The 119,628-nt window shown below is 49.9% G+C and overlaps 8 protein-coding genes and 1 pseudogene across 8 annotated transcripts; 6 read left to right on the forward strand and 3 right to left on the reverse strand.

Annotated features, from left to right (window-relative positions):
- The first annotated feature begins 10,190 nt into the window (after nt 1-10,190).
- LOC129502882 (aldehyde dehydrogenase family 3 member B2-like) lies at nt 10,191-12,215 on the forward strand. The gene is given in 5 exon segments (XM_055314745.1): nt 10,191-10,577; nt 10,942-11,108; nt 11,641-11,740; nt 12,032-12,049; nt 12,052-12,215. Coding segments are annotated over 5 exon segments (810 nt in total). The 5' UTR covers nt 10,191-10,216.
- Nucleotides 12,216-12,934: 719 nt separating this feature from the next.
- ACY3 (aminoacylase 3) lies at nt 12,935-23,523 on the forward strand. Its single transcript, XM_055315150.1, is given in 12 exon segments — nt 12,935-12,966; nt 15,486-15,574; nt 15,577-15,637; nt 16,498-16,719; nt 16,961-17,057; nt 17,165-17,214; nt 17,216-17,268; nt 17,439-17,512; nt 17,515-17,568; nt 19,665-19,845; nt 22,726-22,930; nt 23,469-23,523. Coding segments are annotated over 12 exon segments (1,173 nt in total).
- A 1,522-nt stretch (nt 23,524-25,045) lies between these two features.
- Nucleotides 25,046-29,482, forward strand: TBX10 (T-box transcription factor 10). Its single transcript, XM_055315151.1, has 8 exons — nt 25,046-25,049; nt 25,546-25,834; nt 25,919-26,020; nt 26,352-26,523; nt 27,680-27,835; nt 28,139-28,206; nt 28,407-28,501; nt 28,931-29,482. Exons 1-8 carry the CDS (start codon nt 25,046-25,048, stop codon nt 29,215-29,217), a joined length of 1,173 nt encoding a protein of 390 aa, XP_055171126.1. The 3' UTR covers nt 29,218-29,482.
- A 1,098-nt stretch (nt 29,483-30,580) lies between these two features.
- NUDT8 (nudix hydrolase 8) lies at nt 30,581-32,628 on the forward strand. The gene is made up of 4 exons (XM_055315016.1): nt 30,581-30,865; nt 31,493-31,625; nt 32,151-32,228; nt 32,319-32,628. The coding sequence occupies exons 1-4, from the start codon at nt 30,672-30,674 to the stop codon at nt 32,544-32,546; spliced, it is 633 nt and encodes a 210-aa protein (XP_055170991.1). The 5' UTR covers nt 30,581-30,671; the 3' UTR covers nt 32,547-32,628.
- A 1,874-nt stretch (nt 32,629-34,502) lies between these two features.
- Nucleotides 34,503-38,345, forward strand: LOC129503084 (double C2-like domain-containing protein gamma). The gene is made up of 11 exons (XM_055315014.1): nt 34,503-34,523; nt 34,630-35,015; nt 35,187-35,266; nt 35,343-35,414; nt 35,629-35,738; nt 35,831-35,966; nt 36,088-36,141; nt 37,394-37,545; nt 37,643-37,724; nt 37,888-37,984; nt 38,060-38,345. Exons 2-11 carry the CDS (start codon nt 34,766-34,768, stop codon nt 38,188-38,190), a joined length of 1,164 nt encoding a protein of 387 aa, XP_055170989.1. The 5' UTR covers nt 34,503-34,523; nt 34,630-34,765; the 3' UTR covers nt 38,191-38,345.
- Nucleotides 38,346-38,760: 415 nt separating this feature from the next.
- On the reverse strand, nt 38,761-44,739 carry NDUFV1 (NADH:ubiquinone oxidoreductase core subunit V1). The gene is made up of 10 exons (XM_055315013.1): nt 44,574-44,739; nt 43,421-43,503; nt 43,172-43,342; nt 41,666-41,849; nt 40,675-40,864; nt 40,061-40,273; nt 39,720-39,886; nt 39,399-39,480; nt 39,026-39,171; nt 38,761-38,917 (listed from the first exon to the last, which is right to left on the reverse strand). Exons 1-10 carry the CDS (start codon nt 44,643-44,645, stop codon nt 38,831-38,833), a joined length of 1,395 nt encoding a protein of 464 aa, XP_055170988.1. The 5' UTR covers nt 44,646-44,739; the 3' UTR covers nt 38,761-38,830.
- Nucleotides 44,740-53,730: 8,991 nt separating this feature from the next.
- Nucleotides 53,731-54,847, forward strand: LOC129502505 (heterogeneous nuclear ribonucleoprotein A1-like; annotated as a pseudogene).
- Nucleotides 54,848-64,304: 9,457 nt separating this feature from the next.
- On the reverse strand, nt 64,305-67,295 carry LOC129503208 (glutathione S-transferase P). Its single transcript, XM_055315195.1, has 7 exons — nt 67,212-67,295; nt 66,826-66,861; nt 66,418-66,524; nt 66,224-66,311; nt 65,755-65,858; nt 64,766-64,873; nt 64,305-64,571 (listed from the first exon to the last, which is right to left on the reverse strand). Coding segments are annotated over exons 1-7 (633 nt in total). The 5' UTR covers nt 67,213-67,295; the 3' UTR covers nt 64,305-64,382.
- A 42,976-nt stretch (nt 67,296-110,271) lies between these two features.
- Nucleotides 110,272-113,248, reverse strand: LOC129503209 (glutathione S-transferase P-like). Its single transcript, XM_055315196.1, has 7 exons — nt 113,168-113,248; nt 112,970-113,005; nt 112,422-112,528; nt 112,226-112,313; nt 110,887-110,990; nt 110,685-110,792; nt 110,272-110,524 (listed from the first exon to the last, which is right to left on the reverse strand). Coding segments are annotated over exons 1-7 (633 nt in total). The 5' UTR covers nt 113,169-113,248; the 3' UTR covers nt 110,272-110,335.
- Between the last annotated feature and the right edge of the window lie 6,380 nt (nt 113,249-119,628).

Raw genomic sequence — 119,628 nt, forward strand, 5'->3', positions numbered from 1 at the left:
TAGGGGACATTCTGTTTAGATTTTTTTTCTGCAGGAAATTCCCAAATGGGTCCGAATATAGCCGCAAAGTGAGAAAAGCTACACAAAAGAAGCACTCTGACCTTGTGGGTGCTGGTAGGCCACCTGCTGCAGAAACACAAGGCTCCAAACACTGCCACATCATGCTCACATACTGTAACACGCCCTGAGGATCAACCACCCTTTCCAGGGAAGTCTTGGGAAAGGTGGGGGTCAGTGCCTGGCTGAGACATGAGAGCATTTGCGTCCTTCTCTCAGAATAGTCTGGCACTGCTAGTGTCCAGTCCGGGGTCAGGGTCCTCAGCCTGTGTTTCTTTTCATGATTGCTCAACCCTGTCCAGGGTCTGCTCTTGAACCCTTTCCTCCATCATTATGTCTGGCTTCAGCCAGCTAGACGTAGGGCAGAGCTTGGTAAAATCCAGTGGAACTAACAGAAATGGTACAGACTGGAGCACAAACATGCCAGCAGTCTACTGATCCTGCCCAAGCCCACCTCCTGTCAGCTAACCCAGTCAGTAAGTGGAGAGAAGATCCATCACCCATGGCCATCGTCCAGCCCCCCTGTTCACAGCAACAAGTGTTTCAGTTGGGTGCCTGGCACGCCCTGCTGCATGCTGGACACCCCCTGCCCAGTGACTTAGGGATCTTGGGATAAATGACACATAGGCACCAACAGACATCAAATAGTATTTATTACATAATAAATAGCAAAATTCCCCAGGGAGAAGGCTCAGGTTGGAATCTAAAGCAAAATAAGAGCAGATGACTTCAGGTTGTCATTGTACTTCGTAGTACACCTGGGGTGGGGGGAGAATGCCAGTATATGCAGGCTCGAGTTTCCATGCTTTGAATTTGATTTGAAATTTATTTTTTAAAAAATATTTATTTTGGAGAGAGAGAGAGAGAGAGCGCATGCATAAATAGGGAGAGGGACAGAGGAAGAGGGAGAAGCAGTCTCCTGGCTGAGCAGAGAGCCTGACTTGGGGCTTGATCCCAGGACCCCAACCAAGATCATGGCCCAAGCAGAAGGCAGCCACCATACCGACTCAGTCACCTGGGCACCCCTACTTCTTCCTTCTTACTTTCTGATTTGAATGCCTTTTATTTATTTTTTTTTCTTGCCTAAATACTCCAGATAGACTTTCAGGAAAATATTGAAGTGCAGTGGTGAAAGCAGTCATCCTTGTCTTGTTCCTGATTTTAAGGGGAAAGTTCCCAATCTTTCACCACAGAGTATGAAGTTAGGTGTGAGTTTTTCATAAATGCTTCTTATCACATTAAGAAAGTTCCTCTCAGGGGATCCCTGGGTGGCTCAGCGGTTTGGCGCCAGCCTTTGGCCCAGGGCGCGATCCTGGAGTCCCGGGATCGAGTCCTGCGTCGGGCTCCTGGCATGGAGCCTGATTCTCCCTCTGCCTGTGTCTCTGCCTCTCTCTCTCTCTCTCTATCATAAATGAATAAATAAAAAAATCTTTAAAAAAAGAAAAAGAAAGTTCCTCTCAGGGGCACCTGGGTGGCTCAGTTGGTTAAGCGTCTGACTTCGGCTCAGGTCATGATCCTGGGGTCCTGGGATCGAGTCCCACATTGGGCTCCCTGCTCAACGGGAGCCTGTTTCTTCCTCTCTCCCTCTGGTCCTCCCATGCTTGTGTACATTCTCTCTCTCAAATGAATAAATAAAATCTTTAAAAAAGATTCCTTTCAATTCCTAGTTTGCTAAGTGGTTTTGATTATGAAAATGTGTTGAATTTGTCAATTTTTAATGTCTATGAATATGATCAAGCTTTTTTCCCTTTATTTTATTAACGTGACATATTATATTTATTGGTTCCTCATGTTGAATCACCCTTGCCTTCCTGGGATAAATCCTATTATAAGTCATGGTGCACAATCCTTTCAGTGTTCTGTGGCTCATAATCCTTTATAATCCAGTCTTTAAAATGACATCTCATTACCTTTGCTCTATTGTATTCTTTAGAAACAAGTTAATAGATCCATTTCATACTCAAGGGGAGAGGATTATAAATACCTGGAGGTTGGGGGCCCCTGGGTGGCTCAGCGGTTGGGCACCTGCCTTCAGCCCAGGGTGTGATCCTGGAGTCCCAGGATCGAGTCCCACGTCGGGCTCCCTGCATGGAGCCTGCTTCTCCCTCTACCTGTGTCTCTGCCTCTCTCTCTCTCTCTCGTCTCTCTCATGAATAATAAAAAAAAAATACCTGGAGGCAGGGCTCATAGGAGCTATCCTAGAAGCTATCACAATTATCTTCGGATTTATTATATAATCTCTCAGATCTTTTACATGTACATGTGACACCACCAACAACAATGAAACCTTTAAGCCAGTTGAGTTTATAGTTAGAGTTTTACCAACTATTCAGGGAATAGGTAATCCCAAACTTATATGCATTGTCCAGAGAACAAAAAAGAGGGGATGCTCTTTTTTTTTTTAAAGGTTTTTTTTTTTTTTTTTATGATAGTAACAGAGAGAGAGAGAGGCAGAGACACAGGCAGAGGGAGAAGCAGGCTCCATGCACCGGGAGCCCGATGTGGGATTCGATCCCGGGTCTCCAGGATCGCGCCCCGGGCCAAAGGCAGGCGCTAAACCGCTGCACCACCCAGGGATCCCAAGAGGGGATGCTCTTCAACTTACTTGATAAAGCTAGTCCATTCTTGACACTAAAAACAAAAAGAAAGCAAGATCAATTACATGTATGAATAGAGATGCAAATATACTTAGTATTTTATTAGCAAACCTAATTCTGCAATACACAAAAAACAAATTTCTTTTCTTTCTTCCTCCTTTTTTTTTAAAAAAAAAAGATTTTATTTATTTATCCATGAGATACACACACACACAGAGACAAAGAAGAAACAGGATCCATGCAGGGAGCCCTATGTGGGATTTGATCACTGGTCTCCAGGATCAGGTCCTGGCTGAAGTTGGTTCTAAACCGCTGAGCCACTAGGGCTGCCCTCTTCCTCCCTTTTTTAAGAGAGAATCCAGTACATGCATATATGCGAGCCAGGGCAGGGTGGGGAGGCAGGGTAGGAGGATGATGGGGAGGGTCAGAGGGGGAGGGAGAGAGAGAATCCTAAGCAGGCTCTACACTCAGCTTGGAGCCCAATGAAGGGTTCAATCCCATGACCCTGACATCATGACCTGAGCCAAAATCAAGAGTTGGATGCTTAACAGAATGAGCCACCCAGGCACCTCCAAAAGCAGATTCCTTCTAGTATAATTCATCATATTCATTGAATAAAGGAGAAAAGGCATATGATCATTTCAATAGACAAAGAGAAAATGTTTGATGAAATTCAATATCCATTCATGATTTAAAATAAACAAGATTTCTCATCAAGCTAAGTATAGAAAATATTCCAAAGAAAGGTAAAGAAGTCTTCCAAAAATGTGCAGCAAACATTATACCTAAAGATGAATTACTCACAGTCTTAAGGACAAGAAGTTGATGATAATTCCCACTGTCATTTGCTTCTATTCAACATTGCACAGGAGATCCTAGTGTAGATAATAAAACAAGAAAAACTAATGCAATGTAAGAATTAAAAAGAAAGAATCAAATATGTCAATTTCTACAGATTTTATCTTCATTTACATGAAAACTTCATTATTGTTAGAACCAGTAATGAAAATAAGATTAAGACAAAGATGTAAATTGCATTCCCATACTCTTACACACTTTTAGAAAGTATAGTTTTTAGAGCAGCAATCAAAACAAGCTACCTAGGTATTCATCTAGCTGAAGATCTAGTGGCAAAAATTTACAATATTGTATTGAAAGACAGTAATAAAGAGGTAAATCAGTGGAAAGATATACCATGTTAATGGATGGGAAGATTCATAAAGATGTCACATTCACCAAAAATGATCTATAAATTTAAACACTTCCAATCAAGATCCCAACAGAAGTTTTTATGGAATTTGGTGTGCTGATTCTAACATGTTTATGGAAAACAAATGGGCCAAGAACAAGTCAAAATAATTTGAAAGATAAGCAAGGTAGGGGGATTTGCCCTACTAGATTTCAAGACTTTTTATTAAACTATAGTATTTAAGTGCCTGGGTGGCTCAGCAGTTAACCGGCTGCCTTTGGCTTGGGGGCATGATCCTGTTGTCCCGGAATTGAATCCTACATTGGGCTTCCTGCATGGAGCCTGCTTCTCCCTCTGTCTATGTCTCTGCCTCTCTCTCTATCTGTGTCTATCATGAATGAATAAATAAAATCTTTAAAAAATAAAATAAACTATAGTATTTAAGACACTATAGTATTAGTATAGGGATGGAGAAATAGACAAATCAATGAAAGAGAGTACAGTACCCAGAAACAGACTTACTACAAATGATTTATTATCCAGCCAGTTGCTAGAACACTGAGTTTTATTTGTGGGGGAAAAGTTAAATTAGATCTCTGCCTCACACAATTCACAAAAGTAAATAAATTCTAGCAGAACTTAATGTGAAAAGCTAACTTTGAGAAGAAAATACACATATACACAAACCCAACTTTTTAAAAAGATTTTATTTATTTATTTAACGAAGAGAGAGAGCACAAGCAGGGGAAGCAGCAGGCAGAGGAAGAGGGAGAAGCAGACTTCCTGCTGGGCAGGGAGTCCAACAAGGGGCTCAATCCCAGGATCCTGGGATCATGACCTGAGCCGAAGGCAGATGCTTCAAGGACTGAGCCACCCAGATGCCCCTAAACCTAACTTTTTAAACGAACTTAAGGTAGAGAAAATTTTTTTTAAATTTTTTATTTATTCATGATAGACATAGAGAGAGAGGCAGAGACACAGGCAGAGGGAGAAGCAGGCTCCATGCCGGGAGCCCAATGTGGGACTCAATTCCGGGACTCCAGGACCGCACTCTGGGCCAAAGGCAGGCGCTAAACCGCTGAGCCACCCAGGGATCCCCAAAAATTTCTTAAACAAAGTATAAAATGCATAAATCTTAAAGTAAAAACAAATTGGACTCTATTGTCAATGTCCTCTAGCCAAAGATCAGTGAGAACACATTTATCTTTGAACAGGTGGGATTTATTACTTTTGAGACCACGGAGAACTGCAAGATGTCTCAATAAGGGGGGCGGGGGCTAGAAAAGACTTCTAGGATTTGTGTTTGTGTCAAGTAACTTGAGGGATGGGACGCCTGGGTGGCTCAGCAGTTGAGCGCCTGCCTTTGGCCCCGGCCATGATTCCGGAGTCCCGGGATCGAGTCCCACATCAAGCTCCCTTCATGGAGCCTGCTTCTCTCTCTGCCTGTGTCTCTGCCTCTGTGTGTGTGTGTGTGTGTGTGTGTATGTGTGTGTGTCTCATGAATGAATAAATAAATTAAATCTTTTTAAAAAGTAACAAGGGAAATTTGAAGAAGTTGGGCTTTGCCCCGGGTTGGATGCTATTAGAGCAAGGATCTTTCTATGACTGGGTATCTGAACAAATTTTAACTATACAGAGTGCAGATGAGCATGAAGGTAAAGCTGCAGCAGTCATGCATATTACCAGGATACAGGAATGTGTGGTCGTTATTGTGGTTTGGACAGTGTCCATGCCTGTTAGCATTCAGTCATGTTTATGGAATGGTCTTGTTTTTGTCCTAATGCATCAAGGCTGCAGAATGTCTTTGATTCTGTTATTCTATGGACATGTTCATGTTCAACAGGAGAACAAGTCCTGGCTGGTAGTACCACCCCACCTCCCAGATGTCAGGGCTTGGTCTTCTCTTCTTCAACATTACATTAAAACCTAATTCACAAATGGTACCTTAAACAAAATGGGAACACCAGGTGCCAGCTCAGAGAAGATATTCTCAAGAATATCTCCCTCATAACCACAAGTACAAAACCGAACAAACCGAGACATCAACAACTCTTCTTGGAATCCATCAGAGAAGTGAAGTTGCAGGGCATACTGCTGCCCTCAGAATTGGAGGGACAGACAAGTGGATACAGAGTAATACAATGTAAGAGAGCAGAAACACACCTATGAAGAGAAACTTTCCCGTGCCAGCACAGGAAAATCTGAACTGTAATCAAGGAACAACTGGAGGCTCAGTGTGGATGACTCTGAGAGTGAAAAATTCCAGGCTCCCTCCAACAACTTTCATAAGTTTCACCTTCAGGAGTTCCACCTGGCTGATCCTTGAATATTGGAGTGAATATCAGAGAAAAAAATCCTTTAATGCTTCCAGCAGGGGGAGGTAAAAGGAAGCATTTTGAAATACATCAGTTTTCTGTTATTATTATTTTTTTAGATTTTATTTATTTATTCATGAGAGACACACAGAGAGACAGAGACATAGGTAGAGGGAGAAGCAGGCTTCTCATGGGAAGCCTGATGCAAGACTCTCACAACTTTTTTTTTTTTTAAGACTCTCACAACTTGAGCCGAAGGCAGATGCTCAGCCACCGAGCCACCAAGTTTTCTGTTCTTTTTTTTTTTTTTTACAAATTTATTTATTTTTTTAATTTTTATTTATTTATGATAGTCACACACAGATTGAGAGAGAGAGAGAGAGAGAGGCAGAGACATAGGCAGAGGGAGAAGCAGACTCCATGCACCGGGAGCCTGATGTGGGATTCGATCCTGGGTCTCCAGGATCGCGCCCTGGGCCAAAGGCAGGCACCAAACCGCTACGCCACCCAGGGATCCCAAGTTTTCTGTTCTTAACAAGGCCTGCCCTCAGCAGAAATGATTTTACCAGAGCCTGACCTCTAGGGTCAGGAGGTCAGAAACTACCCTACCCAGGGATCCCTGGGTGGCGCAGCGGTTTAGCGCCTGCCTTTGGCCCAGGGCGCGATCCTGGAGACCCGGGATCGAATCCCACATCGGGCTCCCGGTGCATGGAGCCTGCTTCTCCCTCAGCCTGTGTCTCCGCCCCTCTCTCTCTTTGTGTGTGTGTGACTATCATAAATAAATAAAAATTAAAAAAAAAAAAGAAACTACCCTACCTGGAGGAAGAGAAATACACACAACTCCAGGCCACCCTAATCATCCTGTCCCATTTAAGAAGAGGAAAAGTGGAGAAGCACTCCAATTCAGTCAAGGGCCATAGGCTTACCAACACACAGACCTAACCACAGGACTGCAGCACGCCTTCCTCTCCCCTGAATTTCACCACATTTCTAAAGGTCTATTTACCATAGTTCTTCAACCCAGTACATCATGGCCCCTGTTAAAAAAAAAATTACAAAGCATACTAAAAGGCAAACCAAAACCCCAAAAACAAGACAAAACAAAACAAAACAGTCTGAAGAGACCAAATAAGCATCAGAACCAGAGTCAGACATGACAAGGACATCGGAATGATCAGACCAGAGATTTTAGAAAGCTATGACTAACATGCTGAGAGCTTTAATGGAAAAGGCAGATGACATGCAATAACATATGGATAATGTAAGCAGAGAGATGGAAATTTGAAGAAAGAATCCAAATGAAATGCTAGAGATCAAAAATATTGTTAACAAACAAAGGATGCCTTTGATGGGCTTGTTAACAGCCTGGACATGGCTGAGGAAAGAATCTCTGAGCTTGAAAATATGACACAAGGAACTCAAAGTAGAAAAGCAAAGAGGAAAAAAAAGATTGGGGGAAAAATAGTACAGAACATCCAAGAAGTGTGGGACAATAGCAAAAGGTGTAACTTACATGTCATAGGGAAGCTGGAAGGAAGACAGAAAAGGAACAGAAGTGATATTTGAAGGAGTGATGATTGAGAATTCCCCCAAATTAACATCAGACACCAAACCACAGATTCAGGAATCTCAAAGCACACCAAGCAGGACAAATGCAAAGAAAGCTACATCTAGGCATATAACATTCAAACTTTAGGAAATCAAAGATAGAGAAAAAAATCAGAGATGGGGGGACACCTTATCTATACCTGAGGAAGACAAATAAGAATTATATTGGAATTCTCAGAAACCATGTAAGCAAGAAATATTTGGCATTTGCCCAAAGGAGTTGAAAACTTATGTCTATACAAAAATCTGCACATGGAAGTGTGTAGTTGCTTTATTCATATTTTCCAAAACTTGGTGACATCAAAGATGTCCTTCAGTAGGCTAGATGGTTAAATAAATTATGGTCCGCCCAGACAATGGAATATTATTCAGGGCCAAACAGAAATGAGTTATCAAGCCATGAAAAGAAACAAGGGAAGCTTAAATGCATATGATTAAGTGAAAGATGCCGATCTGAAATTACTACATACTGTGTGATTCCAACTATGTGGAATTCCAGAAAAGAAAAAGCTATGGAAACAGTAAAACAAAAAAAGTAGTGGCTGTCAGGTGTTGGGGTGAAAGAGTGATGAACAGGTGGAGCACAGAGGATTTTGGGGCAGTGAAATTATTCTCTATATTACAATGGTGGGTATATGTTATTATGCATTTGTCAAAACACACAGAATGTATAACACCAAGTGGGGACCCTAATGTAACTGTGGACTGTGGGTGATGATGATGTGTCAGTGTGGACTCACTGATTTTAACACATGTGCCTCTCTGGTGAGGGATGTTGAATATGTGTGTGGGGAACAAAGGGATATATGGGAACTATGTGTATTTTTCACTCAATTTGGCTGTGAATCTAAAGCTGTTCTAGAAAATAAAGTTTATTAATTAGATACACAGAAAAGGGTTACTATTATAAAAATACAGAATTCCTACAAACTGATAAGACAAAAGAAAAATAACACAGTAGAAAACTAAGCAACAACAAAAACAAAGACCTGATAAGAAACCTGAGGAGCCCATAAGCAAATGAGACTATGCTCATCCTCAGCAGTATTGGTTAAAATATAAATTAAAACAATTATAAGATACTGTTACGTGCTCATTGTGTCAGTTTCCTAGGACTGTTGTAACAAAGGACACAAACACAAACTGCATGGCTTAGAAACCAGATACTTCTTCTCCCACAGTTCTAGAGGTCAGAAATCTGCAATCCAAGTATGACAGGGCCACACTCTCTCCACTGCCTCTAAGGGAGGGTCCTTCCTTACCTCTTCCAACTTCTAGGGGTTCCAAGGGCTCCTTGGCTTGTGGCAGTCTCTGCCTCATCTCCACATGGCCTCCTCCTCTTCTATCTCAAATCTCTTTCTTATACAAGGACATTTATCATAGGATTTAGGGCTCCCCTGGCCAATCTGGGATCTCTTATCTTGAGATCTTTAATTACATCTGCAAAGACTCTTTTGCCCACATAAGGTCACAGTCACAGACTCCTAGGGTTAGGGCATAGACATATCTTTTTAGAGGGGGAGGGCACCGTTCAACCCACTACACTCATTGGCAAAAAGCAAAAAGTCTGACAACATCAAGTGTTGGAAAGGATATGAGACAAGGGGAACTTTCATACAATGTTTTGGGAAATTTCAATTAGTCAATCTCTCTGGAGGCAACATGCAGGCCATGTGTAGCAATACCTGGGAAGGTTGAAGATGCACTTACCACCTACACATCTTACACCCAGATACACACCCAAGAGAAACACCAAGAGACACAAAAACACCTGTGTTTAGACCTCAAGGTCTGTGAGGACTGGCCAGGTCTGCTAGGGTCACTTACATGGCCCAGGCCCAACCAAAGCCTGGCCTGGTAAACAGCCAGGGACTTCTTGTCTGCAAACCCTGGGTCCTTACCCCCTGCAGTGGGCAGGCAAGGATGCAGCTTGGATGAGAAGCAGCTGGCCAGCTCCAACCTCTCTGGGCACACCCCCACTCAGCTCTGCTTCCTCATTTGTTGGGCAACAGTGGGACTGGGCCTGGGGATCTGGTCATGGACAAGCAGAGTCTGAGGTTGTCCTCGGGCACTCCAGGTGTGCACAGTGAGGACACACCTGTCCTGCCTTGCAGAGCTGCTTTGCCGTGGTGCTGGGAGGGCCCCAGGAGACCCGGCAGCTGCTAGAACACAAGTTTGACTACATCTTCTTCCCTGGTGAGGGTGGTGGCCTCAACCAGTGTCCTGGGGGGGAAGGCTCTGGAGGGAGAGGTGATGGCCAGCAGCGGGGGGCATTCCAGATGCTCAGCCCCTGGGCCTTGAGAGAGGAATGCTGGGGCAGCAGGGCCTAGGGCAGGTCCCAGCAGACAAGTTACAATGGGACAGAGGAGGTGGCTGCCTGGACCATCTGGTTGAGCATGTGGGGGTCAACTCCCACATTCCCAGGGAGCCCCCGAGTGGGCAGGATCGTCATGGCCGCCGCCGCCAAGCACCTGACGCCCGTCACGCTGGAGCTGGGGGGCAAGAACCCCTGCTACGTGGACGACGACTGCGACCCCCAGACCGTGGCCAACCGCGTGGCCTGGTTCCGCTACTTCAACTGCGGCCAGACGTGCGTGGCCCCCGACTACGTCCTGTGCAGCCCCCACATGCAGGAGCGGCTGCTGCCCGCCCTGCAGAGCGCCATCACCCGCTTCTACGGCGAGGACCCGCGGGGCTCCCCGAGCCTGGGCCGCGTCGTCAGCGACAAGCACTTCCGGCGGCTGCGGGGCCTGCTGGGCTGCGGCCGCGTGGCCATCGGCGGCCAGAGCGATGAGGGCGAGCGCTACATCGGTGAGCGGGCCGCCCTGCCCCGCCCTGCCCCCCCCTGCCCCGCCCGGGCCGCGCCCTGCCCCCGCCCTGGCCGCGCCCTGCCCCCCCCCCCCCGCTCTGCCCCCGCCCTGCCACGCCCGGGCCACGCCCTGCCCCCCCTCTGCCCCGCCCGCGCCGCACCCTGCCCCCGCCCTGTCCCCCCTCTGCCCCCCCCCCGCCCCGCCCCGCCCGGCCCCGCCCTGCCCCCGCCCGCGCCGCGCCCCTCGGACCCACTCCCCGGGGCTGGCGCCACCCCCCGCGCCCCAGGACCCGAGAGCCCCGCGCCGCCTCCCCAGGAGGCCCCGAGCCCCGGCCCGGCCCGAACCCTGTTCCCCTGTGCCCGCAGCCCCCACGGTGCTGGTGGACGTGCAGGAGACGGAGCCGGTGATGCAGGAGGAGATCTTCGGCCCCATCCTGCCCATCGTGAACGTGAGGAGCCTGGACGAGGCCATCGACTTCATCAACCGCCGGGAGAAGCCCCTGGCCCTGTACGCCTTCTCCAGGAGCAGCCAGGTGGGGCGCGGGCAGGGCTGGACGAGAAAGGGGCTGAACACGGGGCAGACTGTTGGCCTTGCCCGTCACAGCCCACTGGGAAGGTTAGGGCAGCGTCACCTGGACACGGTTCCCTGAGTAAGCGCTCCTGGTGGATGGGGGGCCGGCCAGCCATCTGCCCTGGCCGGGGCAGCTTCCACCAAGAGGTGAGGTGCCTTTTGCTGCCCAGAGAGCCCCGTCTTCCTAAACCACGCAAAAGCTCTGTGTGGGCAAGCAGAGGCCCTGGAGGGAGGTGGGGGCAGAGCAGAGCTGGGACCTGACAGGCAGAGCCAGGCTGGCCACAGTGGGGCCTGTGCGCCATCGCAGGCACTGGCTGCCCTCAGTGCCACTTCTGGCAGTCACGGTCTCCCCTCCATGTGCAGTGTTCACGGGGACACAGCTCAGTAGAGGATGGGAACAGGGAGGTCCCTCTGCCCCCTGTGCAATGGTCGGAGGCCCAAGCCCTCTTCCTTTGATGAAGAGCCTGCCACCTGGCCTCTTCTACCTCCCCCAGGTAGTGACCCAGATGCTCAATCAGACCAGCAGCGGCATTTTCGGAGGCAACCAGGGCTTCATTCACCTGACTCTGTCGACCTTGCCGCTGGGGGTCGTTGGTGAGACCTGCCCTCCTCTAGAGCCCCCGCCCCCACCCCCACCCCCAACCCCAAGCCTGGGGTTGGTACTCCCATTCTGGGAGGGCCCAGTTTTCCCTTGACTCTTTGTTCTACCTTGATCCAGGCCCTGGACTTCTCAAAGCCTCGGTTTTCTTATCTGCAAAATGACTCTTTGAGTGGCTTGGCTTTCCCAGAGCTCCCTGCCAGCTGTGGGCTCCTGCTGAGGCAGTGGGCTGCTGCTACGGCTGGGTGGGCTGCTGGCCTTCGGCCCTCACCTCCGTGCCTGCACAGGTAACAGTGGCATAGGAAGATACATGGCAAGTTCTCCTTCGACACCTTCTCCCACCACCGTGCCAACCTGCTCTCCTCATCGGGCCTGGAGAAGTTCAACAAACTCCACTACCCGCCCTACACTGCCCACAGCCAGAAGCTGATAACCTGGGTCTTGGGCTCCCACAGGTGCTCCCTTCTGTGAGCTCCCTGGGCACCTCCAACGCCCTACCCCACCACCCCTCTCTCTTGATACTTCACAAGTGTTCAGTGGTCCCTGAAAGGTAGGTGTCCTGTCCAGGAGTGCAAAGATCCTATTCTTGAGGCTTTGTCTCAACAGTTCCCTGGCTAGTCAGGACCTCTGGGCCTCTGATCCAGCAGTTTTCAGAGCCAAAGTCCTCTCTGCAGCCTCCCGACAGATTCACTGACCCTCTGCTTGGATGTGTCTGGTGATGGAGCTCTTACGGTTAGAAAGGACTCACTTGTATCAGATCTACAATTAGGCTCCCAGGATACAGGGCCATTTCTTTTCCTTTTTTAATAGCAAGAGAGGGGATGGGAAGCCAGGGTGGGGAAGCAGTCCATGGGTGGGAGCTGCTGGAGAGGGGACCCAAGATCGAGCTATGGCCAAAACCTCAGTGCGGCCGCCACTGCCACCTCCAATTCCCTGGCCTGGGTTGCTTCCAAGAGGATCCCCAAAATGCAAAGTGGCTTCTAACACCTCTGTTCACACCTGGTTTGGGGAGCTGGTGTGAATGACCTTTGACCTAAAGTGATCTGATTTTAAGCCTGGATCTGGCTAATTGCTAATGTCGCCCTGACATGTATCACTGGCAAGGAACCTGATCCCTTGGGAGGGTGGAATCAATAGGAAGGAGTGCAAGGGTTGGTTAGACATGTCTGCCATGGGCACATGAGGGGGTCATGCACATTCTGGACATGTTTGTCATCTTCCCGTAGACTCCCAGAAGGAGGTCACGGTGGACAGAGTCTAAGTCTAGCCACTTCATCTGACATATGGAGATACTGAGGTCTAGAGACAGGGCAGGGCTGAACTGAGTGTATACAGGAAAGCAGGGCAGAGCTGAATGATGTGGGGGGGAGTGTTCTGAGAAATATGGAGCTGGGGGATCAGTAATCAGAACATATTAGACCACTACTCTCCCTAGTCCTCATCCTGAGAGCTCACTTCTAACCCTACTCTTAATTCTTGGGACTGAGTCCTGCATCGGGCTCCTGCGGGGAACCTGCTTCTCCCTCTGCCTGTCTCTCTCTCTCTTTCTCTCTCTCTCTATGTGTGTGTCTCTCATGAGTAAATAAATAAGATCTTAAAAAAAAAAAAAACAGTTTTTGTTACATGAGGTTTACAAAGCATGGAGCAGTTCGTCTGTTTCCTTGACAACCGGCATAACATTCTCCCTTCATCTTCCTCCCTTTCTCAGAGACCCACCTCTTAGCGTCTCAGGCAGGCGCTGTCACACATAGTGACCCCGATCTTCCTTGGGGGCAGCTTGCAGCCTTCCAGCCTTGCAGGTGGCACCCTGAGCTCTCCCTCCCAGCCCATCCACTGGCCTGAAGCCGGCCAAACAGTGGACACCTCACAACCTCAGCAATTCCAACGACCTCACTGGAGCCGCAGCCTCTGGCCGGGCACTGAACTTACATATGCGGCTTGTCGCAGGCAGCAGCAAGATGAGTGGATCCCCTCGCTGCCTGCCAAATCTTCCAAGTTTATATAGAAAAAGGGCATAACTGAGCAGTCGGGTAGAGTGTGCAGGTCTGAGCCTTCAGGAGCAGGAAAGGCAGGTCAAATCCACATTCCAAGGACGGAGGAGGGGGTGAGGAGCCTCCAAGTGCCTGGGGCCAGTGCATGGTTCAACTGGCAGTGCTGTTTTTCCATGACCTTCCTCAAGAATGAGTAGATGAGACAATGGGTGGATGGAAGGGCAAGTGAGTGGCAGGGTGAATGGATGGATGAGATGATGGTCAGTTGAGTGAACTGATGGGTGGGTAGGTGACCCAGGTAGAAGCTGAGTATCCAATGGGCCTGGGTCTAAGAGATGCCTTCCCTCCCCAGCCCTGCCCAGGAAAGTCATCTGAGACCTGGACAGAGAAGGAAGTCAGCGAGATGGAGAAGCATCACAGGGTCTCCGAGCCACGAGTCATGGGGGCCGGTGAGCAGAGAACAGAAGAGATCGCTCACTGAAGACTCGGGGGATTTTGCTGCCCTCACCAACCAGTCTTATTCCCTTATTCGCCCTCTCGGCCATTTGGTTGCTGTGGTTCAGATAGGGCACAAAGTCTCCAAGGGAAATGTGGCTCCGGGGGACCCCCGTGGGGAGAGCAGTCCCAGAATGCAACTCTGGTGGCCTCTAACTGGTGGAGCCGCGTCTCATGGTTGCATCCTATCTGCAAGAGCCTGCTGGGAGCTTTCCACTTCTAGCTTGGGAAGGCCCTCAGGAGAGGCCATAAGATGCGACAAGCATTCCCTGTTGCCTCCACCCTGCCTGGTTCCAGCCTGTTCCCCCCTCTCGGGCATGGCTGAGCAGGCCCAGTCCCGGACACGGGGTCATCCAAAGACGGAACAAAACTTTGTCCTTCTTTTTATGATCCAGTAACGCAGAACTGTTCAGAGAAGCTTGAACTCCTTCAGTCCTTGGCTCAGCTGCTCGCTCTGCCCCCACACCCTCCCTCTACCCCTGCCCTGTCCCCACCTCCCCTTAGGCGTTGCCTCTCCCACCCTCTTGCAGCAGCTCCCCCTTCTAGAGAGCTGGGTTCATAAGTCTCCACTTCACCTCAGTACCAGGTGCTCCGGGCCTGTCCCTCCCCTTCTCTGGGCCTCCGTTCCCTTCTCTTCTACAATGGGGTTCCCACTCCCCTCTTAGAAGTGGTGTGAGGGTTTAATGGGACCACGTGTGTCTGAGGTCCAGGGGCCCCCATTCTGGGACACAGTGGAACCCAGACTCCCTCGGAAGTTGTACCAGCACTGGGGACCAAGGTCCCCTGGGCACACAAGTCCCAGAGCTTCCCAGGGCTCTGTCACAACCTTGGGGGTGTGATGGAAGCCTCTCCTTGTTAGCTGCCCAGAGTCCTGTCGCCCCAAGGCTTACATGTGGACCCCTACCTCAGGACACCAGGCCAGCGGGAGGGAAGGGGGCAGCGTGGTCCTGGGGTGATGGAGGAACTCTGGGCCTCAGTTTCCCCAGCTGTAGTGAAGCAGTGGGACTCATTACCCCTCACAATGCCTCTGCCCTTGGCCATGCCTAGATCTGCTGTGCTTAAGTGTCTTCCCAGCCCGTGTGACTGTGCCTTTTTCTCCTTCACTCCTCATATCTGCCCAGGCTGGGAGAGAGCCTCATTCCCATTCCACAGGCAGGAGCCAAAGCCCTGGAAGAGAAGGCACTGGATCAGCTTGTCAGGGATGGGTGTCAGAGCTTCCCAGGGCTGGGGATCCCCCCTGCTTCCTGGGACTCAGAGGTGTGACCCAGCACAGGCTGCTAGCCCTGGGGGAGCTCAAGAGACTTGGCTTCTCCACCGGGCCTGTGCTGGCGAACCCGGTGGCCACACTGCCTGCCTCTGATACATGGGCCGTGACCTCAGCTGTACCTTCACCAGCACCTTCCTCACGTGGACGGTCCTCACCACTGGGGAGCCCTGCCTACCGGGCTGGCCCAGCTCCTCAGCCTGGCACTGAAGTCCCCATCTCAGATGGTCCCCTTCAGCCCCCAGGTTCCACCCTCTACCTGAGATGCTCATTCTTCCCTTTCCAGTTCAGAGAGATCCACACTAATGTTACCTCTTCGAGGAAGCCCATTCTGACCTCCTGAGTTCCGCACACCCAAGGTTTGCCTCAGATCAACCCACAGGCTGTATTTGCCTGTCTTGTGCCCCAACTACTGTTCACACCATCCTCCAGTAGATATTTGCTGAACCCCATCTCTGAGCCAGACTTTGTCCAGCTCAGGTGAAGAAATGGGGGTTATAAGCCCAAGGAGTTATCCCCAGCCTACTGGGGGAGACAGAGGAAGAACCCAGGAACCACAACCTAGGAAACTAAATGTAGGGGTGGAGGCAACATGAAGCATCTAATGTGACCAAAGGGTAGGCAGGGAAGGCTTCCTGGAGGAGATGGTATCTCAGCCAAGCTCCAAAGGGTGAGTAGAAGTTAACTAGATGAAGAGAGAAGAGATTCCAGGGAAGGGCCCAGCATGTGCAAAGGCCTGGAAGTGTGGCTGGAGTGAGAGCTGATGAGGTGGGTGAGCAGGCAGGTAGGGCTGGGCTGAGGGTTTGGACTTGACAGGGCCAGAGGGGAGCCAGCGAGGGGCCTAAGCAGGCACAAAAGAAGAGCCCTTGAGGGAGCTGCTCTGTCTCTCCTGCAGGGTCTCGGAGGCTTCACTCCTGCGGGCAGCGTGAGGCTCTCCTCCCATTAAACCCCTGATCACTAACTGAGACTGAGAGACAGTGATACCCCATTCCTGCTGCTGCAGTGCCAGGGCCAACCCAGATGACCCATACAAGGTGACAAGGGCCTGAGAGCCGAGCCAGCTACTGGGGCCCAAGGCCTCAGGCAGGGCGATCAACTTTGCCCTTGATCCACACACCACTGCGGCCAGCATGGGCACCTGTCTCATCACAGAAGCTGTCCACAAGGTCTCTGCCATGCACCTGTGCCACTACCTTCTGGTGGCCCTGCCCCCTCAGAGGACAAAGTGAGGGATGGGGGTAGGGGGCATCCAGTGCCTCCTCAGCTTGGTTTCCCTTCCCTGGGCTCCCTTCGCTGGGGGCCTGCCACCTGTAGATGCTTCAAGCCCTCTGGTCCCTTCCTTCCCCGCTTTTGCCAGAGGGTGGAGAAAGCTGGGCTGTGGTGGGTGGTGCCCCGGTGCTCCCTCCATGCCCTCCCCAAGCCTCCCAAGGTGGCCTGGGGATCTGCACACCTCTGTTGCCCCTCAGTGGCAGGACCCCTGCCCAGTCTTTCTGTACCAGCTGCCAGGGGAGAAGAGTTACACCCAAGGAAGTAATGGGTGGGCTGGGACCTCAGGATAACTGGGTGAGGGGGCAGGGCCTAGAAGGGCGAGGCCAGATGATGGGCAAGGTCAGGGCCTGGGGGTCAGAGCCCTCCTCTCTGGGACACCCTCCTGAGCCCTCCCCTCCCAGTCCCCAGCCCTGGAGCTGGGACCCCAGCCTCAGGGCCTGCTGCAGGCAGACCATGAAGACCCTGGTCGCCTAAGTCCTGGAATTTATTGAGCTCTTCAATCAGGGTGAGACTGTTGGGATTTGGGGAGAAACTGAAGCCTAGAGAGGCGAAGGCCAGGCCCAGGGGCTAGGGAGCCAGGTTCACGTTTGGGCTGAGACCACCCACCAGCCCTGGGTGGCCCCCACAGCCCTTTCTGTCCTGGGCCTGGAGGGAGGGACAGACACACACACCCAGTCTTGGGCACAAGCATGGCCTTTCCTGCTTTTGAGATGGAAGCAAACAGAACCGTGGGCAGCGTGGACTTCGCATGCGCACCGAGTCTGGAGACCTGGCAGGCACTGCGCATCCTCAGCTGCCGGGGTCTGTGCTGTGGTGGGGAGACTCCTGGGTCACAGCTTGGGTATCAGAGGAAACTGAGCCCCAGGAGGGACCCCAGGTGCCTCCCACAGGGTCATTGGGATCAGAACACGCCCTGCCCCTACTGCCTCCCAGGAAGCCCACAACCAGCCTGGCCCTCGGGCCACAGGGATCTGCACAGTGCCTGCAGCGGCCGGGGTGGGGGGGTCCCCCAAAGCCTGGATGAGCCTCCCGGAGGCCGCAGAAGGCGGAGGGCGAGGCTGTGGGGCGGCCACCGCCCAGTTCACCTGCTTGGAGGCACAAATACAGAACCCTCTCTGTTTCCCAATTAATTCCTCGAGCGTCCTTCTGCAGGTTAGGGAATCTAGCAAGTCCTTCTGCAGACCTCCCGTCCCGAATGTTGCGGGGATCTGACAATCCTGCCGCGACCCCCGCAGGGAGGAGGAGATGGGGCAGAGCGCGCCGCCCACCGGCTCTGCCTGCCACCCGTGAGGTCGCTGTAGGGCAAGGTGCAAGCTCCCCGCCCCTGGGGCCCTTGTGTCCTGCAGTGTCCAGGCGGCAGGGCTGCCACGCTGGGGGCCCAGCCCTAGCTTCTTTAGTAACTGTTTCCCCAACTGGCCTTGGGGGGCGGGAGAGGCCTGGGGGCGGGCACATACTCTGTTGGCACCAGTCCTCCCCAGGCCGCCACAGAGACCTGCCCCTGAGCCCCGTGGGGAGCCACGAGCCCTCCTTCAAAGGAGTCCTTGTGGGCCAGCGGGGTCCTCTCCAGCCAGTGGGAACCCCCTCAGTATCACAGATGACCAAATGTAATACCTCTGCAAGGGTGGGTCTCTGTCCCAGGGGCCTCCACCTCCTTCTTCCACTGCCCCGTCCATCCCTGCAGGGGACAGCCGCCCACCCGCTCCTCAGGCCAGCCGAGCCCCCAGCCGTGGGAATGGCCTGGCCTGGGGGTGACCCAGCAAGCTGACCCGGCATGTGCTGAGGGCACAGCAGAGCTAGGCACAAAAGAGAAAGAAATATTGCAAAGAATTTGACATTTCAAAAATTGTTCAAAGAACCAAGTTAACAATTGTAGGAAAAATCAGAACTTGGATTTTTTTTGCTCTTATTACAGCTTTGTGTTTTATTTTGAGGTGTTCTCTTACTTGTAACAGCGTTGTGATGGGCTGGGCACCATCTTTTCAGTGCTTAGGGCTGGGGCTATCTTCCTGGAAGATGCTAAGCCGTGGCAATTATTGTGAGTGATTTCTTCCACAATAATTTATTTTTATTATTTATTTTTAAAGATTTTTAAAATTTATTTATTCATGTGAGACACAGAGAGAGAGGCAGAGACATAGGAAGAGGGAGAAGCAGGCTCCAGGCAGGGAGCTGGATGTGGGACTCGATCCCAGGACTCTGGGATCACACCCTGAGCCTAAGGCAGATGCTTAACCACTGAGCCACTCAGGCGCCCCAATTTTTATTTTTTATTTATTTGAGAGTGAGAGAGAGCACAAGTGGGTGGGGCAGAGGGAGAGAAACTCAAGCCCGTTCCATGTTGAGGGCGGAGCCTGATGTGGGGCTCCATCTCAAGGCCCTGAGATCATGAGCCCAAACCAGGAGCTGGCCACTTAACCAACTGCACCACCCAAGTGCCTCTGATTTCTCCCACAATTTAAAACGATGATAAACTTTTATATTATATTTACTATGTGTCAGACACTTAGTTGTTTAATTGAAACCTCAGGGTGATAGGAGAAGATATTATAGTTCCAATTTTACAGACAAGGAAGCTGAGGAACGGAGAGGTTAAGTGACTTGCCCAAGGTCACATAGCTAGCAAGGATTTGAACCCAGGCTTTACTATCTATGCCCTTAACGCTAGGCTACACTTCCGCAATGGCAACTGTCATTCTAAGGCAACTTGCGTCTCCATTTCTAAACACAGAGCCAGTTGGCATCTCAGCAGACAGCGTGTGGCATCAACTGAGGAAGTAGAGCAGTGACTGGGCAAGGCCATAAGTGAGAGGCTCCTTGGGCAGTGCCTGCTGGGGTCACACACCCCCAGTGGTCAGGGCAGAGGTGGGCCCCAGCAACCTTGGTCTGCGGCTCTCTTCCCAGGCCCAAGACTCCCAGCCGCTGCTGCCCGGGATGCCCATCTTCCAGATGTTCAGTGATGAAGATGTGCTCTCTGAGGGGGAGTCCACTGTGTACCCCGTGTTCATCAATGAGGCCGCCTACTATGAGAACGGCATGGCTGTCATCCAGATTGAGAAGCTCCCACTCTGTGCCTGCCCTGCCGGTGCTGGCCCTCACCCCCACCTCAGGGCCCTAACCCCCACCCAGATCCACCCAGCCTCAGCTCTCCCATCCGAACAATGTGTCCTGAGTCACAGTCCTGAGTCCAGGGGCCCCCTTTGCCACCCACTATAATACCATGTTTCTTGCTATGCCCCATACCTCCGTGCCTCAGTTTCTCTATAAAATGGAAGATATGTGGGGTTAATGATTCATATCCTCTGTCCTGCATGGTCCTTCTGTGACCTCAGCATCTGGGGCAGGTCTACCCCAGGGTGGTTCCAGGGGGAGGATCCCACTTGTAGAAAAACTGTGCTGGAGACAATAGAGCCCACCGCCCCCCCCACCAACCCCCCAGGGCCAGAGAGTCAGTCTGAGAGGGCAGAAGCATGTGCCCATGTGTATGCACACATGTGTGGGTGACCATGCGTGTGCCTGCCTGGGTGTTGTGTGTGTGTGACCTTTAGCAAGTCACACACATGCGTTCCAAGAGCTTCAGTACCTTGGGGGTCCTTCTGGGGGGATCTCTATGTGGCTGGGCACACAGCCCAGACGTGCATTTCCAATGTGCAATGTGCCCATGAGGGCTCAGGGGGAGTCAGGGCTGGGGAAGGGGTGGGATAGCCCATCCAGGGGTAGGGGAAGTCCGACCAGGGAGGCTGGAACTACTCAGCACCCCAGGAGGAAGCAGGCACAAGGTCTGCTGCTGGGGTCTCCTCAGTCCTGATCCAGGCACTCTTCAGGGCGTCCACGCAGGCCAAACGGCACAACTTGACAGCTTCCACAGCAACCTGAGCCTCACAGGGTGTCTGGGGGGCCCAGAGCTCCGTGCATGGGTGGTATCACTCCCCAACCCCTCTGCACCCCTGCCTGGCCCATCCATCTCCCTGCGGCCACAGCTGCCATGTGGCCTCCTGCTATTGAGCAGCGAGATGAGAAGGTGTGAAGGATACGGGGACACCAGGGACAGGCTGGCAGGCAAGATGGATGAGGGGGCAGGGGGGCCAGCAGGCGCCTCCGGCAGGAAGGACAGGCCAGCCAGAGAGGAGGTTGTGCAGAGGGGCGCGCCTGTGTGCATGGTGTATGTGCAAGAGAGAGCATGTATATCCATGCACACAGGAGCTTGTGCATGCGTGCACACGAGAGATTATGGGCATCAGGTCTAGAGCTCATCTGTGTGCATGTGGGTCGGCATGTCAGCGTGCTCAAATACTGTGAGGGGGTGTTTCCCATCACACAAATCAGAGCTGCATGCAAGCACGTACACACACACACATACAACACACAACACACACACACACAACACACACACACACACACACACACACAATCAGTAGCCTCCAGAACCCCGGGCCAGCCCACTCCTGGGAGCCTTGGCTGAGGGGGTGCCCCCCCAGGATTGGTGTGAATCTCCCAAGCCCCTCCACCATCTCTCCCCTCTCCCACTGGCCCCACCGTGGATCCTGGGACAGTGCGGCATGGCTGGCCACACCCCACTGGGTGGCCCCTGAATGCTGTTGGGACCCTCACAAGCACAGAGAACTGCACCCCCCACCCCGATCTTGCCCCAGAGCAAACTCCAAAACTGGGCATGGCTCTGCACCAGGGGTCCACCCACCTCTCCCAGCTCAGCAGGCAGGGATCTGGGGTGTAGGAGACCAAGGCAGGGGCATCCCTAAGCTGAAGGGAGGAGAGGTCTACCCCCTGGCATGAGGCTCCAGAGGGAGCTGGGGTGTCATCGTGGAAAAAGCAGCCCCTCTGACCATTGGTCCCTCCACGCCCACTCCCAAGTATGGGCCTCTGCCTGCCCCACGTCCCCAGTGGAGATGTGCTGGGGGGCTGTTTCGCCTGCCTTGGGGACCCAAGTCAAGTATGCAGAGCACAGCTGAGGTGCTGTCGCCTAGTGCTGCCCTGGGGGCTGGAATACCCACTCCCAGAGAGGGCTAGCTTGGGGTCTAGCCTGATAACCCTCCCTGGGCCATATGGCAGGGATGAAATGGCCAAACAGCATTATCAATTGATAGCAACCAGTTTGGGGGTAGCCCCGCCCCTCTTGCCTTCCTGACCTGTGTGTCAGTGTGTCCCCTAATGGCCAGCCCAGACAAGCAGGGGCAGCCTGGAGAAGGTGCCTGGTCAGGCTGGATAGAGCACACAGACCTTGGGCAGAGCAGACACCTGCCCCGGTGACCCCTGACCTGGGCCGGGCTCCCACCCTGTGGGGACTACGCAGGCACTGTCAGGATAGAAACAGCTCACCACTGTCCATCCCAGATAGGAGAGAGTATGCACTTACTACAGTTGGGGAAACCGAGGCACAAAGACTGTCAGGAATCCAGCAGCATTGCACAGCTCATGAGTCAGAGCATGGGCAAGCCCCAGCTTCCTGCCTCCCAGTCCAGGGGCTCCACTGCTGGTGCTGCCCCCTTGTGTTTGCTGCCCCAGTTTCCTGGCCACGCCATACCAGCAGCCCCAGGTCAGGGATGGGGTCCCAGTGAGAGGGCACCACCTCTGCCATCCAGCCCTCAAGCTCCTGTGGCTCCCGAGGCCTCCCCAGCTGCCCCCAGGCCCTTTAGGCACCGAGCCCCTCCTGTCACAAGGCCTGGGCCCCAGCAGGTCCTCAAGATGGGCCCCCACCCTGCGTCTGGGTCCATTGATTGGGAGGGCTGGGGGTCTCCGAGCTGGGGAACAGAGGGAGCTGGGAGAGAGGGCCGGGAGGGGGAGAGGAGGCTTTGCAACGTCAGAGCCTTCTTCCCACCTGCCCTCCTCCCACACAGCACACGCCTGGAGCTGGACAAGCCCAGCCAGCAGCCTCGTGCAGTCCATTCTGAGTGGGGCTTGGACAAGGGGCCCTGCATACCCCCAGAACCGGGGGCCCCCTCCGCAGAGACCCGGTGCCTGGCTCCGGTGGAGAAGTGGGACCTGAGTGATCGCTCGGAGGGAAGGACAGTCCTGCAGAACGGAGCTGTGCCGCTGATTGGGCCGGGACACCAGGAGGGGCTGACCATCCTCCCAGCGGGCAGGGCCCCCTTGGGTGGCAGCGGCAGCCGGCCCTCCTCCGGGAACCAACGTCCAGGCTGTCCCCATGGCAGGTATGGTGCAGGCAGCCAAGGTGATCCGGTGGCTGGGCTCAGGCTCCAGGGTGAATGGGGCAGGGCAGGGACCGGGTGTGGGGACCAAAGAAACCCCGCTAGGCCCGGGTTCTAGGCAGGAGGATGGGGCAGGGGCTCCCCACATTGAGTCTCAGATCCCACCAGGGCAGGGTTGATGGGCTCACCCGGGTACAAATATGGGGGGTACTGACAGGTGGGGTAATGAGTCATTTCTGGAAAGGGACAGCCTTCTTAGGCATGGATGACCCTGAGCCTGTCCCCTCCCCTCTCTGGGCCTTACCCATTGAGTATCGAGGTGGGGGGCCAGACAAGAAACCTCTAACTTCCCCTTCAAACCTGACTCCATGCTTGTGGGAAATTGTCAAATCCTGACCCCAAGGGAAGGGACAGGCCCTTCCTGGGTTCCCGAGTGCACTCAGGGGTAGCATGTTGACCTAGAGGGGCAGGGGATGGGTGACCAGCCTGCAAAGGCCCCAGGCCCAGGGAAGCCATGAGCCTCTCCCTTGGGGACCCACAGGATCCTGGAGCTGGCGCTAGCTACGTGGATGGTGGATCTGCAACAGGGCAGCTGAACAATGGGCCTGTCTGATGGCCTGGTCCGGGTGGTGGGGGCCATCAACCCATCCTCCTTTCATGCCCTTCTGGGGGACGCACACCTAGTGTGGCCCATCCCCTCTCAGAGAGACCCACCCACTCCCAGACTGCCGAACTCCTGGGGGCTTTAGTGAGGTGTCACCTTTCATTTGTGGTCCTCAGGGCTGCTAAATATGGGGCCACGAGCCCTGAGCCCCACACTCAGATGAGGCACCTACGGTGTGCCAGCCCTGGCCAGGCGCTGTCCAACTGTTAGCTCATGACACGTATACCACCCCAGGAATCTCTTTCCACCCATCTGTCTGTCCATCCATCCAACACCAAAATCCACATCTGCCCAGGGGATCTCAGTTTTACCAGGCTCTAGGCCCTTTGGGGGCTGCTACAGACTAATAGTCTGTTTTTCAGGATTTTTTTTTCTGGTTTTAATTTTTATATTGTGTTAAAAGGTACAGAACATAAAAATTTCCATTTTAGCCATTTTTTAAGTGGACATTCTGATGGCATTAAGTACATTCACACTGCTGTGCACTCATCACCTCCATCTACCTCTAGAACTTTTGCATCTTGCAAAACTGCAACTCTGTCCGCATTCAACGCTCACTCTCCCTCCCGTGGTCTCCGCCCCTGGCAACCACCATGCTACTCCTGGTGGATGGATCTGAGGATTCTAGGGACCTCTTATAAATGGAATCACACAGGATTTGTCCTTTTGTGTCTATCTGGCTTATTTCACTTGGCATAACGTCCTCAAGGTCCATGCATGCTGTAGCATACTGCAGAATGTCCTTCCTTTTTAAGGAGGAATAATATTCCATTGTCTGGATAGACCATACTATGCTCATCCATTCTTTCATCAGCGGACACTTGAGGTGCCTCCACCTTCTGGCTATTGGGATTAATGCTGCTGTGAACACTCATGTACACATATCCGTTAGGGTCCTTGATCCCAGAAATGGAATTGCTGGATCATACAGTCATTTTATGTTCCAGCAGCCGCACCTTTTTACATGTGGCCAGCAATGCACAGGGCTCCAACTTCTCCACGTCCACACCAACACTTGTTTTTGTTTTGTTGTTCCTTTTTGTTTTGTTTTTGGTAATAACCATCCTTACAGACGTAAAGTAGTATCTCATTGTAGTTAAGTTGTTTTTTTTTTAAGAGTAGAAGGTGGCAAAACTTTTGGCTAAGGCTTGTGCCAGGATTGTACATTAAGAAAATGGCATTTTGGGGACAATTGGGTGGTTCAGTGGTTGAGCATCTGCCTTTGGCTCAGGTCGTGATCCTGGGGGCCTAGGATAGAGTCCTGCATCCGGTTCTCTGCAGGGAGCCTGCTTCTCCCTCTGTGCATGTCTCTGCCTCTCTCTATGTGTCTCTCATGAGTAAATAAAATCATTTTTTTTAAATGGCATTTTTAGGAAAAAGTGAGGAGGCCAGAGCAGAAAGACATTAGGATGGGCTGCCAGAGTTAGAGTCTCGGCAGGTTTTTGAAGTTAGACATGGGTGAGGGTCTCCAGTGGTGATTCCAGGATCTCCTCTTGGCTCAGATCTCCTGGAGCAGCACCGGGCAGCTGGGTTCCCACGGAGCTAAGACGCTCATCCCCAACTCCCACAACCTCACATATCCTATCATGCATAACAGGGGTCCTTTTTAAAGGGTCTGCTGTGTGCCAGGCACTGCATGCGTCCTCACAAATCCTCACGTTGACCCTGTGAGGCAGGTATTAAGAACCCCTTGTGACAGATATGGAAACTGAGGGCCTGGGAAGTGAAACAACTTAAGGCCGTGAGGTCACTTGATGACTCAAAGACTCCCTGGGGAAACAGGCCCTGTCTCTGGCCTCCAGGAGCTTTAAGTCAGCAATTACCTCATGAAGTGATGCGCAGTCAGGGGCACTATGGGAACACAGGCCTGGCAGTCAGGAAGGGCTTCCTGGAGGAAGAGGCACCTAAGTGCAGCCTGAAGGAGCTGGCTTGGTGGCATAAGGGTGAGGCCAAGAGGGGCCCACACTTCACCCTCTCTCCCCAGCCTTCCTGTCTGCTGGCCTCGGGGTACTTGCGTCCTCAGAGCCCTACACCCTGCCCATGACCAGCTCCAGCTGGGAGCCCCGGCTGGACTCCCCATTCTCGTCAGACCCTTCGACCGGGGCCCAAGCCACAGTCGAGCCCAGCAAGCAGGGCCCCAAGAACCCACGTGTGTCCAGCGTGACAGTTCAGCTGGAGATGAAGGCTCTTTGGGAGGAATTCAACCAGCTGGGCACAGAGATGATTGTCACCAAGGCAGGCAGGTGTGAAGAGTGGGGGCCTGCGTGGTGGGGACAGGGGGCCATGCTGGAGCCGCATTTGGGCTGCTGAGCACCTGTCCCCTGCAGGAGGATGTTTCCCACCTTCCAGGTGAAGATCCTTGGCATGGACACGCTGGCGGACTACGCCCTACTCATGGACTTCGTGCCTCTGGATGACAAAAGATACAGGTCTGGGGGCTAGCCGGGGAAGCAGCTCAGATAGCAGGGGCTGAGCCAGGGGCCAGTTGGAGCAGTGGCAGGGAGGTCAGTCCTGGGGCACCAGTGGAAGCCCGATGGCAGGGGGGAGCCCAGCTCTGGGCTAGCCTGGGCAGGCAGAGGGAACTCAAGGCCAGACAGCGTTCGGGGCTCTCCCATCCTCATGTGCGAGACGGGGACAGTGCATGGGCAGTTATGCTGAGGGACGGCCCCTCTGTCCCGCCAGTCCTGGCTCCAGGTAGGGGCAGCAGATGAGTGCTGTGGGGTGCAGATGGAGCACCCCTGCCATTGCTCTGCTCCCCAGGTACGCCTTTCACAGTTCAGCCTGGCTGGTGGCAGGCAAAGCAGACCCGGTCACGCCAGGTCGTGTGCACTTCCACCCGGACTCGCCGGCCAAGGGCGCGCAGTGGATGCGCCAGATTGTGTCCTTTGACAAGCTCAAGCTGACCAACAACCTGCTGGACGACAATGGCCACGTGAGGCCCCAGCCACAGTAGGGAGGGGTTAGGCCAGGGCCGGGGACACTGGGGCCTGGTCATAACAAAGCCTGAGACCAGGGCTAGCTGTGCCTCTGATGCGCAGAAGCCTTGAAGCACCCCCACCTCCTACTGATGACCAATGCTGGGGGCGAAGTTCACCTGGCTGTGGGCTGGACAGCAGAGGGGACTGTCCAAGCAGGTGGGTAAGTGGGCTGGAGGTGTGGGAATGTTCCAGCAAACACTGTCCTCTTTGTAGAGGGGGCCAGGCCCATGGTAGGTGCAGGAATACAGCATGGTTGTCACTTTGTCAAACAAAGATCCCTGCCTCCATGGGGCAGGGATGCAGATGGTGAGCAAAGAATCCAGACTGCCCTGTGTGCAATGTCTCAGATGGTGACAAATGCCAGGAGAAAAAGGAATCGGGGGGGGGGGGGGCTGAGACAGAGGTGAAAGTTCCGTTCAGGGGGTTCTAGAAGCCACTGAGGCAATATTTGAAGAGAGATCTAAAGGAAATGGGGAAGGGAGCCTGTGTACCAGAAGTGGGAGCTGTTGCAGGGGAAGGGACAGTAAGTGCAAAGGCGCTGAGGTTGCAGAATGTTTGGCCAGTGAAGGGGAAGTGCAAGGAGGCTCCTCATGTAGCTGAAGTGGGGTGAGTAAGGGAGAAGGAAGGAAAGAGACCCTGAAGCTGCCAGGGCTGATCTGCACGGCCAGCTGGCTGTGGAGAGGGTTCTGGCTTTTACTCTACGCAGTGGGCACAGGAGACCTTTGAGTCGGGGGTGACATGCTGCAGCTCACTGGGGTTGCTGTGCGCAGAATGGACAGGGAAGCTGAGAGGACGCAGGGAGACCAGTCAGGAGGCAGGAAATCCAGGGGGACATGATGGCAGCCAGGCCAGGTGGAGACGGTTGGGTGGCAGAGGTGGTCAGATTCTGGATATTTCCGAAAGTAAAGCTGACAGCGAGGCGTGGATGTGGGAGAACGCAAAGTGGCAGAGACGCTCAGACACAAGGGGCCTTTGCTGCAGAACCGCAGGCTCCCCCGCCAGACTCTGCGCGCCCGCCCCCACCCCCGCCTCTTCCTGCCCCAGAGAGGACTTAGCCTCGGGAGGGTTGCTGCTGCTCCCCTGCACACCGCCTTCCGCAACCCCCCACAGATCATTCTCAACTCCATGCACCGCTACCAGCCCCGCTTCCACGTGGTCTTCGTGGACCCTCGCAAGGACAGCGAGCGCTACGCGCAGGAGAACTTCAAGTCTTTCATCTTCACGGAGACCCAGTTCACGGCCGTCACAGCCTATCAGAACCACCGGGTGGGTGGGGCCACAGCTCGCAGGCAGCTGCCGGCCCATTTCACAGGGACGGAGACTGAGGCCCCAGGCTCTGGGCTCCCACAAGCTCACAGAGCCCTGCCCTCTCTCCTCCCCTAGGACGCAGCAGACCCCTGCCCTCGGTCATTCCCCTGCCCTTGTGCCCACTGGCTCTATGGGTCCCGGGCTGAGGGGCCCAGGTCCCAGAGCCTCCTGTTTAGGGCATCCAGGGGTGGCTGAGCCTGGGGCCCCACAGCCTTTCCCTGGCTTGGGGGCTGGCCCATAACCACACTTTCTCCTCTGCAGATCACCCAGCTGAAGATCGCCAGCAACCCTTTTGCCAAGGGCTTCAGGGAGACCGACTCAGACTCCTGGTACTGTCTGGGCCTGGCATCTCCACCTGGCTGCCCTTAAACCAGCCCCTCACCCCCGTCCCCAGGCCTCTTCTAAATCCTCCTGCCCTGCTGGGAGGGTTATATCCACTGACTCGTCCTGGGGTCCTGTTTGATCACGACCCTTGGCCTGGGCGCCCCGCTTGACCTCCTGCCTCCATTCTTGTTTGTCCCATCCTCAGGACTGTATCTTCCCGAAACCTGCTCAGCATTCCGGCCCGGAGTCCCAGCAGCCTCAGCTCCTGCCTGCTGACAGGCCCCGCAGAGCAGGAGAAAGGTTAGCCCCCAGGCTTACAGACCCAGTAGGATCAGAGCCCATGTGATGGGCAGGAAGTCAGCTGATAGGGCCACAGGGCCTTCAGCCTGGGGCTTCAGCATGTTCAGCAAGCCCACTGGGCACCTCTGTGGCCAAAGTGGAGGAAACAGATTTCTGAGACAATTTAGGACCAAGGGCAGAGAGAACAGGACAGGGACAAGGTGCTAAGAACAGGGGTGGGACGTGTCAGGTGGGTTTCCTGAAGGAGCTGGGCCTTGAACTAGGAAGGGTTTGGACAGTGAGAGAAGGTGGGAAAGAAGGGAGGGAGAGCGAAGAGCAAGGGCAAAGGCTGAAAAGGGGAGGAATGGGATGGGAGCAGGGAAGGAACAGGGAAGGGAGATTGAGGATGTGGGGAGGTCTGGGGTCCACTTAGACCATGTCCTCCTTCAGACCCCAACAAAGCTCCGGCCTCTAACTCCAGGACATCTGCCCGGCTGCACCATCAGCTGCTGCCCCCCCCTGAGGCTCTGCTGCCTCCAGCCACCTACCAGCCCCTCAACTACCACGGCCTGTACCCTGGAGCCCCAAGTCCCCTCAGAATCCCTAAGGCGCGACCAGCACCATACCCCCTGCCCAATATCCAGGCCGGCAGAGATCAGGACGGCCTGCCACTCCCAGCTAGGCTGGGGCTCCTGTCCCCCACTGCCATGCACTTGGGGCCTGTCCAGGACCCTTAGTGATGGTGAGGGCCCTGTGGACAGACTCCTCTTGCCCTGAACATTACTCCCTCCAGCCTTGCCTCTGCAGAGGCCCTGTCCCCTCCCAAGGAGAGCAGGGCAGGTGGAAGCCCATAGAGGAAGGCTACCTGCCCAGAGCACAGCAAAGCTGAGAAAGTTCCAGGATTGGAACCAGCTCCCCGCCCCTCCCCAGAAGCTGTCCTCTTCTACCTTGAGGGGTGACTCCTCCAAGCCCTACTTTACATTAAACCATTTGGCATGAGTAGTCAGAGCACTTCTTTCCTTGGGGGTTGGGGTGGAGGGATTTAGGAACACTCAGACCCCAGATAATGGGCTGCAGAGGTCCCAAAGGTCTGCGCAGTGCCAGTGGGATTCCTTGGAGCACAGTGATGGCAAAGGTGCTGGCTCCAGCCATGGGGCGGGGCTCTGAGTGAGGCTGCGGTTCCTGCTCCCAGCCTTCTGTGTCCAGATGAGGACTGAAACTGCACCTCAAAGAGGCAGCTGCTCTAAATCAAAGGAAAGCATGGTGACATCTGCCATCCCACATATAGGTGCTGTGCCCAAGACTGGGGTGCTCTGGTCCTCCAGAAGCCAGGGTCTGGAGGGATGCAGAAACAGGAGAGGCAGTGACCACACGGGCCAGGCCAAGATGGGGGCAGGGGGAGGGACTTGAGAATCCAATCAAGACTCAAGCGACGCAGGAGTGCTTCTCAGAACGGTAACATTCAAACCAACACCGAAAGGAGTAAGACTTGCTAGGGACAGGGGCGGGGAGGAGGGGAGACAAGCTCCCCGCGGTGGGAAACGCAGGGCAGACGCCTAGGGCTGGAGGGGTCCCTCGAAACCCCACGGTGCTGCGCGCGCCGCCCAAAAGAGCCCGGAGAGGAGCCGGGAGGGGAAGCCGCTGGGCACCCCTCCCGCAGCCCTGACGTCCTCGGCTCCGGAGGAGCGCCCCGTGGGTCCCCGAAACACCCACTCCGAACATCCTAGGGCACCTCGCCTTAGGGCCTTAGAAAAGGGACGGACACAGGCGAGCGTGGAGGGACGCGGGGCGGGGCTGGCAAAGCCTCGAAGCCCGACACCGTCAGAAGGGCCGGGTCGGGAAGCCGGGGCGAGCGCGACGCCGGGAGCTCCGAGGGCTCTCTCTAGGCCACCAACGCCAGCTCCGCCCCGCCCCCAGGCCCGCCCCCGGCAGGAAGCCAAGCCGTCGGGACCCGCCCCTTCCGGCCCCGCCCCACCAACTGGAGGCGAGCCCTCCCTCAGGCCCCGCCCCGTTCCGCCGAGGCTCCGCCCCCAAGGGCACAGCCCCACCCCCGCGGAGCTCTCGGGGCGGGGGCGGGGCGACTCCTCCCGCGGCCCCGCCCAGCTTCCCGGGAGACTCGGAGTGCGCTCGCGGTGCGCCCCTCCCCTCCCGAGGCCCCGCGCCCTCCGCGTCCCCGCTGCACCGGGCGGGAATGCTGCCCGACTACCTGTCCGCGGAGGGCGAGCGGCGCTGCCGGCGGCTGCTGGCGGGGGCCACGGCCCGGCTCCGCGCGCGCCCCGCGGCGGCCGCAGTGCTGGTGCCGCTGTGCTCGGTGCGCGGGGTCCCGGCGCTGCTCTACACGCTGCGGTCCAGCCGCCTGGTTGGGAGACACAAGGGTGACGTCAGGTACAGCGGCTGGGAACTCCGGTCCTTTCTGGGAGGAGGCCGCCGACCCCCGGACACCGCGGGGACCTGAGCCAGGCGCTCTGCCTCTCCGAACCTGGGTTTCCGCCTCTGGGGAACGGGTCTGGGGAGAGCCGCGCCCCGCGTCCCTCCGCCCCGAGCCTGGCGCCGGGGGCGCTCCCGCCTGGAGCCATGCCGGACGCCTCCAAGCGCGTCCCGCACCGCCTCGGGCCGGAACACGTCTCTGAGAAGGCAGGACCCGGCCTCCTGTCGGCGACTCCGGGAGATTCGGGCCCGGGAGCAGACGGAGCTCGCCGGGCGGGGCTGCCTGGCTTCCCGCCCTGCTCCCGCCCCCGTCCCAGTGGAAACTGGGGACACAGTAGGGTCGTAGCGCCACTGCGGCCACCATAGGTAAAACTTGCGTGTGTGAGCTCCAAGACCTCTCCCTCAGCCCCGGCGTTCAGGGAGGTCAACTGAGCCAGGACAGGTCACGTGGCTTGCCCGCGGCCTCACTACAAACTAGAGGTAGAGACAAAAGATGCTAGGTGGGTAGCTAGCCCTCTGCCACAGCTTCACCCCACCCACCATGGCCCCAGCAGACCAAGGACCAGGCTCCCTGTGCTTGTTCAGTTTCCCAGGTGGCAAATGTGACCCCACTGACCAGGATGTGGTGCATACAGCTCTGAGGGAGACCCGCGAGGAGCTGGGCCTTACTGTGCCTGAAGAGCATGTGTGGGGCGTCCTGCAGCCTGTGCACGACAGGGTAAGGCTGCCAGGCCCTGCGGCCATCAGGGACAAGCCGAGTGATCAGGGCCTCTGGCCAGCAAACAGCATGGTGGAGCACTAGGCACCAGCCTGGCAGTCACATTCCATCCTCACACAACCCATCAAGGACGGGCCAAGGGTATCTTAGCTCCTTTTCCCAGGGGATACTGAGGCTCAGGTCCTGGGCTGGAGGTGGCTCCAGGGTAAGCCAGCTCTGCCCAGCTTGGTGGAGAAGGGTTGTGGAAGTCTTCATAGGGTAGGTGGGGATTGGATGACAAGTGGGAGATTTTAGGGTAGTAAAAGCGGAGTGAGGGGAACAGTCTGCAAAGGCCCAGAGGGCCGAGCTCTAGCAAGTTCAAGGGCTCTGAGTTAGTGTGGCTGGAATGAGCTCAGGAGCAGGGGCTTCCAATGCTGAAAGCCTCTGGGTGGCCAGGTGGGGGTCTTCCTCTCAGGCTCCCCTCCCCAGCCCCAAAGCTCCACCGAGGCATGCCTCCCTTGACTACCTGTCATCCTCCTGCCCCAGCAAAAGGCCACTGTGGTACCAGTGCTTGCTGGCGTGGGCCCACTGGATCCCCAGAGTCTCAGGCCCAACCCCAAAGAGGTGAGTAGGGGGATGGTGGGGGCCAACCAATTGTGGGGAGCCTGCAGCGGCAAGTCCTCTGTCCTCCCTCTTACGGCCTCCCGCCCACAGGTGGACCAGGTATTTGCCCTACCCCTGGCCCACCTGCTACAGGAGCAGAACCAAGGGTACACCCACTTCTGCCACCGTGGCCACTTCAGCTACACACTGCCTGTTTTCCTGCATGGGCCACACCGTGTCTGGGGGCTCACAGCCATCATCACTGAGTTCACCCTGCAGCTGCTGGCACCTGGCGCCTACCAGCCCTGTCTGGCCACCTCCAAGCGGCTCACAGGCTAAAGGCCTGGCCATAACCAGCCCCATCCCTCACATTGCCAGGCCAGCTTCAATCTAGGACTGAATAAAGAGCCTTTACCAAGTCTGTGGCAACTGTCTCTTCTGCATTGGGACCTTGACCTAGGGCAGACCCCAGGGATGGCCTCCTGACTGGGGTGCCTCTGTCCAATCACACTGCTACCTATTGAACAGTGGGCACTTACAGTGGGTGCTTACTGTGTACAGGTACTTGGCCCTCACCACAGCCCTGAGGTGAGGCCAATGCTGACCCTGGCTGGTGAGAGCAGGGCTCAGAGAGAGGGGACACCTTGCCCAAGGTCACTCCATGCTAGGACTTGAGCCAAGCCCTCTCTGACTCCAGAGTGAAAACTCAGCCACAACACTGTAGTTCCTGCTCCCTCCTCTGTGCCTAGCTGACCCCTTGTCGGGCTGTAGGATTCCAAAGAGGAGCCCTGCATGTTACTGCAAAGTTCCAACATGCTAGGCTCCTCCCACACACCAGTACTGTGCCAGTGCCATATCTTCGGACCAGCCAGATGCTGCCCTGACCTCTGGGGGTAACTCAGTCTGGAAAAGACCTCAGAGTATGTCACACAGGTAATCATGTGACTGTACGTTCATTAATCACAGATAATAGTGGAGTTATACATTATGTAGACCAGAGAGAGGTGGTAAGCAGTCCAACCTTGTCATTGTGGACTGGGCAATATTAGCCAGGACAGGTGATAGGAAACTACCCACTAGCTGACTTTGCCAAAAGAGGAATGGTGATAAACTTGAGATAAACTAGCTCCAGGCATGGCTGGATCCAAGGGCTCAGGGGCTCCCTTTCTCTAATTGTGCCTTCCACTGTGTCAGCCTCACTCTTGGAGAATCTCTACTCTGCGGGGATGAGAAATGAGAGGGCAACAGCTCTAGGATGGCACAGCACCAGTATCCCACCAACAGGAACCAGAGCTTCATTTCTCTAGAAGCTCTAACCCAGAGTTGTTCATTCGTCATTGGCCCTCCCTGAACCTGTCACATGGCGTCTGCTGTAGTTGGAATTCATTGGTTGGCAGGATCTGCCTGCTGAGGCCTAGAGAGGAGGACAAGCCTCCTAGATGAGACTAGGGGAGGGGCAATCTCCAGAGACCACTGGGAAGAGACAAAAGTTTGAATGGGTAAAAATCAGCCAATTCCCCTGCAGAGTGACCTTGACACCAAAAGTGGGCAAGAGCAGGCCAGGGCAAAGGGCAAAGGAGGGAAGTTGGGGCAGAAAGAGTAGCACATGTGCAAAGGTTGGGGTGTTCAAGGACACAAGATTAGCAGTGTGGGGGTGGGGAGGGGCCCCCTCACTCAGGGGCCACCCTGGGGTGTCAAGGGAACCTGCTTCGGTGGTAGGTTAGGATTTTGTTCCAGGCTGGGAAAGCAGCACAGGGTGTTGAAGTGATGTGATTCCTGTTTGAAAAAGCTTGAGCTGCAAGAGGCCCAGGCTACAGACACCCTCCCCTTGGAGTCCTCTCCCTGGGCGCCCTTCCCCGCTCCACAGGAGCCCTGTCACCTCACCTCCCACACACCCCCTCTACACCTCCTGAAGTGTCCCCCACACCACGTGCTCCCTGCCCCCTGCACCCCTCCTGCCTCACCTACACCTTCCTTCATGGGCCCCTCCCATCACCCTCACACTTCACACCCCGTGTCACCACTGGCCCTCCAGACTCCTCACCTGGGAGCAGGGCGCATGATGATGGTAAAAATAACCGTGACTGTGTGAAACAGGGTGAGGGAGGTGGGAGGCTGAGCCCCTGCACTAAAGGGACCCTGGGGGTTGAGGGCAGAGAGGTGCCAGCCTCCAGAGCCCTGGAGATGAGCTCTGAGCCCCGCCCCTCCCCCCCCCCCAGCTCTGGGAGGCCCTTTGCTCACCCTCTTGCTCTAAACGGGCACCTCAGTCTGGCTTATACTCCGCGAACCAAAGCAGGTGGAGGAGCTCACAGAGTGGTGAGTAGCCGCCGGCCTAACTGCCTGCAGACTGGGGTCCCCCTTTGGGCCATAGCCCCCACTTCTCCCCCTCCCCACCTACTCTGATCCTGCACTTTGTCCTCAGGTCCTGGCTACCATTCCAGACCCCACTCCGAACCCTCGGGGATGCCTCTCCACTCAGGTTCCTTGGCCCGCTGCATTCCCCCTGTCTCCAGTCCGCAGGGGCTCCTCTGAGTCCCTTCCCCCATGCCCAAGCCCCCATGGCAGGCATGGTGGCAGTGAGCCGGGGGCGGCCACCGCGGGTCAGCATGCAGGAGCACATGGCCATTGATGTGAGCCCCGGCCCTATCCGGCCCATCCACCTCATTTCCGACTATTTCCCACATTTCTACCCCTTTACTAAGCACAGCCTGCCCACCCTAGACCCACACCCTGCAGTGACCCCTGCCATACACTCTGCACCCCAGCTGCAGCCTGATCCAGAGCCGGAAGGAGATTCAGACGACAGCAGTGAGTGGGGGCAGGGAACAAGGGGAGCACTCCTGGCCCAGCTCCCCAGGGGTAGGGTTTGAGGCATCCCAGGCATCTGACCCAGGAGGAGCTGGGCAGGAGGCATGGTGCCATTTGGGGGGTAGGGTGGGGTTGAGGTAGGAACTGACCCTGCCTGCTACCTGCCATTAGCTGCCCTGGGCACCCTTGAGTTCACGCTTCTTTTTGATGCGGACAACAGCGCCCTGCACTGCACGGCTCACTGTGCCAAGGTGAGGATGGGGGCAGGGGTCTATGGGCCAAGAGCCTGGGCCACAGGCCTGTCCCACATTCATTGTCCTTTCTCAGGGGCTCAAGCCACCGGCCTCAGGCTCTGTGGACACCTATGTCAAAGCCAATCTGCTGCCAGGGACCAGCAAGGTAAGGGTGAGACCCAGGCCCCTACTGGTGCCCCCTGGCCACACCCCAGCCTAGAATGCCCATCTGGCCCTGCTGTGTCCCTCCCGACAAAGCCTAGATATCAGGCATGGGGCTCCCCATCACTGGCTTGTGCAACTGGAGGCCTACCAGGGAGGTGGGCTGGGGTGGGGCCCCAGGCCCAAGGAGGCCCTGACCCATTCTACCTGGCCCCCAGGCCAGCCAGCTTCGGACCCGCACAGTTCGGGGCACAAGGGGCCCTGTCTGGGAGGAGACACTCACCTATCATGGCTTTACCTGCCAGGATGCTGGGCGGAAGACTCTGCGGTGAGGAATGGGCCTGGGCCACAAGGGGGCAAGGACGAGGTAGAGGGTGGGGGGAAGCTGACCTGGCTAGGTCTGACCTGAGTGGCTACCAGGCTGTGTGTGTGTGAGGACCCACGGCTGCGGCGACGGCGGCGGGCGCCTCCCCTGGGGGAGCTGCGGGTACCCCTGAGGAAGCTGGTGCCCAACCGAGCCAGGAGCTTTGATGTGTGTCTGGAGAAGCGGAAGCTGGTGAGTGGGGCTGGTACAGGTTGGGGTATGGGGACTAGGATCCTGTGGTGGGGAAGCTGGAAAAGGAACGGGGGGGGGGGGCAATATCTGGCCAAGTTGACCAGGCTCTTTGCTCTTTCAGACCAAGAGGCCCAAGAGCCTGGACACAGCCCGTGGCATGTCCCTGTATGAGGAGGTGGGTAGGGCAGTGGGACCAAGCAGGGATTGGGGGGCGTCAACCTGGGAGCCCAGGCAGATGTGCATCAGGCAGGGCCTCAGGTGGGCTGAGGGGGTAGATCCAGGCCCAGGTGGGCCTGGGGACACTGAGAAGCCATCTCCTTCACAGGCCCCCAGGTCTGGAACAGCCAGACCCCAGTGCCTGGACAGGGAGGGAGACTCCCTGGCTAGGGCAACTGAGAGCAGCCACTGGGCACTGGGACAAGCAGAGCCCTCAGGAGGCAGAGACATAGGCCAGATAGAAGCAGAGGCTGCAACTGGTGGGTTCTGTCCGTGGCCCAAGTTGGGAGGGCAGGTGAAGGTCCAGGAGAGAATGGACAGCAGATGGGGCTCTCTGGCTTCTAGGTTGACCCCTAAGCATTGTAGGTACCACTCCTGGGGCTTGTATCCCTACACAGGGGCTACAAGAGGCAGAGATGACTGCAAGAGGCTCCATGCCAAAGACCAAAGGCATGGCCAGAACCCCCACCCCCACCCCCAGCTCAGCAGAGTGAGGGCCCTGCAAGGCTCAGGGCAGGCCCTCCCCAGCTCCTCTAGGTGGTTAGGGCCAGGTGCTGCTGCCCTGCCCCCTGGTGGGGCTGCAAGTTACAGCACATGCCAATTAGCCAGGGCCAGGCTGGCAAGTCCCACCCAGGTGGGGCAGGCACTCTGAGACACACACTTCCTGTCCGAGACCCCACACACTGAAGCATCACTGTGCATGGCAGGTGCTTATGGAATACTCCCTTACTGAGAAAATGTAAGCAAGGTGGTTGGGCTTTATCTGAACTGAATCCTACCTTAAGTATGGGAGAAACACATTTTTCCCGGGCATCCTCCCCAAGTCCTCACCAGGGGCTGAGGGTGGCAAAGGACATTCAGAATCTGGTCCCCTGGGTGGTGGGGGGTGAAGAGGGTGGTAAGAGGTCATCTAGGAAGCTCTTAGCATGTTTGTGCCACTCAGACTCCAGCGCCCTTCCCCTCAGCGACAAAGATGGCCTGACCTCACCAGTAATATGGCCTGAGCAAGCCCCTCCCCTTCACAGGCCCTGGAGGGTACAGGGCCGATCTGGAAGCTCCCTTCCAGGGCACCAGGCCAGTGACTATTTTTGGAAACTGAATCATGACATTAAATTGTTGGCCCCTGATTTCTTGAGTTGTTACATTCAGGCTGACACTGGTGGGTGTGCAGGCTTGTGGTTGCACCTGGCTGACCACAGCCTACCCTGCAGGATGAGGTGGAGGCGGCTGGGGAGGAGCGGGGGCGCATCCTGCTATCACTGTGCTACAGCTCTCAGCAGGGCGGCTTGCTGGTAGGTGTGCTGCGTTGCGCCCACCTTGCCCCCATGGATGCCAATGGCTATTCGGACCCCTTTGTTCGCCTGTGAGTATAAGTGGGTGGAAGGGCAGGTGGACAGTGGGGGTTCCCTAGAGCCCCTCTCCGGGGCCACACCTAACCTGATCCCATCCTTCCCAACCAGTTTCCTGCATCCAAATGTGGGGAAGAGATCTAAATACAAGACCAGTGTTCGGAAGAAGACCCTGAACCCTGAGTTCAATGAGGTAGGCCAGGGCCAGGTGGAGGCAGTCTTCCAGGGTTAGGGAGGTCAATGTTCTCTCAGCCAGAAAGCATAGGCCCCCTCTAACCTGAGCAACTCACCTGTTTCTGAGTCTGTAAAGGACTCAAGGCCCCTTCCTTCCTGCCTTTCTGCCCCCTTCCCTGCAGGAATTCTTCTATGCAGGCCCAAGGGAGGAGCTGGCCCAGAAGACACTGCTGGTGTCTGTATGGGACTATGATCTGGGTACAGCTGACGACTTCATTGGTGAGAATGTGGGGAAGCGGGGGTAGGGGTCCAATGGGCTCCCACATGGCTCCTGACTCCTGTCCTCCAATCCAGGTGGGGTCCAGCTGAGTAGCCAGGCCGGTGGGGAATGTCAGCAGCACTGGTGTGAATGCCTGGGCCGCAGTGACTGCCGACTGGAGCTGTGGCACCCGCTGGACGGTACGCCCCTCCAGCTCAGCGACTAGAAGTGGTACCCAGCCTGTTCCTGCCTACCACCCTCCCTCAAACTGACCCATAGAGCTGGGAGGACCTGGAGCTGCCCCACCCACCGTGCCCAGCCCCACATCAAATTGTTTGCTTTCTTATCCCCCTTTCAGATTCACTCCCCTGCCAACCATAAAGCAAGAATAAACCTTCAAATCAGACCAAACAGTGTTCTTTTCCCTGCCCATCACCTCACAGGGCAGACTGGGCCCCGTTCTTGCTCCCATCCTCCAGAGGCCCCCACTGGGCCTGGGCCAGGGCCAGGTCTGAACCCCAGGCCACTGCCTTCCCCTCGCCATACTGGGAAAGGCCCTTGTACCTGCCCCTGCTAGCTGCACTCAGGGATGGGTGCTCAAGATGGTTTGGGACAGACTGACTCACAGGAAGCCAAGGTGTGGATTCATGATATGACCCTGAGCTGACCTATCCTTCCACCAAGTGGGGTCCAAGTAGGGTATGGGAAGCCTCTAATCCTGTCTGGGAAACAGACCTCCATGAGTCATGGGCTACAGTGCCAAAGTGAACAGCAAGGCCACAGAACAGATGCATCATGAGAGTGGGCAGCACTTGCTTTATTGTCCAGCCATCTGGACGGATGGACTTCGGTGCAGGGCATCGAGCTCAAGAGGTAGCTTGCCTGGCCTGGTGCTGCTGGGCAAACCTCTGCATTCGTTCCTCAAGCTCTGGCCGAAAATGGCGGATCAGGCCCTAGAGGCAGGTAGGAGACACCATGAAGCAGAGCTGAAAATCTCAGCACCCTAAGGCCTCAGCACCCCCCCACCCCACCCCAGTGCCCACAAGCAGGGCAATGAGTACCTGCACAGGCCAGGCGGCTCCATCGCCCAGGGCACAAATGGTATGGCCCTCTATCTGTTTGCTGATCTCCCAAAGGGAGTCGATCTCAGCTGGCCGGGCATCCCCCCTCACAAAGCGGGCCATCACCTTGTTCATCCAGTCCACACCTGCAGTCATGGCAGTAAGAGAGAGCCCAATGATCTCCAGCCAGGGTGTAGGGAATAGCACTCCAAGGCTGTAGGCCATGGGAAGGGCAAGGCCAAGAGAAATTACAGCTGGCTGGGAAGCAGCAGCTATACACTCAGTGTCCAGAGCCCACCCAACCTTTGCCCTGTGCCTGACCCAGGCCTAGGCGAGCCAAAGAAGAAGTCCCCACCCTGCCCAGGGAGCTTACCCTCGCGGCATGGAGTACACTGGCCACAGCTCTCGTGCTTGTAGAACTCAATAAGGCGGGCAATGGCTTTCACAATATCTGTCTGGGGTGACAAGAGAATGAGCAGGCTCCTAGGCTGGAGCCTCAGACCTTTAGTAGCACACCCTGATTCCAGCAATGTTCTGGCCACCTCCTCCACTCCCCCTATCCACTGGCCCTGCCCAGACCCCAACAGGCATTCCCTCTAGTCACAGGACCTGGGATCCAAGAGCTGGCAAGAGTTCTCAGGAAGCCCAGGGAGGGGTACTGTACCACTGGGTGGGGAGCATAGGCAGCCCTTACCGAGCGATCCATGACAATCACAGCAGCTGTGCCCAGGCCTGTCTGTGCTTGTACCAGCGCATCAAAGTCCATCAGCACTGTCTCACACACCGACTTGGGGATCAGTGGTGTGGATGAGCCACCGGGGATCACAGCAAGGAGATTGTCCCAGCCACCTGTGACACCCCCTGGGACCACAGTTCCCAAAAGGATGGATGATCAGGGCTGGGACCAGCATAGCTGCCTAGTCCTGAGCCCAGGACCTCTGTCTGCCCCTGCCCAGCACTGCCTCATGAGGCCCTCCCTGGCTTTCTCCACGAACATCCTGCCCCACTTCTGCCCCGGTTGGCCCCAGGCCTCACCAGCATGTTTTTCAATCAGTTCCTTCAGGGGTACAGACATCTCCTCCTCCACGGTGCAAGGGTGGTTGACATGGCCAGAGATATTGAACAGTTTGGTGCCGGAGTTACGTTCACGACCAAAGCTGGCAAACCAAGCACCCCCACGGCGGCAGATGGTGGGGGACACAGCCACTGTCTCCACGTTGGCCACGGTTGTGGGACAGCCAAACACTCCTGTGGAGGAATGGGATGAGGGACTGGTGGCCACCAGAGGGTGGTCAGGTTTCCTAGCAGTGGGGTCTGTCTCAGGGTCCTGCTCTGTGATCCAGTCCCCCTTCACTCTTTTGTCATTCCCATCCCCGACTGGATCCCAAACTCCCAACATACGAACTCCCAACATACACTGCAATGCCTTTTCATCTCTCTCCCCCTAGTCCCTAGAGGACTGGAGAGGACCCAAGTGTCTGACATGGGGGCTGAGGCAGGATGAGGGACTGCTGTCACCACCTTACTCAGCATCTGGCCCCAAATCCAGAAAGTGCTCAGATATTCCCTAAGAAAGACCACTGGGCACCTGATACCCGATGAGATTCCACAGGACACAGAACAAGGCTCAGGTTCAGGCCGAGTCTTACCCACGTCGGCAGGGAATGGCGGCTTCAGGCGGGGCTTGCCCTGCTTGCCCTCAATGGACTCGATGAGTGCTGTCTCCTCCCCACAGATGTAGGCCCCGGCCCCACGCACAACAAACACATCAAAATCATAGCCAGAGCCACAGGCATTCTTGCCGATCAGACCAGCCTCGTAGGCCTCTCGAATGGCCACCTGTGGGACAAGAGTGTGAGGGTGCCACTCCCACCAGTCCAAGAACAGTGTGTGGTGGGGAGGGGAACAGACCGAGGGAGCCCATGTTCATAAAAGTCTGGGAGAAACATGAGCAGAGGATGCTCTGGAAGGTGGGGATTTTACAATGTGTAATCGTAATAACATTTAACAAATTCTCCAACTACATGTATTTTTAAAAGAAAGGCTGAGGAAATAATGAAGATTTTAATAAGCACCTTCCTACAGATAGTGGATCTGTGGGAGGTTTTCTTGTGTGTATGTATGTGTGTGCTTTCCTATCTTTATAAAGAGCAAGTATTACTTCTGCAGTAGAGGTTGATTTTTAAATATGTAACAATAACACTTATACATAATGCTACTTTGTGCCAGGCGCTGTCCCAGGTGCTGTTTCCGCATCCCTCATCACTGTTGTGTAAGAGCCTAATAGAATGGAGTGAGACTCTGGCCCTGGACCAGTCACTACAGGTGCCACTGAGCTCAGAATTACTGAAATGACCCTTTGACCCTTCTGCAGGAAAAATACCTGCGAGCCAACCCTGCCCCAGGAGTCATGGAGGCCTGAAAGCCTCTCAAGTTGAGGCTCTGGAACATACAGAAAGAGCCCAGAGGAGGCTTTGGGGGCCATGTCCTATTTACGATGCATGCAGCAGTGGCAACCACTCTTCAGTTCAACCCCAAACAGACCAGGTGCTAAAATCTAAGAACAACTATGGCAGTAAGCAAGCACGTGAGTGCATACCCAGCACCCTCCCTTCTGTGGATGCCACTCCCCTTTCCCACCTGCAGATTGGAAGCCTCATTGTAGAATTCCCCTCGGATGTAGATGTAGGCAGCACGGGCGCCCATGGCCCGGCCCCCAACTAGGCAGCCTTCCACTAGCTTGTGGGGATCGTGGCGCATGATCTCCCGGTCCTTGCAGGTGCCCGGCTCACCCTCGTCTGCATTCACGACTAGATACTTGGGCCTGTGGGTGCCAGCACATTGGTGAGGCTACAGGGCCACCAGGGCCTTCAACTACACGCCACCCCACTCCACCCAAGGAAGCCTCAGAGATGTCTCCTCTGATAGTCGATCTCTCGCAGTCCTCCCAACAGTTCTAGGAGCTCTGCTTGCTCACCATCAATGACAGCAAGCTCACTGCCTGTTACATCCTTGGGAGACTATGACCACGGGAAAGGTCTTTGTTCTGCTCAGTCCACATGTTCCCTTGTGCTTTCCTAAGAGCCCAAATTCTGCTCTTGGTCACTAAGAACCTTCCTGAACCTCTGCCACACCTCTGGGGTCAAAAGGAGGTAAAGTAGCTGACATTTATCATTTGCTTTCTATGTGCCAACCAATTTAAGGGCCAAGAGCTATATGAACACTATATCTTAATCCCTGCAAAATAGAAAATCCACTTATAAAAATAAAACTGAGTTCAAAAAGACCAGGAGATAGCACAAAGCCTTATAATTAGAAGGCAGGGGATCCCTAGGTGGCTCAGCCTGGTGGTTTAGTGCCTGCCTTTGGCCCAGGGTGTGATCCTGGAGTCCCGGGATCGAGTCCCACATCAGGCTCCCTGCATGTTTTTTTTTTTTAATTTTTTATTATTATTATTTTTTTATTCATGATAGTCACACACAGAGAGAGAGAGAGAGGCAGAGACACAGGCAGAGGGAGAAGCAGGCTCCACGCACTGGGAGCCCGACATGGGATTCGATCCCGGGTCTCCAGGATCGCGCCCTGGGCCAAAGGCAGGCGCCAAACCGCTGCGCCACCCAGGGATCCCGGCTCCCTGCATGTTGCCTGCTTCTCCCTCTGCCCATGTCTCTGCCCCCCCCCCATGAATAAATAAAATCTTTAAAAAAATAATAAAAAATAAAAAATAATTAGAAAGCAGGATTGACCAATACGTCCGCATGAGTCAAAATCTTTTTTTTTTTTTTTAATTTATGACAGTCACAGAGAGAGAGAGAGAGAGGCATTGACACAGTCAGAGGGAGAAGCAGGCTCCATGCACCGGGAGCCCGACATGGGACTCGACCCCGGGTCTCCAGGTTCGCGCCCCGGGCCAAAGACAGGCGCCAAACCACTGCGCCACCCAGGGATCCCATGAGTCAAAATCTTGTGTTGATTCTGCTATACCTGAGGAAGACCAGAGAGAACTGACTTTCACCTACTTAAGCTCTGGTGAGGTTCTCTCATTCATTCACTTTTAGTTTCAGAGGAAACAGTCCCAGGGCCCAGGTAAGCCACAGCCACCCCCACGTTTCTCCTGCAACCCCATCTCTGCCTCCCTACACACACCTGCCATCTGAAGGCTTATTCATGAAGCTCCACTTCAGGCCAGTGGGAAAGCCAGCACCACCACGGCCCCGCAAGCCAGATGTCTTGACCTCACCCAGGATCCAGTCAGGGCCCTTCAGCAAGATCTCCTTTGTCTTGTACCAGTCACCCCGACTCTGGGCACCTTTCAGCCTGGACAGTGAGGAAGGCATTGAAGGGGAGGCCTTGCTCCGGGACCACAGAGCTAAGGGCACCATCTCATCATCTCACCTCCAGTCATGGCGGCCATACAGGTTGGTGAAGATCCGGTCTTCATCCTTCAGGGAGCCAAATGAGGTTTTCTTGGGTGCTGTCTGAGGACACAAAGAGTCAGGAGGCTCAGCACAGTTCTGGGGTCATGAAGGGCCAAGCCAAAGGTTACAGATTCTTCAGTTCCCCTGATTAGATGGGGCTGGGCTGAAGAGATGGTAAGGGCCTATGCCTCAGAACCCTTCATAGCATCAAAGCTACCACCAATTAGTAGGCACTTCCTGCTTAGTAGGCATTAGGCTAAGCATTTGACATCCAAAACCCCATTTCATCCTCATAACCCTGAGACACGAATGACTTCCTCTGTTTTACAGAGGAGGAAACTGAGGCTAAGAACAAATAGAACTTATGGAAGGGCACACAACCAAAAGCACTAGCTGGAATTTGAACTCCGGTCTGTCATGGTCAAAGCCCACACCTAAACCACAGCACCTTACTACCTCCCTGAGCCCAATGTCAAGTATCCATTCACTTGCCTGGCCGTCCTGCTGGACCAAAGCTTGGTCAGACCGGGGTCTTATATTAATAACTCTGCTGGAAACAGAATGTGCTTACTGATGCAAAAGAAACACTTCACTGGGGCTGGGATACAAAGGTGATGGAGGGCGACCCACTTGGGATAAGACTGATGAGAAGTGGGGTCTGGAATCCACATGGCCAAGTGGCGAGCACCCCAGGTGAGGGCACCCCCAGACTCCCACCCCCTTTAAAGTCACTACAGGGAGCAGAGCGCTGGATGGGGCTTCAAGAGTCGTACATCCTCCCCAAAGCTTGTTTTCTGCAGCTGTAAAATGAGGACAATGACACCTTTACACTGTATAAGGCCATGCGAAGGAAGGAAGGAGACAAGGACGCTTCTCCACCTGCAAAATTTTTCTACTATGTCGCCCGGCTGTTAAATGGGGAAGCCAAGGAGCCGGAGGAATGGGGAGTCAGCCTTCCATAGGGACCCATTGCCTCTACATCCAGGCCGGAGCGGCAACCTTCCTGCCGGGCTGGGGAAATGAGGAGGTTCTCCGGGAGGGACTACAAAGCCAAGGGATGGCGCGCGCAGAGGCACTGCAGCGAGACCCGACCCGGGGACACCCCTGGCCGGAGCCAGGCCGGGCCTCACCGTGTCGCCGCTGAAACGCACAGACACCCGAGCGGGGAGCGACTTGCTGAGCAGCCGCCGTGCCCCCAGCATCACGGTAGACAGTTCAGTCACCTCCCGCTGTCACCTTCACGGCCCCGAGGCTGAGGAACCGGCGCTCCCGAGACGCTAGGCGGCGCACAGGAAAAACGTCACGCGCCCTGGCTCCGGTTGCGCGCGCGAGCTGCCCTGCGCCTCTATCGCCTCGCCCCCGTCTCCGCTTCCTCGTAGGAGGGCGGAGAGGCCAAAGTGGCCTCTCTGGCGCGGCGGCTGCTGGGAAATGTAGTCCCGTTGGCTTCCGGGCCCGCTTTTCGCTCTCTAAGGGGTGGCGCTTAGTTTCTAGTTTCCTTGCTCACTTCCGGGCCCCAGACTTTCAAACCCCAAGTAGACAAACGTTGCACGATGCCTTCTAATGGGTTCTGGTGTTTCCCACTTTCTCCAGGTTCTGCATTTAATGCGCACCTGTTTATGCACAAGTGTATGCTGGGAGAAGAAATCAGGCTGGTGACGGCCCTACGATCCCCAGGACCCTGTTGTCACTATTCTGTCCTCAGCTCCCCGACCCCAGTCTGGGCACTGCTGGGCTCAGGGACGTATTGCTTATCAGGGGCAGAGAGCAGGGACAGTTCCAGAGGCCAGCAGGGGATAGTTGGAGGTGTTAGGTTGGGGTGAGGCAGCGAGTGTGGAGACGGTGGAGATGGTGGAGATAGTGGCACAGCCTCTTGCCCACGCTGCTAAACCCTGCCAGCCAATTCCTCTCCCCAGGCCCTGCAGGGCACTCCTGCTCAAAATCTTGGAGTGGCCGCCCTGCCTTCACAGCCAGGCCCTGGCCTGGCATTTAAGGACTCTGCCCCTCTCCCCAGGCAGGATCCTCATCTCAGACACATCACCCTTGAAGCCCCTGCCCAGGACCCCTTCTTCTTGGGACTTTACTGTCCTCCCCTTACTGGGTGCTCCCCTGGCCTGAGGAGGTCCTGTGTCCTTTGCCTTCTTGGGAAGCCTCAGGAGTCTGATTAGCTCTGGTCTTTTGTCAGTTCTCTGGCACCTGTTCGCTGGGACACTTTGCCCTGGTCCAGGGACAAGGATGCCCTTTTTGGTCTTTTCTTTAGGGATCCTCTATTCTCTTGTCCCATTACCATCCTTTCTTGTCTCTCCTGCTAGTTACAAACTCATTTGCTCTTATTTTCTCAAATACTCCCCATGGCAGCCTAGAATAGAGTTAACTTTATATGTGAGGAAAAAGTTGAGGCCTATGGGGTTTCATCTCTTGTCCATGGGCATGACGCTGCAGAGTGGTAGAGCTAGAATCAAATCAAGGCCTGCCTTCCTTTCCGGAGTGCCACCCCCCTCCCGGCCCCCCACCCCAGCAAACACACAGAACAACTGGAGCACGTGTGACACTCGCTGCAGATGTCATTGGTAGTCCCAATAAAGGCACCAAAACATCGACGCCTTGTCTGAGGTCTCACAGTACCAGGCCCAGGGCCCAGCAGTTCTGGCTCCTAGCCAGCAGGCCCCTACTCCTAGGTAGGGAAAGAGAATGCCCAGACAGAGCTGGGGGATTACGCAGCTAATCCGGGATTCTGACCTGAGTCCATAGATCCTTCCCCTGGGGCAGGAGAAGGGGGGCAGGATGGAGCCAGAGGGTGGATTTCTTCCTCATCCCATCTAACTGGGTCAAGGGAACATAAGGCCATGGGGAGATGGCAGCCTGGGGATGCTGTGGATGGGAGATGGCTGGGCACCGCGTGATGGGAAACTGAGAGTAAGGGGTAGGATCTCCTGTTCATCCAGCACCAGGCTCTGTGCCAACCACTTGCCATGTGTTATCTCCTTAATCCTCCCACAACTCAGGGCAGAGGAATGATGAGCCCCTGTTTACAAAAGAAGACAGAATGTGATAGGGACACTGAGTGGCTTGCCCAAGACAGCACAGCTGCCAGAACTCTGTCTGGGGTTTCCTGACCTTAGATCCCTCACTGAGTCCCCACCCATCTGGGGTACCCACTCACCAGGCTCCACTCAATGTCACCTCCCAGAAAGCCCTCCTCTGAGGCATCCTAGGCCCCCGCTATCACCTCTCCTTCTGCACCTGTCCCATTCTATACCACCATCCACATTTGCCTCCTTCACTAGCCTCCAGACCAGAAGCCGCTGTGTTCAGCTAATTCTGCCTTCCAAATGTTCCTTGTTCCTGTGTCCTCCTGCCTGTCTCATGGCCATGACTGATGAGCTTTCACCCGGAAATTTCCAAAGCATCCTTGAGGTCTTCCAGCCTCACCTCTCATCTCATCCCTTCCGATTCCTTATCTGCACCATGGAATGAGTGGGATTAAACCTCAGATCCATTCTCCCTCTCCTTTGGTGGTTCCCCAGTGTCCTCAAGCCCAATCCCAAGCCCCTGCCCTGGTGTTCAAGATCAGGCACTGACCTCTCCAGTTCCAGCTCAGATGGCTCTATCCACAGGCTGGATTTGCACCCGAGGATCCATCTTCCTCCCATTCCTCATTCCTCCTCCCTTTGAATGTCACCTTCCCAGGAAGTTTTCTTCTACCACTCCATACAACCATCTTGAGCAACAATTGCCACAGATCAGGTGTGACAATGGCACAATCGGATCTTCTCTCTTCTCCAGCCCCCAGCATAGAGCTTCTCAAGGGAGGTGCTTACACAATATTGTAATACAAAAAAATATACAAAAATAAATAAATACATACATACATATAAATACCCCCCCAAAATTATTGTAATACAATTTTATATATGGAAAATGAAAAAAATCACTGCTTTTCCTTTTTTGGGAATTTAAGATATACAGAAAAGCAAAAAGAAAGTAGTAACAGATTTTCACTGCCCTGACTCAATCCCCATTATTGTTTTTGCTTATTTGTTTCCACTCTTTTCTAGGTGACTTAAAAATACTTCACAGTAGCATATGTATATACTGATCCTTAAAAATTAAGACCCTAACAACAACAACAACCAAAAAACCAAGAATCCTCCCACCCCAGAGCCAAATGCTATTGGATCCAATATTATCTTCCAATCCTCTAAAGAAAAAAAAATGCCTCTACTTGCACATGCACTTACCTGCAGAAAAAATATGAGTGTTTGGTGCTTTTTACTTGTAGTAATAATATCTTGCTATGCCACAAATTTTCACCTTGCCTTTTCATTCAACACTATATTTTTTATTTTTTTAAGATTTTACTTATTTATTCATAGAGACACAGCTAGAGAGAGAGAGGCAGAGACACAGGCAGAGGGAGAAGCAGGCACCATGCAGGGAGCCTGATGTGGGACTCAATCCCGGGTCTCCAGGATCACGCCCTGGGCTGCAGGCGGCGCTAAACCGCTGCACCACCGGGGCTGCCCAACACTATATTTTTTAGAAGAGTTCGGGTTGATCCAAATAGATTTAGAAACATGATTGTCTATAGGTAACACCAGAGCTTCAAAGTTAAGGATCTGGATTCAAAAGCCTACATTTGGGATGCCTGGGTGGCTCAGCGGTTGAGCGTTTGCCTTTGCCCCAGGGTGTGATCCTGGAGTCCCAGGATTGAGTCCCACACTGGGCTCCTTGCATGGAGCCTGCTTCTCTCTCTGCCTCTCTCTCTGAGTCTCTCATGAATAAATGAATAAGGTTTTTTTTTTTTTTAAAACCTGCGTTCACCACTTACAACCTGTGTGATTTTATGACTGATGCCTCAGTCCCTTCTAGTGGGAAATTAGGATAACATATGCCCTAAAGGAGCAACTGTTAGGGTGAAGAAGAGTAAATGAGTAGTGCTGGGCACACAGCAAATGCACAAAGAACGTTTACCTAAATGCCCTGGATTACAGATTCATTTGAAGAAGATCCAGGTCTTTACAATATGGAGTCTCTCCACCTAGGAAATGTGATGTCACTCCTCAGTTTTGTAGATCTTTTTGGTTCTTCGCTAAACATTTAGAACTTTTTCTTTAAAAATTGTGCACATTTTTTAACATAGGAATTTTATGTGATGTCTTGTGTTTTTTATATTTTGTGATCTCATTTCCTAACTAGCTATTGTTTGTGAATAGAGCGGTATTGATTTGCCTTTAATAGTTTTGATCTGGATCCCTTAATGGACTCCCCTATTACATAAAAATTTGTCGAAGCTTTTCTGTTTTCTATGCTGATGGTAATCTTATTGAGAAATAATGAGAGTCTAGTATCTTGTTTTCTAATATTAGGTGTCTAGTTTCTCTTCTCTCCCTTTTTTATTATTGAATTATAATTGACATATGCTAGTTTCTTTCTCTTATTTCACCAACTAAGAGCTCATAGGTTTAAATAATAAGGTATAAAAGCAGTGGGCTTCCTTATGTGGGCATGACTTGAATGCAAGTGTATAAAAACTTAATATTCAAGTCCCCAGTTCCATTTGTTAGAATTGCTGTTTCTGGGGCACCTGGGTGACTCCGTCGGTTAAGCATCTGCCTTCAGCTCGGGTCATGATCCCGGGGTCCTGGGGTCCTGGGATTGAGCCCCATATCAGGCTCAGGCTCCCTGCTCGGTGGAGATTCTGCTTCTGCTGCTCCCCTGCTTGTGCTCTCTTTCTGTGTCAAATAAATAAATAAAATCCTTTAAAAAAATAATTGTTGTTTCTCCTTTTTGTTTCCTATGCTTTAGATTTCCATAGGGAGCCATTTTTCACTGGCTGCTCAGACACGGAATTCTGGTGGTGGGTGTCCGACTGTGTTCCCCCTAGTGAGTGGCAACTGCTTCTGAACAGAAAGGCAAGGGGCTGCAGAAATGTGATGCAGATCTGGTGATGCAGATGCCAAAGGAAATGGAAGTATAAACAATAATACCTTTAAACTATCTCAGATAAAGCTGAAGCCTTGAAACCTTCACAAGAGTATCTGTCCAGGTTTTTCTCCGACACTGTTGCCTTTCTCTACCATAGAATGCCTTCTTCCCTAATTAGTCAGAGGATCTTTCATGACACCTGCTGCATCCAGAGGAATTCACCTCCAAATAGCTCGCTAACAAACTCTGTTTATGGAGGATCCAGACAATAAAATTCAAACTGCCCTCCCAGATCTGGGTGTGACTTGGTTGGTTGCCCAGAGGCGCCTTGGAAATGGACTTCCTCTTCCGTCACAACCAGAGGACTCTGGCCCATTTCTTATCTTAAGATGGCACTTAAGTGTGACAACTGTCTTGGCACCCTGTAAGTATGAGGCTTGCTGAGGCTTATGGTAGAGAGCTTGATCATACTAAGGAAACTCCCAAGGCAGTTTTATTATGAATGGGGTGCTCAGTTTCATTGAATGCTTCTTCTACATCACAGATAGTCATATTGTTTTTCTTCTTTCTTCTTAATTACATCAATCTTTTTTCTAATCTATTAAACTATGGTTGACCTAAAGGGGTGGCAGAGTGAGGCAGCTAAGAGAACAGATTGAGGCCAGTTGGGACTAAATCTTGGGCTCTACTGCCTACCAGCTGTGTGGCATTAGGCAAGTTCCTTGACTTCTCTGTACCTCATAGTATCATTGTGATGATTAATTTTTTTAATCTCTGTAAAGCCTTACAGCAAGGCCTGGTACATAGTAAGTACTATGTAAGTGTTTGCTGTACTCCTTTTTTATTATTCCAAGGGCAAATCTTTTGGTCATGCTGTACTATTCTTTCATTGTAATGCTGGATTGCTTTTTACCTCAGTGCTCATAAGGGAGAGTAGCCTAGAGTTACCTTTTCTCCAGGGTATCTTGTCCAGTTCTATTAAAGTGACATGATCAGGGACACCTGGGTGGTTCAGTCAGTTAAGCATCTGCCTTTGGCTCAGGTCATGATCCTGGGGTCCTGTGATCAAGTCCCACATTGGGCTTCCTGCTCAGCAGAGAGTCTGCTCTCCTTCTCTCTCTGCCTCTCTCCCTCTGCTCATGCTCTGTCTCTCACTTTCTCTCTATCTCAAACAATTAAATAAAATCTCTTTTCCAAAAATGACATGATCACTTTCTACCTTTTCCTAGTCATTGCAGGAGTTTGCTGAGGGTTAAAATGCTCCTGTCCGGGGATCCCTGGGTGGCGCAGCGGTTTGGCGCCTGCCTTTGGCCCAGGGCGCGATCCTGGAGACCCGGGATCGAGTCCCACGTCGGGCTCCCGGTGCATGGAGCCTGCTTCTCCCTCTGCCTGTGTCTCTGCCTCTCTCTCTCTCACTGTGTGCCTATCATAAATAAATAAAAATTAAAAAAATATTTAAAAAAAATAAAATGCTCCTGTCCTGAAGCAGAGCTAGAATTCATGATAAGGCCATCTGGACCTGGGGCCTCTATTTAGGGGTGATCTGATCACAGTTTACATTTCTTTTATGACTGTTTCTTTCCTTGAGCCAATTTCAAACTGTGGGTTTTTTTTTTTTCAGCCGTATTTTAAAGGATATTTTCTTGATGAATTGGCCCTTTTTATAATATGAAATATTTCTGTGTCTACTGTAACAATTTTGCTTTGAGCCCTAGGTTCTCTGATACTACAATTGCTATACAGGCTTTCTTTTGATTAGCATTTGGTATTTTCCCCCATCTTTTCTATTTACATTCTTTCTCTTGTTTTAGAAATGTTTCCTAAAAACAACATATAATTAAATTTCATCGTGTTTTGTTTTAGTTCAATTGGTGTCAGTCTTTTTTTTTAAGATTTTATTTATTTATTCATGAGAAACACAGAGAAAGAGGGAGGGAGGCAGAGACACAGGCAGAGGAAGAAGCAGGCTCCATGCAGGGAGCCTGACATGGGACTCGATCCCGGGTCTCCAGGATCACGCCCAGGGCTGGAGGTATGCTGAGCCACCTGGGCTGCCTGGTGTGTCTGTCTTTTTAAAAAAGTTTGACTCCTTTACATTTATTGGTATTGCCACTGAGACTTAAACTTTCCATATTATAGTATGTGTTCTATTTAACATTCTTTCTTTCTTGCTCTCCCTTTTTTCCTGTCTTGGTGAATTTTTTAAAAAATGTTTTATTTATTTATTTATTTATTTATTTATTTATTTATTTATTTATTTATTTATGAGTGGTACACACAGAGAGGCACAGACATAGGCAGAGGAAGAAGCAGGCTTCCTGTGGGGAGTCCAATGTGGGACTCGATCCCGGACTCCGGGATCATGACCTGAGCCAAAGTCTGATGCTCAACCACTGAGCCACTCAGGTGCCCTGTCTTCTGGTGAATTAACTGAGTTTTCTTTCTGCTGTTGCCTTGTCCACGATTATTTTGGAAGTTATATATTTTGTTTCTATTGTTAGTAGTTTCCCTTACATTTTCAAAAGTCATGGATAAATTTCCTTTTCCAGCAAACATCTAGTTAATACATCTATCTTCCTGCTGAATATGAAACAAAAATATAAACAGAATATATAGAGCTTTTCTCTGTTCCCTCCCAAACTCTGTACTCCTGTTTTCTGGGTTGGCCTCATCTGTGACCTGGCAGGGAAGGCATTTCTGGCCTCCTGCTTTGTGCTGCTGGGGGAGACCTGGCCCCAGCTATGGGGAGCTCTCAAGCTTTGCTCTCCAGAGCTGAGTACAGACTGAGGACCTGGCCCCAAGCCCTGTGCATTCAGTCTGGCTGTGTGCCTGCTTCCTGGCTAAGATTTAAGCCTTCAGCTCCCATCCAAACCCAGGCTGTGGGTTTCTTCCTGGTTTGTTTGTTGTTGTTTTCCTCTTCAGAGATTGGTTTAATTCAAACCTATACAGAATTCCCTTTTCATATTTGTGTCGCATTTAATATTAACATTTTTTCTTCTCTGATTTTAATGCTTTCGAGAAGAACAGGGTGGATTTCTGGTTGTACTCTGCTGTCTTGACCTGGAAATCTCCCTATTCTTTCCCCATTAATTTAAACGTGATAAAATAAAGTCAATCAGTCATGGCTGGTGGGCTACACACAGGACAAGGTGAGTGCATTTGAGGCAAGCAACTCAATTAACTGTGTATTTAGCACAGGCCTCCCTCCCTGCACCACAGCATGGGGAGCCTCACTCATTCTGCAGACTCTAGTCTTAACATGAGAACCACGCCCTGTCAGCCTGCCACTGTGTCAGGGTCCCTCTTTGGGCTGTTACTGATTCTGAAGCACTGGACACGGTCTGCAGTCTGCAGTCTCCACTAGGGAGGACTTATGAGAGCTCAGCTGGGCACAGGTCCCAAGCACCAGTACAATCCCTTCGGCCCACTCATCCTGGCACCTCCCTGGCAGCAGACTGACGTTCAGGTACCCAGCAGATCAGGTCTAGGACCTGGAACATCTCCGTGTTGGTCCTTTGCCCATCTCCACGTCATCCCTTGGAGTTCTGCCTACAGCCCCTTTGTCCCTTCACACAAAAGCTCTTGTCTCTGCCTCGCCCAGTGTAGCCCTTGATGGTTATTTGGGATGACAGACAGCAGGAAGAGTTTACCCACCCCTCAACTAATCCAAGCTGTTAGAAACGTGAGACTCATCTTCCCCATCCCTCAAAGGTTCGTTTTTTCAGAAATTCCAGGCCCCATCTTGTTCATAGGTGAACAGAGAAAAAGAAAAACCTGTTGAGTGTATTATTGGAAACAGGTTGAGCTGTCTGTCTTCTGTTACATGTTTTTCCTCCCATGACCACTTTGCACCTCACAAAGACAATTTCCTCTCAATATACAAAACTCAGAACCACAAAGGACATATGGAGGGGGCTCTGTTGCTGCAACAGGTCATGACACCATAGCCAGTATTTATGGTTTCCTTCCTTCTCCATGAATCCCACACTCCCTTTACCTCCAACCAGCGCTTCGGCTGTTCAGGGGCTTTACCAAATGGAATGACTTAATATCATAAAGATGTCAAGTCTCACCAAATTAATCTATAAATACACTCAAATCCCAATCAAAATTTCATCAAAGTTTTTCATGGAACTGGGAAAATTAATACTAAAAAATCTATATAGAATGACAAAGAGTCAAGAACGGCCAGGCCAGCTTTGAAGAATGAGCTGTGGGGGAGCTTCCATATACAGCTTCTAATAATTGCTGTAATGTGCAAGACTAATTAAAAGCTAGTGTCATTGAGATAAGCAGACAGGCCTTTCTGCCCCTGGACGCCGCCGAGTAAGCATCGTTAAAGTCTCCCCTCCCACCGCCCTCATGTCTAAGTCAGAGTCTCCCAAAGAGCCCGAGCAGCTGCACCAGCTCTTCATCGGAGGTTTGAGCTTCGAAACGACCGATGAGAGTCTGAGGAGCCATTCTGAGCAATGGGGGACGCTCACGGACTGTGTGGTAATGAGAGACCCCAACGCCAAGCGCTCCAGAGGCTTTGGGTTCGTCACGTAGGCCACCGTGGAGGAGGTGGACGGGCCTCGAACGCCCGGCCGCACGAGGTGGACGGAAGAGTCGTGGAACCAAAGAGGGCTGTCTGCTGAGAAGATTCTCAAAGACCCGGTGCCCACTTAACTGTGAAAAAGATTTTTGTCGGTGGCATTAAAGAAGACACTGAAGAACATCATCTAAGAGATTATTTTGAACAGTATGGGAAAATTGAAGTGATTGAGATCATGACTGACCGAGGCAGTGGCAAAAAGAGAGGTTTTGCTTTTGTGACCTTTGACGACCACGACTCTGTAGACAAGATTGTCATTCAAAAATACCATCCTGTGAATGGCCACAACTGTGAAGTAAGGAAAGCCCTATCGAAGCAAGAGATGGCTAGTGCTTCGTCCAGCCAAAGAGGCCGAAGTGGTTCTGGAAACTTTGGTGGTGGTCGTGGAGGTGGTTTTGGTGGGAATGACAACTTTGGTCGTGGAGGGAACTTCAGTGGTCGAGGTGGCTTCGGTGGCAGTCGAGGTGGTGGTGGATACGGTGGCAGTGGGGATGACTATAACGGATTTGGTAATGACGGAAGCAACTTTGGAGGTGGTGGAAGCTATAACGATTTTGGCAATTACAACAATCAATCCTCAAATTTTGGACCCATGAAAGGAGGAAATTTTGGAGGCAGAAGCTCTGGCCCCTATGGTGGTGGAGGCCAATACTTTGCCAAACCACGAAACCAAGGTGGCTATGGCGGTTCCAGCAGCAGCAGCAGCTATGGCAGTGGCAGAAGGTTTTAATCACTGCCAGGAAACAAAGCTTAGCAGGAGAGGAGAGCCAGAGAAGTGACAGGGAAGCTACAGGTTACAACAGATTTGTGAACTCAGCCAAGCACAGTGGTGGCAGGGCCTAGCTGCTACAAAGAAGACATGTTTTAGACAATACTCATGTGTATGGGCAAAAAACTCGAGGACTGTATTTGTGACTAATTGTATAACAGGTTATTTTAGTTTCTGTTCTGTGGAAAGTGTAAAGCATTCCAACAAAGGGTTTTAATGTAGATTTTTTTTTGCACCCATGCTGTTGATTGCTAAATGTAATAGTATGATCATGACGCTGAATAAATGTGTCTTTTTTTTTAAAAAAAAAAAGAGAGATAAGCAGACCAATGCTTCTGGAATATGGTGTTTCTTTATCATAATTTGCTAGAAGTTTTGAAATTTTGGTTTTGGTTTCTTCTTTGACATGTGATTAAGTGTATTTATAAATATAAATATACTTACATCTCTAAATATTGTAAATTACTATTGTTAACTATAAGCGTTAAGGGCTTTTTGTCTCCTGGCTTTGTTATTTTTCATTGTATTGCATTACAATGAGAGACTGATGTCTGTCCTATTTCTCTCTTTTCCTCTGGAATGTTCTAAAACATCCTCTACGCCATGAAACGTGGCTATGACAGTAAATGTCCCAAGAGCAATTGAAAGGGCAGCACCTTCCCTATCTTCCTGTTGCATAATTTCAAATCTGTTGTTTCCAGCTCCCAAAATCCTTGTCTTCCCACCAGCTTTCACTTTATGAATGTCAGGGTCTGTTATTTGGTGCATAGAAGCTCTTAACAGGACTCCCTTCAGATGTCTCCAACTTTCATGACAGATGGTGTGTGTGTGTTGGTTTTTCATGGTCTTTGTGGTTTTGGGGGATTCTGGAAAATTAGTGGGAACTCCAAATTCAACATTATAAACCACAGTCCTCTCCCACCCCATAAGATGTTGCAAATATTTCCTTTGAGTATATCATCTGATAATCTGATAAACAATAACCATCACTGAACAGGTGAAACCCTAAGTTTTGATGTAGTAAATTTCATTCATCTGGGGACCTTGTTTGAGAAATTCATCCCCAGGGTGCCTGGGTGACTCAGTGGTTGAGCATCTGCCTTTGGTTCAGGTCATGATCTTGGGGTCCTGGAATCAAACTCCGCATCAGGCTCGTCACAGGGAGCCTGCTTCTCCCTCTGCCCATGTCTCTGCCTCTCTGTGTGTGTCTCTCATGAATAAATAAACAAAATCCTTAATTAAAAAAACTCATCCCTGCCCAAAGTCATGAAGAAATATTTTATTTTTTTCTGTTAACATATTTTTAATTTATTTATTAAGATTTTATTTATTTATTCATGAGAGACAGAGAGAGAGAGGCAGAGACACAGGCAGAGAGAGAAGCAGGCTCCATGCAGGGAGCCCAATGTGGGACTCGATCCCAGGACTCCAGGATCACACCCTGGGCCAAAGGTAGGCACTAAACCACTGAGCCACCCAGGGATCCTCCATTTATTTATTTAAAGTAATCTCTATACCCAATGTGGGGCTCAAACTCACAACTCCAGGATCAAGAGTCACATGCTCTTTTGACTAAGCCAGCCAGGCCCCTTTTTCTGTTAATATTTTGTTTTTCTCATCACATGTAAGGGAATCGTACTGCAGGGTTTCTCAATCTTGACACTAGATATCTGGGGGTGGATAATTCTTTGTTGTAGGCAGCTGTCCTATCTGTACATCATAGGATGTTTGGCAGCTTCCCTAAGTGTCAGAGGCATCCCACAAGTTGTGACAATAAAAATATCTCCAGACATTGCCAAATATATCCTGGGGTATAAGATCACCCCCAGTTGAGAACTACCGATCTATTTGGATGTTATTGTTTTATGTGTGAGATAAGGATCCAGTACTTTTTCTCAATATGATGTATCAAATTTACTAATACTAAATCATTCTTCTTCTCAAACTTATTCACCATGCCACCCACTGCTATTACATACCAACCTCCTATATAGGCGTACTGTGATTGTATATGGTAGACACTGACTACGAACCACAAACTCCTTTCTTCCTCCTGGGCACAGAGTCCCCTGCACCTAATGGAGAAAGAAGTGAAGGGTGTCACTTCCAGGTCTGGACAGCAGACAGCAGGTGTGTTTTCGTCAAGTTCTCCTCTCTCTCCCTTCCTCTTCCATAGGACATCTTGTCTGAGTATGAATCTGCGGGTTGAATGGGCTCACCCAGTTCTTTCTCAGGGTTTCATGTGATCACATCACATGACAGTTGTGGTTGGTGCCACTTAGAGGTCTTCTTCCCTCACTTGGCAGGACAGGGCTAGGAAAGGAGCTGGAGTCTGGAACAACTGTGCCTCACTGGCTGGCTGGCTCTCTCCCTCACCACCCCCCTCCTACCCTCTCTGGTCTCTCATGTGGGGTCTCCATGTGGCAGCCTCAGGGTAGCTGGAACTTTTGCACAATGACCAAAGTGAGTTGTCTCAAGAGAAACTGTGACCTTTCCTAATTCAGCCTGGGAAACTCCACAGTGGCCCTTCCCCTCACTATGTTCTCTTCATCCAAGCAGCCACACGGAGAGCAACTGGATGTCCAACTATTTGTGGACAAATTTCAAAATCACAAGATATCTGATGCAGCCCCAGATTCCTTATCCCTTATGTGTGGTGTATGTTTCTCCCTCTGGAAGCTTGCAGGGTCTTTATATTCTCTCCAGGAGCTCTGGAATTTTATGATCTGTTTTGTGGTTCCTTTTTCAGTCAATGTGTCTGGCACTCACTGTGCCTTTCAACTCAAAGCCAGTCTTCTTAAGTCCTGGGAAAATTTGATAATCTCCCTACTTTTTAAAAAGATACTTTATTTATTTATTTGACAGAGAGAGCACACAAGCAGAAGGAGTGGCAGGCAGAGGCAGAGGGAGAAGCAGGCTCTCTGCTGAGCAGGGAGCCCAACATGGGGCTCGATCCTAGGACCCTGGGATCATGACCTGAGCCAAAGGCAGATGCTCCACCTGCTGAGCTATCCAGGTGCCCACTTTTTTCTACCTTCTAGTCTCTTCCTCTCTCTGGACCTCCTAGAATAATACCATTTTTCTTATCTTTCCATGCTTTTATCCTTTTGTTCTATTTTCAAATGTATTTTTCAACTTTATCTCGAGATTTTTCATTTCTATCACATTTTTAATTTCCAAGAGTTCCTTCTATTTCTCTGAATGCTCAATTTTTAAAAAATGTTTTATTTATTTATTCATGAGAGACATAGAGAGGCAAGACATAGGCAGAGGGAGAAGCAGGCTCCCTGTGGGGAGCCCGATGTGGGACTTGATCCCAGGACCCTGGGATCACACCATGAGCCAAAGGCAGACGCTCAACCACTGAGCCACCCAGGTGCCCTGAATGGCCTTTATAACAGCCTCCTTTTCTCATCTCCTGGATGTACTATCTTTTGTTATCTCCCTGAAGATAATGATTAAAGCTTATTTGAAGGCTTCTTATGTGGCATGTGTAGTCTCTATCTTTTTTGAGTTCCTTTTCTTTCCCCCAGTTTATTACTGTCTTTTAATGTAGAGATTACTTTCAAGTAGCTGGCAATTATTTGTTGCCCTTTGTTTGATATTTGTCACGTCAGGAGTGAGCAGGAAAATTGACCAAAGTTCTGGGTAGCAGAGGGGCTTGTAAACCTCACAGTAGGTGGAGGCCCCCTAATGTCGGTTTCCACTTCTGCCAGAGCACTCCCCCAGTCTCCCACCTGGGCTATGGGCTCTCTGCACACACTCCAGAAGCTGGGCTGGAGGCTGGGCACAGGGTCCCAAGGCTGAGTGTGGGGACCCTCCCCTGGCCTGCAGGCTACCCAGTCTCACCCACTGAATATGACCAAGTGAGGAGCCACCAAGTTTGCTATGTGACACAGGTGCCTGAAAACCCAACCAGTAGGCACTGGGTCTGCTGGAGAAGGGTGACACAGTGCTAGCCTGCTGGAGACCATCAGCCCCGACTGGATTTTTCTGCAGCTTGAGTCCTCTGTGCAAGCATTCCCACAGGCTACCCTCAAGGCCCGCTCTTAAACCTCTTTATCAACGACCTCAATGCCAATTCCCCAGTCTTGTCTCTTCCAAGTTCCTGGGATCTCTTGGGGTCCCAAGACTGCTCAGCAGATCCTGTGGTAACCATGTGCCCCAGGGGTGGTGCTGTGTGGCACAGCATCTCTGTCTTGGTTTTCCGATGGGTGACTCAGACTGTTCCTCTGGTGCCCCATGATCAAGTGTCCAGTCCCGCCCCCCCGTCCAGGGCTTAAAATGCATCAGGAGCTGCTCCTTGAAAGGAGAATGAGTGGCATCCTGTTTTCTCCCTGCAGGATGTTTCTCCACTAAAGTTTCCAATGCCTAAGGAAGAGGCTTCTGGTTGGCGTGGCAGGGGTCACATGTCTCCAGAAAGATGCAGCATTGTGTACACAACAGACAATGGCAAACCACATATGAAAGCAGAACTCTTACCAACAAGGTACAACAATCTTCTCAGAAAATTCACCTCTTCTCTTCAACAGCCAGCCAGGAGGTCAGCAGCTGTACATAGATCTCTTCTGTGGGAAGTTAGACTATCTCTAGGAACAATGCAGGAAGCCAGACAGTAAGCCTTGCTTGTACCAGTTGCCCAGAACATCTAGGGTTTGATTAATAAGTGATAGCTTCCCTGGTGTTTATACCCCTTTCCTACTTAGGACCAACCAGAAAAAGACAAATCTGCCCCCGGAGCAGTGACACAGGACACCCCACTTCTTTTTTTTTTTTTTTTGCATATTTTTTTACTGGAGTTCAATTTGCCAACATATAGCATAACACCCAGTGCTCATCCCATCAAGTGCCCCCCTCAGTGCCGTCACCCAGTCACCCCAACCCCCCGCCCACCTCCCTTTCCACTACCCCTTGTTCATTTCCCAGAGTTAGGAGCCTCTCATGTTATGTCACCCTCTCTGATATTCCCACTCGTTTTCTCTCCTTTCCCCTATAATCCCTTTCACTATTTTTTATATTCCCCAAATGAATGAGACCATATAATGTTTGTCCTTCTCCAATTGACTTACTTCACTCAGCATGATACCCTCCGGTTCCATCCACGTCGAAGCAAATGGTGGGGATTTGTCGTTTCTAATGACTGAGTAATATCCACTGTATACATAAACCACATCTTCTTTTTTTTATTTTTTTATTTTTTTATGATAGTTACAGAGAGAGAGAGAGAGAGAGAGGCAGAGACATTGGCAGAGGGAGAAGCAGGCTCCATGCACTGGGAGCCCGATGTGGGATTCGATCCCGAGTCTCCAGGATCACGCCCTGGGCCAAAGGCAGGCGCCAACCCGCTGCGCCACCCAGGGATCCCTAAACCACATCTTCTTTATCCATTCATCTGTCGATGGACACCGAGGCTCCTTCCACAGTTTGGCTATTGTGGACATCGCTGCTATAAACATCGGGGTGCAGGTGTCCTGCCGTTTCACTGCATCTGTATCTTTGGGGTAAATCCCCAGCAGTGCAATTGTGGGTCGTAGGGCAGGTCTATTTTTAACTCTTTGAGGAACCTCCACACAGTTTTCCAGAGTGGCTGCACCAGTTCACATTCCCACCAACAGTGCAAGAGTGTTCCCCTTTCTCCACATCCTCTCCAGCATTTGTTGTTCCTGTCTTGTTCATTTTCGCCATTCTCACTGGTGTGAGGTGGGATCTTATTGTGGTTCTGATTTGTATTTCCCTGATGGCCAGTGATGCGGAGCATTTTCTCATGTGTTTGTTGGCCATGTGTATGTCTTCTTTGGTGAAATTTCTCATCATGTCTTTTGCTTGTTTGTTTCTTTGCTGTTGAGTTTAATAAGTTCTTTATAGATCTTGGATACTAGCCCTTTATTTGATCTCCCATTCTGTAGGTTGTCTTTTAGTTTTGTTGACTGTTTCTTTTGCTTGTGCAGAAGCTTTTTACCTTGTTTAAGTCCCAAGAGTTCATTTTTGCTTTGGTTTGACTTCATAGATGTATCGTACAAGAAGTTGCTGTGGCCAAGTTCAAAAAGGGTGTTGTCTGTGTTCTCCTCTAGATTTTGATGGATTCTTGTTTCACATTTAGATCTTTCATCCATTTTGAGTTTATCTTTGTGTATGATGTAAGAGAATGTTCTAGTTTCATTCTTCTGCACATGGCTGTCCAATTTTCCGAGCACCATTAATTAAAGAGACTGTTCTTTTTCCAGTGGATAGTCTTTCCTGCTTTGTCAAATATTAGTTGACCATACAGTTGAGGGCCCATTTCTGGATTCTCTATTCTGTTCCATTGATCTATGTGTCTGTTTTTGTGCCAGTACCACACTGTCTTGATGATCACAACTTTGTGGTACAACTTGAAATCTGGCATTGTGATGCCCCTGGCTCTGATTTTCTTTTTCAATATTTCCCTGGCTATTCAGGGTCTTTTCTGATTCCACACAAATCTTAAGATTGTTTGTTCCAACTCTCTGAAGAAAATCCATGATATTGTGACAGGGATGGCATTAAATGTGTAAATTGCCTGGGTAGCATTGGCATTTTCACAATATTCATTCTTCCAATCCATGAGCATGGAATATGTTTCCATCTCTTTGTGTCTCCTTCAACTTCTTTCAGAAGTGTTCTGTAGTTTTTAGGATATAGATCCTTTACCTCCTTGGTTAGGTTTATTCCTAGGTATCTTACACTTTTGGGTGCAATTGTAAATGGGATTGACTCCTTAATTTCTCTTTCTTCAGTCTCATTGTTAGTGTAGAGAAATGCCACTGATTTCTGGGTATTGATTTTGTATCCTGCCACGCTGCCAAATTGCTGTATGAGTTCCAGCAATCTTGGGGTGGAGTCTTTTGGTTTTCTATGTAGAGTATCATGTCATCTGCAAAGAAGGAGTGTTTGACTTTGTCTTTGCCAATTTGAATGCCTTTTCTTTCTTTCTGTTGTCTGATTGCTGAGGCTAGGACTTCTAATACTATGTTGAATAGCAGTGGTGAGAGTGGACACCCCACTTCTACTAAGCCTACCCCTTCACCAGGCTGCAGCCCCTATCTAGGGCACGCTGAAGTCTCCTTTGTCCCCCCAAATCCTCTGCTTGCCTGTCTCTGCCAAACACAAGGGGTGGCAGCCAGCACTCTTGCTAGTGAGTCTGGGTAAACAGCACTGCTTACTTCCATTTGCTGTTCTTTATATCCAGAGGACTGATAGAACCAGCTCTGCGGGAAGTGGCTCCCAGGCGAAAGATGCGGGAGGTGCTGGTGTGGAGGAAGATGGAAGACAGGGGCACCTGGGTGGTTCAGTGGTTGAATGTCTGCCTTTGGCTCAGGTTATGATCCCGGAGTCTTGGGATTGAGTCCCACATCAGGCTCCTCGAAGGGAGCCTGCTTCTCTCTCTGCCTATGTCTCTGCCTCTCTCTCATGAATAAATAAAATCTTTAAGAAAAAAAAAAGATGGAGGACAGACGAGTCTCCACCAGTCCGCAGGGACGGGGCCTTTGGGATGCAATGGGCAAGATGTTCAAGAACAATTTAGCACCCCAGGAAGGGCAGAAGGAGCAGGCAGGGCCTGGCTCTGAAATCCTCCTGCACTGTCCTCCGACCAGGGGCCACATCACCTGGCCAGCGTCTTCAGGCCAAGCGCTGCCCCCAGGAGTAGCAACCGGGGTGCCTACAGCCCCTGGAGAAGGCTCATCCATCAGCTCCACTTTCTCCTGGCCTGTAGCCAGAGGTCCAGTCACCTCCCCCAGCCGGGGTCTTCCTGCTCCCAGAGGGAACTCTAGCTGCCCCTCGCTGGCTGCTCTCGGGGTCTAGTCTGGGGCAGTCAGAGAGGCCTGGCTTTGGCATGGGGAGTACTCCCACAGCCCTCTCCCTCAAGCCCTCCTCAACTCCTCCGCGATCACCTTCAGAGGCAGGAAAAAGCTGGGTGGGGACCAGATACTCTTAGCCTGAGAACGAAGCACGGACCAGACAGGATGGGTCAGATTATGCTGTAGTAACAGCAGATCTAAAATATGGGAACTTGGGATCCCTGGGTGGCTCAGCGGTTTGGCGCCTGCCTTTGGCCCAGGGCATGATCCTGGAGAACTGGGATCAAGTCCCACATGAGGCTCCCTGTGTGGAGCCTGCTTCTCCCTCTGCCTTTGTCTCTGCCTCTGTGTCTCTCATGAATAAATAAATAAAACCTTTAAAAAAAACTTTTTTTTTTTTAATACTGGAACTTAAGGTAAAACCACAAGGTCATTGCTCAGCCAAACCATGTACCCCCCACATTAGTGGGGGCTCTGCTCCCTGTGGTCCCTGTGCCGGGCGGAGGCTGCCATCACCAGTCACAGCGGCAGGGGACAGTGCTGGGCTCTTGCACTGCCAAGTGATTCCCTCACCCTGCTCCCAGCCTGCAGGCCAGAGTGTGTCACAAGGACCCTCCCAACTGCAAGGGGGACAGGGAAGGGTCATTTCCAGACTGACAGGTGAACAGCAGAAAAAGATCTCTTGCAAAGAGGGCTGTGCTCAGTGGCTCCAGCCCGCTATGAGCCAGAGAAGCCCGGTCCAGGCCTCCTCCAGGCTTTTGTACAGCGGCATAATCCATGGGGTATGTGCCTCTGATGCAGCCAGTCTCCTGTTGATGGACCGTTCTTTCACAACAGGATCTTTCAACCTGTTGTGATCATAACCAATACGATGAATAACCTTGGCAGTGTCTCGGCTCACACATCAGCGAGTCACTTAAACTCTGTGATGGTCTTCTCACCCACCAACAGACCTCTCACCACCGTGGACAGGCCACTGCCAGCTCTCCCAGGCTGTGTTGTTTCTCTTGGCCCAGCTGACATGGATTGGTAAAAAACAGCCTGGGAGAGCCACCTGGATGGCCCAAGATACAGGAGAAAGCCAGGAGGGCCCCTCCCTGAGCAGACGCAACTCACCCTCCTGCCAACCCAACCAAGGGCTACCCGGAGCTCCTGTGCTCCTACCCACACCCCTCCTCACCCCAGATCCCTTGGCTCCGGGGCTCTGCTGTCATGGACAGAGGGCATGTGGCAGGCGGCCTGCCCAAACTAGAAAGCATAAGTTTATTTTTTTTTAAAGATTTTATTTATTTATTCATGAGAGACACACACACACACACACACAGAGAGAGAGAGAGAGAGAGAGAGAGAGAGAGAGGCAGAGACACAGGCAGAAAGAAGCAGGCTCCATGCAGGGAGCCTGATGTGGGACTCGATCCTGGAACTCCAGGATCAGGCCCTAGGCTGAAGGCAGGCGCTAAACCGCTGAGCCACCCAGGGATCCCCATAAGTTTATATAAGGGAGGCTTCTCTCCCTCTAGACTGTGGGCACCTCCAGGGTAGAAACCATAGTTAGTTTTCGTACTGGTATTTTTTTTCTCTCTTTATTCCTGTTCCTGGAGTTCAGTAAACACTAGGTTGAGAACCCTAAGAAGAAACTCTGATGTGTTTTAGGATTCCAGCATCCGAATTGGCTGCCCCCTCCCTCCCCTGAACCTGACTGTTGAGGATCTGAGAGCCCTCCCCACAAGAAACTCGATGCTCACAACACTGCTTCTCACTTGAAAATTTTATTGGTCAGGGAGAAAAGAAGTCAGGCAGCCCCCCAGCTTCCCGCCCAGGGTTCCACAAGCTCTCACTGCTTCCCGTTGCCATTGATGGGGCGGTTCACGTGCTCGGGGGACGACAGGAATGCCTTGAGCTTGGGTCTGGCGCTGAGGCGCGCCACATAGGCCGATAGCAGGGGGAAGGAGTCCAGGCAGCTGGGGGCCAGGACCTGGTGAATCAGCAGCAAGTCCAGCAGGTTGTAGTCCGCGAAGGAGATCTGCAGGGCAGAGGGCAGGGGGCCAGGGACTCAGCAGATGGGGGCATGGCAGTCAGCGGGGACAGGGAGTCTGAGTTCTTCCCTAAGTCTGCCTAGTTTTGCTGAGTAACGCATTTATACGTTCCCTCTGCATCTATGTACCATCTTTAAGAAGAGAACGGTGCAGAGGGGGTAGGACAGGGTCAGATGCTCACCTGGTTGCCCACGATGAAGGCCTGGCCCCCCTCATTCTGGGACAACAGCGTTTCAAAAGGCTTCAGGTAACCTGGTAATGCCTTCACATACTCCTCCTTTCCTGCCTCCTGCCAGAAAGATACCGCTGCATGTTACCCTCCTGATCCTCACTGCTGCCTGCCCCAGCCCCTGCCCCAGCCCTCAGGTGCCCCTTCTGTTTGCCCCCCATTTCAGTGAATCACCACCCACCCAGGTCAGAGCCCTTGATGCTCCTCTGCTCACTCAACCACAAGCCACTGCCACATCCTGTCCAGCTCAGCTGCTGATTCTTCTCTACCCCATTCCCACTTTTCCACCTCTGCCATGATCCCTACTCCAAAAGCCTCAGAAGATCCTTCTAGACCTCACATTGGACACGGCTCTGCTTTGACTCCTCAGTGGCTCCCCCCACTGCCATCAGGGGTTATCCAACAAGCAGGATCAAGGCTCTTGGGGCCTGGACCGGTTGCTCATCCAGCTCCAGCTCCAACTCCTGACTTTCCCTCTCCCTCTCCTATAGGTACACACATGACTTGCCTCAGCTCTTCTGGTCCCAGATCCCCAAATGCACTCCATGTCTTCATACTTTATGCCGCTGGAAGTGCCAGCACTCCCTTCCAGGGGCTGGCTGCAGCTCCTCCTCCTCCAAACCCTGCCCTCTGCAGCCCAGGCTATCAGGAACCAGGTATGGCTCCTGCCCTTGCAGGTTGTGCCATTGCCCTCTACTTGACTGGGTCCACCCCCAGCAGTGAGGGTGAGGGCTAGGTCTCATTCCTAACAGCTCTTGGTCCTTGGCACTGAGCCCAACCCAGCCCAGGGACCTTGACTCAGGAGGAAGGCTGGGCCAGAGCCACATGAGGGCTGAGGAACAGGGTGAGAATACAGGACGCCATTGTTCGCACCATCCCCACTCCCAATCCCCCCCACATTGTGCCCACCTCCCGTGTCCACACCCTGTGCCCGGGCTCACATAGTTAGTGTAGATGAGGAGGGCGTATTTGCAGCGGAGATCCTCCACACCATCGTTCACTACATCCAGCAAGGCCGCCTCCTGCTGGTCCTTCCCATAGAGCCCTGGGTGGCAGGAGAGCAAAATGCAGAACTGGCCACCTGACACACTCCTGCCAGGCCAGGCCATTGCCTGTGGGCACAGCCAGGGGATGAGAAGGAAGATGTGGCCAGAAGGGACAGTCCTGATGCATAGTAAGTGCTCAGAACTTAGCAAAAGCCAGTGTGGCAGTGCAAGGTAGGCAGACCTGGGGTTGACAGTAGGCAATTTATATAACCTCCTCATGCCTCTGTTGCCTCCATTCCATGGTGTTACCAGGCAGCTTGACTTAAGTGAAAGAGGTTCAGAGGGCAGGCACCAAGATGTGAGGGAACACTGGGCTGATGCTTCTCCACCCCTGCCCTGGGCCACCTGCAGCTTCAAGACTCACCAAGGGAGCGGCCCAGGTGTCGCAGGATGGCATTGGACTGGTACAGGGTGAGGTCTCCGTCCTGGAACTTGGGGAGCTGCCCGTACAGCTGGAGGGTGGCACAGCTCTGTCAGCAGTGCTGAGCTTGGCTGCCCCACAGTGGCGCTGCCCCACAGTGGCCCAGCCCCTGACCCCCTCTGGGCACAGTCACTCACACAGGAGGCCTTGAGTGAGCCCTTCATCCAGGTCTCCATGGTCACCACCTCCTCCTTCCAGCTCTGGCCCTGGTCAGCCAGCAGCATGCGCATGGCCTCACAGCGCCCTGGGGGAAGGGGAATTGGCTGGTTGGATGTGTGCAGAGACCCCAGGCTCATAGCACCCTCGGGAGGGCCCATGGGGGCAGGGACTGCTCCAATGACCTCACTGGACTAGGGAGGGGATTGGCCACGGTGAGGAGGCTGGATACTCCAGCCTATAGGGAGCTCAGGGGCACAGGGATGGAGGCCCCCAGCTAGTACCCACGTGGTGCGGTGGAGGTCTTGGGCTCTCCCTCAGGGGGTAAAGGGGCGTGGGCTGCAGCCCCAACCTCTGTCTCCCTCAGCTCCCAGTCATGGGGCCCCTACCTCGAACAGGGAAGTAGATGATGGTGTAGGGTGGCACTGCAGCAGAGGGAGAGAAGTTTGTTAGAGGCCGGCGGAAGGATGTTACAGAGGGAGAGCGAGCACCAATCTGTCATCCCTGGAGTCTCATTTCCTGCTGTGCTCACCCCGGGACCCTAGGAGCCCGTCTCTGCACTGGAGGCGCCCAGCCCTCCCCGCCCTCCCCCAAAGCCCCACCTGCACGCTGCTGGCCCCGTGGGCCCCCTGGATCCCCATCCCGGCGCTGCGGTGAGGGGCGGAAGGGGTGCACTCTGACCCGGAGCCAGCGGTCCGGCCTCCAGCCGGGAGCATTCCGAGGCCCCCGGGAGCATCAGCCCCTCCCCAAGCAGGCCCAGGCGGCAGGAACTCACTGGTTGCAGCGCGGGTGGCGGTGGCGGTGGCGGCGGCGGCAGCAGTGGCGGCGGCGGCGGCGGCGGCAGCAGAGCTCAGGCCCCGGCCAGGCCTCCAGCCTTATTAAGGGTCGTCCCTCCCACCCCGTCCCGTTCCGCCCCGTCCCGCCCCAGTGCTGACTCATCGCGCTCCGGAAGTCCCGCTCCCCACTCCCCTGCGGGACCCGAACCCTGCTGGCGCCCCCCGCCCCGGCCGAGGGCCCCCGCCCCCCTGCGCCCGCCGCCCTCCGGCAGGACGTGCGGATCCTCGGCCTGGCGCTGGGGGCTCGCTGGCGAGGGCGAGGGCGAGGGCGAGGGCACCAGCTGCCGAAGCTTCCAGGGGCCTTGGGGTTTGCCGATTGCAGCCTCTAGCCCTGCTTGGTTGTCAGACCTCAGAGGCGCAAACCCTTTGTCCACCTTCACAACAGAACAGGCAATTATTTTACCAGCAAAATGGGTTTATTCAGGAATAGCAAAGCAGCATTATTGGAGAAGCAAGGTGTGGTGAAACCCTGGGCGACGCCAGCGGGTTAGACAGAAACACCACCGGAGAAAAAGGAGGGAGTAGGGGCGGCTGCTTTGAAAGGTCTACTGGAAGGAGGGAGGTGGTGAGTTGGCTGAGTTGTGACAGTTTCTCATTGGCTGGGCTTATTGGCAAAGGGGGAGAAAATCTCTATTTTCCTCCTGCTGGGGTAGTAGAATGGGAGTCTTCCCACTGTTGTCCACAGCTGACCCCGGGAGCGGTCCTAAGTGAGACACCCCCCCAGCCCCCACCGCATTTTAAACGAGGTTTTCTTTATTCAGGTTTACATTTATCCCTTTTGATCAAGATCTTCCCCCCCACCTGGCCCCAAGCATCCCTGATCAAGAGTCCGGTTTTCCAAAATTCAGCGACTTTTGTCCTTTGGTGCCAGGAAGGGCCTTTCTTGGGTGTCACGTCCCACATTGGAGGGAAAGTACACATATCCAAAACCCCTGAGGCTGCATTCAAGTAACAAGGAATGGTAAGACGGAGCACTCGGGACTTCCCATCTAAAGTCTTAATCTTTTCAAGGTCCTGCACATTGTGAATCATCTCAAAGTGTTGAACAGCACCACCTTATTGGGTACATGTTTCTACAATGATTTGACAAGCCATAGCTACAGAACTTAAAAGTAATTATACAGAGCATAGTTAAATTATACAAAGTATAATTAAGTGATACAAAATATAATTAAAGGCAAACATGACAATTCTAGATTGTAATGATGGTTCTGAGCCACTATCCTAAGCCTGAAGGTAGCTAATGAACACATGAAAGGACCACAGAGAATCAAGTGAAATTTACTTTAGCCAATGTGCTTGTTCTGTAATTTTGTGCAATCGGGTTTCACTTCATCTGAGTTTATCCGCATGTAGCTAGACGTGCTGTATGCTATCACACAGACACAACTAAATAATCCAGGATTGTGCAATTGTCTCCAATTACTTTAGGCAAACAAATTGAGTTGGGGCTGTGGCTCTTTGGGCTGTGGAATTGGCCTGCCCTCTTGATGTTAGGGAGAGATTTCTAATCATGTTTTCATTGGCACTTATTTTGACCCTGGGGAGAAAAGTTCTTCCTGTGGAGGCAGTTCTAGAATCACGTCCATCTCCTGGGAACTCCCATTCCAGGCAGCTGTGGAGAACCAATGGGGGTAGACCAGTGAGAGGCTTCTGATTTGTTGTGGAAAGAAAATAGAATGGTAAACACAGTAAGAGCACATAGCCCTTTTACCCTCCAGCTGGGACAATAAGTTGCCCTAGCATAGACATCATTGTCAAAACCTCCACATTTAGAGTAGCCAGGGGACATGCAGAGTGCTCCCTCATATGTACTAGCATGCGTCAACCCATTGGCCAGTATAGAAGTGTTAGCACCCTTCACCCAAGACTTAGATACAAAGATTACCTAGATGTATGGGTATGTCAGTAAACTTATAAACAGCTCTATTTATACTGGTCACCCTGTAGTGTATATATACATATATATGACATATATATACATACATATATACAAATATGCAAATATATATTTATATATACATACACACATATCAAGGTTTCTGGGGACAAATCTAACAATTTCACCTTTTTACAATGACTGGGAAATGTGGATGAGAGCCTTATCTGTCTGAGGAAAAGAGGGAGAAAATAGAGTAAGAAACAATAGTGAGGGACACCTGGGTGGCTCAGCAGTTTGGCACCTGCCTTAGGCCCAGGGTGTGATACTGGAGACTCCGGATGGAGTCCTGCATTGGGTTCCCTGCATGGAGCTTGCTTCTCTCTCTCTCTCTGTCTCTCTCTCTCTGCCTCTCTCTCTCTGTGTGTCTCTCATGAATAAATAAATAAAATCTTTAAAAAAAAAAAAAGAAATAATAGTGAGACAAGGACACACAGGCCTGGCCCACTCACCTTGGGAAAGCTGTATCCACCAGGTCTGCTTCAAATACTGGAAGTCTTTGCTTTCAGCTCACCAATCCATGTGCAGGCCCAACTGAGCTTTGGTACTTTCTTTAGATGTTATATATGAATCCAAGAGTTGATTCCCTGAAGTTAGTGACATCAAGGCTAGCTAATGGTACATGGTAGGGTCTTTCCCCACCCCAATCCCTCCCCCAGAGAGTTTGAAGAGAATCTTGGAGGTGTCTTTTCCAATGGAGGAAAAAAAAACTGTCTGTTGCAAGGTGTGAGGCTTAATATCTTTGTCTCCTGGGAACATGCTGTAAATAAGTTCTACCAAAGTGTGTTTTTTTTTTTTTTCAATAGAAGCAATTAGACCTTTATTGAAGTATATCTCCTTTTAAGAGCTGTGGATCAAAGGAGGCAGGGGTCAAGTGCATTAAACATCCTTGGTACTATTTCAAAGGGTGAAAGTCCATGAGTTTCAAGAAGGACAGATTTGAGACTTTGAAGGACCAAAGGCAATGCTTTGGGCTGAGGTATTGGAAAGGCTTTTACAAATTTTGCCAGTTGAGTCTTAACTATGTCTCAGTGTGTTGACTAGCCCTGAGATCTGAGGATGATAAGCACGGTGAAAGTGCTATAGGACTGGTCGAACAGTACAAAGCTATCAGAACACCTGCCCAGTGAAGTAAGTTCCCCCGACCACTATGAAGCATCGGAGGAGCTCCCCCAGGTAGGAATAACCTTTCTAAAATAGGATTTTAGCCACAAAAGAGGCCATGGCTTGCCTACAATGAAAGCTTCAGTCCAGTGAGAAAACATGCAACCCACAATTGAAACATATTTATATCCATGAGATGGGGCAAGCCGAATAAAATCCATTTGCCAAACCTCAAATAGTCCATTGGGCAATTTTAAATGCGCAGGGGCAGTATGGATGGGCTTCTCATTGTATTTTGGATAGGTGGGACAAGCAAGATGGGCATTTTTTGGTGTGTGATGTTACTTTTTTAAAAGATGTTATTTATTTATTTATTTATTTATTTATTTATTTATTTATAAAAGAAAGAGAGAGAGCAAGAGAGGGAGGGTCAGAGGGAGAAGCAGTCTCCACTGAGCAGGAAGCCCAGGGCAAGGCTCCCGGGATCATGACCTGAGTCAAAGGCAGATGCTTAACTGACTGAACGCCCCAGGCACCCCAGCATGTGGCATTATTAATATTTCCCTACCAGTGTTGATTTTTACAGGGTGTCATATTATCAGTAGACCAATTATCTAATGCATGTACAATGGTTAGCGATGGGAATTTTAGTCTCTGGCAGGACTGGATTACATTTGGCTGAAACCAAAGTCCTCTCTTTTTATCATACCAACAATTATTACATTTCCAATATTGTTTTCCCCTCTCTGGGGCCAATTGTTGGGCATCTAGTATCAAATTTTTTCTATACTGTCATTTGGAAGAGCATCCCTTTGGACCATGACAGAGGTTGAGCTCTTGGTTTCCTTGAGCATTTCTGGTAGAAACATCAGCAATGTGGTTTCCTCTGGCCTCTGGGAGGTTGGGTGTGGAGTGCCCAGGAACCTTAATAACAGAGCAGCTGCAGGTGTGTGGCATCTAATACATTTTGGACATAGGAGCCATTTAACATTTTATCCCCACTGGAGGTAAGGATACCTCATTGTTTCCATAACATTCCAAAGTCATGAGCAACGCCAAAACATACCAGCTGTTTGTGTAGATGCTTGCGGTTTTACCCGTGACCAACATACAAGCCAGAGGAAGGGTGTATAACCCAGCCTGTAGGACTGAAGTGGCCAAAGACAAAAGTGCTGCCCCGATGACTTCAGAAAGAGTTATAATAGCCCAGTGTTTTCTCTTTTCATCCTTTAAATAAGAACCATCCATAAACCATGAACAACTCTGCACTGGTTTGAGGAGGTTCTTGTCAATTGTCATGGGGAGTCAAAGGGGGATCTGACAGCATCAAGCAGTGGTGAGGGGGTCTCCTCAGTGAAAAGGGGAAGAGTAGCAGGGTTAAGGTTATTGCAGCAAGAAAAACCTATGTGAGGAACAGTTAGCAGAATGGTTTCATAGCAGGTGAGGTGACTGCTAGGTGTTGAGTGTGAGGAGAATCAGAGGGCTTAGGCTGCAGGGAGCATAGGACAGTTAGGGGGACCCTGTGACTATTTCTGCAGTGACTTTAACAAAAAGGACAGTGGCAGGAATGGCTCTGAGGTAAGGGCATATCCTCAAGCCCCAGAATCCATCATTGGCTACCATACCCTATGAGCCAATGGGTCAATGGTTGTCCCATATTTTTGGATGAGCACTCTGAGAGCATTCCCTTCCTTCTCACATACAAAGGGGAAGGCAGGAAGCTGATAATCAGAATGGCCAAGGGCAGGGGGTTTATTAAATTTTACTTTAGGAGCACCTGGCTGGCTCAGTCGGAAGAGCATGTGACTCTTGATCTCAGCATTTTGAGTTTGAGCTCCATGATGGGTGTAGAGATTACTAAAAAAAAAATTAGTTAATTAAAAAAATTATCTTTAAAGTTTCAAAAGCTGTGTCATCCTGATCTTTCCAAACAATAGAATTGGGTTTTCCTTTTTTTTTTTTTTTGTAAAACACATAGGGGCTGGGCAATAAGAAGTTTGGAATGTGATTTCAACAATAGCCAGCGAGTCTGAAAAAATCTTGTAACTGGTGCTTAGTTTTAAATTTGGGGGAATTCAGGATGCCATGAAGCCTATCTGGATCTAAATGTAGTCCCGGCTCCAAGATCAGGTGCCATAATATTGAACCTGGGTTGGAGCAAACTGCAATTTATTTTTGGAGAATGTATGTCTATTTTGGCTTAAAGTCTTAACTGGTAGATGCTGTCTTCCTTTGAATAGGTTTGTGGAGAGCAGAGAAGCAAGTCATGTACCTGTTATAACCAAGTAGAGAGTCCAGAAAACTTTCTATCATCCAAATCAGCCTTTAAGTTCTGTGAAAAGTAAGGACGTTCTGTGATACCCTGGGGCATTACTGTCCAGGTGTATTATTCTCCTCCCCGAGTGAAGGCAAAAAGATATTGGCTGGCCTTATCCACAGGGATGCTAAGTGCTACATCAATTGATCACAGTGAAAAATTTGCTTTCAGTGGGCACAGGAGCCACTAAAGTGCGGGGATTAGGAACAACAGGGTGGTGAGGAATCCATTTATGGCTTAGAGTCTTGGACAAACTTCCATCCTTGGCCACTGGGTTTTTTTCTCAGGTACAGCAAGAGTACAGGAGTATTATAGGGACGAGAGCAGGGGATTTTTGAAGCCCTGAGCCTTATAATATTTTATTTATGGGCCTGGCTCCTTGAAGGGATTTTTTTTTAATGTATAGGATTGATTCATTCTGGGGAGAGGTTTTGAGGGATCTATCAGAATTTTAATGGAGATGCACTGTGGATTTTGCCAGTATCAGTTGAAGGCTTGGCCCACGAGGAGATGGTAACTGACTAATGTCCCGGAACTTAGCCCCAGTGCCGTCAGAGATGGAGCAAATAAGAGATGTTGAAGGGTCATTTGACTCACCAATTGGCTACTTTGATTGCTACTGTCAAACTCTAGAATTGTTTCCCCCTTTGGGAGAAGGATAATCTAGCATTATTATTTTCTAAGAAATCTTGTCCTAATAAGTGAATTGGGGTGGAGGAACTAAGGCCAGAGGGGTGGGTGTCTCTTAGAGGATCTAAACAGAAGAGAATCAGTTTAGAAACAGAAATGTGCTAAGATTATTTATTTGTTTATTTATTTATTTATTTATTTATTTATTTATTTATTTATTTATTTATTTATGAGAGACACACACAGAGAGAAGCAGAGGCATAGGCAGAGGCATGCTCCTGGTAGGGAGCCCGATGCAGGACTCAATACCAGGACCGGGATCACACCCTGAGCCAAAGGCAAACGCTCAACTGCTGAGCCTCCCAGGCGTCCCACGTGCTAAGGTTTAGCACAGACTCCCATTATTTGAGTAATTTTAATACTCCAAGGCAGGGGCCGCTTTACAGCAGCAAGATTGAACACCGAGAGTATAGCTCTAATGTCAATAAGAATAGAAAGAGCCATTTCCCAATCTGAAAAGATGTTTCCCTGAGCTGATTAAGAGGAAGGATGGGGAGTACCTTAGATCCTGTGATCAAGGATTAGGACACTGGAAAGGCTGGCTGAAGCATCTGGAGTACTTCAGCTTATAGCTGTCCTTTCTCCAAGTGTCCTGACTCTCGGCAATAGTGGCAGACACCACTACTTTGGTTTTGTTTAGGGGCCTCCATTTGTTGAAGCTGAAAATTAAGGATTTCTTGGTCTTCCTTTTGGGTCAAATCATCCATAGTGCAGTCAAGCTGCTCTGCTAAATTAATTAGAGCTGGAGTGGACATAGTTTCCCTTTCCATCCTGGTCCTTTTAAAGAGAAGAGAATAATCCCAGTTCAGCCCATTAATAAATAGAATAAAAAGCTACCCAAGTGAACTCAACAGCCAAAGAAGACCAGAATTTTCCCTGAAAACAATCTGCAGCCAATTGCCATAGTTATGAACAGGTTCATCAGGTTTTTGTGTTCAAGTCTGAATTTTGTTCCAATCAACAGGCTTAGGAAAAGCTACTGTAATGGCTTGGAAATTTCCAGTGAGTATTCTAGCATCTTGCCAGAAGTTAGGGGTCTGTTTCTCTAAATCCCTTTTGGGATTTTCCACTGGGCAGGTTTCATCCAATGTTGGGTCTGATCTTCACCAACAAGCTTGTGGACTAATGATACAAATCTAAGAAGCTAGGCTGGGGAGTTTGAATAACTATGTTAAGTTCCTCAGCGAACCTATGGGTTTGCTGAGTCCTTAGTTACTTTGGGGAAGTTTTGTTTTTTTTTTTTTTTTAATAAACCCTGTGCCCAATGGGGCTTAAACTCATGACCCCGAGATCATATTCTACTGACTGTGGGCCACTGAGGTTCCCCGGGGGAAATATTTTTATTTATTTATTTATTTATTTATTTATTTATTTATTTATTTGCACACATTGTTATATTAGTTTCAGATGTACAATATAATGATTCAATAATTCTATGCATTACTCAGTGCTCATCAAGAGAAGTGGACTCTCAATCCCCTTCACTTATTTCATCCATCCCCCCACCCACCTCTTTCTGGCAAACGCAGTTTTTTCTCTATATTTAAGAGTCTGTTTTTTTTTTTTTTGTCTCTTTTTTCTTTGTTCACTTGTTTCGTTTCTTAAATTCCACGTATGAGTGAAATCACATGGTATTTGTCTTTCTCTGACTGACTTACTTTACTTAGCACTGTAGTTTCTATATCCATCCATGTTGTTGCAAATGGCAAGATTTCATTCTTTTTATGGCCAAGTAATATTCCATTGTATGTGTATACCATGTTTTCTTACCCGTTCATCTATGGACAGACACTTGGGTCGCTTCCATATCTTGGCTATTGTAAATAATGTTGCAATAAACACAGAGGTGCATATATCTTCTCAAAGTAGTGTTTTCATTTTCTTTGGGTAAATACACAGGTATGGCATCACTGGATCATATGACAATTCTATTTTTAATTTTTTGAGAAATCTCCATAGTGTTTTTCACAGTGGCTGCACCAACTTTCATTCCCACCAACAATACACAAGGATTTCTTCTTCTCCATATGCTCACCAACATTTGTTTTTCTTGTGTTTTTTAATTTAGCCATTCCGATAAGGTGTGAAGTGATATATCATTTTGTTTTGATTTCTATTTCTCTAATGATGAGTGATGTTGACCATCTTTTCATCTTTTCATTTGACTCTTGCCCATTTGTATGTTTTCCTTTTTTTTTATTTTATTTTATTTATCTTGGGATCCCTGGGTGGTGCAGCGGTTTGGCGCCTGCCTTTGGCCCAGGGCGCGATCCTGGAGACCTGGGATCAAATCCCACGTCGGGCTCCCGGTGCATGGAGCCTGCTTTTCCCTTTGCCTGTGTCTCTGCCTCTCTCTCTCTCTCTCTGTGTGTGTGTGTGTGTGTGTGTGTGTGTGACTATCAAATAATTTTTTTAAAAAAATTAAAAAAATAAAAAATAATAATTTTATTTATCTATTCATGACAGAGAGAGAGAGAGAGAGAGAGGCAGAAACACAGGCAGAGGGAGAAGCAGTCTCCATGCAGGGAGCTGGACATGGGACTCCATCTAGGGTCTCCAGGATCACACTGAAAGTGTGAAGGTGGCGCTAAACCGCTGGGCCACTGGGGCTGCCCTGTATGTTTTCTTTGGAAAAAAGTCTACTCATGTCTTCTGCCCATTTTTAATTGGATTGTTTGTTTTTTGGCATTGAGGGTTGTTTTTTTTTTTTTGGCATTGAGTTTTATAAGTTCTTTATGTATTTTAGATATTAACCACTTAACAGGTATATCATTTGCAAATATCTTCTGCCATTCACTGGGTTGTCTTTTGGTTTTGTTGATGGTTTCCTTTGCCATTTTCTTTTGGTATAGTCCTAATAGTTTAATTTTGCTTTTATTTCCCTTGCCAAAAGAAATACATCTAGAAAAAATGTTCCTATGGTTGATGTTAAAGAGATTACAACCTATGTTTTCTTCTAGAGATTTTTTGGTTTTCAGTCTCACATTTAGGTCTTTAATCCATTTCGAGTTTATTTTTGTGTATGGTTTAAGAAAGTGGTCCAGTTTCACTCTTTGACATACTGCTGTCAAGTTTCCCCAACATCATTTTTTTTAATATTTTTTTCTTTATTTACTTATGATAGTCACAGAGAGAGAGAGAGAGGCAGAGACACAGGCAGAGGGCAAAGCAGGCTCCATGCACCGGGAGCCCGACGTGGGATTCGATCCCGGGTCTCCAGGATCACGCCCTGGGTCAAAGGCAGGCGCCAAACCACTGCGCCACACAGGGATCCCCAACATCATTTTTTGAAGAGACTGCCTTTTCCCATTGCATATTCTTTGTCAAAGATTAATTGACCATATAACTGTAGGTTTATTTCTGGGCTCTCTAGTCTGTATCATTGATCTCTGTGTCTTTTTCTAGCTAGTACCATACTGTTTTGATTACTACAGTTTTGTAGTATATTTTGAAATCTAGAATTGTGATACCTCCAGTTTTGGTCTTCTTTTTCCAGATAGCTTTGACTACTGAGGGTCTTTTGTGGTTCCATACAAATTTTAATATTATCCTAGTTCTGTGAAACATGCTGTTGGGTGTTGGGATTGCGTTAAATCTGTAGATTGTTTGGGTAGTATGGACATTTTAACAATATTTCATTTTTCTAATCCATGAGCATGGACTCTCTTTCCATTTGTGTCATCTTCAATTTCTTTCATCACTGTTTTATAGTTTTCAGTCTTCATCTCTTTGGTTATGTTTATTCTTTGGTATTTTATTATTTTTGGTGCAATCATAAGTGGGATTGTTTTTTTTTCCTCTTTTTTTTTGTTTTGTTAATTGGTCTTTCTGTTACTTCATTATTGGTGTATAGAAATGCAACAGATTCTGTATGTTGATTTTGCAACTTTACTGAATTCATTTATCAGTTCTACTAGTTTTTGGTGGAGTCTTTAGGGTTTTCTATATATAGTAGCATATCAGTGGCAAATAGTGAAAGTCTTATTCTTCCTTACCCATTTGGATGCCTTTTATTTCTTTTTCTTATCTGATTGCTGTGGTTAGGACTTCCAGTACTATGTTGAATAAAAGTGATGGGAGTGGACATCCTTGTCTTGTTCCTGATATTAGAAGAAAAGCTCTCTGTTTTTTTACCATTGATTATGACAGCTGTGGGTTTTTCAGATATAGTCTTTATTATACTAAGGTATATTTCCTCCAAATCTACTTTGTTGAGGGTTTTTTAAAATCATAAATGGATGTTGTACTTTGTCAAATGTTTTTTCTGCATCCATTGAAATGATCATATGGTTTTTATCCTTTATCTTATTGATGTATCATGTTGATTGATTTGTGAATATTGAACCATCTTTGCATCTCTGGAATGAATCCCACTTGATTAATGTGTATGATTTTTTAAAAATATGTCACTGGATTTGGTTTCCTAATATTTTGTTGAGGTTTGTTGCATACATTCAGAAGAGAACCTGGCCTATAGTTTTCTTTCTTTCTTTCTTTTCTTTTTTTTTTTTTTTGTAGTGTTTTTATCTGGTTTGGGTATTAAGATAATGCTGGCCTTGTAGAATGAATTTAGAAGCTTTTCTTCCTCTTCCATTTTACTTTAAGAAACTCTTTAATTATGGCTTGCAATTCAGTCCAGGGAACATAAGAAATTTGAGGTTTATTTGGATCCTTGGAAGACTTAACTTCAGAGGGACAGGTTTTAATAGGTTCAGAAGAGGGAGTCGGGAGAAGTTCAAAGGAAAAAGGAAGTTCAGTGGAGGGATTAGAATCAGGGAAGGGGAAGATGGGAGGTAGGGTGCAGAGGAGATAGAGGAAGATGGCCCCAGACGTGAGACCTGAGTACAAGGTGGCTGTCATACCCCCAGAGACCAAGGAAATGGGGGAGAGGAAAAAAAAGCCTCGGAAGCCATTTGACTTCTTTCAATTGTTTGTTTACCTCATTTAATTTAGACATAGTATTTTGCAAAGAGACAATTTTAGAATCCTGCAAACATTTGGAAGCCTCAAGTTACCAATTTAAAAAGGCATCCCATTCAGTTTGTTTAATTTTGGAGCTGTAGCTTTCTAATTTAGTTTTGAGAAAAACAAGTTCTGGAGATTGAAAGCTTCCAATAATGACCATTGAAGTTCTAAATTATCTTTAGCTATGTTGGTCTATTTAATTGAAAATGCACAGGAAGAGGGATCATGGTTTTTAAACATAAAGCTGTCCAGGGTCCAAGCAGGATGGCTCTCTCTCTCTGTTTTTTTAAAGATTTTATTTATTTATTCATGAGAGACACAGAGAGAAGCCAGATACATAGGAAGAGGGAGAAGCAGGCTCCTTGCTGGGATCCTGATGTAGGACTCTATCCCGGAACTCTGGAATCACACCCTGAGCCAAAGGCAGACGCGCTGAGCTACCCAGGCGTTCCAGGAGGGCTCTCTTTGAAGAGTTTAGAGGGCAGGGATCATATTACTCAAAACTAAGAGGTTCAGAATAATGAGTACTCACTAGAAAGGACAGAGCCATTAAATAGATCCCAAATCAAGCCGAGCACTCAACATGCAAAGGGAGTGGTGCTGAAATCAGGAGAGACTTACCCTCAATCTTCAGGGCCACCAACAGAGCAGTGACCTCAATGAGGTCTGTGAGCATCAGCACCTGTTTGCTTACCAGCCTTGGAGCTATTGGCAGTCTTCTCTGGATCCCACCTCTGATCACCAAGTAATATCAACCTTAAAAATAAGACAGTCCAGGGTCACCTTGGTGGCTCAGTGGGTTAAACATCTGACTCTTGGTCTCAGCTCAGATCTTGATCTCAGGGTTTTAAGTTTGAGCACTGCAAGTGCCCTATGCTGGGAGAGGAGCCTACTTAAAAATAAATAAATAAAAACTAGATAGCTGGTTACTTTACCATCAAAATGGATTTATTCAGCAAGAGCAAAGAATTGCAATTTAGGACAAGCAAGCTATGGTAAAAACACAGGCAAGGCCAAGGAACAAAGGAGAGGACCAGTATAGAGAAAGAGGAGGGAGTCCGGAGGGGTTTGCTCTGAAGAAAAATCTATTAGAAGAAAGAAGAGTTCAGGGACACCTGGGTGGCTCAGAGGTTGAGCGTCTGCCTTTGGCTCAGGCTTGTTCCCAGGGACCTGGGATCAAGTCCTGCATCGGGCTCCCCACAGGGAGCCTGCTTCTCCCTCTGCCTGTGTCTCTGCCTTTCTGTGTGTGTCTTTCATGAATAAATAAATAAAATCTTTAAAAAAAAAGTTGAGAGTGGCAGTTTCTCATTGGTTGAGCTGTTGCTGGTTGAGGATAAAAATCTCCCTTCCTCCTGCTGAGGTTGTAGTGTATAGGTTTTTCCCTACCAGAAATGTAAGATCCTTCTCTTCCACCCCAAACGGATGACCAGTGGGCATGAGAGCGCCCCTTTCTGGCCTCCCAGCTCCATTTTAAAATTATTTTATTTAGTTAGTTGTTTATTTTATTATTATTATTTTTTAAGTAGGTTCCTCACCTAGTGTGGAGCCCATTGCAGGGCTTGAACTCACAGCCCTGAGATCAAGACCTGAGCTGAGGGATCCCTGGGTGGCGCAGCGGTTTGGCGCCTACCTTTGGCTCAGGGCGCGATCCTGGAGACCCGGGATCGAATCCCACGTCGGGCTCCCGGTGCATGGAGCCTGCTTCTCCCTCTGCCTGTGTCTCTGCCTCTCTCTCTCTCTCTCTATCTGTGACTATCATAAATTAAAAAAAAAAAAAAAAAACAAGACCTGAGCTGAGATCAAAAGTCAGATGTTCACGGGCACCTGGGTGGCTCAGTCAGTTAAGTGTCTGTCTTTGGCTCAGATCATGATCCCAGGATCCTGGGATCGAGCCCTACACGGGGCTCCTTGCTCAGCGGGAGTCTGCCTCTCCCTCTCCCTCTCTCTCTCTGCCTGCTGCTTGTCCTGCTTGTGCATACATGCACTCTCTCTGTGTGTCAAATAAATAAATAAAATCTTTAAAAAAAAGTCATCTGTCCATCGGACTAAGCCACCCAGGCACCCCTTAATTTTTTAAGCTTTTTTAAAGTAATCTCTACACCCAACAAGGGGCTCAAACTCATGACCCCGAGATCAAGAGTTGCATGCCCTTATGAATGAGCCAGTCAAGTGCCTGCCAACTCCATTTCAAATGAGGTGTCCTTGGAGGACCTTGGTGGTGTAGTCAGTTGTGTATCTGACTCTTGGTTTCATCTCAGGTCATGATCTTGGGGTCATTAGATCAAGCCCTTCATTGGGCTCCACCTCAATGTGGAGTCTGCTTGAGATTCTCTTACCCTCTTCCTTTGCCCCTCCTCCCCCTCACAGACTCTCTTCACTGTCTCTCTCTTTCAAATAAATAAAATCTTAAAAAAATAAAGAAATGAAGGACTCCTGGGTGGCTCAGTAGTTGAGCATCTGCCTTCAGCTCAGAGCATGATCCCAGACTTTCAGGATCGAGTCCTTCATTGAGCTCCCCACAGGGAGCCTGTTTCTCCCTCTGCCTATGTCTTTGCCTCTCTCTGTGTGTCTCTCATGAATAAATAAATTTTTTTTAAAAATGAAAATAAATGAGGTGTCCTTTACACATTTCCATACTTTGCATGTAGACACTTGCTCCCACAGACAAAAGATGCAATAGTCACTGCACAAAGACAGGCACACCCACTGGCCCTGTACACACATACTCACATACATGCTCACACTCCAACCTGGGTTTCTCACACCCATACCACTTTCATGGCTCTTGTCATAGGCATGTCCCTGATGCTGTCTACTCACCAACTTTCTCTAAATATCCTTACATCTTCAACTAAAACACATTTATCTTATTTTAAGATTTTATTTACTTGACAGAGAGAGAGAGAGCATAAGCAGGGGAGAGGGCAGAGGGAGAGAGAGAAGCAGCCTCCTCACTGAGCAAGGAGCCCCGTGTGGAGCTCGACCCCAGGACCCTTAGATCATGATCTGAGCTGAAGGTAAACACTAAACCCACTGAGTCACCCAGGCACCCAAAACACACTTATTTTATTTTTTGAGTAGGCTCTATGCCCAGCATGGAGCCTGATGCAAGGCCTAAACTCACACCCCGAGATCAAGACCTGAGCTGAAATCAAGAGTCAAACCCTTAACCACCCACATGCCTCCAAACACACTTATTTTTTTTAAAGATTTTATTTATTTATTCATGAGAGACAGAGAGAGAGAGAGAGAGAGAGAGGCAGAGACACAGGCAGAGGGAGAAGTAGGCTCCATGCAGGGAGCCCAACATGGGACTCGATCCCGGGTCTCCAGGATCAGACCCCGGGCTGAAGGTGGCGCTAAACCGCTGAGCCACTGGTTGCCCAAAACACACTTATTTTAACTGGAGCCTGTTCTACTCCCCAAGTGGGAACAGGTACCATTTGTTATAAGTGAAAGGTCGCTAAAAATAATGACAAGGAAAATGCTTTTTTTTTTTTTTTTAATCTATCTGGACAAAGGGACTCTGGACCTTCCCTTTTCACAAGCAACATTAGCAAGTGCTAGGCTTTCTGGTACAATGGCACCAAACTGAGCTTTGTCCCTCTGTGTCATCAAGATTAGGGACAGTTGCCAAGGGTTTCAGCCTGAGCTTCGGTGCTGTTTAACCCCATCTATCCACCTTGGAAACCCCTTGCCCATGGATCAGGCCCTACTCTGGGGCACCTGATGGCAGTGACAGAGGGCAAGCTGGGGAGTGGGATGTCCAGACAGCTTTTCCTAAAGACTCCTCCTGCAGGGCTGGTGGAGTGAGCTGAGGCTACAGAGAGTAGGACCTCAGGCTGGAGCTGGCCTCGGCTGGGCTCTGCGCAAGCTCTCCAAACACATCAAGGTGGAAGCTTCTAGCCTTGGTGACTGTGGGGAAGGAAGCCTCAAGAGAGCCCGAGAGGTCACTGCTTCCCTGAGATGGGGACCAGGGCCGAGAGGCAGCCTTTGGGAGGACACTGTGTCCTCTGTTAGGCCTAGCAAGTCCAGGTGTCTGTGGGACTCGGAGTGGGAGTGGGGAGTTGTCTCAAAGATGCAAAGAGAAAACCCCTACAGGAGCTCAGCAGAGCTATGGGATCAGGAGAACCAGATTCCTGCCCAAGGGTGGACCGGTGACCCTCTTTTTCTTCGTCTCTGACCACACCCCTCCCTCAGCCAGAACAGTGATTCTTTAGGTGTGATAAGAAGCCTGAAAAACACCACATATATATAAGCTAACTTTACCTGTGGACGATAACATAATCATTTCCTTACTGCCCGTTGGCAGGTAGAGTGAAGGGGTAACACCCTCCAGGATGGGCCCTGCCAGAGTGGTACAGATACAGGACAAGCACTGCTCTGGGGCGGAGTCTGGCCCACGGGAGGCTGAGCCAGGTTACCATTAGCACGGTGCCTGAGCTTTAGAGCATGTTCCTTTCTGGCCCAAGGGCCTAGGCTTTGGGTCTCTGCCCTGCCTGCCCCCCCACCCCCACCCCACAATAAACTTCTTCCACGGGGTCTGGCCAATTAGCCCTTAACACACACAACTCCTTTCTTCTATTTCTCCCAGAAGAGCTGGCTTTGCTTTTGACCTGAGCTAAAAGCAACCTGAAATTTGCCTTCCCCAATTCTCAGTGCCTGGAAGTCAAAAAGCAAAAGAAAAGCAAAGAGCAAAATAAATAATGCTTTAAAAAGCAAAGAAAAATAAAGCAAAGAAACAGTTGTGATTTTGTATCAAAAACAGTGTGAATGGTCCCTTTCTGCTATGTTCCCTCCTTGCAGCAAGATCCACGCCCCACCAAAGGCTCCCTATCTCCAGAGACTCCCACCCACGCTCACGGCCTTTCACGCACCGGTCTCACACACTCACACACGCCACATAGGGGCTGGGATCTCACCAGATAGCAGGGTGGCCTTCCCCTCTGAGCTCTCCAGGGTCTGACAGGGACAGCCAGACCTCAGGGTCTTCCTGTGTAGGCAGGGCCTGCAGCTGGACTACTAAAGTGGGGGTGAGTGCTGGTGTCCCTCCTCTCCCACCCTCCTGCTGCTGCCCCAGCTCTCAGTCCCCTTCCCACCTCCTACTGGATACTGGCCTACCTCAACCTCCCCTTGCCCTGGGGTATGTGAGGGCAATCGCCTATCCTCCCACCACATGGCCTTAGCAGCTCTGGAACATTCACCAGTCCAACAGGTGTAAAGTGACGTGCTGTCATATTCAGCTGTACATCTCTCATTAGGAAGGATTTCCATCAGGGCACCGGGGTGGGTCAGTAGTTGAGCGTCTGCCTTTGGCTCGGGTCATGATCCCAGGGTCTTGGGATGGAGTCCTGCACTGGGCTCCCCGCAAGGAGCCTGCTTCTTCTTTTTTTTTTTTTTAATTATTTTTTTTATTGGGGTTCAATTTGCCAACATATAGCATATCACCCAGTGCTCATCCCATCAAGTGCCCCCCATCAGTGCCTGTCACCCAGTCACCCCATCCCCCCACCCACCTCCCTTTCCACTACCCTTTGTTCGTTTCCCAGAGTTAGGAGTCTCTCATGTTCCGTCACCCTCACTGATACTTCCCACTCGTTTTCTCTCCTTTCCCCTATAATCCCTCTCAATATTTTTTATATTCCCCAAATGAGTGAGACCATATAATGTTTGTCCTCCGATTGACTTACTTCACTCAGCATAATACCCTCCAGTTCCAGCCACGTCGAAGCAAATGGTGGGTATTTGTCGTTTCTAAGGACTGAGTAATATTCCACTGTATACATAAACCACATCTTCTTTATCCATTCATCTGTCGATGGACACTGAGGCTCCTTCCACAGTTTGGCTATTGTGGACATCGCTGCTATAAACATTGGGGTGCAGGTGTCCTGCCGTTTCACTGCATCTGTATCTTTGGGATAAATTCCCAGGGGTGCAATTGCTGGGTCATAGGGCAGGTCTATTTTTAACTCTTTGAGGAACCTCCACACAGTTTTCCAGAGTGGCTGCACCAGTTCACATTCCCACCAACAGTGTAAGAGGGTTCCCTTTTCTCCACATCCTCTCCAACATTTGTGGTTTCCTGCCTTGTTAATTTTCGCCATTCTCACTGGTGTGAGGTGGTATCTCATTGTGGTTTTGATTTGTATTTCCCTGATGGCCAGTGATGCGGAGCATTTTCTCACGTGCTTGTTGGCCATGTCTATGTCTTCCTCTGTGAGATTTCTGTTCATGAAGAAGCCTGCTTCTCCCTCTGCCCATGTCTCTGCCTCTCTGTGTGTGTCTCTCATGAATAGATAAATTAAATCTTAAAAAAAAATAAAAGTTTGTAAAAAAGGAAGGATCTCTATCGTCTCCACATGCTCACGGGATTTTATTTTCCTCTTGTGGAAATCGTCCCACCCTGTTCTCCATTGGCTCTGTGGCTTATTTCTGTTGCTTTGTAATTCTTCCTTTATTTTAAATACTAGTGTCTTGTTGATTTGGGACATTGCAAATACCTTCTCCTATTCTGTCAATGCTTTTAACTGCAAGATGCCTTTCAAAGAACGTAACTCCTCAATTTTAGAGTAATTAGATTCACCAGGAGGTATTTTGGGGGTAAAAGATGGGGGGTGGCTTATATTATGTGCTTTTGAAATTTGGTTTAAAAGTCTGCCCTAGGACAGCCCGGGTGGCTCAGTGGTTTAGCGCCGCCTCCAGCTCAGGGTGTGATCCTGGAGACCCAGGATCAAGTCCCACGTCGGGCTCCCTGCATGGAGCCTGCTTCTCGCTCTGCCTGTGTCTCTGCCTCTCTCTCTCTCTCTCTCTCTCTCTCTCTCTCTCTCTCTCATGAATAAATAAATAAATACATCTTAAAAAAAAGTCTGCCTTGGATCACAATATTGTCCTCTACTGTCTGCTTTTCTGTTTTTTAATTTTAATTTTTTTATTTTACTTATTTATTTCACAGAAAGAGAGAGAACACAAGCAGGAGGAGCAGCAGAGAGAGAGGGAGAACCAGGTTCCCCACTGAGCAGGGAGCCCAATGCAGGAGCTGGACCCCAGGACCCCATTATCATGACATGAGCTGAAGGCAGATGCTTCACCAACTGAGCCACCCAGGTGCCCCTATGGTCTGCTTTAAACTTTGTCAGTGAGCTTTCACATTGACACTGTTAATCCATCTAGAGGCCATTCTACATGTACTGTTAGGTAGGAATCCAATTTTATATTTTTCCACTAAAAGAACTCCTGTCCCCTATATCATCTACAGAACAGTCTCATTTATATGTTCAACTCCCACAGACATTGAGTCTGCCTTTTGGTTCTCTCTTCTCTTTCATTGTCTGTCTTTTGCTGTGCCAGTATGCATTTTTTTATTATTATAATTACTGTGGTCTTACATCTGGTAGGGAAAAACATACCTTCCAGCTTCTTTCTTTTTTTTTTTAAGTTTTCTTAGTTATTTGTGGATCTTCATTCATCTATAAAAATACTATTGTACATTTATAAAAATTTCTTCCAAAAATACAACTGGAATTTTGATTAGGATTGCTTTTCATAAAAAAAAAAGGATTGCTTTTCATTTAAAGAGAAGCTAAATTAAATGTGGAGAGAATTAACATCTTTATAACTTTGTCATCCTACCCTTCATAATGGTCTATTTTCTCTATTCATTCAAATTCTCTTCTCCATCTTTATTAAAATCTTCTACCAAGAGGCCTTATCTATTCTTGTGTATTCTACGTACTTTATATCTTGATGATATCTTGTTTTTCAGTTGGGTATCAGAGTTGTAGAGATATACCAGAAACACAATCGGTCTGGTAGGTTTCTATCTAGCAATGTTGCTGGAATCTCTTACTGATTCCAATGGTGTGTTGATTTCCAAGGCTCTTCTAGGAAAATGATCGCAGCAATTAATGAGAATTTTATCTCCTCTCTCCTAACCCTTTTTTTCTTTTTCTTTCTTTATCACATGGGCAAGCATCTCCAGATTGATACTAAATCATAGTATCTTATTTCTGATCTTAACAGGACAGGGACATTTTGGGCATGAATGAAAACAGAGAACACCTGTATCTGCATTCCCATCTTTCTCAATGCTTGGTTGACTGTTCCCTGGGTCACAGTGTCTGGGCTGGGGGCTGAGGGCCATTCTGCATAATATTTGCTGTGGATTTTTGACATGGAAACTGCATCAAATTCCAACAAGTTCATTTCTCTTCCTAGCTTAGTAAGAATTTATATCATAAATAAGTAACAAATATTATTAGGTGCTTTTTTTACATTGTCTAATGCTATCACATGTGGGTTTCTTTAAGATTTTAATTATTTATTTGAGAGAGAGACTGAGCAAGTGAGAGTATGAACAGAGGGAGAGGGAGAAGCAGTCTCCCTGGTGAGCAAGGAGCCCAAAGTGGGACTTGATCCCAGGACCCCAGGACCATGACCCAAGCCAAAGGCAGATGTTTAACTAACTGAGCCACCCGGGCACTGTTTCTTCTTTATTTTTATCAGTGTGCAGAATTATATTGATAAATTTTGTAATGAATTCTTGGAATAAGCCCTATTTGATATTGATATGTTATTTTTAATACAATATAGTGGGTTTTTTTTTAGGATTTTAACATCCATGTCTATGAATGAGGTGAGCATGTAATTTACTTTTTGTTTTATTTTGTTCTTAATCTGGTTTTCAGAATTAAAATTTCACTATCTTCATAAAATTTTCTGGGAAACTTTCCCCCTTTTTTTCTATTATCTCGAGTAACTTATAAAAAATAGAAATTATTCACATCTTCTCTTTTCCCTTCATTATATCTGGTTATATAATTATATATAAAGAACCAGCTTTTGGGTTTATTCATTTTCTAAATTGTCCTGTGGTTCTTATTTGCTGTCTTCCTCTTATCTTTATGATTGATGTTACTTTTACAAATGTACTATTATTTTTCCCCCAACTTTATGATTGCAACTATTTGCTCATTTCTTTCAGACATTTTTATTTCCTGATAAGTAGTTAAAACTGTACATTTTCCTCAAAGTACTTCTTAGCTGGGTCTCACTACTTTGAACACATAATGCTTCTATTCATGCAAATATACATATGTCTCAATTCTCTTGATGATTTCCTCATCACCTCAAGGATTATTTAATGATGTATGATATGTTTCTAAATATATGGAATTTTAAGCTACCTTAGTTTGAGTTGTAATTCTTAAACAATTGTTATCAACTTCAATTAGGAGAAGCTTTCATCCCTTTTGTTTTTATTTCTAGTTTTATTACATTATGGCCAAAGAACAGTTTCATATTTATCCATTGAAATTTACTGAGATTTTATTTATGGCCTAGGTCATAGGTTGTTTTTGTAAATGTTTAGAGATATTCCAAAAAAAAGTTTACTTTCTGTTAAGTGTAAATAATTGCTCATACCATTGATATTAGTGTTTATTCCTTTTGTATGTTTGTTGTCTCCGAATTTGAGAGAGGTGTAGTATTACCATTGTCTCTTTTTGTTTTTTTTTTTCCATTGTCTCTTTTTGTCTCCCTACAGCTCCACCAGTGTGTACTTGCCATCATGTAAAGTCATATTATTAAGTACATTTATCTTCGTTTATCATTTGTTTTATGAGTTTATAACATTTTTGTCTTTGGTGATTTTTAACCTTGAATTATATTTTTTCACACTTACTATGTGAATGAATAGTAGTCACATATTAAGATTCCTGCCTTGGCTTTCTTTTTATTCATGTTCATTTGGAATATCTTTTCTGATACTTTAAAAAAAATACTTCTGGGGCACCTGGGTGGCTTGGTTGGTTGGGTGGCTGCCTTCAGCTCAGATCATGATCCCAGGGTCCTGGGATGGAGCCCCACATTGGGCTCTCTGCTCAGCGGAGTCTGCTTCTCCCTCTCCCCCTGCTCCTGCTCTCTCTCTCTCTCTCTCTCTCTCTCTTTTGCTCACTCTTTCTCTCAAATAAATAAATGAAATCTAAAAAAACCCTCTGTACCTTTAAGAAAATGGATGTGATTTATATTCAGGAAGATGTTTTTAAATGTACAACATGGGGACGCCTGGGTGGCTCAGCGGTTGGCTGTCTGCCTTTGCCTCAGGGCGTGGTCCCGGATTCAGGATCGAGGACCACATCGAGATCCTTGCGGGGAACTTGCTTCTCCCTCTGCCTATGTCTCTGTCTCTCTCTGTGTCTCTCATGAATAAATAAATGAATAAATAAATGAATAAATAAATAAATAAATAAATAAATAAATAAATAAATAAATAAAATCTTGTTTAAAAAGTGTACAATATGATGCATTGTGATAAATATATGTACTCATGTAACCACCAGCCCAGCAAGTCACAACACATTCATCACCTTGAAAATCCCCTTGGGCACCTCCCAGTTGATCCCCACCTTCTGTAAATAACCACTGCTTTGACTTCTATCACCATAGAATAGCTTTGCTTTTCTCAAATTTCTCACATAACATCCCATTCAACATAACATCAAAAGATTTTTTTTTGAGGGGCCACTGAGTGGCTCAATCAGTTAAGCGTCTGACTCTTGGTTTTAGCTCTGGTCGTGATCTCCAGGGTTGTGAGATAGAGCCCTGTGTGATGCTCAGTGCACAGAGCCTGCTTAGGAGTCTCTTCTTTTTCCTCTCCTTCCCCCTCTTGCCCTTCTGGCCACCACCCCTCCCCATCACCCAGTGCACTCTGTCTTTCAAATCAATAAATAAACTCTTTTTTAGGGGCACCTGGCTGCCTCAGTGGTTGAGGGTCTGCCTTTGGCTCAGGTTGTGATCCAGGGTCCTGAGATCGAGTCCTGCATCAGGTTCCCAGCAGCGAGGCTGCTTCTCCCTCTGCCTGTGTCTCTGTCTCTCTCTCTGTGTCTTATTTATTCATGAGAGACACAGAGAGAGAGAGGGAGGCAGAGACACAGGCAGAGGGAGAAGTAGGCTCCATGCAGGAAGCCCAATGCGCGAACCGATCCCGGATCCCAGGATCACAACCTGAGCCAAAGGCAGGCACCCAAACGCCGAGCCACCGAGGCATCCCTAAATAAATCTTTATTTAAAAAAAGATTTTTTATTGAGATATGGTTTGCATTTAGTAAACTTTATCATTTTTCATATACTGTTATATGAGTTTGACGAAAGCCATCACTACAGTGAAGATCTAGAAATTTCTATCATCCAAAAAGCTTCCTGTGTCTCTTTATACTCAGCCTCCTCGCTTCCTGTTGCCCTCAGCAGCCACTGATCTGCTTTCTTACCCTACAGTTTTGTCTTTTTCAGAACGCCACAGAACCACAAGCACACAGCATTCTGAGTCTGACTTGTTTCATAAAGCATTTGAGATTCATCCATGGTCTTATATGTATCGACACTTCTTTCCTTTTTATTGCTGAATAGTATTGTACTGTACGGACGTACCACAGTTTGTCTATCCGTTCACCACCCAAAGAGCATTTGGAGTTTGGGCAATAATGAATAAAACTACCTACATCATTTGAATGCAGAGGGGGTTTTTTGTTTTGTTTTGTTTTTTTTAAGTAATCTCTACCCCCAACATGAGGTTCAAACTCACAACCCTGAGATCAAGAGTTGCACATTGCGCAGACTGAGCCAGCTAGGCACCCCTGCACGTAGGTTTTTAAATGAACATAATTTTTCATCTGCCTTGGGAAAAAAACAAGGGGAAGGATTGCTGCGTCATGGGGCAAGCATGTTTAACCTTCTAACATATTGCCGAACTGTTTTCCATTTCACATTCTCTGCAAGGGTGCATAAGAATTGCACTTGCTCTCTCTGTCCTCATCAGCACTCGGGATTGTCAGCTTTTGTCCTGGCGGCTCTAATAGATTTGCAATGTTGTCTCACTGTGGTTTTAGTGTGCATTTCCCCACTGGCTAATGACACTGAATGTCCTTTGAACTTTCACTCTTACTTGGCATGAATGTATCTTCTTTCTTGACTGTTCAAATCTTCTGGCCATTTTTAATTGGATTGTTCCTCTTATTACTGAGTTTTGAGAGTTTTTCCTATACTCTAGATTGAGTCTTTATTGGATAAGAGTTTATAAATATTTTCTCCCAGTCTATGGTTTATCACTTTCCACTTTATTTTTTTAAGATTTTATTTATTTATTCATGACAGACAGAGAGAGAGAGAGAGAGAGAGAGAGAGAGAGAGAAGCAGAGACACAGGCAGAGGGAGAAGCAGGCTCCATGCAGGGAGCTCGACATGGGACTCGATCCAAGGTCTCCAGGATCAGGCCCTGGGCTGCAGGCGGCGCTGAACCACTGAGCCACCCGGGCTGCCCTCGCTTTCCACTTTCTTAACAGAGTTTGTTTTTTTTTTTACTAAGTTTTGAAGTTTTTAATTTTGATGAGGTAAAATTTAGCAACTTTTATTTATTTTTTAAAAAGATTTTATTTATTTCTTTATGAGAGACACACAGAGAGAGGCAGAGACATAGGCAGAGGGAGAAGCAGGCTCCATGCAGAAAGCCCGATGTGGGACTTGATCCCGGGACCCCAAGATCACACCCAGAGCTAAAGGCAGACGCCCAACCGCCAAGCCACCCAGGCATCCCAAAATTTGGCAACTTTTAAATTTTGAGCATCATGGGGCACCTGGCTGGCTCAGTCAGTGAGCATGCAACTCTTGATCTTGGGGTTCTGAGTTCAAGCCCCGTGTTGCATGTAGAGATCACATAAAAATAAAATCTTAAAAAAAATTATGGATCATGTTTTCGGTGTTGTATCTAAGAAATCTTTGCCTAATGCAAAAACTACAGGAATTATTTTATGCTTTCTTCTAGAAATTTTAAAATTTGGGATTTTATATTTATGTCTGAGATCCATTTTGAATTTTTTGTATGATGTGAAATATGAGTTGGAGTTCTTTTTTTTTTTTAAGATTTTATTTATTTACTTCATGACAGACACACAGAGAAAGAGGCAGAGGCAGAGGGAGAAGCAGGCTCCATGTAGGGAGCCCGATGCGGGACTTGATCCTGGGACTCCGGGATCACGACCTGAGCCAAAGGCAGACGCTCAACCGCTGAGCCACCCAAGCATCCCTGGAGGTCATCTTTCCTGTGTGATGTCCAACTATTCCAGCACCATTAGTTGAAAAGACAATAATCTTTTCTTCACTGACTTGCTTTTGCAGCTTTTATCAGATCCTTGCGGGGGCATCTAGGTGGCTCAGTCAGTGAGGAAAATGCCTCCAGCTCAGGTCATGATTCCCAGGGTCCTAAGATTGGGCCCCACATCGGGTTCCCTGCTCAGCAGGGAGCCTGCTTCTCCCTCTCCTTCTGCCGGCAGCTCTGCCTACCTGTGCATGCTCTCTCTGTCAAATAAAGAAAAGCTTAAAAAAAAAAAAAGATTCTTGGGGACATACACTGTGGAGTGTGGCAGTGACTCCCAGGTTCTAATGTGCCCCCCTGGAGGCTTGTGGGGAGATCTGGAAGGGAAAGCCCAAGGTCAATGGTCTCCATTCTTTTCCCCAAGGCCTCAGCCAACAGAAGTCTCACAGCCCCAATATAATTCTCACAAAACTCGCACTACAGACAGGATGGATCAATGACAGCCTCTCAACAACTCCAGGGAGTGGTACGACCACATGCAAACTGCTTCCCTCTGGCATCTTGTTTTTGTCACCTCCAGCCATATTCAGTCTTGCCCCCCTCACACACACCTCCACAGACACACAAACATGTACATTCACACATGCACCTGCATACATACACATACTACATGCATATACATGCCATACACAACACACCTGTACCTCTATACACCTCCATGGATGCACACGTACTTATGAATTCTATTTTTTTAATATTTTATTTTTTTATTTTTTATTTTTTTAAAATTTTTATTTATTTATGATAGTCACACACACACAGAGAGAGAGAGAGGCAGAGACACAGGCAGAGGGAGAAGCAGGCTCCATGCACCAGGAGTCCGACGTGGGATTCGGTCCTGAGTCCCCAGGATCGCGCCCTGGGCCAAAGGCAGGCGCCAAACTGCTGTGCCACCCAGGGATCCCTTCTATTTTTTACATAGTAAGTTAATCACATACTAAGATTCCAGAGTGTCAATCAGGCTCAGCAACGGACCCCCTAACCCCACTTTTCTTGTAGGGACAGCTTCCCTCATATTTCCCACATGCCTGATTCCTCTCACCAACTAGCACCTTCCTGTTCTTTCCACTGGCATCCCATTTGCTCCCTTCCCCTCCCCAGAGAGGGCTTAGCAATCACTCTGCTACCTTGTCCCATGAGCTCTCTGTGACAGGTCGTCATTGCCACCGAGCGTCTGTTTCTCGGACCATTTTTGTACCAGCATTACAGCTCAGGATCCTCAGGAAGCAGACTCTCTTCCACAGCTTGGCATGTGGGAGGTTTATTAGAAAGCATCCTTGGGGTTTACACCTAGGGAAGAGAGGAAAGACACAGGAGGATTGAGTGGAGGGAGAAATTGGGCAACAGTGGGAAGTCAATAGAGCCCTCAGTCGACCCCACAGGAAGGGTAGAAGCTGGATAGTTCTGGAGGATTGTCTTGAGTTGGGACAACGCTGGACCTTTATGGGCCTGTGTCAAGCATCATTGGATGTGGGTTGTGTGGGGAAGGAGACATGGGCTCGAGCAAGTGAATGTCTTCCAAGGCAATTCTGAAGAGGGCTGACAGCCCCAGGTTGTTTGCTACCAGCTTGTACAAGGGCCAGGGAGTAACTCTCTGACTCAGGAGAGAATGGCTCTCAGCAATGTAGCACAGCACCTCCCCAGCTAGGAAAAATAAAAAACAGAACAAGAAGGAATTCTTGGAAATTTAAAATTACTGCCAAAAGGAGCACCTGGCTGCCCCAGTCAGTGAAGCATGAAACCCTTGACCTCAGGGTCATGAGTTTGAGTCCCACGCTGGGTGATGAGATTACTAAAAATAAATAAATAAACTTTAAAAAAAAACTCTTAAAAAAAAATGACTGCCAAAACAAAAATCTAACCAGGGTGGCTCAGTTGGTTAAGCATCTGATTCTTGATCTCAGCTCAGATCTGGATCTTGGGGTCAAGAATTAAGGCCCACATTGGGCTCTATGCTGGGCATAAAGCCTATTCCTTAAAAAAAAAGGGGGGGGGCAGGGAGCCTGCTTCTCCCTCTGCCTATGTTTCTCCCTCTCTCTACGTGTCTCTCATGAATAAATAAATAAAATCTTTAAAAAAAAATCTAACCGGGATCCCTGGGTGGCGCAGCGGTTTGGCGCCTGCCTTTGGCCCAGGGCGCGATCCTGGAGACCCAGGATCGAATCCCATGTCGGGCTCCCGGTGCATGGAGCCTGCTTCTCCCTCTGCCTGTGTCTCTGCCTCTCTCTCTCTCTGTATGACTATCGTAAATAAAATAAAATAAAAAATTTAAAAAAAAAAAATCTAACCAATGGGTTGGAATATAAAGAGACATTTTATAATATATTTTAAAGAAGTACAAATAAAGGAAAGAAGACAAGAGACAGGGAAAAGGAAACCAAGAGTTTCAACATCCAACTAATAGAACAGAGAAAATGACATTGCCAAAGAAATAATGTGAGAGACCTCTGTCTGCTAAAGGATACACAACTCCAGATTGAAAGGCCTCAGGGGTCCAGGAAAATGAGGAGAGAAAAAAAAACCCCACCTACACCCACAGCTGAGAAGCTTTAGAATGCCAAGAATAAGAAGATCCTCCAGGCTTCTCTAGAGGGAAAAAATGAAAGAAAATGAAACAAAACACAACAACCAGGCTGTGTACAGAGAAATGGGATCAGACTGGCCTTGGGCTTCCCACCCATAAGGGTAAAGGTAGGAAGGCACGATGACCTTCCAGGTCAGCGGGGAGGATTCTCAACCTTGAATGTAGATCCAGACAAACTGAGTCAAGTGGGAAGACACAGAATTTTTAGATATGAAAAGTTCGGAAAAGTTACCTTCCATGCTTTTCTAAGGAACTCATGGAATGTTTTGCTCCAGCCAAACGAGGGGGTGAAGCAAGAAAGCAGAGGACCTGAGACCCAGTTGGGCTCCTGGCTCTTCCAACAGGATCTGGCAGCCTGGGACTGACTCCTCCAGTGGGCAGGGCCTCAGGGGGAGGCTCAGTGGGGTGGCGGCAGCCCCCAAATCAACACTGTTTGGTCAGGAGAATGTAAAAGTCCTCAGGAGTGCCCAGATTGTCCTATGCCCTCTGCAGGGTGGCCAAGCAGCCTGCAGTGGGGCAAAGGGAAAGGAGCCCTAGTGACCCCACTGAAAACCGGCCCATTCTGTGACTTCCCCCAGGCATCTGGTGGGCCTCAGGTATGGGCTTATACTTTGCTGAAAGTCGTCAATAACAACCCATTGTGCGGCCAGGAGCTCCACTTAATGGGTGGGTGACAGCTCTTAAGAGCAGGCAGGCTGATGCTGGTGAGAGCCCTTGGCCCCTGCCTCCTCCTTGAGCTAAATCCAGTGCCACCCTGTGCCCACCAGTGAACCTGAGATGTGCAACATGACCAAGGACTTGGGTTCAGTCAGGGCACCAAAGGCTAAGCCAGGGGCTTGGCCCCAGCTCCACAGGGCATGAAGGGCTGACAGCTTCACCCCAACAGTTCCCCAGAGGGCTGAGAGGGACCCTGGGTGGGGACAGGGGCGGGAACTGCATTCCTGGTGCCCTAGGGGCCAGGCTGCACTCATCACTGTGGCATCCCAGTCTAACCTGATAACCTGGATGAGCTATTAAGCTGTTTAGCACTCAGAATAATCTCCCCAAACCTCCCAGAGGAACTGGAAACCCCAGAAGGGCTTTCATCTCTGGCCCTGCTGGAGCAGGGCCAACTGGTGACAATGAGACTCTTCCAGGCCTGTGTCCGCTTGGTGCCAGAATGCTGGCATTGACCATGCTCCAGAGCAGGTGAGGGCCACAGGCACACGGACCCTCATGTTCCTTCAGACTGCAGCCAAAAATAACGGTGTCCTCAGATACACCTCACCTCACCTCGGCGAGGCTGTCCAGGGTCCTGGCCATGCCCTGCCTACTTAGCCGAAAGCCTGGGAGAATGAAATTGGGATCCTTAGCTGAATAGCCCTTCCATGTGTCAACAATCAAGAAAGCATTTCCTGGCACTCACATTAGAGTCCCCATCTGAGGCATTAGTGGCAAGAGCCTGGTCTCAGGCCTGAGCTCCTGGACGCTCTCAGAGACCTTGGTCCTGCTACTTAGAACCTTCTTGCAAAGTGAAGACTGACAGTTGTGAGGATTACAGAAGATGCTCCTCTGCATACAGCGAGTGCTCTGAAAACGCCAGGGGTCACTCATGCTCTGCCTGCCTGCTCCTGGGAGCCGCGGGGGACTTGACCGGATTGAAGGAAGGTGGTCAGAGACCACTGGGCTGGTTTAGGCCCATACCTTTGACCCTTCCCATCTCTCCTGGGATATTCCCAGATGTCTTTTCTAATCCCAGGATCTCTGCAACCTGAGTCTGGCTCAAGGGAGTGCACATCCCCTGAGCTGCCCCTACAACTCCCAGGGGGGCCTGATGAGCTACAACTCACTGTGGGAGAAGCTGGGCTCAGGACTCTGGCCCAGAAGAGGCTTTTCCCTCTTTTCCCACACCTTCCACCACACACCCTTGAACCCACAGCCAAGGGCCTGTCTCATGGGGGTCCTTGGGAAATGGAGAAGCCCCAGACCCAGTCCGAGCTGCTCCCAAACCACATCCCAAGGTTCTGATTCCTTCCTGAGGCAAAACCCACTGTCTTAGGCTGGGTCTCCCCAGAAAGCCTAGGACCAGAAGCTGTATGTGGCAGCTTCTTTGGAGTGTGGTCCCAGTAGCAGGAGTGGGGGACAGGGGAGAGTGGGGCAGGCAGGAGGGTGAGCCTCAAGTCAGAAGCATCCACCAGCTCCCAGGTGACTGAGTCAGTAAATGACTATTTCACTGTGTTTGACTGGGGTTCCTGTGGCTTGCAATCAAAATCATCCTGATACAAATGGAACAGAATGAGCCCTGGCACTCCTGGGCTGTGTGACACCTTTACCGGCTCGAGGTGCCCGTTAGAGCACAGGGCAATCTGCACTGTTAACCCTGGAGCGTGTCACCACAGAGTGAGAGACTGGGGCTTAGGCAGGTACCTCCCAGAGCTTCCCTAAGGGCCAGTAGATAAAACAACCGGAATAAACCAGTTACAGGGCAGCCAGTTTCCCTCCACATCTCCCACGGTTCCTTAAGTAACTGGCTAAATACAATCGGCCCCACCCCCTGATGTACTCAAGAGGAAGAAAAAAAGAACTTCTTGATATAGTACTGGACTCTTTGCCAAGTGCTCTTGCAAGGCATATTCACTAGACATCATTTCAATTCAAAGTCAGAAATTCCAGGCGGAATACCACATGGAGTCATGCTGTGTGTTGACAACAAGTGACTTATTTTATCATCTACACTGTAAATCCTAACATATGCCTCCCAGTGGATATGGTTCAGAAAACCCCTTTTCCCTGAGTGGACCTGGAAAGGGACAAGGCAGCGCCCGCAGAGGGACAGAGAGAGCCAGGAGCTAAGGTCCCCAACACCATGGATGGACACCAGCCCTGTCCAGAGGACCCTGGACTTTCAGCCTAGTGAAAAAAACTCACTTGTTGCAGCTGCTCTTCCTTGGAGACTTTGTAACCTCAGTTGAACTTCCATCTAATTATTACCCAAACTGAAGCAAGAATGGGAACTATAGGGACATAGGAAATGGTTAGGAGGATTTTTTTTCTCAGCCTCTGAAAGCAAGTCTGTTTCTGTAAACAATCTTTTTTTTTTTTTTTAAGTAGCATCTGAGCAGCCAAACAAAATACATGTTGAGCAAATATTTAAAGACTTTGGATGGAAAGAGGAACATATTCCTAGCCTACCTGTGGCCATATTTCACAGTCCAACTCTCAATGTAAAAAAATGTTTGCTGTCTTAAGATATTTCGTGTGGCCAATAGTATACAACACTTGAGTGTATGAAAAGTGTTCAGCATCACTAGTAATCAGGGAAATGCAAATTCAAACTGCAGCACCTGTTGATCACCACCACATGCCCAAGAAAAAAAAATCTGAAGCGCTGACAATTCCAAGTGTTAACAAGGATATAGAGCAATGGGAGGCTTCATGCACTGCAGGCGGGAGTATTAAAATGGCTCCACCACTGGAATCTGAAAAATGCATTATCTACTAAAGCTCCACCCCTACATATACTCTTGGGATGGTTAATTTTCTGTGTCACCTTGAATAGGTATTTGGTCAAACGTTATTCTAGGTGTTCCTTGTAAAGGTATTTTTAGATGAGATTAACACTTCATCAGCAGGCAGTAAGGTCATTCTCTAATATAGGTGGGCCTCATCCAATCAGTTGAAGGCCTTAAAATAAAAAGACTCCCTTCTCCCGAGAAAGAGGGAATTCTTCCAGCAAACTGCCTTCAGACTTGAACTGCAGCATCAGATCTTTCCTGGGTCTCCAGCCGGGAGCTTAGATTTGCCAAACGTTTAAAGTCACATGAGCCAGTTCCTTACTTAAAATAGCCAAAAACTGGAAACAAACTAAGTATCAACCAATGGGGGGAATGGAAAAATTGATTGTGGTATGGTCAGACCATGGAATACTGCCAAGAATGAATCCCACAGACATTAAACTAACCAAAACAAGCCACACAAAAGAACACAGAGAATATAACTTCACTTGTATGAAATTTGGACACATGTAAATCTAACCTGTGATGTTAGAAGCCAGAACAAAGTGTACCTTGGGGGGTATTAACTGCAGGAGAGCATGAGGGAAGCTTCTGTGGTGCTAGAAATGCTCCGTGTCTTAATCTGGTGGTGGCGTATATGTATATGAAAACAGACTGAGAAGTCCACTTAGGGGCAGTGCACTTTACAGTATGTATAATACATCTCAACACAGAATTTTTAAAAAAACAAATCCCTAAAATTACAAAATAAAAATAGTGGCAGTAAACTTTTATTTGTTTGCTGTGTTGTGGATTGCCATGCTTTCTGTGAAGCAATGAATCTTCCTTGCTTGTGGTTCAATGATTCTGGAACATGCCATGAAAGCTCAGCAAAAGCTCCTGAAACCATTTCTTAATCATGAAGACTCAAGTTCTCTTTTTAGAATTGATTTCTAGCTCATATGCAGTGTATACACAAAATATACTCTATGATTCCAATCTATTCAAATGTGTTATTTCTAGCCCTCTACAGGATCAAGTTTGTCTGTGTTCCATGTGGGCTTGAAAAGTAAGTGTATTCTGCAATTGTTTGACTCTTCTATGTTATTTTTGATAGGTTTCTCTGTTGTTTCTATCAATTACTAAGAGCAGTGTGTTAAAATATCCCAGTTATAGACTGGGAGAAAATATAAATGAAACAAGATTGGCAACACACACACATAATTGCACTTTTGTCTATTTCTCAATTGTAATTCCATCATGTTTTGCTTTCTGTTAGTTTAAGGCCATGTTATTAGATGCATACAGATTTAGAATTGTTATAACTTCCTGACAAATATTGAACCTTTTCACGTGAACAAAATTCTCTCTATATTTTTAAAAGTTTTTTATGCATTATTTATTTTTTGTCTGTAAGTGCAGTTGGCCTGATATTAATATAGATGCATTAGCTTTCTTTTAGTTAGTGCCTGTGTGGCATACCTTTCCCATCTTTCTACTTTCAACCTTTCTATACCCTTAGCTTTAAATATGTTTCTTGTAAACTAAATATGATTTAATGCTTTTTGTCATCCTGATGTCTTTTGTCTTTTTAAGCCTGTTTTGTTTTTTTTACCTAAATTTTTTATTTTGAGATAACACTTTGCAAAGCTATAGCTTAATATCACACCCAGGATATTGACATTGATCCAATCTACACATCTTGTTTAGATTCCCCCATTTATAGTTGGACTTGTGTGTGTGTGTCTACTTCTGTACAGTGTTATCACCCATATAATTTCATGTATTCACCACCACAGTCAACACACTCAGCAATTCTGTCAACACAAGGATCACTTATATCAACCTTTTATAACCATGCGCACTTCCCTCCATCACTCCCCCTCGCCTGTCCTTAATCTCTGGCAACCTTTAATCTGTTTTCCGCTTCTATAATTTGATCATGTCAAGAATGTTATATAAATGGAATCAAACAGTATGTAACATTTTGGGATGAGCTTTTCTTTCTTTTCTTTCTTTCTTTCTTTCTTTCTTTCTTTCTTTCTTTCTTTTTCTTCTTCTTTTTTTAACTCAGCATAATGCTCTAGATTCATCCAGTTTGTTCTATACATCAGTGGTTCATTCCTTCTTGTTGCTGAGTTGGAGTCCATGTTCTGGATGGCTATCTAGGTTATTTCTACTTTGGAGCTCCTCTAAATAAAATTGCTGTAAATATTCATGTACACGTTTTTTTGCGTGTGACCTACATTTCCATTTCTTTGGGATAAATGCCCAAGAGTACAATTGCTAGGTTGTATAGAAATTTGCCTGTTTAGTTTTATTAGAAACGGTCAAACTGTTTTCCAGACTGTATCAATTTACGTGCCCAACAGCAATATAAGAGCGATGGTAGTTTCTTCAAATCCTTGCCAGAGTTTGGTGTTGTCACTATTTTTTTTAGCCGTTCTATTAAGTGTGTGGTGATAGCTCATTGTGATTTTAATTGGCATCTCCTTAGTGGCTAATGAAGTTGAACATCATTTCATGTGCTTATTTTCCATCTGTACATCATCTTCACTAAGATGTCTTTTCATGTCCTTTACCCAATTTCAAATAGAATCCCTTGGGGTTTTTTTTTTTTAATTTTTTTTTAATTTATGATAGTCACAGAGAGAGAGAGAGAGAGAGAGAGAGAGAGAGAGAGGCAGAGACACAGGCAGAGGGAGAAGCAGGCTCCATGCACCGGGAGCCCAACGTGGGATTCGATCCCGGGTCTCCAGGATCGCGCCCTGGGCCAAAGGCAGGCGCTAAACCGCTGCGCCACCCAGGGATCCCCCTTGGGGTTTTTTTAACTGTTGAGTTTAAAGAGTCTGTTGTATGTTCCAGGTGCTAGTATCTCTGGGTAGGGAGTTTGCAAGAGTTTTCTTCCACTCATAGCTAGTCTTTTCATGTTCTTAAAAACTACATTTAGCAAAGCAAACTTTTTCATTTTTATGAGGTCTGATTTATCATTTTTGCCTTTTATGGGTCATGATTTTAGAGTCACATCTAAGAAATCTTAACCTAGCCTAGATTCTGAACCTTTTTTTTTCCATTTGTTATCCAAGGGCAGTCGAATTGTTCCAACACCATTTGTTGAAAATGCTCTTTCCTCAAATTATTTTTTCATCTTTGTAAAAAAAGAAAATCAATTGGTGGGGCGCCTGGGTGGCTAAGTCAGCTGAGCATCTGACTCTTGATCTCTGATCAGGTCTTATAAATAAATAAATAGTAATAAAATAAAAGATCAGTTGGGCATATCTGTGTGGGTGGTCTACTTACATTTAGTGGAATTACTATTACATATTTGGATTCTAATCTGTTTTATTTTCCCTGTCCTGTTTCTTTTCTTTCTTGCCCTCTTTTGGATTGATTGGGTATACCGTTTCATTTTTCTTCACTCTTAATTTATATGGCATACTCTATTTCTATTCATTTCGGGTTACCCTAAAAACTACCTACATATTCACCTTCTTGCTTGTTTGTTTCCTTGTACCTCTATTCTTCTACCTGTGCTCACTCACCTTCTCCCAAAGAACATCAGTGGTTGATTGGAAACTGACTACAAGTTCTTCCCCTTTTCCTACACATTACCCTCTGTAGTATGAATTTGGTGCTCCTACCATCAAGCAGTAAAGAATTTCTCTATCTCCTGAGTCTGGGCCTAGCCATGTGACTTGCTTGGTCAATAAGATATCCAGAGGTCAGAGGTCACTTGAGCATTGAAGATTGCCCTTGCCTGCTGCTGGACAACCTTCCACCACTGCACAATTGAGCTTGGACTGCCCTCCTAGAAAACAAGCAATCATGTAGAAGGCCATCCCTGCCATCTCCATCCATGGGATATATGCAAGGGAGGGTGACTGAGACCACCAAGCCCCAATTGAGTTGGCCCAGACCAGAAGAGCCACCAGGGAAAGCCAAGAAATAAGACAAGTGAATTATTTTAAGCCACTACATGTTGGGATGATTTGTTATGTAGCAAACAACAGATGTGGTAGCATCTGGTGACACCAACAAACAGAGAGGAAGTCTTTTCCTTGGGAATCAGAATTGGAACTGTACACTTATGTAAAAAAGAATGGAGCTGTATATTTAAGTACACCTACTGTATGTAAGTTGCAGCTCCATTAAGAAGTGGGAACAGTGGGATCCCTGGGTGGCTCAGCGGTTTAGCACCTGCCTTCATCCGGGGCATGATCCTGGAGGCCCGGGATCAAGTCCCACATCGGGCTCCCTACATGGAGCCTGCTTCTCCCTCTGCCTGTGTCTCTGCCTCTTTCTCTCTGTCTCTGTCTCTGTCTCTCTCTCTCTTTCCCTCTGTCTCTCATGAATAAATAAATAAAATCTTAAAAAAAAAAGAAGTGGGAACAGAAAAAGAACATAAAAGTGAGGTCCCTTCTCTCTACAGGTGCCTAGTCATATGGTAAGGAAACAGACATCAACGAGCATTCTAGCATAAGACCAAACGTGTCCTTGGAATCTGGAGCCCCAGACAGTGCTTTGGACGCACAGTGGGGGAGAAACAGGGCCACCCTGAGAAATGCTACAAACCACTGGTTTGCAAAGTGACACTTCTATTCAGTATGTTTCACACCTTGACCCAAATGAATGCTGAGCAGGTGCATCTCTCACTTCAAAACAGCTCAGGCCAACTCCAGGCTGCTGGCATCAGCCCTCACAGGAAGACAGGAAGGCATTCTAGATCAAAGGGCCTCAGGGTGGTCCTGAAAAGAAGGGCACTGGATGAGAAAAGATGTAGAGGCATGGGAACAGCATGTAGGGGGAGAGATAGCTGTCCTGCACAGTTGAAGCATGAGGAGTGGGCTGAAGATACAGATCTAAAAGGACCATCATGGAGGGCTCAGATAGAAAACTTAACAAAAAAAAATACACGGAGGATGTCTTCTACACAAAAGGGAATACTACCAAAGCAATTTGTAATGTGTCAACTTGGCTGGGCCAACGGATGCCCAGATTACTGGTTACTGGTTAAACATTTTTTCTGGGTGTGTAGATTAGAGTGTTTCCCAAAGAGATTAACACTTCAATTAGTGGACAGAGTAAAGCAGATGGCCCTCCCCAGTGTGGGTAGGCCTCATCTAATCTGTTGAGGGCCTAAATAAAACAAAAAGGCAGAGGAAGATTGAATTCACTCTCTGCCTGATTGTTAAGCTGGGAAATCGATTGTCTCCTGCCCTCAGCCCTCCTTGTTCTCAGGCCTTCAGACCTAGACTGGAATCTTCTTCAGCTCTCAAGCTCTCAGGCCTTCAAACCACACCACTGGCTCTCCTGGGACTCCAGCTTGCAGATGGCAGATCAGGGAACTTCTCAGCGTCCAGAATCCTGTGAACTGATTCCTTATGATAAATCTCTTTGTAGATAGATAGATACAGACATAAATATAAATAGATATGTATGTAAATCTATAGGTAAAGATATGTGTATTGGTTTTGTTTCTCCAGAGAACCCTGACTAATATGCTATTTAAGCAAATCCCATAGCAAAGCCTATGTCTCAAAAGGTAGCTTTTCAACCTACTTGATGTGATTAGAACAATCACTTTCATTTTGATTTATTTTATTTTATTTTTTCACAAGAGACACACACACACACACACAGAGAGAGAGAGAGAGAGAGAGAGGCAGAGACACAGGCAGAGGAAGAAGCAGGCTCCATGCAGGGAGCCCAATGTGGGACTCAATCCCAGGACTCGATCCCAGGACTCCAGGATCATGCCCTGGGCCAAAGGCAGGCGCTAAACTGCTGAACCACTCAGGGATCCCCTCGTTTTGACTTTTTTAAAGATTTTATTTCATTTTTTATTTAAATTCTATTTAATTGGGATCCCTGGGTGGCGCAGGGATAAATAAATAAAAATTTAAAAAAATCTATTTAATTTAATAGAGTGTGTTATTAGTTACAGAATTAGAATTTAGTGATTCATCACTTGCATGTAATACCCAGTCCTCATTCCATATTGTGCCCTCCTTCATGCCTGTTACCCAGTTACCCTGTTCCCCACCCCCCTCCTCAGAGACCCTCAGTTTGTTTCCTATGACTAAGAGTCTCTTATGGTTTGTCTCCCTCTCTGTTTTTGTCTTATTTTTCTTTCCTTTCCCTTATGTTCATCTGTCTTGCTTCTTAGATTCCGCATAGATGAGTGAAATCATATGGTATTTGCCTTTCGCTGACTTATTTATTTAGCATAATACCCTCTAGTTCCATCCATGTCATTGCAAATGGCAAGATTTCATTTTCTGATGGTTGAGTAATAGTCCATTGTATATATACCACATCTTCTTTATCTATTCATCTGTCAGTGGACATCTGGGCTCTTTCCATCGTTTGGTTATTGTAGAAATTGCTGTTATAAACATTGCCCCTTCAAATCACTATGTTTGTATCCTTTGGATAAATACCTAGTTATTTTATTTTGTTTTGTTTTGTTTTATTTTATTGAGAGAGCAATAGAGTGTGAGCAGGGCAGGAGCAGAGGAAGAAAGAGAGACGGAATCCCAAGCAGGCTCCACATTGAGCCTACAAACTGAGGTGCCCCTGGTTTTGACTTTTAAAGTCAAATAATTAAAAAAAAACTTGGTTTAAAAAACTCTACTTGGAGAGGAAATCATAATGTAGTAATATTTATTTGTTTCATCCTAGACCCAGTGCCTAAGGGATGACTTGACTGAAATCTCAAACTTCATGTTTTGCTGGAGGTCAATTCACTGGCTCTTTTTTCCTCTTGCCCAATTGCATGTTTGTACAAAATACATGGTGAAAGAAGGGATATGGCTTTCTCAAGACTTTGAGGTAATGCCGAAGCTAATAGTGATGATAATATCTGCAAAGCTGGGTTCTTATGAATTTTTTTGTCAATCATTTACTGGGCACCTCTCATGTGCCGGGCACCGTGCTAAGTGTTTTGTGTTGTTATCTTGTTTGGGTGTCTAGCTGAGGATTACAGCCAATGAGGGACAGAGTTGGGAGCTGAAGTTAAGCTCATCAACCATTCTCTTAACCACTGGATCTCCTGCCTTTTCAACATGAACAAGCTGCATGGCAAAAACAAATTATTGGAATGTCCATGGTCAGTGCTCGGCCACGTCAGCTTCAGCAATCAGGAGGGGCTCTTGTTTGAAGGATGTGCCTTCATCCCAAACACTGACCAACACCCTTGCTCAGTGATCTCAGAGAAGACATCAAGCCTCCACCCAAGGAACCAGAAAGCCTCTGGAAGACAGCTCATTAGACCTCAGAGCGCCTGCCTTGCAATATGAGCCCTGTTTGCTTTCTGCCTCACACTGCGGCCATATGGTGTTGGCTTGGTCCTGACTTTATATTAATTATCTATTACTGGGATCCCTGGGTGGCTCAGCGGTTTGGCGCCTGTCTTCGGCCCAGGGCATGATTCTGGAATCCCGGGATTGAGTCCTGCGTCGGGCTCCCTGCATGGAGCCTGCTTCTCCCTCTGCCTGTGTCTCTGCCTCTCCCTCTCTCTGTGTCTCTCATGAATGAATGAATAAAATTTTTTTAAAAAAATTATCTATTGCTGCCTAACAAATTACATCAAAATTTAGCCACTTAAAAAACTAGCATTTATTAGCTCTGTTTCTGAGTCAGAAATTCAGAAGTGGTTTGGCTGAGTGGTTGTTGCATGGGGTCTGTTTTAAATTTAGCTTTTATTCTTCTTATTTGGGTACAGCAAGACCAACAGATAAGGAAGCAATTGTCATTGAAAAGATAGTTTGTTACTCACAGATCCCAAACCAGCAGAAAGACAGAGTAGAGCTGGCCTTTTGGGAGCTAGATTCAGGGACCTAAAAAAAACTCCCTCCCTCTCTCTCTCTCTCTCTCTCTCTCTCTCTCTCTCACACACACACACACACACACACACACAGAATCACTTTTCTCTGTGCGTGGCTCCACTTTCTCAGCTATAACCAACCGGAGTCCACTCTGAATTCACATCCTTGCAGCCTCTTGAACAGAAAAGAAAGCTCTGGCCTGGAGGGAGCCCCTGGTGCCTGGTCAGCTGCTATCTAGGATAGCCCTGATGAACTCAGCTTCATCTTCATGATCACCCATGGCCCGAGCCCTTTGGCTGTGTCACAGGGGTCCAGGGGACAAGGCCCTCCAGCAGCAGGGGTGGGTGGGGGCTAGGGGTGGAGGAAGAGAAGTGCACACACATTGCCAACTTGCAGCTGGGCAGCCATCCCAGTGTTCGAACCAGAGTCAGAATTGCCCTATTTTGGGAATAACAAGAGAAAGCTATTGCTCCAAACTCTCAAAACAGTGACTTTCCACAGATGTGGCCTCATCAGTAGGTCTATCCCAAGACATATGTACTAAGCCTGAATCTTCAAGAAGCCACCTTCTTCCTCAATGACATCCTCAAGCCAGAATCCAGTCTCACTGACACAGCAGATGAGTGGGCCAAACATTAATTTCTCCCATGGGCGCTGCTCTTAAGAACTAGGCTCATGAAAGTAAGTTGAAGGGGCAGCAGGCAAAGCTCATGCCCCCAGGATCCTGGGCTAGTTTCCTGATCTTGTGGAAAACCCCATCTGGACATGAAAAGGTCTCCCCTTCACCGTGTCCAAAGTCCTCCAATGGGGAGACATGAGCTCAAGCGTAGTTTCGTTGCCAAAAACACCTCCCAAACACTTGGCATTTCATGGGGGCAAATGTTTCTGCAGGTTACCTGAGAGGAGACTTGGGTCTGCATACAGGCACCCCAATTCCAAACCTGCATGTTTGCAGAGCAGTGTGGAGGCCAACAGCAAAGAAGACCCAGGCTTGGGCAGGACCTATGCTCTTGCTTCTAAAATCCCCGTGACTTTGTTGTAATTTCAATCGGGGTATTTAACATTTAACTCACATTAACATTTTAAAAACCACGTCATTGACTACTAGATGTGTCCAGAGCACATTTGAGAGCATTTTAGGGAGCGGTTTGGGAAAGAACGTAGGTGTGCTGCTTAGCACGCCCAGGTGCAAATTCCAGCTCTGACCTGTTTGTTTTCTCATCTGTAAAATGGAGATTTTAAGACCAGCCAAGGGTCTGGCTGTAGGAGGTGCTTGGTAAACAGCGTGGCACTTTGTGACCACCCGGATGTCAGTAGGGGAAACAGGCCCATAGAGGATTGGCCACCTGTCCCTGGATACACATGTGGCTAAGGGCAGCTAGGGGTCCTGACCCAGACCCTAGGCCCCAGGCGAGGGCAGGGTAGGGAGGAGGCAGGGGGGTAGTGGGGCAGTGAAAGGGAGCCCAGCTCAGAACCCTCGGGAACACTACAGAGCTGGGAGAAAGCGGTGGAGGTGGCAGGAATGGAACCAAAGATGGTGTGGTTGGGGGGTGAGGCCCACAAGCTGAGACCTGGACCCAAGACCTTTAAACATGCTCACTCTCTACATCCCTCATCCCCACTGTCTTAGAGCTGCCACCCTTGGGTGAACTGACATCGGTCCTCTTGATGCCACCCCATCTGACTCGATGGCAGCTTCTTTTTTTTTTTTTTTAAGATTTTATTTATTTGTTCATGAGAGACACAGAGAGAGAGACACAGGCAGAGGGAGAAGCAGGCTCCCTGAGGAGAGTCTGATGTGGGACTCGATCCTGGGACCCTGGGATCATGCCCTGAGCCAAAGGCCGATGCTCAACTGCTGAGCCACCTAAGCATCGCTGATGGCAGCTCCTTGAGGACCCAGAGTTCCCAGCAGGGCTGGAACTTTTATTATATAACCAACTGGGGAGCAAGCCCCATCATCAGCCCCTGAATGTTCCACCTTTCAAACGAGAACTGGCTCCACTTCCACCCCTGATAGGCGGGAAGCCCAACCTTTCTCTTAGGGTTCCTGTCCCCCAGCTAATTAAAGGGGTCACCAGAGTTATCAAACACCTGTAGGTAACTGCAGTCACCCTGTGCAAGATTATAAAAAAAATATAGTGGCTCAAACCTCCCTATAGCAGTCATTACAAGCAGAGGCTCCGGGGCCAGACAGCCTGAGTTCAAATCCTGCCATGGCCTCTTAACCAGCTGTATGACCTTGAGCAGCTTACTTCACCTCTCTGGGCCTCAATGTTCTCGTCTGTAAAATGGGGATATAATAGCATCTACTACTGTGACAACTAAATGAATTAATGTATGTAATGCGCTTGGGACATTGCTTGGAGAAAGCTCAACCTGGGGGGGGTCACTTGTCACCTCTCTTGCTGGAGGAGCTGCCAGCCTCTCCCCATCTGTCCAAACAGGGGCCTTGCCACTCCCCAGAGCCCCTCCTCCAGGCTGCAGGGAGCCTCTTCCAGCTGCCTCCTTGGGATCACAGAGCTGCACAATCAAAATGCCCAGCCCAGAGCCCCACAGAATATGGAAGCCGTTGGTCACAGGAACCTTTCAAAAGAGCAACTTTCCTCCTGCTGCCCTGGGACCTGCAAGGTGCCCGAGTGTCCCCCAGGCCTCTTCTGTGGCCTCCTATGGCCACTGCCCTGTCTGCCTGCGCAATGAACCACTGCAGCCCATGGGTTCCACACTCCCCACCACAAGCCAGTGGCCAGGGCTCCCTGCCCTCCTCACACCGGGTGGGACTGCAAGCTGAACACGGTCTGCAGAAGGCTCAGCAGACAAGTGACATGGAGGAGGCTCACAGCCCTCAGCCCTGCCCTGCAGTCTCCCTGCCCAGGCTTATGAAACCCAACAGGACAGACTGCCTCAGGGCAACGGGAGCTTCAGGGTCCCAGCACTGTCCTCTAAGGGACCGATGGGCCCTTCCTGGCGCATTCCACCCAAAGAGACCAGTTGTCCTCTAGAAACCCAAACTGCCAACCATCCCCTCAAATCCAATGCACAAAAGACCCTCCTCAAGAGGCCTCTCTGCTTGAGGTCTGTGGACATAGATTCCTCTAAGGGGCAGTCAGGCCTCCAGCCTGGGGGTGTCACACCCACCTTGCTCAGTGAACCCCTCTCTGGGCCTCAGTTTCTCTATCTGTAGAGTGAGGGTATTGAGTTCCTTGATGCCCGCAGCCGCCTGAACCCTGAGGCTGTTATTCCCACATGTCCTCTTTCTTTTTTTTTTTTTTTTTTTTTTTTACATGTCCTCTTTCACGTCACCTTCCTGCTCAAAAGCCTATAGTGGCTCCCCAGCATGCTGGGTTCAACTCCACAGGGGAGGCCAGTGCCCCTGCCCACTCCACCAGGAGCCTCTGCCAGCCTCTGGCACCTGCCTGTTCCTGGGGCACTCTTGATCCCTGAAACTGGCCTCCTGTTCTCTCCTCTGGCCCTCAACTCCGTCCCGACTTCTCTCTCTGATGACCACCCCTGCAGAAGCCTGGGAGTCACTCAGACTGAGTTTGAATTCCCGCTCTCCCCTTTGAGCTGTGTGGCCTGTGGCCTTGGACAAGTTGCCTTATTGCTTCATTCCTCTGAGTTTTGGTTTTCTCCCTTGAGAGGGTTAATTGAGATTACTATGCCCAGCATGGGGCCAGCACAGAATTGGGGCAGCAGGCCTCTGATAGAGGACCTTGGTAAGACAGACGCAGTTGGTGAGAGAACTAGCTCCCTACCACAGCCTCTACCCCATGGAAGGATCCTGTGCGACAGCCCCCCCTTGCTGGTGCTTGCACATCTGTTCCCTGACAGGTTAAGCTGAGTCAGCCACCTCACCTGGGGACAGGGGGACGGAAATGAACCAGATCTGACCTCTGACCTCACAGGAGGGGGGTTTGAGAGACCAGGACCCCACAGAGTGGAGCAAGAAGTGGAAGGTGGAAGTGAACTCTTGTCGCTGCCCAGGGGCAGTGCGGTGAGCACTGGGAGATGTGGCCGTGAGTAGTGGGAGAGTGCTGGCAGAGAAGATCACAGGGACAAAGGCAGGGAGGAGAAGTGGGTGAAGTGAGCAGGGCAAGGGAATGTTCTGGAATGGAGAGCTCATATGAAGAAAGGCCTAGTAGGCCTGTCAGGCTGTGGACTTTGTCCACAAGGCAGCAAAAGCCGCTGGCAGGTTTGCACAAGGAGTGCAAGGTAGCCTGGATCTGTCTGAGGCCACTCTGCTCAATGAGCTGATACGTACAAGGTTGCAGGCCAGGCCAGCTGAGGAAGCCAAGCTGGAAGCAGGCATCACTCTTGGTCTTTGGGAGGGAGAGACAGGTTAGGACTGGGCAGGTGGCAAGACATTCCCACTGGGGCTCACAGAGGTTCCCTGGAGCTGAGGGAGACCTTCCATCCTCCTTGGGTCCCCCAAGCAGCCATACCACCAGAGCTCTAGGCTTGCCTTCAGCCACACACCTGCTGGGCCCTGCTGGCCACCTGCCACACTACCTGGGGCTGACTCTGGGTGACACACGAGAATGGGCAACACTGATGCCCGCATGAAACAGTCAAGTGAATGTGTCACTTCCCAGGGTACATGTGTGCATAGCATCTGAGCACGCAAGAGGCCGCCCTGACTGTGGCACTCACTGATGTCAGTGACTGTCTGCTACATTCATGGCTGCCCTTCTCTCAGATGAAGAGGGTTGCTGTAACCACGAGTACCCCCAGTGAGGGCACCCCGCCTCCTGCAGGAAGTCTTCAGGGAGTAGGTCCTCAAGGCTTAGTCTCATCATCCTGTCAGGACCTGGAACTACTGTCTCCTGGCAGACCAGGCACCTAATTCTGTTCCAGGGGCCAGGCATCCAGCCCAAACCCTCATCCACTGGAGGCGGCCTGGGAAGGGACAGGGGCTCCCCTGTGCCCTCTGGCCCCTTAGTGACCACAGCACAACTCTCTTTTCCCAATGTTTATTGGTTCTAAAGGGCAGCCTTTCTCCCAGCAGAGGCTGAGCAGGCTCATATCTTTTGGGCTCCGTGAACAGGGCGGTTCACGTGCTCAGGGGAGGCCAGGTAGGCCTTGAGCTTAGGCCGAGCACTGAGGCGTGCCACATAGGCCAAGAGCAGAGGGTGGGAGTCCAGGCAGCCGGGGGCCAGGACCTGGTGATTCAGCAACAGGTCCAGCAGGTTGTAGTCCGCGAAGGAGATCTGCAGGGGAGGGGATATGAAGGGGCTCGAGCAGGGTCAGAAGAGAAGGGGCTGCAGGGAGCCAGAACACCTCCAGTGAACCTGCGGCGACTCCCCTCTGGGCCTCTGTTTGCCCTTCTGAGAAATGAATCATCTGCCATGGGCTAGACCCAGCACTCACCTGGTCACCCACAATGAAGGCCTGACCCCCCTGGTTCTGGATCAGCAGAGTCTCAAAAGGCTTCAGGTACCCTGGCAGCTCCTGAACGTACCTGGCCTTGCCTCCCTCCTGCAAAGGGCAGTGATCTAGTGGCAGCTCCCAGAGTGCCTGGCCAGGGTGACCTCCTGGCCCCCAGCCCCGAGCACCAGCCGCCCCTGCTCACATAGCTGTGGTGGATGAGCTGGCTGCAGTGCCTGCGGACGTCCTCCACGCCATCATTCACCATATCCACCAATGCCGCCTCCCGCTGGTCTTTGCCATAGAGCCCTGGTCAGAAGCCAGGCAGTGGGTCAGGTTCTGTCCAAGTTGGCGCTGCACTGCTCCCCTCTCCCCCAAATCCCACAGGCCTCAGGCTGGGGCACCCAGTTCCCTAGATCGGAGGGCCTGCTCTGCACAGCTCTGCTGCTCCCACCTCCAAAAGCCAAGGGAAGGGGCGGTGCCAGGGGCAGGGGGCAGGGGAGCTCAGTCAATTGGGTGTCTGACTCCTGATTTCGGCTTGGACAGTGATCTCAGGGTCCTGGGATTGAGACCTGCAATGGGCTCAGCGCTCAGTGCAGAGTCAGCCTGTCCCTCTCCCTCTCCCTCTGCCCCTATTGCCTCTTGCAAGCACTTGCTCATTCTTGCACACTCTCTCTCAAATAAATAAATAAAATCTTTTTTAAAAAATGCCCAAGGGGACATGCCCAGCTGAGGACCATGCCTCTTCTCGGTCACATCCTAGGTCTCATCCTGAGACTCAGGAATTCCCTGCCCAAATGGCCCTAAGTCCCATCCCCCAGATCTGTCCCCCTGAAATGGTGAACCAAGCCTCTGGTGCATGTGTCCTAGGCCTGAGAGGCAGGTGTCTGTGGAGGATGGACAGAACTTGGCTGTGAGAATTGGTGTGTCCAGCTCAGTGCAGGGCAGCTGTTGGGCAGGAAGAGGTGGCAGGCCATAGCCAGAAGCCTTTGTCCTCCCACTCTGGGTCCTGCAGAAGTCAGGGTAGGCTGGGCCTGGCTGCTACCACTACTCCTCTGTCCTCTTCCCTAATTGCCACATCCTACTGGACCCAGGGCTTTTCTAGAACCACCCCCCACCCCCCACCACCACAAAGTTAGCCAAAAAAGCAGCTACCTCCAGCCATGTTCCTGCCACCATTGTAAGAAGGCCATAGGTTTCCTTATTGTGAATATGGGTTTTCCAGATTCAAGAGGGGTCAACATAGGAAAATATGGTCAGGAGGCCTATGTGGAAGCCTGTAGCCACACTTGCAGCGGCCTCTAGCCTACACCAGTACACATGTGGGGGCTGGCAGCCTCCTCTGAACTGTCTTCCAGGAAATAGGCACAGTGAACCCATCTGGCACTGGCCGGTTGGCAGAGCCCTCATAACCCAGGCTCTGCCCTTCCTCTAGGGTCATCTGGCCTGTCTTCCAGATGGGCAGAGCTCTGGTTCTCAGGACATCCGAGGGGGACCCATTAGGTCCTCTGCAGGACCAGGCTGCCCCAGACCTCAGAACTCACCAAAGGTGCGACCCAGGTGTCGCAGGATGGCATTGGACTGGTACAGGGTGAGGTTTCCATCTTGGAACTTGGGGAGCTGCCCATACAGCTAGGGAATGGCATGGGTCAGTAAGAGATGCTGGGCTCAGCTGCCCCCCCCCAGTTTTGCCCCCCAAAGGCCCAGCCCCTGACCCCCTGCCAGGGCACAGTCACTCACGCAGGAGGCCTTGAGTGGGCTCTGCATCCAGCTGTCTTTGGTCACCACCTCCTCCTTCCAGCTCTGGCCCTGGTCAGCCAGCAGCATGCGCATGGCCTCGCAGCGCCCTGGGGGAGGGGACGACAGGGTAGTGGGATGTGTGCAGACCCCAGGCTCACAGCGCCCTGGGAAGGGCCCAGGAGTGTGGGGACTGAAGAGAAACTAGCTTCAGAGCCTGCTGAGGAGCTAAGATAAACCACGGAGAAAGAGGGGAGACCATGGCCCCAGCCCTGTCCTGGAGAGGCAGACAGGTGCGCAGCCCCCAGCCCATGGTGTCCCAGGATGGGAACAGAGCAGACGGACAGAAGGCAGCCAGACAGGGCACCAAGAGGATGCAGCCTCGGGAAGCGCCGGCCCTGGCCCCGCCCCCGCCGCCCCAGCCCCGCCCCCGCCACCCGGCCCCGCCGCGTCGTCCCGCCTCCTGCCGGGCGGGACCCCAGGGAGCAGCTCGTGCTGGCAGCCTGGCTCCCTCGGTGCCCTTCGCCCTCCTGAAGGAGCCGGGGCCGCACCTCGGACGGGGAAGTAGACGATGGTGTAGGGCGGCACTAGGAGAGACAAACAGGGCGTGAAAGAGTATCCTAGGGAGCTGCCCGGCCCAGGGGCCCGCAACCGGGGACGAGGTGGGGGGGGGGGGGTCAGACACCCCCGAGAGAGGGGGGTAGCTCAGCCTGGGTCCTGCCCCCCGACCAGGTCCAGACCCTACTCACTAGCAAGCGGTGAAGTAGAAGAGCAGCAGGAAGTGGCGAGGCTCGTGGCCTTATATTTATGGTCTGTCCCACCCCCTGCTCCCTAACCGCCCCACCCAAGAATGTGCCGAGTCACTGAGCAGAGCTTGGCCCTGGGCAAGGGGCAGGGCGGGGGCAGGGCCCGACAGGCTCACCAGCACATCTGCATGGGTGTACCCTGCCTGAAGGGCACTGACTTTAGCATGGCACAGTCACTGCCAGGCTCCAGGCCACACCAAAACCCACAGAACTTCTCAGGGCCCACAGAAGGCCAGTTCTGAGTCCCTAACTAGCTGCTGGCTACCAGCATGAGGACACAGTAGGTGCTCATTTAATGCTTCTTGCTTGAATGAATGCGATTTCCATAGACACATCCTCTCTCTGAAATAGTTATGGCAAACCCTCAGGGGCTGAGGACTGTGTTGGGAACTTTACATATATAACCATCCTAGGACTTGATATTGTTCTGATCCTCATTTTACAAAGGAGGAACTGAGGCACAGAGAGGTTAAGTGACTTTCTCAAGGTCACACAGCTAATAAGCAGGACTTAAACTCAGGTCTGGCTAGGTTCAGGGGCCTCACTTTTAACCCTCTGTCTTTCTTCTGCAAAGCCTTGTCATCTCCAAACCATTTTTTGACTAAGTCTAAGTGCTAGGCACTCTTCAAATATTGACTGGACCTGGGGATCTGGGTGGATGGAAAGAAGGACTGAAATGCACAGGACCTCCTGGACCCGAGGGGACCGAGTGCCTGCCTCCCTGCAGGCCATCTGGCGCCCCCAGCCCACTCAGTGGATGTGCTGGTCCTCCCCAGGGAACTGGAGCCTGACTGAACCAGACAGCTGTCTCAGCCACGTTTTCCTGTCAGAGCCACAAGGAGAGAGGAAGGTATCTTTCCCTGGTGCAGTTCCTATCTAAAGCCTGGGAGAAAACCCAAACATGCCTAATCAAAAGCATCCCTTAGCCTCATTTGAGTCCACAGCTGCCTGGGGCTAGGAGGGGTAGGGGAGGTGGTGATAGAGCTGGGTTCTATCCATGACTCACAGCTGGAGGAACATCTGCCCAGCACTTAGCAGCTTACAAAGAGCTTTTATATAAATGGTCTCATTTCATCTCCCCCACATCCTGAGAGGGAGGGAGTCTTGTTCCCATTACACTGATGAGGACACCAAGGTTCACAGAGGTTCATTCATCTGCTCTGGCCTGGAACATTCATGCCCTTCCTTTGTGCACAAGCATCAAAGGTCTGGGAGACCCTTTCCTGTCCAGTGGGCCAGCCTCCTACCAGCTTACACTCTCCAGCCATCACACTCAGGTCCCCTGGCCAGCTGTCCCCCAGGTCAGCTTGGCACTATTTGGTGGTGGGCTGCTTTTACCCACAGTCCTCTGGCTCCACAGGCAAAGCCTGTGGCCACCCTCAGGCCTTCTCCTCTGGGGTCCAGAGCAGTTTTCCTAGGCCAGTGGGCCAGGAACCTTCCTGCGTCCATCCCCCACCTCCAGTCCACGTGTATATCAGCACCTGTCTTTGGCGTGTTTTTTTTTTTTTTTTAAGATTTTATTTACTCATGAGAGATACAGAGAAAGAGGCAGAGACACCGGTAGAGGGAGAAGCAGGCTCCCTGCGGGGAGCCCGATGCGGGACTCGATTCCAAGACCCCGGGATCATGACCTGAACTGAAGGCAGATGCTCAACCACTGAGCCACCCAGGCACCCCAAAAGTTTTTAAAATAGAAACAAGCAGCTTTTTAAAAATATATTTTATTTATTTGACACAGAAAGAGAAAAAGCACAAGCAGGGGAAGCAGGAAGAGGGAGAAGCAGGCTCCCAGCTGAGCAAGGATCCCAATGTGGCACTTGATCCCAAGACCCTGGAACCATGACCTGAGCCGAAGGCAGATGCTTCACCAACTGAGCCACCCAAGCGCCCTAAACAGCTTTGTTGCTACTTAAATTTCACTCTCATAAAGTGTATATTCAGTGGTTTTAGTATATTCAGTGTTGTGCAACCACCACCACTATGTAGTTCCAGAACATTTTCATCACCCCCAAAAGAAACACTGTACTCATAGGCAGTCACTCTTCATTCCCCTCCTCCCATCCCCACTAATCTTTTTTGCTATGGATTTGTCTATTCTGAATATTTCATATAAATGGAATCATACGCTGTGGCCTTTTGGGTCTGGCTGCTGTCACTTAGCAGAATGTCTTGGAGGTGTCATGTATGTCATAGTGAATATCAGTGCATAATTCCTGTCAATGGCTGAGGAATATTCCATGACATGGACATACACATTTTGTCTACCCATTCCTGCCACTGACAGACATTTGGGTGGTTTCACCTTTGGGCTTTTATGAATCAGGCTGCTATGAACGTTTTTGTGCAAATTTTTGTGTGAACTTATACTATCAATTCCCTCAGATACATACCCAAGGGTGGACTCGCTGGGTCACATGATAGCTCATTTGAGGAATTTCCAAGCTTTTTTTCAAAATGGCTGCACCATTTTGTAAACCAAACAGCAGCAGGCAAAGTTCCCAACTTCTCTATGTCTTCACCAACACAGCTAATGTCTATCTTTTTCGCTTTAATTATCCCAGTGAGTGTGAAGTGGTATCTCAGGAGGGTTCTGTGTGCCAAGACTTATGGGGAACAGGGTAGAGAAAGAGCTATCATCTTTGCCATTGGAAGAATCACAGCTCAGTAGTGCCTGGCTGGCTCAGTCAGTGGAGCATGGGACTCTTGATCCTAGGGTTCAAGCCCCATGGTGGGCATGGAGCCGACTTAAAATAATAATAAAAAATATTTTTTAAAAAAGAAGAATCACAACTCAGAGTGGAAGAGATAGACACAGTTCTTCATTCACACACTGATTAGTATGTATCAGGCTGTGTATGGGCTAGGCATCATGGCAAACACCAGAATAGGCAAGATACAGTCTCCACTCTAATTGACTCTTCTAATGAAGAATAGAAAGCTTTCATCAGAAGTCTATCTGCCCAGCCATCTATCCACTTCCATCCACCTGTCTCTTCCTCTGTGTACCCATCTACCCAATCATCCACCCATCCAACAACCAAACATTTGACCAGATGAGCAAGGGGCTACTTTCATCTATGTATTTATGTATTTATCCACCTATCCATCCAGCTACCCATTTAGCCACTCAGTCATCCTGCACCTGTCTATCCATCCATCTATCCATTCAGCCAACCAACTATTGGTACAATCACCTATCCATCCATCTACCAACTATTTAACCACTAGCCTATCAAATCATCTACCCATCCTGCCATCCAGTCAGCCACCTGTCTGTTCATCCATCCATCCATCCATCCATCCATACATACATACATACATCTGTCTGTCAACCATGGATCCATGTGTACATCCTAGACAACTGGAGCTGGAGCTCCAGCTTGGCTAAATTGGGCTGGACAAGTCAAGGGCATCAAGATAAATACCCTAGTATGCTGTTCATTGAACACAAGTGAGAAAGGATTTCCAAGCCAGGCTTTCTCTACCTGGACACAAAGGCTTTGCTTCTTGATTAGAAACACTTTTAAGAACTATACCCCAACCCATTAATGCCCCCACTACTTTGGCTTATAATTTGGGGCAACACATTTCTCCCACTTCCCACCTTCTTAGGTGGTCATTTGGACACAGGATCATTCATCACACATGGCATCCACCATTTTTTGAGCCCTTCCTATGTGCCAGGAAACTGCTAGGTCCTTTACTTAATTTTCACAAAAGCACCATGAAGCCTAGGCCAACGGCCATTTTCCAAATAAGGAAACTGAGACTCAGAGAGGTGAAATACCTTGCCAAGGTCCACACAGTAAGCACACAGGGAAGCCTGTGGTCCTTCTCTAAGACCTTGCAGAAAATGCTAGAATTTCTGTGTCTGGAGGATGTTTGTAGTGCTGCCTGGGATATAGTGCCCTCCTGGTCTGCAGGAGAAGGTGAGACCCCCTAGGGCAGAGGGCTGAAGTATGCCGTTTGAATGTTCAAGTGGTCATAAGGAGCCCTCACCTTCATAAGGTGACCCTTGACCACCTGGCCAGCATCCACTAACCTCTGAATCCTAATCTTTCTTCAGATCCTCAGCCCCGTTCAGGGTTGTGTGGGGGCCATTCCCTCTGGCCATTGGCCACTCTTCCCTTCAGGTGGTCATTTCTACCATATCTCTGGGCTTGGCTCACATGCCATGTCCTCGGCCCCCGAGTCACAGCAAGGTCCCCACTCTCCAACCCTCTCAGTTGTCCTCCACAGTCATTCTGCGCTTGCTGAATATGCATTTCCCACCAGCTGGAAGTTTCCAGGAGGCAGGGACTACTGGTTCCCAAAACCCAGGAAGGTGTCTGGTAGGTATTCCACAACACTGGCAGAAGATTCAGTCCCTCTGAAATTTTCTCCGGCCTCTTGCCACCTTCACGCCTCCAGGGACTGCTGACCTCTGCCTACCTCCCGAGGGCCTCCACCTAACATACTCTGCTGGACTCCAGTGCCTGGAACATTCCACATTCACGGCTGATCCCTGCCGGGGTCCCAGTGCTCACCCAGGGCTGAGCATGGGTTCTCATGCCTAAAAAGCTGCCCTGTTGTCTCTTCGCCCCCACTGATGCCTGGGTTGGTGCTCCCAAGCACCAGGAGGCTCTCTGCGGCCTTTTCTGAGCTGTGTGGCCAAGAGCAGGAGCCTCAGGACAGACACGGTCTGTCTATGTAGCCCCAACAGCTGGCCTGAGGCTCAGTCCCACCCAGCCTCAGATGTTTGCAAAAGGAATACATGAATGGGTGGCGCTTCATGTGGCTGAGGGAGGCCAGAGCCACCAGCTCAGGTGGCAGGTGTCTGGCGGGATCTGTTTCCCTTGGACAAAGACTGGTGCAGGGGGCAGGTGAATAAATCATGAGAGGCCTAGAGCAGGGCTGGGGCAGGACAACTGACCTCATTGTGGGAGGTGAAGAACAGGAAGGTGGGCAGTGAGAGGGTAAGAGGGCTGGGAACATAACAGAGGGGCATAGGAGGCCAGTGGGGGTTGCCTGGCCCACCCCCACATTGCTCCCTGCTGAGCAAGAGGTTGGAGGTCAGCAGAAGGTAGGTGGAAGGTACTAGCAGAAGGTGGGGAGGTGGGGGGAGTTCAGAGCTATCTTGGAGCTCAGGGTGGGCAGAAGGTGGGATGTCTGGGGCCAGGCTCAGCTATGGTGGGGGCTGACTTTCCAGAATCCAGGAGTCATCCGGAGAGAGGGGATGGTGGGGAGAATAGGAAGAGCGAGGGCAGACAAACAGAAAGACAGACAGACCAGTATGAGAAGGGTTCTCATGCAACAGAGGGAGGGAATGACAGAGATGGGCATGAGTGGTTGGAGAGACCCACAGAGTCACAGCTGGACAGATGTCAACAGGGTGCAGGGGGTAACATGGGGCTGCAGGTGGACAGACACAGAGAGATAGGCACAGAGCCGAGGGCTGAGGGGCCGAGCCAGGCAGCAAGCAAGACAGAATAGTGGGGAAGGGATTGTGGGGGGTGTGCAGAGACCATGAGCCAGAGGCCAGGCGACGGAGGGTCTGCAAGGAAGGCCCAGTGGGGCCCCAAACCTCAGTCTGTGGCCGGGATGGGGCTGGAGCTAGTGGGTTGGGGGAGATGAGGATATGGAGGAGTGGCTGTGTAAGCAGCATGGGGAGCTTGGAGAGCTAGGGGACTTGGGGACCTGGACCCATGGAGAGAGGAGCATGGGAAAGAGTAGCAGGGACCCTGTGGGAACCACATGCACAGCTGCCCACTCCAACCCACCCTCCTGCAGGAACAGGGCGACCAGAGTGGGAGCAGGCGGCACCAAGCCCTCGTCTCCATGGCCCTTCCCCAGGACCAGGCAGATGGCAGGCTCCCCGTGGGGGACCCCAGCCCCTCGGAGGGCACTCCAGGACCCAGTCAGGCTCCTGCCAGCCCAGCAGCCACCAGGCATCGGCGGGCACTCCTCAGGGAGCTGGAAGCTCAGGTCCAGGCAGCTTATGGGCAGGTAAAGGGGACAGGGGTGTGGGGCTGTCCTCAACTGAGGGCACCATGAGGGAACAGCAGGGATCCCACAGCCCACCTGGGGCCCAGGACAGAGCTCAGGGAAGAGACCCAGGACATGCATTTTGATGGAGGGCTCTGGGGTCAGTCAGCTGCCCAGGAGGCTGGAGCCTCTCCCCACCTCTGCCCTCACTGAGCCCTGCATCCAGCCTATGGTGCCCAGAGTTGGCTCCCTTCCACTCTTCACCTGAGTACAAGGGGCAGGTGCTCCCCTGTGAGAGCAAGAGTCCTGGCAGGGAAGGGCAGGAGCCTCCTGGACTGGACCAAGATTGCCTTCTCTCTGGACAGGGAGGAGGGGGAGAGTCCACCAAATCCATACTGCCATTCTGAGGGGAGAGGTGCCCAGCCCGCCCTGGCACACCG

The sequence above is a fragment of the Nyctereutes procyonoides genome, unplaced genomic scaffold (assembly GCF_905146905.1).
Source record: "Nyctereutes procyonoides isolate TBG_1078 unplaced genomic scaffold, NYPRO_anot_genome, whole genome shotgun sequence".
NCBI lineage: Eukaryota > Metazoa > Chordata > Mammalia > Carnivora > Canidae > Nyctereutes > Nyctereutes procyonoides.

What these genes read in the sequence shown, in the direction of transcription:
- TBX10 (XM_055315151.1), top strand. An exon ending in GAGACCGACTCAGACTCCTG is followed by an intron (nt 28,207 to 28,406) that starts GTACTGTCTGGG and finishes TCCCATCCTCAG; the next exon opens with GACTGTATCTTCCCGAAACC. An exon ending in CCCCGCAGAGCAGGAGAAAG is followed by an intron (nt 28,502 to 28,930) that starts GTTAGCCCCCAG and finishes GTCCTCCTTCAG; the next exon opens with ACCCCAACAAAGCTCCGGCC.
- NUDT8 (XM_055315016.1), top strand. Translation starts at nt 30,672, where the DNA reads ATGCTGCCCGACTACCTGTCCGCGGAGGGCGAGCGGCGCTGCCGGCGG. An exon ending in AGACACAAGGGTGACGTCAG is followed by an intron (nt 30,866 to 31,492) that starts GTACAGCGGCTG and finishes GTGCTTGTTCAG; the next exon opens with TTTCCCAGGTGGCAAATGTG. An exon ending in TCAGGCCCAACCCCAAAGAG is followed by an intron (nt 32,229 to 32,318) that starts GTGAGTAGGGGG and finishes TCCCGCCCACAG; the next exon opens with GTGGACCAGGTATTTGCCCT.
- LOC129503084 (XM_055315014.1), top strand. Translation starts at nt 34,766, where the DNA reads ATGGCAGGCATGGTGGCAGTGAGCCGGGGGCGGCCACCGCGGGTCAGC. An exon ending in AGGAGATTCAGACGACAGCA is followed by an intron (nt 35,016 to 35,186) that starts GTGAGTGGGGGC and finishes ACCTGCCATTAG; the next exon opens with CTGCCCTGGGCACCCTTGAG. An exon ending in TGAACCCTGAGTTCAATGAG is followed by an intron (nt 37,725 to 37,887) that starts GTAGGCCAGGGC and finishes CCTTCCCTGCAG; the next exon opens with GAATTCTTCTATGCAGGCCC.
- NDUFV1 (XM_055315013.1), bottom strand. Translation starts at nt 44,645, where the DNA reads ATGCTGGGGGCACGGCGGCTGCTCAGCAAGTCGCTCCCCGCTCGGGTG. An exon ending in GCCATTCCCTGCCGACGTGG is followed by an intron (nt 40,274 to 40,674) that starts GTAAGACTCGGC and finishes ATTCCTCCACAG; the next exon opens with GAGTGTTTGGCTGTCCCACA. An exon ending in GTGTACTCCATGCCGCGAGG is followed by an intron (nt 39,172 to 39,398) that starts GTAAGCTCCCTG and finishes CCATGACTGCAG; the next exon opens with GTGTGGACTGGATGAACAAG.
- LOC129503208 (XM_055315195.1), bottom strand. An exon ending in ACACCTGGGCCGCTCCCTTG is followed by an intron (nt 65,859 to 66,223) that starts GTGAGTCTTGAA and finishes CCTGCCACCCAG; the next exon opens with GGCTCTATGGGAAGGACCAG. An exon ending in TCCTCATCTACACTAACTAT is followed by an intron (nt 64,874 to 65,754) that starts GTGAGCCCGGGC and finishes TCTTTCTGGCAG; the next exon opens with GAGGCAGGAAAGGAGGAGTA.
- LOC129503209 (XM_055315196.1), bottom strand. An exon ending in ACACCTGGGTCGCACCTTTG is followed by an intron (nt 110,991 to 112,225) that starts GTGAGTTCTGAG and finishes GCTTCTGACCAG; the next exon opens with GGCTCTATGGCAAAGACCAG. An exon ending in AGCTCATCCACCACAGCTAT is followed by an intron (nt 110,793 to 110,886) that starts GTGAGCAGGGGC and finishes TGCCCTTTGCAG; the next exon opens with GAGGGAGGCAAGGCCAGGTA.